The sequence below is a fragment of the Poecilia mexicana genome, unplaced genomic scaffold (assembly GCF_051168715.1).
Source record: "Poecilia mexicana isolate PSO_F unplaced genomic scaffold, ASM5116871v1 scaffold_7, whole genome shotgun sequence".
NCBI lineage: Eukaryota > Metazoa > Chordata > Actinopteri > Cyprinodontiformes > Poeciliidae > Poecilia > Poecilia mexicana.
The window spans coordinates 8,703,685-8,847,863 of record NW_028263376.1 but is presented as its reverse complement, the minus strand read 5'-3'; the positions used below and the strand labels follow the sequence as shown (position 1 = coordinate 8,847,863).

General features: G+C 39.0%; 4 protein-coding genes across 5 annotated transcripts in view; 2 read left to right on the top strand and 2 right to left on the bottom strand.

Moving 5' to 3' along the window:
- Window positions 1-30,610: 30,610 nt before the first annotated feature.
- Window positions 30,611-35,020, bottom strand: LOC106926037 (transmembrane protein 26). Its single transcript, XM_015000669.2, has 3 exons — window positions 34,812-35,020; window positions 32,881-33,025; window positions 30,611-31,804 (listed from the first exon to the last, which is right to left on the bottom strand). Exons 1-3 carry the CDS (start codon window positions 35,003-35,005, stop codon window positions 31,073-31,075), a joined length of 1,071 nt encoding a protein of 356 aa, XP_014856155.2. The 5' UTR covers window positions 35,006-35,020; the 3' UTR covers window positions 30,611-31,072.
- Window positions 35,021-38,844: 3,824 nt separating this feature from the next.
- gabrd (gamma-aminobutyric acid type A receptor subunit delta) lies at window positions 38,845-61,713 on the bottom strand. Of its 2 annotated transcripts, none has more exons than XM_015000666.2 (9): window positions 61,324-61,713; window positions 47,737-47,852; window positions 44,936-45,003; window positions 43,608-43,828; window positions 43,368-43,450; window positions 42,543-42,680; window positions 41,959-42,114; window positions 41,063-41,274; window positions 38,845-39,821 (listed from the first exon to the last, which is right to left on the bottom strand). In XM_015000666.2, exons 1-9 carry the CDS (start codon window positions 61,389-61,391, stop codon window positions 39,498-39,500), a joined length of 1,386 nt encoding a protein of 461 aa, XP_014856152.2. In that variant the 5' UTR covers window positions 61,392-61,713; the 3' UTR covers window positions 38,845-39,497. The 2 variants fall into 2 exon arrangements, with proteins under 2 accessions (XP_014856152.2, XP_014856153.2); XM_015000667.2 differs by having other exon boundaries at window positions 38,845-39,731.
- A 3,454-nt stretch (window positions 61,714-65,167) lies between these two features.
- On the top strand, window positions 65,168-116,243 carry cfap74 (cilia and flagella associated protein 74). Its single transcript, XM_088007007.1, has 38 exons — window positions 65,168-65,702; window positions 65,939-66,041; window positions 67,806-67,982; window positions 68,787-68,885; window positions 69,200-69,304; window positions 69,705-69,878; window positions 70,054-70,164; window positions 71,270-71,372; window positions 71,654-71,811; window positions 71,965-72,177; window positions 72,793-72,961; window positions 75,847-75,996; window positions 76,122-76,240; window positions 80,864-80,930; window positions 81,784-81,873; window positions 82,618-82,803; window positions 83,508-83,604; window positions 85,706-85,788; window positions 87,164-87,286; window positions 87,377-87,498; window positions 92,981-93,109; window positions 100,663-100,750; window positions 104,606-104,779; window positions 105,550-105,683; window positions 105,794-106,055; window positions 107,682-107,816; window positions 109,269-109,387; window positions 110,797-110,925; window positions 111,215-111,324; window positions 111,464-111,519; window positions 112,150-112,269; window positions 112,369-112,524; window positions 112,965-113,103; window positions 113,426-113,580; window positions 113,764-113,896; window positions 114,343-114,470; window positions 114,611-114,745; window positions 115,675-116,243. The coding sequence occupies exons 1-38, from the start codon at window positions 65,606-65,608 to the stop codon at window positions 115,777-115,779; spliced, it is 4,953 nt and encodes a 1,650-aa protein (XP_087863133.1). The 5' UTR covers window positions 65,168-65,605; the 3' UTR covers window positions 115,780-116,243.
- Window positions 116,244-121,077: 4,834 nt separating this feature from the next.
- The window catches only part of LOC106934170 (guanine nucleotide-binding protein G(I)/G(S)/G(T) subunit beta-1), a 32,499-nt gene continuing 9,397 nt past the window's right edge, over window positions 121,078-144,179 (top strand). Inside the window, exons 1-6 of the mRNA XM_015013911.2 lie at window positions 121,078-121,470; window positions 140,036-140,142; window positions 140,964-141,002; window positions 141,124-141,230; window positions 142,963-143,026; window positions 143,677-143,839. Of these exons, the coding sequence (XP_014869397.1) occupies window positions 140,086-140,142; window positions 140,964-141,002; window positions 141,124-141,230; window positions 142,963-143,026; window positions 143,677-143,839 (430 nt within the window). The 5' untranslated portion in view covers window positions 121,078-121,470; window positions 140,036-140,085. The remainder of the gene's footprint in view (window positions 121,471-140,035; window positions 140,143-140,963; window positions 141,003-141,123; window positions 141,231-142,962; window positions 143,027-143,676; window positions 143,840-144,179) is intronic.

The window sequence follows — 144,179 nt, the reverse complement described above, 5'->3', positions numbered from 1 at the left end:
GAGGCGGGTCCGGCGGTCTCTTCCGCCGGCGCAGAAAGCCGAGACGTAGAGGCGGGTCCGGCGGTCTCTTCCGCCGGCGCAGAAAGCCGAGACGTAGAGGCGGGTCCGGCGGGCGGCGTCTCCGGCGCAGAAAGCCGAGACGTAGAGGCGGGTCCGGCGGGCGGCGTCTCCGGCGCAGAAAGCCGAGACGTAGAGGCGGGTCCGGCGGGCGGCGTCTCCGGCGCAGAAAGCCGAGACGTAGAGGCGGGTCCGCCGGGCCGGCGGGAAGGCCGGCTGGGGTCTCGGGGGGAGCAGACTCTGGAAACTCGGGGGGAGCAGACTCTGGAAACTCGGGGGGAGCAGACTCTGGAAACTCGGGGGGAGCAGACTCTGGAAACTCGGGGGGAGCAGACTCTGGAAACTCGGGGGGAGCAGACTCTGGAAACTCGGGGGGAGCAGACTCTGGAAACTCGGGGGGAGCAGACTCTGGAAACTCGGGGGGAGCAGACTCTGGAAACTCGGGGGGAGCAGACTCTGGAAACTCGGGCTCGTCCGCAAACTCGGGGGGCGGAGCCACAGGGAACTCAGGAAGCTCGGGGGACTCTTGGAGCGGGGAAGACTGACGCCGCCTCGGCGCGGGGACCGGAGGCGGGGAAGACTGACGCCGCCTCGGCGCGGGGACCGGAGGCGGGGAAGACTGACGCCGCCTCGGCGCGGGGACCGGAGGCGGGGAAGACTGACGCCGCCTCGGCGCGGGGACCGGAGGCGGGGAAGACTGACGCCGCCTCGGCGCGGGGACCGGAGGCGGGGAAGACTGACGCCGCCTCGGCGCGGGGACCGGAGGCGGCGCAGGGCGGTGGTAACGTCGGCGCCCAGGGGCCGGGACCTCCGGCGGCGCAGGGCGGTGGTGACGTCGGCGCTCAGGGGCCAGGACCTCCGGCGGCGCAGGGCGGTGGTGCCGTCGACGCCCAGGGGCCGGGATCTCCGGCGGCACAGGGCGGCAATGTCGGCGGGGCCCAACCCCTGGTGGGCACAGCACCAGCCGTGTTCCCCACCAGGGATTTGTCCAGTCGTCCATGTAGGTTCCTCACCGTAGTTTCTGGTCGGATCCTTCTGTCACGTTGCGGTTTGGTGAGGTGAGGATGAGGACGCAGGTAGACCCAGGATGAAGTGAAAATGATTAATTTAATGGTGAAACCAAGACACGGAACAACAGAGAACTGCACAGGAAAAACAGGCTTCACACGACAAGGATCCGACAAGGAACACTGACAACAGGTGGGACTAAATACACTGGGAGGGTAATCACATGAACGACACACAGCTGGGATCAATCAAGACGACACAGAGACTCACAGGGAAACAGGACTGAACACAGAAAACTCAAAAATAAACACACAAAAACACGGATCCTGACAGAGAGAACGACTCAGAGCACAGCGACCCCAGTATTGCTGACACATCCTCCAGCACAGCCAGGAACCTCTTCCCTCTAGGGGGCCAGGTACCTGCACAAGCCCCGGGCAGCAGAGCTACCTAACGCTGAGAAGTAGGAAGCCCCCCAGCACAGAGAGCCTCCAACCTGCCAGATGGGCAAAACACAATAGCTGGGATACAGAAAAAACAATGAAGGGAGAAGAGACACAGTGTCATCCTACCCCATCAGAAGGAAGGAAGACCAAGGGAGCAGAGCTGCTGCCAGGATCCAGCTTAGTCTCCACAGCCCACAGGTAGTCTGTAACAACCCCCATCCTCTCTTTTTTTTTCTTTTTTTCTGTGGACACATGCGACACCGGTTCGTAAACACGTTCAGGAACCGAAACAGGGTCCAACCTGCATTGGTGGAAAAGGCTAATATATGTTTCAAATGCAAATGGAGGATCGATCCAAGCAAGAGGTGGGATTACTGCCAGACACTCCCCCCATGTAATAACAGTCCCATATCCCACCTCGCCAAGACCACGACCCTATTGCTATGGAGTGTCAGGATTTTGTTTAGATTTATTGTCCCACTTAAGCCTTCTGCTGCTTCCTCAGGATACACCAGCTCCTCATGAACAGTGGAGTGTAGGAACGAGCAGCTACTACTCATGGACGATGGTGGCAACAACGGCAGGAGTTCTTTCCTGGATCAGTTCGATCGGTTGTCGGTTCGATCCCTGCTCCGTCCGTCCGTCTTCGTCGTAGTGTTCTTGGGCAAGTCATTTCACACGCCTTTCCTGCTGCTGGTGGTCTGAGAGGCCGGTGGTACTGGTGTAGGTCCGCCTCACCTCTATCAGCTGTGGTTACTGTCTAGTAGTTTGCCGCCATCAGCATGTGAATAGTGTGGAGTCCTCTGAACTTGACAAAGTACTATGAAAGTACAGGCCATTTACCAATACTAAATTAAACCAAAACAATTCATGTTGTTAAAAACTACAAGTATTACAAGTGGTTTCTTCACTAAAACAGAGAAGATGCCACTTTAATGACAATTGCAGTCTCGAAATTATTCAACTCCTCATGAAAAGCAACTTTAGTATTCAGTAGAACAGCCTTTTGCTCTTGCAGCCTGCTGCAAATGTGATTTATAGCTTCTGGCAGTGTTTCTGAAAACTTTAGCCCATTCAAAGTGGCCAAAAGCCTCACGTTCATAAATATTCTTGGGCTTGCAGCTGAAACTTCCTTTTTCAAATCCCACCCGACATCTTTGATAAAGTTCAAATCAGGTGAAAATGAGGGGTACTAAGTTATTTTCCAGGATTTTTTCTGATTTCTTACAAACTTTGCTGGATTTTGAGGTTATTTTTGTGATCGTTGCCCTGGTTCGAGGTCCAGTGATGTCCAAGCTTCAACTTCCTCACAGACGGCATGTCGTTTTCTCCCAGAGGTTTCTAATATTTAATATAATCAACCTTTTCTTCCACACGTTGCAGGTTTCATGCCTGTCAGGTTTTGATGCATCGCTCCACCGGACAGAATTCAAGCACTTCTTTGTTGTGTGCAATCTCAGCCTGGCTTTTTGGTGGTTTTGGGTCAGACTTGAGGTATTCTATCTTAATCCTCAGTTGAGACCTGATTGGCAAATCTGTACCGTGAAGAATTTTATTCAGTCTGCAGTAGTAGTAGACAGCAGCATTTGGCACTGGATTTGGACTAAAGCCTTGTTTTAGTTTCACATTGACCAGTTAGCGTGTCATTATTTATCTTTGTTTATTTGAAACAGCAGAACTATTTCGATTGTGCCAACAAATTTAATTTGCAGCAGGTGTGTCGATTTGTTTTATGAACAAAAGTGGCTCCCTTTCCATTTAAAAATATAAAATTTTATACTCCATTGTGGTTTTAGCTTAACGTATCTTAATCATAGTCAAAAATGTGTTGAACTTGTTTCATGAAAGTGGTTTTCTACGGCATTTAATCACAACAGACAAACATTCAATGATAAGGATTATAGTTAATCCATTCGATATATAATCTTATTATTAGACTCAAGTTTTTTTTTGTAATAATTCACAATCACTGACACACAATACCATTAATTCCAGTGTTTTCAAATGAAACATTTCATGCTATCATTTCTCATTTGATATGGCTCTCAGCTGTCATAAGAACACGTTAATGAGTTGAACAACAATGAGGTGCGATGCGTCAGATAAGACACATAACACATAATCTGTTGATGTTTAACTAATAAGTCCTATCATTATGAATTATTAACAATTATATAGAGTTCTTAAAGCTCATTAGGATTAAATCAAAGTAATCCCTGGTGATTTATAGTCCAGGACGGAGCCACCTCTCGCTCATGCAGCTCCAATGCAAACACTGATGCATCTGAACGCAGCAGCTGCTGGAGAACCCAGACAAAAACAAACTGCAGGTGCATCAACGGACAGACAGACAGACAGACAGACAGACAGACAGACAGACAGACAGACAGCCGCCCCGCTGGAGCCAAAAACACTGAGAAATAAAAACACAACTTTCTTAAATCTCAGGAAGAGACCTACACAATCAAAAAGAGAGCGTAACTGGGATTTTTTTTGTTTTGTTTTTCTGTTGCTAGGCAACTGGGTGGGGGGGGACGAAAAAAGCGATTTGCTGTCAGTCACTCGGCCAGCTGTTGTTTTTGTGTTGGCTTGCTGCGATTTTTGGCTACACAAGTCCTATCTAAGACAGGAGAATGGTTACAAAACAGCTCCGGCTTGCTTCAGAGCTGCTCCAGTTCCTCCGGTCGGCCCCGTGTCTGCATTAGTGCAGCTGGTGAGCAGAGAAAAGGAGCAACAGAAACAACAAGCACAAAAAAATAAGTCAGATTTGTTTCAACTCGGGGAAGCTTGGGGCACACTTCCATAAATATGAGAGATACCTAAAGCACAGGAATGCAAAATGCATCATATCCAGGAGCAAGCACATTGTTTATGAAGCCCCAGGCTAATGTTTCTATAAGTGAGCCATCCCTGCCTTTTAATCGCCTCCCGTCAATTATCATTCGACTTTGACTTGCAGAGTTTTACAGAGCTGCATTGTGCTGCAGAGGTCTAACTGTCCTGTACTTCGTTGTCAAATAGTCAGATAAGTCAAGTCAATAAAGGCTTGTACACTGCTCTTGAGGTCTTCTTGTTTACAGTCTGCTATCTTGTCTCGAAGTCCTAATTGGACAAGAACGTCAGAATTTTGGCCCTATTGTGATTGTTACAGCAGTTGTTTTTTGTCAAATCATTACATCTACATGATCAGCAAATCTAGCAGAAATTCGGGTGTTGGGGGCAGGGGAAACTTGTACTTTTTTATTTGAGTTTTAAATGCCACAGTTAGACTTCCTTCAAGACAGCAGGGTTGCAAAAGAGCATTTTGTTTTCTTAGCAAAGTGATTGACTTGCAGCATAGTTACATTTCTGCTTTTGTGTCTCTATTGTCACCATGTTCCTGATACTTGCTGTGTTCACAACTGAACCTACTATATAATAACACGAAATTCACCTTGTAACTTCAACAAGAGTGTCTTGAACATACACCCAACATGAAACTGGACTGTTTTTGTGATCTGAGGTTCAGTTTCTATCTGTTGCCACCAGATTGAATCAGGGCCAATGTGTCAATGGATCTGAAGTGGATTAGACCACTGAGGTCCCTGTGTGTTCGCTCTCATCACTGTCAATAGCAAACCCGTTGTTGGAAAATTTCTACGTTGTGAAGTTGTTCAGCTATAAAGAACAACTAGAGGGGAGGAAACATAAAGAAAAAGGGTTAAATGCACCAGTGAGATTACATCCAGTTTGAGTTAAGATTTAATAAATAGTATCAAATAAAGTTGCATGATTTGATGACAATAGCTACTTCAAAAGTCTGAGCTGTTTGACGTTTTAACAGTTTTATTGAACAAAAAGAGAACTTAGCTACTTTTAAATTAAACATGAGCAGTCAATCATTTTTCCATTTAACATTCTTTTGTGCGTCCCCCCGTGTTTTTCAAGCAGAGATCGTTTTATTAAACGTTCAAAGCTGTTGCAAACACTTGTCACGTGAAATACTTTCAAATCGTTACAGCTCCGTTTGTTAAGATAATTTTTTTTATTATTATTATTATTATTTTTATCTAGTTTCTGAAAAAGGGTCACAGAGTGATAAGAAGTAGATTTGTCGGGAATTATTTTTGACGTTTTCAATTTTTACTGCCTACTTGAGTTTTCTTTCTCTGGAGTATAAACAAACTAGTCACTTTTCACATCAGAACATTAAATGCTGCTATTTTGTTCAAATCCACACTGTGTGTATGAAGAGGCACATTGGAGCTTCCCTTGGCATCAGTGCATCACCTGAGCAGCGACTTAAACATTTGAAGCAACATTTTTATAATGAGCTAAGGACAGAGGGCCTAAAGTGGTAGCAGGCGACATCCACTGGGATGCATTCTCATATTTCTCTCTTTTTTCCCCCTGGATGACATGTGATTTATTCACTATTTCACTTTGCATATTGCACCTATTGCATTATCATTAGTCGTAACAAAGTTATCCTTCATCCCGTATATTGGCAAGGAAATATAATCTGACAGCTTCCTCCTTCTCTTTGAAAGCTGATGCTGAAGACTTCCATCTGCAGTGATTTGTGATGGCTGTTTTTTTGTTGTTGTTTTTTTTAAATACTATCATATAAAGCTGTCATAGTGAACAGAATGCTGTGGCCAAAATATTTGACAGTGACAAGAATGGCGTTGTAAATGTTGAAGGAGGAGGGAGGAGGCCTGTTAAACCGTTTACAGATTCCTATAAGTGTGTTTTGGCACACTTACACTCAACGCATCTGCCTAAATGCGTTGTTTAAGCTCAAAGTTGCCATCAACAGGAATTCCTGCAAACTATTGTATGAAGCTTGTGGAAGTAAGACGAGCTCTATGAAATACTAAGGAGAGAAGTGTAAGATTCTGAATTTGAAGAAGTTTACACAAATATATAAATTTTTTATAATTATTTACAATTTTGGTTATTGTAACTAAAAAACATGAACTGTTTAGTGTCCAGTGAGAACAAAATGATGTCTTTCTGTATAATGTTTGCCTTAAAATGTACATTTATATGTTGGTACCCTGAGCCAAATTAGGGAAAATATGTAATACATTCAAACTTGCAAGCCTGATTTTTGCTTTTAAAAACCATGGCTGTACTCTACAGGGTCACTGTCTGGATCTAAGTGTTCTTTTACGAAGTTATTATGTTTTCTGTCATTAAGTTCATTTATGTAGCTCAAAACGGGGGAAAGCCTGCCCTCATGTGTTCTTTTCAGGAATTGCAACCTAGCAATCGTTTTGAAACAAAACTTTATTAATCAGTAGTAGCAATCAAGGGGACAGTAGCTTGGTGTCGGTAGCATAGATCTATGCACATAGATACATGTTCGGCTGTAAAAGTGCAATTTATTCTGCACATACTCCTTTATTGTATTTCCTGTCTTATTTTCAGTTTCACCCATTTGATTGTCAATAAACCTGCTGACAACGGCCTTCGGTCTTCAGAGTTTTGATATGAGAAAGGTGTTGGCTCGACATGCACCAGGAACGACACACTAAGGTTGTCCCCACATTAAACCAATGAGAAACAAGTAACAGGGATTAAAACACACCATCAATCCATCACAGATAAACTCCATTTCAAGGTCAATGTGTAGCCACCAATTTGCCAAACAAGCCTAATTTTTCTTCTCGCAAACCCTCAAGAACCACCCACCATCACATCCCACACACAAGAGCCACAGGGTGAGCTGCCTACATCAAATCACAGCCGCAAGTGAGATAAGCTGGCTGGGTCACCAGACAGGACCACCGATCTAATCAGTGAATACGGCTGGCAGGACGGAGGCAAAGACACATGAAGCTGTGTCCAGCAATTTGACCAATCACAGGCAGGGGACTCGCATAGTTAATCAAACTATGTGGGCAAGCAGTGCACTGACCCAAGGTTGTAACAAAGGAATAGGAGATGTAATGAAGTTTGCACAATCGCTAACAAAGCTTAAAGAGTCTTTCAATGCTTCGGCCATGTTCAGTGCTGGGTTAACGCGTCCCTGGCTACTCAGAGACACTTTCTGCTTTTGCTTTGAAGTCACACTGAAGTGTTTCTGGTCATAAAAGTAATTTTAATAATCAGATAAGATTATTATCTTAATGGGATTTTCAAAAATATTTTTCATTTATTAATGAAATAAAGCTGGCATCCCAGTTAAAGAACATTTTCCACAGCTCTTCATTATAGGGTGTTGTTTAATTCAGTCGCTTTGGAGGGTTTTCAAGCATGAACAGTCTAAGGCCACAACATCTCAGTCGGAGCTTGCGCCAGACTTTGACTAGGCCACCCTAAAGCCCATTAAGAGGTGCACTTTGCCATATTTACTACTGGAGAACCCAAGTGAGCTAAGGGTTAGGGTCACAAACTGATGGTCAAATATTCTGACAGAGAGCAGAATTCATGGTTGCATCAACTGCTGCATTCAGCCTGGTCCTGACGCAGCAAAGCAGCCGCAGACCATCATACTGCCACCACCATGTCAGTGTGATGTTTTTTTCTTTTTTTTGTAATGGTATTTTTGGATTGCCGTATTAGGCAACATAAACTGAACTTTGTATTATTTTTTTGGAAGCAATCACCCATGACTTCAAAATTTCACCACTTTCTTTCTTATTGCTTAATCAATGATATTGATTGAGGGAGTCGAGGCGTGCCGAGCTTCACATGGTGTTTCGGGCTCCGTTGTGAGTTCCTAATGATGGAGGGTTTGATGTGTTCTTGGAGAAAACTTAGGACGTGAGCAAGAAGTGCGTCACTGAATTCAAAGTTTTGTCTATTGTCAGTAATGGCTCCCAATGAATTCTTAGAGGTGACTCTGCAACAATTTTCAGATGTGTACTGTATCGTTTTCCGAGATATTTTTGCCTCCTCCATATTGGTTCAGTTTTACATGATTACTCGATTCAGGTCTGGCAGTAGCAATTGTCAATTGAACCAAATCATGTGATATACACGGTAAAATCAAAATGAAACAAGAGGGGCAGTAATATTTTCCCATAGGACCAGGCTGGTCTGGACAGTGTACATCCCTTTATAAACAAATTTATCTTTTTTTTTAGCTTTACATTCAACCTATATGCTTTTAATTATCAGAATGACAACCTGGCAGCTTGTTGTGTCTTATACAAAGAAAAAAAAAAATCTCCTACAAGTTTGCTGCATTTGTGACGTCAATGCGAGTTTATCTCGTAGCACCGTGATTTATTCCACTATGTCAACATCATCTGGAATCATGATGAAGAGTGAGGAGACCGGGGAGCTGAAACGATATTACTACCCTGTAGGAGATGTTTGCAGATCCAAAATTCCTCCATTTTACTCTGCTTTAAGCCTAGGTTGTAAACAAAAAAAAAAGAAAGAAAAAAAGAAAGAAAATGCTCCAGAATATATCTGCTTTAGATATTGCCGAATGAATAATTAAAAACCTGAGCTTCACACGTCAAGAGATGGTGATGTGTACATCACTTTGAACAAGCTGCAGAGGAAATGAATAAATACATAAATTGTGTCTGAGTGTGTGTTTGTGACGCACGCAGAGAAGGAGGCCACAGAGCTGAAATTACACAAGGGGATGAAAGCAAGAGGTAATTTTAAAAGGAGAGGATGAACTGTCAGAAAAGCTCCTGGGTTTTTATTTGCCCCCCGCTCTCCGGTAGTATGGCATGTTTAGGCAGAGCATTCGCGAGATGACACAGCCAGGCTTTTTAACAGAGAGTAGCACAAACGCCTTCAGAGTGGTGGTGGTCTTTTTTTTTTTTTTTTTTTAACATCTTCACAAATTGCACTATTGTAATTTAATCATAACGTTAAATGTGTTATACTTGCCGTGGGACTGACTCTGTAAAGAAATGAACAAATATCGAAGCAAGCAGAGCTTCTCTTCAACACTTCCAGCCAGGAGACAGCCTGATATACCGTGTGTGTGTGTGTAAATATATGTTTGTCAGTGTGTGTGTGTGTGCATCACACACTGTATAGTGGTTCGCCTCCACAGCTGATATCTCTGAGCTTCCTTCTTCATGCTAACTTTCCCTCTCTAATTGGTCACAGTTCAACTTTGTTGTGAGGAGCAGACAGTTCTCTCTGTCTGCAGGTCAGAGAGTCGAGTGGAAAAGCAAAGTGGAGTGTTTCCTCTCAGACAGCGAACAAATTAGATAGAGATAACGTTCGCTTTGAGTTTGTGAACACACATACACTGATAGGGCAAAACATTACGACCATCCGCCTGATGGTGTGGCGGGTTTTCCCTTTCTGCTACCGAAAAGGCAGTGAAAGCCGTGTATATGTCTCTGAACGGTGCTTAAAAAAATAATTTAAACAAAAAGCTTAAAAGAAATTAAATCAGAACATGATGACATAGTAAAAGTAACGTGGCACCTTTCAACATGTGTTCATGTGATAAATCATTAAATCATGTTGGGAACAGATGTAAAGGTATGAGATATATCTAGATTTCAGCCGTGGCTCTAGTGTTCATCATCGTCAGCCAATAGGAGAAGATGTCTTATTTAGGTGATGCAGCGACAAGCCTCATACATATGTGGCGTGTTTGGTAAATTGCAGTGGGTTATTTGATTGATTCAACAGTTTATGAATGACAAACTCACCTTTCGCACGACGTTGTGAGACTAAATGTGTTTCTGCTTAAACAAACTGGCAGTCAAAGTGTTTCCACTGCAGCTTTGTGAAACACAAAAACCACCTCATCTTACTGCAAACACTTTCATGTTTTGTTTTATTTTTTTAATTAGCACTCTTCCATTAAGCAAATTCCAATAATTTTCTGGTCAATCAAAACACAGCTTCTGAAACAAACTTCAAACATTTGACAGAACTTGATGCTCCACACTGCGCTCTGCTTATCTTCACATCAGGAGCCACATGGGAGGAGTTTTAATATACATGGGGAAAAAAGAAGCAAGGTGACAGCAGTTTAACAATTAAATAATCAATGTAATGGCTTCTCTTATCCTTATAAATCGCCAGCGCACAGTAGATTTGTGTCGTTTAGCGTGCTCTTTGACCTCTTTGACCCACTTTCAAACCGCTGAGTGCAGATAGCAATAGAAAGGCAAGCGGCATGACAAGTCGCATAAAGTGACTCCACCCCTAGCAGCCTTCGCATCTGACTCTTTTTATTTCCACCTTGTTTGAGCTGGCGTCTTGAATACAACAAAGTCGAGGCCAGGGGACTGTCTGTAACAATGAGGCAGGTCTGTCACTCACCCTGTGTGTCTGCGCGCTTCCTTTCCACCCAAGGGCCCACCTCTTTCCATTAGGCTGAATAAATGAGGTGCCAATCAGCCGGTTGAGGCTTTGACTCCACACGGAGCGCAATGAGGGATGTTTGTGCTGAAGGCGGACACGAGGATTCGCTTCACATTGTGGGAACAACACACAGGCGCTTGCACCTGCGCCGAGCGGGGATCTCAGGTGGGGTCGTCGGCTCCTTCTCAGAGCGCAGCGGCAGAACAAAGAGAGGCAGATGAAGGAAGCATATGTCGCACAGAACAGATGCGATCCCCCCGTGGGTCAACAACTGCTGTTTAAATGTGGTTTTCAATCATCCCTTTAAATGTTTCAATCCACTCAGGCACACATTAAAGGTGAGTTATCTACAAACCACACAGATCAGTCGGTTTAAGTGCTTCTGATCAGAATGACTCCAAGCTGGTCAGTTTATTCGAGGGTGCACTACACACACACACACACGCACACACACCCCCCCACACACACACACACACACATATATGTGGCAATATGTGGGCTCCGCTTATAAAATGGAAAAAACCCCCCTTGTTTAACATACCATAACCTTTTTTACTCTTCAGAGAACAGAGCGAGCGTTTGCGATTAAAAAGTACAGAAAACAACATTATTGTAATTTTAAACTGGCAAACAAATTAGGAATAACCATAGTGAACAGCTCCATATTTTCTCACTTCCAAGGTGACAAAAGGAGCAATTATAGCAGACAGAAAACTATAGGTAATTCTGGGTCTTTGGGCCAAAGATCACTCACTGAATCACATCAGATTATAAAGTATTGAAGTCACATCCATGTACAAACAGGAAGCTGATGCAGTGAGTTGAGGACGTTTGTGATATGATCATGTTTCCTTGTTGTCGTCATGCTAGCTGGAGTGAATGATTGACTGTCATGTGAATAATTTTATTCCTTTTGCTCCACTTGTGTTTTGCCATGCAGATGGATTAAATTAGTTTTAATAGATTCTTATATTTTATTGTAATATCTGTGTTGTAATTTATCTTGTTTTTACTGTTTGCACTATTTGTACACTGACAATAATGGCGTGGTTAATTCAATTTAACCTCGTTTGGTGTTACCTTCAGTGTTAGCAAGGCAAATTACTCTTTGAAAAGAGATGAAAAATTAGCTTTTGGGCTAATTCTGGTGCATTTACAGAAATGTTCATTAGTGTAAACTGTCTGCGTCAAATAAGTTAGTAAATTTCACATTTCATCTGCAGCTCCTCCAGAGTCATCACTGGTCTGTTTGGATCAAAGGTGTGCCATACTCTTTGAACTTTCAGATGATGACCGATTTGTCAATTCTACATAAATAACTAGAACTGATGAATATATTATAAAGTGCAATCTGTCAAATCTGTCATGTTTGTGGCTTACGGGTCTGGAGTACAGAGCAAAACTTCAGTGACAATGGAGAAAATGCATAAAGAGTACTGACTTAGAAAGGTTCTTTGTACGATATAATTTTCTTGAGGTGCGACTGTGGCTCTGTGGGTAGAGAAGTTGTCTTGTGATCACAAGGTTGGAGGTTCAATTCTGGCTTCCTCCTGCCACATGTTGGTGTGCCCCTGGGCAAGGCACCTAGACCCAAACTTCATATCGGTGTGCAAATGGGTCAATGTGACTCCAGTGTCAAAACGATTGGAAAATCATATACAAGTTCAGCCCATTTACCAATAATTATTGCAGGGATCAAAACAGAAGGAAGAAAGAAAACCCAAACAGCAACATGATGCCAGACTTTTTTTTTTTTTTCCTCATTTTTCTACACAAAGCCACATCAGTTTGAAAGCTTAAGCTTCAGAGCAGGACAGTTCAGGGAAATTATAGCTGGATTTGCAAGTGACCGCCCTCCGGTCCACTCGGCCCTTAGATCATGAGCAGCCTCTCCTCCTGATAACTTCCCCCTCCGCCGGCAGCTGAGTCTTTTTTTTTTTTTTTGTAGAGCGCGTGGGAGCAACAATGATTAATGTGGTTATAAAATTGGTCGACCAACTTTTAAGTGTTACACTAGATCATCTACTAAGAGAGCATCACTGTGTGCGACGAAGCGACAGGACTCTTTCAGAAGAGCATCTCGGGCAAATCTCTCCCACTTTGAAGCTCTGTCGTCTGACCGGCTCTTGGTGAAAATCCTCAACGCATCCAAAGTGTCGTCCTGCTGAGGTCATATTTTCTTTGAGTCCCTTAAACAGCTGGCTGCTGGTTCTGTGACGGCGATTTAATTGGCGTTTTCACTTTGATGTGGCCGTGAGCGCGTGGTTTTAACCGTTTGACGACGCAGAAACAGACATGTTTCAGTGAGCATTTGATCATATTTACTCCCAATGGCGCCGGATTACTTGAATGTCAAATGGGAAAGCAGTTCTGTTTAAAAACCTGCAGCTACAAGTGTCTTCAGTTCCCAAATGCCTGCAGTGTTGTTTAAACAGACTGATGCAACATGGTGGTAAACATGCTCACGTCCCATTTTATTTTTCTTTTCTTATTCCTGACTTCAAATTGAAAACAAGCCAGAGAAATTATCAATGTTTCATACATCATCTGTGATTCTGAAGCATACACATAGACCATATATTAATAAAATCCCTGTAGGGTGTGTTTTTTTTTTTTTTTTTTACTTGCTCCCTCTTTATATCAAGAATTTTTTTGATTCTATAATCACACTATGACGTATTTTATCTTATTGGACTGCTTTGCCATTTCATTTTAACAGTCTATTTGTCTTCTGCATTGACTGGCTTTACATTTACACCAACTGAGCTCAGACACTTTTTAAAAGTGTGAATTCTGTAAAGTAAAATTTGAACACATTTGGAAATTAGAATGAAAAATCACATTTGCACCATTTCATATTTTATTTGTTGGTCCAACCTGCAAGGGATTCCCCCCAAACATCAGTGTCATGGTGTCTTTTTTTCCCCCTGGAGGAGATTTATGTGTCTTATTATCTAAAAAGGCTTTAAAACCCTGTGTGCACAGCAGCAAACAGCACCCAGTGGCTGTGAGAGACTAGCGGGTGAACATATTAGAGAGGGCCATTAAACACCTTAAGAGCAGGATATTTCCCTGAGGAACAGATAGAGATCACAAAACAGAGCTAAACAGAAGTGAATATTGGACTTCGGTATCTGTCGGGTAACAAGTCCACCGTGATAACAGGGATATGTGATGACACATTGGCGTTATCTAGTGTTGGACAGATATTATGCAGCCCCTGGGAGCAAGCTGAACCCATCACCCGCGAGCAGGAGCGTCTCTCGCTGCCGTTTATGTTTCCTGAAATAAAATACGATATTGTTTCTCAGTGCCGTTGAAGTCCGCACCGCATAAATCAAACAGGGTACTTAACAAAAACACACACAAAAAAGACTTCAAACCGTGTACGTTTTGGGTTAAGTGACTGCATTGCGAGGTTGATTTTTAAACAGTTTGATATCATCAAACCGAGAGAAAAACAAAATGGAAGGAAGGAAGGAAGGAAGGAAGGAAGGAAGGAAGGAAGGAAGGAAGGAAGGAAGGAAGGAAGGAAGGAAGGAAGGAAGGAAGGAAGGAAGGAGTTAACTCCTCTTCCCTTTTCAGCCTGACAACAGTTGGCAAACAACGAAGCCAAAACAACAGGGAAATGATGTGCCTGATCATGCAATTAGCAGCAGCTGTGCAGGTTACAATTAGCACAGGCTGCAAGGAAGAAAGCAAACCACAAAGCGAAGGAGGCAAAAAAGAATATTTCCAAGCCTTTAATTTCACTCAACTCTCCTCAGCAAACAGCAAAATGCCTTTCGATAGGCGCATCACAGTGTGTTTTCTCTTTGTTGTTTTCATGATTAAGTTTTAGACAATGAATATTGCGAAAGCAGCTGGAACCTAATTCCATCGTCTCTTCTTGCCGTAGGTGAATCGTTTTGTGGTAAAATTAACATGGATAAAATTATTCACTCCTCTGCAGCAATCTGAGCGAGGTTTGAATTTTACACAGCTCTGCTGTGCTTATGTTTCATACGGTCATGCATTGAGCAGCTGAACAATAAAAGAGCCACGCTTTGGACCTCCTGCATTCATATCCTTAACAATAAGGAATGGAAAGATGGTGGAGTAATCTCTCAAACTGCGCCCAAGTTTGATTTGTGCTTTACTTTGAACTTAGGCTGGATAATTTGGTCTATGATTATATAACTTTATGCTCTGAATACAGAACATATAATGTTGCTATACAATGTTCAACCCTCTAATGCAGATGAAAAAAGTGACACTATATTCTTCAGACAGCAGTCTGTTGGCATAATCCAACTAAAAATATATTTTTAGCCAGTTCAGTTCCTAATTAAATCTAAGATTTTGTTTGGCCGCTCATTGTTGCAAAAAAAAAAAAAAAAGTAAAGTAATTTAGACTGAAAATGGTATCTGTAAAAAACAGCCATAACTCATGAACTAAGACAAATACACATTTTTGACCAGAAATCAGACCACAGAGGTGATACGCTAAATTTACTGCCGCACATATGCAAACATAGTGAACAACACTGTATAATGAGCAAACATTACAATATGTTCAATTTATTTTCTTTCAACAGAAAAGAACAAAAACAACATTGCTTCGATTGTCAAAGAAGCCAGATGCCTTGTACATGGCTGCGCTGCATTAAGAAAGCTGATGCTAAAACATCTGTACTGCTGGGTTTCACTTATCAGCCTTCGAATCAAATGAACAAAGAAAAATGTAAGGAACGAACTTGTCTGGCGATGTCAGCTCCATACCACACAAGGCTCTGGGTTTGCGACTTGAGAGATTAAGTCAATTAAAATGTTCACGATAAACCCTGATGCTGCCTTTGTCTTTCTACCTTTGCATGTCTGCTGCCAGTAATAAATCTGACCAATGTGAAACGATCTCGCTCAAACACATGCGAACATCACTGTCCTTCAATCCCTTCTAGCCAATAGGTGGGTGAAAACAATTGTTTTTTGTTTTTTTTTAAAGAAAAACAAAAAAACAACAACAAAGCATCAACAAAAAGGATTCTGCCAAAGGTTAAATCTTTTTTTATTTTTTTGCTCCCACTAGGAAACGTATAACAGCGAGTTGAGAAAACAACTCGGGAGTCAATCTTAGAGGGTTTATCTTTTCCTTTTTGTTTGTTGTATTTTCTGTTTGTAAAATGCATTGCACTGTGCAGGTTAAATCACACACATACGCTGTTCAGGCCTTTGCTTGTTATCCATGTGAGCAGACCCCCTCGCTGCACATATTGGATTCATGTGAGCCACTACTGACAGTGACATATGAGGCCTTGTTGTCGTTTTTTTCTTTCCCCTCCGTTTTGTGGGTGTGATAGATCCACTGCTCCTCTCCGCTGTGTCTCTGCTGGCTGTTCCTGATGAGCGCACCGTGGGAATGTTGGAGAACCTTCAACAGGATGTCGCTTAGCGAGCTCCCGGATCGTCGGCTAGGCGCTAAATAGCGTGTAGGGAGATTACATCACAGCTGATCTGGTCCGGCTAGTGGTGGATCTGAGTGCAGCTCGACGCAAGATGGCAAATTTAAGGAAATTTGGAATGGAGCATGAGTTCTTCAAGTCCATTAGGTTGTCAGATTGTTTAGGACGGGCTTTGATTTTGCTTTTTATCCTCGCCTGTCGTTCGTCAAGAGTGAGGCGAGGCTGTTATCATGCAAAGGAAATGGAAATCAGGTCCTAGCCCGGTCCGCAATTGCGTGGGACGCTCTGTGAGTGGGGCATAAAAGAGAATAGGTTTTTATCAATTCACACTAAGTGGGTTTCAAGGACAAGTCCAATAATACTCCGGCAGCACATTAAGATAGGCCTGGCTAAATGAATGCGAACACACTATTTGGGTTTCGCTTGATGAGGACATTCTCCTAACAATTTGAGTTCACTTTGATGGTTTCATTGTTTGACAAGGTTGCTTTTTTTTTTGCTTTATTTTATTTTTATTTTTTTTGGCCCAGAAATCACAAGAATATTGCTATGTTTTTTACATAACAGTATGTGCTTTTTTCCACAGAATGTCTGTAATGTGCTGTCTCTGCAAGAGAACCGCCAAAGAAGCTTCTTTGGCTTCTCATAACGATGAGCGCCACGTTTCAAACCAGAGGCAGGATTAAAACAACCTCACTCTAAAATGTCTCCATGTGAAATCTGTGTAAAAGTATTTTCTTTCGCTTTGGCGTACAGTGCTCATCGATTATTGCTCACAGGATTGTGTATTCTTTCTTTTGAGAGTTCACACCCTGCGTGTTCTCGCTTCAGATCTTGTGTATATTTCATATGTAAAGATTCACACCGAATTTTTGTTTCTGACTGCCGCAGCTGTGTTATGTTTATTTGCTTCCTCGTTGAATTTACCATCAGGTTTTCATTTTTTTTTTCAGATCTTGGCAGTTGTCATTACTGTGTGTGTGTTGTAAACAGTGGCGGTTTTCAAAAAGGGACACACTGGCGGTCTCCCAGGGCAGCACTAAGGTGGGGTGGCACAAAACATAGAAAAAAAAATGTGTAGATCCATCAATTGCTAAGTTTTTGACTTTTAAATACAGGTGCAGGCAGACTGTTTCATGTTCTTTGTTCGGGACCGAATTGCATTTTATCCCACCTCAGGATTCAGACATTTCCTGCATCTTGATTTGGGATTGGATGTGGACAAGAGGAGGAGCTCGACCAGCTGTCATTCAGCCAAGGACTGCTGTGCTGTAGCATACGTTTTCTTCATAGCAGCCACATTTTTTATGGTTAAACTTCTGTTAAATGTAATGTTTTTGTGGTGAGGTATTTAATCAAGTTTGCTCGCCTCTGGCTTTGCTCCTCATTGAAAATGTTTCGCTTCGTGTGAATGAAATATTATTAAAAATTTCATTGAAAAGGGGGAAACGTACAAGTCTTGAAACATGAAGAAATAGGATATGAAGAGATGAGAGAAAGTGAGAGAGACGCCCGAGTCCAGATAGCAGAACTTCCTCATCAGCAGTCATTCAGCTCTGCAGAGGTCTGATGATCAGTTCATTTGATTCAGGTGTGTTGGAGAAGAGAAGCCTCTAAAGGTCGAGAGGTGGTAGGTCTGCAGTAAACCAAAGGCCAGCACTAATCCAAGGAGACTAAATCCTAATGCTGAAAGAACAAAAGACATGAATAAACTTGGAAACCAACCACAGAGGAACGAACTGGTAGGGTAACACCATCTGGACAATAAACACAGAGAAATGAACTGCTAACCTAAATGGCCTCAATAGCAATCACAAACCCAGAAAATAATCAGAACCGAAACACAGAGGAGATCCAAAACACAAACACTAGTAGATCATAGCTGTTTTTCAGGAGTTTTGTGGCACTAGTGGCCTTTATTTGCAATATTACAGGAAATGGGCAGAGAAAGAGAGAGGAGGGGAAAAGACATGCAGCAAAGGTTTCGGAGTCGGGAATGCGACCCCACTGTATTCCTGGAGGTTATGGAGAGTTTGTGAACCCGTCAATGGCAGATCCATTTCTGGCTCAGGTTCAGTTTCAGGCAGTCCTACACAAGCAAAGTATAGGAACTGGGTATTTTCCAGGTCTGTAGTTTTAAAAACAAAACAACAAAATAAAATTACTTCCTTTCCCAAAAGTCCTTAACAATATGTCCATCCATCTTAACCTGTCTTTTCTCTTCACTGGTTTCCTTGTTGCTTCTGTATTTTCTTTTTGTTTGAATCTTAATCATTTCCTATCCTAAATAGTCCAGGTGCCTTCAGAAATAAAATAATCTTATTGTATAACTGGCTGATATTTTATTGACTTTTAACTTTGACAGCCAATCACCACTTTTCTTACCAAAGGGTTTGCAAAACTGCCAAGTCAAAAAGGTCTGAGTGGTTGCATTGCAAGAGGGAACCAAAAAGCAGAAATTAAAAAAAAAAAAAATAATAAAATACATAAATACATAGGGTGACATTGAACAATGAAAACCCAGCAGGAAAAATAAACACTGAGGGAGGTAATCAGAAGTTAACAACAGGTGTGTTAATCAGGAAGCAAGAGTCGGTGGGGGCTGAAAGCACGCTGGACTGAAATGAGCAGTGTGCAGATCAAATAATTAAACACACAAATCACTACAGCAACAACAAAGAGCCAAACAATAAACTAAGCTATAAAAAAAACAGTAAATGAAAATACAAAACAAAACAGCAAGGTACCACCTGCATAAACAGAACCAGAACCCTCTAGCTATAGTTTTTTTTTTCTATTATCTTAGTTACATGGTAGTGGTAATAACACAGTTATATCAAAAAAGATTTGAATGTTGCAAAATTGTTCAGTTTTTGTGAAATATTTTAAGTCTTTTTTTTTCTTATAGATTTCATGATTATGGCTTACCTATCATGAAAAACATGTTTTTGAATAAAAGGTAAACAACTGAAAACACACGGTGTAACACCTGAATCAGCTAATCGCTCACTTCCTGTCTGGCTCGGCAGGCTAAACGCCCGCTTAACGTATGTCCAGCAGACGGTCATTAACTGTATTTACACCGGCCATACAATTGCGCAATTTGACATTTTGAAAATAAATTTGCTTAATGGAAAAATACCAATGTTTCTATTAACATCTTCATCAATTTTGTCTTCAAAAATGTGAACATTTTTGAAGACAAACCTGTTAGAGGACATTGTTCTCTATTCATCCGTTCAGTAAAATGTTCAGATTCAACAGACATTTTAAGGAAAACAATGTTTCTTTAGTCAAGGGCTTTTTACTTAAGAGACATGTTCTAATAGCACTGAAGTGTTTTCCAATTATTTCCCTCTTTACTTTGTTCGGCTAACTCCCTTTTTTTGCTCTGCTGCTTTTTTGATTGGAGCAATTAGTGGTTATATCTGCATAAAAACACAAAAAGCACCGTCTCCTTCTACGAAAAAAAAAAAAAGTCAAGCTGGGTGTCTATGCTTTAGTTTATTGCAGTTCTAAGAGATATTTACCCTGTAATTCCCTAGGAGGTATAAGGCCTGCAGAGGTAAAAGCATCTGCAAAAACAAGAAAAAGCTCAGAAAGAAGAAATTAGATTGTTCTTTTTTCCTCCGTGCCCCATTAATCATCTCACAGTCTCCTATATTTGTCTGGAAACTCTTTGTGCTGCAACTGTAGAGCTTAGCTATGTCAATATGAATGGCAACAATGCAGCACAGTGCATAAGCAGTGACGCATCGGCACCGATAGACAGACATTGTGAATAAAATGAAAAAAAAAGGTACGTTTCAAAGACAAATACTTGTGCTTTTTCTCCGGAGGTTAAAATGTTTTCCTTTATAGGCTGACATTTAAAGTCAACAGAATAAAGTGCAGGGAAGCTTTATCCAAGCGGAGATGGTACATGACACCCTGTACAGACTGAAGGACACCAGAGGGTGTGTGTGGTGCAACAACAAATATGTTAATGTGTAAAATATGTGTTTATTCTGTGAATCAAACCTCTTCCCCTCACAACTAACCCACTTCCTGAAATAGATCCGCTCTGTAGTCTTCCAAAGAGAGAAAAAAAAAACGCTTCTGGCTGCCCATGTCCTACATAATGCAATTATGTAAACCAAACCAAGAGAATAAAAAAATATAAATAAAAAATCATATCACACAATCAATGAGAGTTGATCATTGGGGGTGGAGGAAATATAGATGCACAAACATGTATCAAAGCCAAACAAAGTTTCGCAGCACACTTCGATATCTGGGTGATTTTTTTTTTTCCCAATCCTGATAAATTCATTTTTGAGATGAAAAAATTTATAAATCCAAATCAACTGAGAAAACACTCTCCACTGTTCCTCTAACGGCGCGTTGCTTCTTCGAGACGAAGACAGCGGCTATTTTCTGTTGCATCAAGAAAAGCGTTTGGTGCTTCTCTGTTCATGAAATGCCTCTCAAATGATTTTCTCATGTTCTCCGGTAGGCAGCGGCTAATGCTGATGCTGTTACCACACAAGTCTTTGAGTGAGGTAAAAAAAAAAAAAAAATGGACACAAGTTGAGAGTAGCTCAGCAACCCAAAACCTCGAGTTGGTGATTTGTGTAGGTCCTATCTGTTCTGGCAGCGTGTCCGTCACACAGCTCGTTGCCTTAGCTATTAGCGGAAACAGCCAATGGGGATGTCTCCATTGGTTTTATGGATTCAGTTTGGGACAGTTTATGCCATTAAAGCAACATTTAATCAGGCAGGAAATGATATTCATTTTTCTTTCTCTTAAGCTGTGATGGGTCCCAGAGACGTTCATGGTTCTATCAGTTGTGCCAACTTGTCCAGATGCGTAAGTTGGTCTTTATTGCTTGCCTGTAGATTAAAGTTTGTTTCAAAACAAAACATAAAGGTCAGGGGTCAAAAAACAGAGCGCAAGACCAGTTTGCGTACTGAGCAGTCGGCAGGAATAAAGTGTGGATTTCAGGGAGGCCCATTTCTGTTTTATTTTGGAGTAAGATTATAAAAATTGACTACATACATAAACTTTCTTGTTTTAATCTTCTCCAAGTTTTATTGACTTTCATCATGAGTGCCATATTCCCTTACGCTGCACAGTGTTTACAGCTGCAGACAATGTGCAAATAATTGCTTCATCTGATTTAAGGCTTCGGCCGTCTAGGTCCAAGAAAAGCTAGTAAAGGCTGAACTGCAGCTGTGGAGATGCGTTGAGTTATGCCATAGGATTCCTCCACCTGTCTGACTGGCAGCTGTCATTCTCATCTCAATGTTCACTGCAAACACATCTGTCTTCAAGATGCAGCATACAGAGTTCACTCTCCTTTCTTTTTTTTTTTTTTAAGCACAATTGCCCATCTCAAGGTTCGGTCGTTGTTTGAGGTTCTGGAAAAGAGAACCTCAATATTTTGTTTTTTTTTATAGTTTGCAAAAGTACAAACATGCATTTTTGAATGTTTAGGAAAGGCATGCAACTCAAAAGTGCCAGAATACAGGCTCTTTTCTATTGCAATAATTAAGCTTAAAAAAAAAAAAAAAATCGAAGCCCATCAGTTTGTGCTGTGGACATTTTGTCCATTAAATTTCCATGTAGAGCCGCAGACCGTGGTGTGTTTTACGTTCAGATAAAAGTGAATAGTACGCACAAGTTAAAAACCCACACAAGTTTTGCCTCGCTATAATGACGTATAATTCTATCACTTATAGGGGAGCGATAAATTATCGCTTCATCACTTTTCAGCGTCTCTCCCGCTGTCGTCTTCGCGCTCTTTTGAGCTGAACGGCAGCAATCATGCCGCCACTTTCAAATCAGTCATTTCCGTTGCCTCATTTTCTCTTCAACTCCAGGACAGAGAGTTTACTTTGCAGGAAATAAACACACAAATTAAATGAACACCATGATCAAAGTGCTGGTTGTACTATAACTTTTGTGCAGAGGTGGTAACCAGCATGACTCTTCAGATGTGCCTGGCATTATTGGTTTAAACATTTTCCGAATTAATTTATGTATGCATTTTATTTTTTTCTTACTCTTACTGCTAGCCTGCTGAATATGAACTATATCATGTTATGTCTGTACACATCCTGCCAATTTTCTATTGCATTTTAGAACAGCGTCCACTTAGTAACTAACTCCTGGTGTGTTTCTTCTGTTGCAATTAATGAACTTGACGGAAGAAAATGGAAAATGGCTCCATGATGCACACGCTGTTGTGTTTTATCAGCTTAACTACGAATAAAAATCATCAGAGGGATCGTACAAAGCAAGCCACACACCAATCTTGGAAGAAATTTGTCTAATTTGACATTGTTCTCTTGGTTCCAAAAAGCCTTGAGTCTCTCTGTGTGATTTATTTCTGCTTATCTACATCTCAGTTCAGCTGAAAAAGCCCAGCTGTCCCTGGTTTGAACGTGACGGGACCAGAGCTCCAACAACTCAAAGCTGCAGCTTGCAGTTGTGAAACAATGGCAGTGAGTCAGAAATCAGCCAACCCGATAATCTGAGCACCGAGTAGATTTAGGGCATTAAGAGCCACATTGTGGGGATAAAATAAAGCGTGTGAGTCAAACGCCACTTGAGCTGGATTCAAAATGGCTTGTTCGAGGGACGCGCTCATCTGTCCCAATTAAGCGCTCCGGTCGGACGATCGACAGCGTCTCCCCATTAGAGGGAGGGTCCCAATGAGGCCCTGGCCCCCATGACCACGGGCCATGCTAGAGATTAGAAAATGGGGGGGAGGGGGAAACGGCAGCTCTCCCAGCTCAGAGGGAGTGGAAGGGTGGAGATTGAGAGGGGGTGGAGGGGGCAAATAAGGCTGGCCAATAAATATTTCAACAATGCATCGTCTCTGGCCTGAGATTGACTGACTGAACTGCTAGCTGTCAGAGAGGTTATCTCTAAAACCACCATGTGGGTAGGAATCCAGACTGCTCTGTTTGGAGGGGAGGATTCTGCATTTATTGCTCTCTTTTGCATTCTGTATACAAATCTGTTACAGAGGCAATTAACACGTGTTCAATGAGTAGGAATAAGGCTGAGAGACGAGTCCAGCTGAGCAGGAATGTGAAACTCTGACGGCTTTGACTAGATGGCAACGCAAAGTAAGACGGGATGGATTGAGGAGAGCAAGTCGGAACATGCAGTGATGTCCTAAATGAGTGACCTAAAATCACAATAACCATTACTAAATTATTACAATGTTTTGAATGTGGGTCATCAATGAGGACGTATGTCCTAAGGAGCTAAAAGTTCCCAAACAAAGTTGATTAGCTGTAGTTTTATAAAGGCGGCGGCGAGATTTCTGTACCAACTGAAATCTGACTATTTTAGCTACTAAATTTTATAATTAATATAAAAAATTGATTATATATAGATTCAAATTAATAAACCATAAGTTTCAATCATTTTATTTACAACATATTTTACAGGACACTTATCAGACAACTTAAATTTGGTTGGAAACATTCAGTGACTTGCACAAGTTTTCAAACCCCTTGAACTGTTTCCATTTTTATCGTAGAATCATCTAAATCTACGTTACTGGGACTTTATGTCACAGACCAATGACGAAGTTCATTATGGGGAAGTGAGAGGAGATTGCTACATTGTTTTCAAAGGTTTTCACAAATAGTTATGAAGACCAAGCATCTGTACAATGGGTGCCTCAGTTTTCAGATTTTCATTGTAAATAAATTTGAAAACATTTTCTTTTTCCTGTTTGACAACTTTGGACTTCTTTATGTTTGTCTATTCCACAAAAAATAGTGCAGTTTGTTAAAATATTTAATACTTTGTAAAGCACAGGAAATTTAGACATTTCCACAGCTTCCACACTTTACTAAACTTTTAAAATCTGTTGTCTGCTCTGACCGATAGTCACCTGATCAGAAACACAAAAAGTATCTCAAACATCAATTATTATACATGTTGTCACCTTTCTAAAATAATGGTAAAATAATGGTCTGCGTCTCTCTTTCTCTCTCTCTCTTATCTTTTTTTTTTTTTTTTTTGCCAAAATTACTTTTGGCAAAACTGACTTGTGCCTTCACTTCAGGAAGGTAGATAAAACCGTTTGAGTATCTGGTGCAAAATTAACTGGGTCAATGTTACAAACTTATAAAAAAAAAATAGTGGAATATTTTACTTTGCATGCAAGAGAAGAAACAAAGTTTCACACTGAGGTTGAGAAAACTGAGCAGAGGCAAGCGGTGGTGTTTCCACACGTGATGTGACCTTCAACTGGATCATGATAAGGACACAACAGCCCTGCAGCGTCGCCACGGCTCCCCTGGTGAACGGCTATTCTGCATGTCTAGAGTTACGATGACCTTTGAGAACAACTCCTTGTTGTAGCAAAGAGCGAAACACTTTAATGCATACTTAATTTACTGTCACTAGCTGAACTACTGGAAAACTGATCTGCATACTGTACAATTATAACATTTAACAATTAAGTGTATCCAATATTAGAGCTTGGTAGAGGTTAGGTTGTTCATATTTGCTGACTATTTATTTATATATATATATATATATATATATATATATTTTTTTTTTTTTTTTTTTTTTTTTTTTTTTTCTGGCTTTATTTTTTATTTTATTTCTTTGCCCAGCCACCAAGCAGCTCACTGGACAGAAAATCAGATATGGGCCCAATCAACCTGTAAAAAAAAAAAAAAAAAGAGGTTTTTATAAGTTGCAACAGGTTTGATGACACATTTTAATGATATGTGTCTATGTCAAAATCAAGAGAGTTTTAATCTTCTAATGTCATGGTCAGTAAATTTCTGAAAAGACTCCAGAGATTTGTTCTCGTGTATCAAATCTTATGATTTTTTTTAGGTAGACACATTAAAAACAGAAACCAGCAAATAATTGTGTGACTTTGTTTTATAAATGAAGCGGCTCTGTGTAGGATCTGCAGCTTGTTCTTGACGAAAAGTCTGGACTGAACATTTTTTTACTTGCATGGTGTCTGAAAGTGGCGAAATGCGGGACAGACCTTTGAAGACTGGCCAGGAACTTTGCACTTGAGATCTTGTGAAGTATGAAATGTCTAATCCAGAAAAAAAAAAAAAAAACAAACTTTACTTTTTTCTTGCAGCCCTGGCCAACAGAACACATTTCTCTGGATTTGTGGAGTTTGTATTGACCTCATATTAGATACAAGATTTAAAGATTCAGTTAGTAAGATACGAGTGTCATCTCTGTTAAGCTGCTGATTGCAAAATGTCTGAGTAAAGAGCCTGACTAACTAATCAGCTTTCTCTGGTCGTCTCCAAAGAGCAGAAACAGAACTCTGCACAATAAAAAGTTTATTTGAAAACAATTTGTTTGTTAGTCACTTTGCAATTATTAACCAATAAACAAATGGCGTGAATAACACGCCGCATTTGCAATAATCATCAGAAAATATGTTAAATAGAAGAAAAAAAAAATATTTCTCTGTTTTGAGTTAACAGGTCAGGTCATTTCATATAATTGTGTTTTTAACCACTGTGTAAGTACCATAATAATACAGGAGGGACCTGGTTGCATGGTCCAGTTTCTTCAGATGTTTTTTTTTTTTTTTTTTTGTATCCAGCCTGTTGGATTTTGACCAACATCATGGCAACCTGTGCCTCTAATTGCCACTCACCTGTGGGGATGAATCTCCTCCGGTTTGCTGTTCTCACTTCATCAGTACACAGCAGGGAAACTTGTTCTCATGAGCTCCTTAGAGACGGCCTTACTTTGAGCCACTCATGTCTTTTTTGAAAAATATTTTGCTAGCATGTGCTTAAAGGTACCCATGGTCCAAAGAAAAGCGCTTAAAAATATGAGAGGCTATTAGAAAATCCTTAAAAAAAAAAAAAATTGCAACAAAACAAAAAAAGGCTTTGCCTTTGCAATGACAGCGTATTGCAAAGGCATACACTGTCTTCAGGGGTGATGTATTGTCGGTCATATAGATCCCGTATGCTATAGGGGTCTATTCCATCTTGAAATCCTCCACGGTGAGAAAACAAGTCAGTCATTCAGCGTCTCTGATCCACACACAGTGAAGTAAAGCTCATTAGTTTCCATCCATGGCGGCACACGAGGCGGCGCGAGCTGGATCCTCAGCTGCCTGTCAGAAAGTTGTGGGGTTCATTTGAAGTTTGCTTTTGTTTCTTCACGTTTCGGCTGCAGCTCCAACGTTCGGGTGGCAGGTTGATGGGTTTATCTGTAGGAATCGAGGCCGACGGTTCTCACTTCGCTGTGTTTGGACTTTCCTAATCAGTCCGCACAAAGCAGGAAAAAATGTGGCATGTGGTGAGGATGTTTCTGGCTCTAACCGGAAATACAGCCTGCTCGGATTGAACAAATGTCACTCTGACGGAGCCTGGATCTCCGCAGTTCTGACTTTTTATGAAAAGTTTGTGTTAATATTACACCTGACGAAAGGCAAACCGGGATGGAGAGAGTCGGATGTTAAGCAGTGCGGTCCCCCCCAATGAGTTGTAAAGGGATGGACAGTCATTTTTTTCATCACTTTCTTTAGGCTTACACTGATTGATCAGATGACTTCTTCAGTTTTGAGTGATCAGAAAATTTGCAACTAATCTCATCCACCGATCTTGCGTACATCAGCAAGGGTCTGAAATCACTGTCCCCTTTTTGTTTTGCCATGACAGAGAAGGTGACTGACACCAGATCACATCTGCACGGTGCGCGGTTAAAATAATCACCCCACTCTCTTCACATGTTAGCAACCGTTTTGCATTATTTAGTACAGAGAAATATCTGTCTAATTGGAATCAGATGATCAAGCATTTTATAGATCGGTGATCGGCCAGAAAACTGCAAGCAGTGCGTCCCTACTTTCTCGCTGTAGAACCATTGATTGCTGTAATCAATTAATTTTTATGCAAACCATTAATGCCACTATTAATACAAAGGAAATACATTTAGTAGTTTTTGAAGAATGTGAACATGTCTTTAATGAGTCTATATATTTAACAAAACATTCACAAGGAGATGTACTCTACGATGTGCTCTGCCTTTCTTGTAGACTACTTTACTTATACATCTCTCTTCATTTCTATATCTACCTTTATTTCTTTAACTATCATGTATGCATTTTCTTACCCTGCTCAGTCTTAAACAGCAAAGTGGCAGGAGGTATTCCCCCAGATCAAGACATTTTATTTGGTGATAACTGAACTTTTTGCTGCATGTCGGCTAATCTGGTCTCTGGCCTCCCACTCAATTATTATACTGGATTCTCATCTTCCTGCATTGCTTCATCTGGACTTTCTCCCACTGAGCTTGATTTCTCAGGATGCATTTCGTCCAGGCCAATCAACAACCAGAAGAAGGAGTTGTGAATGATGACGTCAGTTTTCTGCTCTGTTTTAGAATCGTAGTCTGCCTGTGGTTTTAGCCAAGGAAGTGAACGAAGCCGTTCAGTCGGTGGTGGTCACGCTCCAAAACACTGAGTATTAAAGTCGGACTAAGACGACGTTCATCCCAGCAACAACCATCCACCCAACCAATGGGGGGATGGTTGTTTACAGCGGATGCAATTTCTGGTAAGCTTCATAGGTAGGGTAAGGTAATTTTATTAATATAGCACATTTTCAGCAACAAGGCAATTCAAAGTGCAATTCATAGCGTAGCCTCCTTCATGATCAGGCTGATCTAAAAGTGAGCAAGCTTAAATTTGTTCACATTCGCAATCCGCTGCACTGTTGGGAAAAGATGCATAATCAGTTGGTGTTGGTGTTGGACAGCGGAAAAAGTCCCAACTTTTTTGCAAAGAGTATCTTTGCTGCAAATTACAACCAGATGGGTGAATTCAAGACTTCCACGTCTGCTTTTAATGTGCGACACCTGAGTCCCTGCTTTTTAGAGCAGCAGTCAACTAAATGACATGTTCCAAGCGATCAGCCACTCCACCTAGAGATGCATCACAGAGACGTGATGATTTACTCGAAAATTACATCACAACCATAAACGGCGGTTTTTATTGAGCTTAATGAGTTGATGTGCAGGTAATTACAGCGGAGGACTTTTAAGGCCCGACATCTTTCTTTTTTTTTTAATCTGTGTGCCTTAGTTGCTTTGAGCTTCCACGCTCTCTTCTTCTCTATCTATCTATGTAGGGCAGCCCGTGGATCAGCTGACATCCCCATCCTCCCACATGCCCACACAATCTTGTTAAAGCATGCAGTTAATCTGAAGAGGAAAAGGACTCTCTTCACAAGCAAGCCATGCTTTCATCAACCCATTGTATTGCCTACATGGTTATGTCACATGAACGTCGGATTCTCCCAAAACTCTTGCGCCTATATGGGAGAAGCTGTGGCCCCAAAGTGGCCCTGTGTGATGCAACGCGCCTGTGAGTGACTTTGTGAACTGATCCAAGCTCTACGAGGATTATTTGAATGGAAGAACTGCCAGCTAAGAGGGAACGTTCTGTTATTCTTCTTTTTTTTCTTTTATTGCTCTTAAAAGATGACTCTCCCATTAATTATTCAGGTGACTGTAGAAACACAGCAGTGCTCTCGAAAGAAACCCTTTAGAGGAAGCCTAGAGTCATTGTCTTAGAAAATTTTGCTTATAATACGACCCTTAAACGTATGTTTAAGGGTTCATGTTCCTTTGTGTTCATTTTAAAATCTTAAAAAGGCTGAAATTAACTTAGGATTTATGGCGGGTATTTCTGCAGTGGGCAGGACTTAAATGTGGAACCATAAACGGGAGGAAGGACACAAAAAAATGAAAGATTTGGAAGGAGAGACAGAAAGGAAAAGGAAGGACACTTGAAAGGGTGTCTTTACTCTCTCAGTGGTAAGCAACAGGAAACAAAGGATGAAGCATACACAAGGAAAGAAAGAGAAGATGGATCCTTGAGAGATGGAGAAAGAAAACAAGTGAAAGACACGAGGAATGTAGGAGGAAGGTTGGGTACAAAAAAGAAATTAAGGGATGACTGACAAAAACAGGCAAGGTAGGAAAGGAAAAATTAATGAAGGAAGAAGACAAAATAGGAAAGACACAAGAAAAGATAGATGGAAACAAAGGAAGGGTTGAAGGATACAACGAAGGAATGACCCGAGGAAGGACATAACTTTTAGACAATACAGGAAGAAAGTCTTGAAACACAAATATCTGACACTGTGTCTTAAGTTCTATAGCTGTAATTCAGACCACTACAGGAGATCTTTCCTGCCAACAGCCATAACTTATTAATTAAATAATTTAAACACAATTTAATTTCCCTTTGGGATGAATGAGGTACTTTTTAATTTGAATTAGTATATTTGTTCCATACATTTGCTTCCTCTGGTCCTGGAAAGCACTGAAAATCCCAAATTCCACGCGATTCCCAGACATTTCCAGACCGTGTGGGAACCCTGCACACATCCTTGTCCTCTTTCTTTTCTTTGTCTCCAATGTGAGGGAGCAGAGTCCAGCCTTCTTCAGCAACCGGACCTCCTGTCATTACAGCGAAGGCCGGGTGAAGTGCAGCAATTTGATGGACACTGATACGGGGCAGTCTTAGAAAGACCCCTCAGTGAATTGAAACTCGCTGCCATTGGCGCTCTCCGGCCGCCGCCTGCCTCGACACTGAGGCGGGAGACGCGCAGCAAAGAGGGTCATCCATAAATGCAGAAGGGCTGTATCCAAGCCTCCATCTGACAGGAGAGTTATTGTGCAGATTGAGGGGCTGAGAGGAGGGGCTGTGCCACGGCTGTTTGTCCCAACCTTGAAGTAGCTTGAAACCTTAAGACTCTGGGCTTCGGATCAAACGTTTCCCTCTCCCCTCGTCCTCATAGGCTGTTTTAAGAGTCTCTTGCTTTTGTAGCCATGTGGAGGAATCGCTCAAAAGCACCTTTCCCGACTTTCAAAAAGAGAGCAAGTGAGAGCAAATCCCTCGTAATCACAAGTGTGCTTTTTCAGCCATTATGAAAATGCAGCGAGTTCTAGAGCGGGCTGCGGTGAGCTGATTGTGCTCAGGAGGGAAATAACCCGAGAAGGGAGAGGCAGACTTCTTCACTCGCCTCCCGTTTATCATGAAGTGTCTTTAGGCTGATTACGTTTGATCAGTAATTGCAAAACAAATGCATGACGGTGACTAAAAAGCTTCTAATTCAATTCTAATTTAGAGTCGCACACACTCTGTGGTTATTGTCTTGCAGACAAGACGTATAGAGGAGCTTTTTCATTCCAGAACAAAACACATGCTGGAGTTCAAACGCATCCGATGCTTCCCTTTCCACGCCACTATCATGTATGTTTCAGCCCAGAGAAGTGTTTGTGCTTCGGTTGACTTGGCAACACTGCCATCTCATGGCAAGCAAAGTAAAATAAACATCCACGTGCTGTTTTAATTAAGCTTTTTTTTGTTTTTAAATGCCTTTATTAGAAAATATTTAACAATTAAAAACATAACTGAAAATGTTTCATCTCTCATACTGATTTTTTTTTTTTATTTGATAGTGAAAACCATCACGAATGCTCACACAGACCTTAATCAAATCTTTCTGTTTCCAGTGCAGCTAAAACAAGTTGACTGCAAAGCAGAGGACTGCTGTTTTTTCCTGTATGAGAGTTTTCTTTGGTTTTATCAAAGAGAGCAGCAAGAAATCCTGTCTGATCTGCCTTTGTGGGGACAGACTCTTCTTTTGTGTTCTATATCTTGTTCCCGAACCTCCTGAGAGCTGAGACTGTCTCAGAACGAGGCTGAGATGCAAGGGATGGTTGACACATTCAGCATTCGTCTTGACAAGTGAGAGGAGCCCCATTCCTGTCTCCCAAGGGTTTCAAAGTCATGTCTCGTGACACTTGCTGCTTTTTCATTACGTAGACACTCTATGATCTCCCTCTCCTTCGAGTCCCAGCTCCATGTCCATACAACGCCTCTGCTCTGCACTACACCCCAGTTTACGCCTTCCTTCTTCAGCCTCCTCTACCTCACTGCCTCCGAGGGTTTGACAATAGGTTGCCAGGGCATCGCATCTTTCCAGCACTGACTCCTGCACATGCTGTTCAAACTGCACCACGAAGATTCTGTAAAGCTCCAAAAGGACAATAAGTATGTTCTTGCAGGTGAAGAAAATCATCACCTGGTTCTGGAGTTGCTCTTTTATCATGAGGTATAGACGATAAACCAGGAACGGTGCATCTTGGAGTCCCACAGTAAGCAACAGACTCCATATTTCGTTGGAGCAGCAAGAAGGTAATGACGATGAGAGTCGACGACAACAAGGGAGGCTATTCCAGCTCCTAGGAACGTCACCCTGTGAGGCTGGCGTCTGGGTGAGAACCAGTGGAAACTGCATGAGCGCCCAAGAGAAGAGGGCAAGGCCAACAATGACAACCACCCGATTGCCTTTGACTTCAGGTTCCTTGAAAGTATCAAAGATGTCTAGGATATCAGCACCCAGTCCAACATATACCATGAGGAGCTGAGAGAGCTGGTCCCGAGACATGTCCCCTTTGGGCATCAGCCAGCGGCCCAGAACCAGGACAATAAGCATGGTCTGCTCCAGTCCAGCCACCCAGTTCTCCGGTTCAAGTTCCTCAATGCCCTGTGAGGAAGAAATACCACAGTTTAACCCAGGGGTCCTCAAGACCAGGCCTCAAGGACTAGGTGTCCTGCAACTTTCTGTGTGTCCCTGGTCCAACACCTGAATCTCAGTCTGCAACGGACTGGCAACCTGTCCAGGGTTTACCCCGCCTCTCGCCCGAAACGTTCGCTGGAGATAGGCACCAGCAATCCTCCTGACCCCACTAGGGACAAGGGTGTACAGAAGATGGATGGATGGATGGATGGATGGATGGATGGATGGATGGATGGATGGATGGATGGATGGATGGATGGATGGATGGATGGATGGATGGATGGATGGATGGATGGATGGATGGATGGATGGATGGATGCCTCTTCAGTATCCAGTCAAGTTCTCTAATGACCTCATTATGTGACTCAGGTGTGTTGAAGCAGAGACACATTTAAAAGTTGCAGGAGACCGGTCCACTAGGCCTGGATTTGAGAACAACTGGTCTAAGCTCCTCATCATCATTTGCACAGTAACAAATACATGATCATCTCAGAACGACCATGTCTTAACGTCTTGAAGGATGTTTATCATGTTTGTTTTTCACTTTGCAGTTTTTTGTCTTGCATCATATTAGATTCCAATAAATACATTTATGTCTGTGGTGCAAGGCAATAAATAATAATAAAAAAAAACAAACATTTGCTTAAATCCTTAAATCAAAATCTATCCTTTCTATTTTTAATAGAAAGTGTGTATCAGCTTCTTATGCTGTTGATCTTTCAAATTACATTGTCACAGTAACTTTTAAGCTTCCTCGGTTTGAAAACAATATGGATTAAGTTTTCATGTCCTCCTGCGCAGAATAGGGAAAAAAAAAAGCCCACATGAAAGAAACCATACTAAAACCATCCCACAAGGGAGATCTGAGCCTTCAAGCAGCACGATATCCAGGCGTTATCTCAGCGTGCCTATTACACTTTTTCTGCCACTAATAGTTTATCCATCTTTTTCTAGATTTAAATCTTATCTGCTATCAGGTGTTGCTTTAATGTGGCCACACGGGGCGCGAGGTGGGGAGGGGAGTTTAGCGACAGGATGCTTACCACTGCGATGGGGATATGGGCCAGCGAACGAGGCTCATGGCCGGAGGAAGCGTTGAGGGGCAACTTGGACTGTAATAGGCTCAGCTCCAGAAACCAAATGGATGGGATGACAGTACTGAGGTAGAGGAAAACCATAGGGGAGAACCTAAAAAAAGGAACACCGAAGGAGAGGAACTTCGGGTTAAGAAGGTGATAGTACGATATTTTTAGCAACGCTTTCTTTTTTTTTTGCTCTTTTCTTTCTACCACCCACTAAAGAAGAAAGGGTGCCTATTTCCCCCAAAAGAAGCATCAAATTTCAGACAGGCAATTATTCTCATCATATATGCAAATCCCACTTGACAGAGCAAAGCCTTCATGAGGAGAGAACTTCAAAGTAGGAATCAGCGAGAAAGGCAGAGGCCTGAAGAAAGCTCGTGTCTGGGGATGTTCAGCCTGGATGTGCCTAAAAGCTACAGCTTTTGAATGAAATATAGCCTGCTGTTGAATGAGGTGTGACACTAAATGCTAGTATCCATTTGAGGCTCATGTTAAAAGGTTGTTGACTCAAGTCTCTTATATATATATATATATATATATATATATATATATATATATATATATATATATATGTATATATATATATATATATATATATATATATATATATATATATATGTATATTTGAAAGCTAGTGGGTCAGAAATGACTCAGGCTGGCTGGAGAGGCTTGCTCTGTGACTACACAGACAGACTCTGACAGGGATGCAGTAGCATGTCCTGCAACATTGGGCTCAGTGTAAGATGGAGCAGCGACACAACAAATGACAAGGTTTGCTTTTGCCACACAGTAAAGACGGGAACGAGCTTCTGAGAACAGGTTGACAATTTGACCAATTAATCATGGCTCTGAGCAGATGGATTACGAGTTGCTCACAGACAAGTTCCAAGTTTTAATTTACTACCACCCCATGCAAAACATATTACATATTCTGCCTAAAACCTCATATCAAGCCTTTAAAAGAGACAAGATACTGTGGAATCCACTTTGTTTTCTTTTCTTGTTAATTTATCCCTACCGAGGAGAAGGGAGTTCTTTCTCAACAAAAGAAAAACTTTTGCGTCTGATAATGTTCCAAAATGTCTGCTTTCACATTTGGGAAGTCCTTCAAGTCTGGTTTAGTCTTGGAATTAACAATGGCACTTAGGGTTAGGTTGGTTAAAAGGGAGATAACCTTCTTAGGCCATTCTCAGGGTTGTGGCTGTGTGGAAACTCAGGTCTGTCATTCCTGTAATTCTTTTGTCCTTCCAACACAAGACAAGTGTGTCTACTTTTTTATTCACTTCTCAGCATAGCAATTCTACTTTGACTTTCATGTCACTATTAACTATAATTTAATTTTGTATGTCGTACAACAGTTAATTATCTAAACACCAAACGTTGCTCTACATTTTTCTCTGTGTATGAATAATATGCACCAAAACGCATTAAAAAAAATTGATTCTAACTGATGAATCAGTTGCTTGTGAGTGTTTAAAGTGCTGCTTTTGTAATTAGCAATGCTAATGCTGGCTTGTAAATAACAAGTAAGCAGTGATTTATTTTCAGCTCTTGCCATTTATGTCTTTGCTTAGTAGAATCAGCTGCGTATTTGGCCGCAGTTTATGCAAATAAGTCATTTACAGCTGATTTCTGAGTCGGAATGGCTCCAAACAAATATTTACCTTTCAGCTTCTCGTGAACCTGCTCTTTCGACCAAAGCTGATATTGATCTACTTTGTTTACCGTGGCTTTCTTCAGTGTTGCCAGACTATTAAAGTGGAGGACTCTATAAACACTAGTATGTGAGGTCTTGTTCACCATCTTGTTTACTAAAGCTTCACACCTTCTGATTCTGACACCAGCACTGTTCCTTGATGTAATTGTGACGTTGTATTTTACTGAAACATTACCATTTCCACTCTGCATTGCGGGTGCATTTGAGGGTGAGGGCCATTTCCACGCCCAGCAGAGCCACACCTGAAAGCAGCAGCCAGTAGATGGGCTCCCCTTTGACGGTCACCACTTGCCACACTGTAACAACTCCATGGGCGGCGAACAGGAAACGACTCAGCAGAGCCAGAAAGATGTTCAAGAGGCGACACATGGTGCAGCAAGGAATCCCTGCACAAACATCCGCTGTAAAATATGATTATTTTCAATTATAATTTGTTTAGAAGCCATAAAAATCAAAATACACACTTAAAGTTTTGTACGTGTTTAGTTGTCAATGCATGTCATTAGTTTACTCAACCTTGTTTTGACCATGGGATGATGTATAGCATGGCTTAAACACACAGTTTTCAAAGCTAATAGATGTTGAAGTATCTTTGACATTTTGGTAAAAAATAAAAAACAAAAATAATAAAAGAAACTTTACTTAATCATCATTTTCATAAATAAACATCAGAATCTAACAAAATATGCTTGTCAACAGCACACTGTCAACATGTCAGTGTGTTTTATGGAGTTAAGAATAGTGTGAATACATTTCCCATAAATTCAAGAAATACTGTAAAGCCCAGGCTGCATACTGAAAAAGTGACGGCCTCAAACAAACACAAGGAGCATTTCAGTCCAAACCCCAGTTCAGCTTTCATTATTTGTAACTGGATGATGCATCAGCGTACAAATAGCCGTAGCTGTCAGGATAAGAGCCCTAGATCATTGGGGGTTGACTCTGAGCGAGCTGTGATTAGTAATCAGGAGTTAAACAAACTGATCTGCAGTCAATATGAAACGACTTGTGAGGCTTTCCCCAGGTCTTACGATTTATTGACTTGGAAACTGTGCCAAAAAGGCGACGTCCTTGATGTTATCTTCTCACGATGTTTACATAGCCTGGTTTGATTCAAGTCACAGCGTGCCCTTCATCAAACACATCACTGAAAGCTGACATATCGTCTACAGTTTGGCCGATAACTGACTGACTGTACATCATCATCAATGAAGTGAAAAATCCTGTAAGAAAATCAAAGAGTGCAAAGTGATTCTTGTTGGCGATTTATTTATTTAATGTATTTTCTTAATCTAAACCATTTTTATAGCTTGTCCTTTAACGCTTCTCCCGTTTTTGAGCTCAAGATAAAGAAACACTGTCCATCATTGGAGAGGTTGGCATTTTACCGTTGGCATCAAGCTGTCCTTGTCCCTTATTTTGCCCCCACTTTACTAATTGTTGTGTTTGAGAACACGGTGTGCACTCTTAAGAGTGTTTTTAAAATCCAACAGCAGAGGCACCTTATAAAAGAGAAATCCCCTTGCACCTTATCTTGCTCCCTACCCTTAAGATGTCCAATTTGTTTCTGGGAAACAAGGAGAGAGGAAAAAATAGACTTGTAGTCCTTAAAAGTAGACACTGGGACACTTCCAGTGAACCAGTAGTGCTCTAAAAATAAAAATAAAAAAACTGAATGTATTCTTTGTTATGCTGCGTCATTACTTTTTTTTGTGAAAAATGCAGATAACATGTAATTTATTTACATATTTATACATGCAATGTAGTTAAAACAATTTTTGCACATCATACTTATTCAGGTTTGCTATTTTGGAACAATTATACTAGTGTCATATTATTAATTATACAATATATACTTTATTTAGTTGCTAGCATCTGTTTAATTCCAAATCATTTGCAAAAAGTTAAATGCATCTAAAATATACCAAACACTAATTGTATTTTTAACTAGGTGGAACTGGTATATTTTTTGCCCTTTCTTAGCAGTCATAGAATATTAAGCCATATAATTACATTTAAAAAATCAGTGACAATGGATAATATAAGCTTAAATTTTAACCACCACCTGAATTATCCTTACTTCTAGAAGTCGTTAGAAGTAAGGATAACCATGGAATATGGATAAACTATAGTCCAAGTAGATTCTTTCTACTTTTTATCTAGTGAAAAAAGGAAAAAAAGCCCCTAAGAATCCTTAACACAAGTATGCACCAAATGGAGTTTCCACAAACCATGTAACTCACAAACTTCGCTGCATAGGAACATATATCCTTCTTGAAATGCACCAGAGAAAAGTAAAAGAGCAAAACAATAAAATAAGGCAAATTTCTTACTGAATGGAACATGAGTTTGAAGTGAACATGCATTTTGTTTTGTTATTTTGGTTTTTTATGCTAGCTAAAAGTTATTTCTGCTAAACTGATTAAACAAGTGAGACTCTGGATTTGCATGCAGCACAAACCTGAAGTCAGACGTCTGGTTGACAAGCGTCCACGGTGGATTTCTGCACATTCACAGATTCTCTGTAGTGCTAAGAAATGATAGTCACACACAGTGACCAGGCCTCTGTCTGGCTGGCTCGGCCTTTAATATGACCGCCACCTCTTCCAGCTTCAGGAGGAGACATCATGTCAGATCTGTGTGTGAGTGTGTGTGTGTGTGTGTGTGCGCGTGCGTGGGTGTGTGTGTGTGTGTGTGTGTGTGTTTGACAGCGAAGTGGGGAGTGACTGCCATTCAAGTCAACCGAAGTGAAGCATCAGTGTGCTGTAGCGTGAACTACAAGGGTGTGCTCGGCCATCTTAACCCCCATCCACCCAGCCCTCCCAACATCATGGTGCCGTCATAGGAGATAAGACTTCCTGCCCACGGCGCCAACATCTTCATTACCATCCGTCATGATGTCATCTGAACTGGCCCAGAACAAAGTTATCAGCTTGGGAGAACCCAGTCTGTCGGACTCCTGTTCAGACAGCGCCCCGCCCCACCCGCTCTGCTCCCACCCGCCCTGATCCGCCGCCACACTGCTCAGCCTGATAACTGCCTCGGTCTGTGCACACGGGAATATGGGACCACAAGAGGGAAAAGATGTGGAGATGGTTTTCCCCGTGTAATCACCAAAGTCATGTGTGGAAATGTTGTAGCTGTTGCATTTGAAGAAAGATCCTGAGAAGTCTGCCAAAGTAAAAAGAAGTGCAATTTTTGGATGTGTAACATTGAATGACAAAAAAATAAATAAAAAAATAAAAAATAGTGTTTTTGCCTTCGAGAGGCTTTTAAAAGCACCCAAAACAACATAGACCAAAATGAACCCAGATAATTTTTAGTGTTTTACCATTTACTTAATTCCAGCTCAGCAGTGTTTCTCTTTGGTAGGAGTGTTCGTCACTTGTAGGAGGCATTGAGAAGATAAAAAAGCTTTTTGTCATTGTGGTTGTTGTTTCAAGCCCGGTGATAAATGAATTAAATGAATCTTTTACTTCTAGAAACGTGCTCTTTAGGGATTATCTGGCTAGATGGGTGTCCTGAAATGATCAGAAGCTAAGTTACTCCTAATACTCCTAGCTGTTTTACATTCTGTGATTTTTATGTCATCATGCCACTTAACCAGCCACAACTTGAACTGCAACTTTTTCTTTTTTGTTTTTTTTAACCACCTGTTTTGGGCATACTACATTAATGATCTAACAAGTCTGGAATTTTTTCCATTGACATTTATGTTAAAAGAGACACTGGATTAGCTTCTCCAATCCAGGGTAATGAAGAGACATTACTGAAGAGACTTCACCAATTTTTCTCCCAACTCCCAAAACACTATGACATTAAATTGTTTATTTTTGTTTTGATTCATAATGTTTTTTTAAGCTGTTTCAGCACTACAGCTGTAAGTTACTCAGTATTCATGTAAATGACTGTGCTCAGCTTATGGCTTTCAAAAAAATGTCGCAATTGGCCTAAGACAAGTGGTGCTTTCTCATCCAAGAACTTCCTCAAATCAATTTCCCAGTTCCCTCAATGGAAAGACCTGTACTCATCTAAAAGTGATTTATTTATAATCCCAAACAAGTACCTTTTTTTTTTTTTTAGATGTGCAAGTGTACATCTACCAGGAGTGATTTTAATTCGTTTCTCAAATCACATCCGACAACAATTCCTTTAACATCCGTGTGATTATCTGTAGCGAGGAGAGCGATTGAGACGAATGCACGTGGTAGCGGTGGAAGTCCTTTAATAACAAGGAAACAGGCAGGACTGGCAAGAGGAGATAAGACACTCCAGACTGTGTCCTAAATGTGGAAATGAACTAAAAAAGAAATGGGTGGAGGGACAGGGGATATAGAAAAAGAAAGGGTGGAGTGGGGGGTGGGGATGAGTTATCAGCCATGCAGAATAGCAGTGCACCTCATCTTGTCGTCCTCTTGCCTGAGAGGTGTTTCGGTTGTTGAGACAGCAGACGGCTCATGAGAGAGGGACAGGAGGAACTGTGACTGTTTTGAGGAGAACTCATGGTATTTAGTGGCGTTCATCTAGCAGGATGCAAATCTTAATATGTACGTGAGCCTCCAACGGGCGACTAAGTAACGTGCCTTTAAACCTTCCTTAGCTGTCTTTGTAATGAAGCATTTTTTTTGTGTGTGTGTCCTTCTAACAGTTTCAACTCTTAACTACTCCCCACTAAGTACCATATTTCTATATTCACAGGCTCTTACAGTGTGCACTTCCGTTCATTTGAAGTTTCTTCCTTGCCGAAGCCTCTGCGGTGGACGTCAGCAGCACAGTCTGCCAGCATTTTAATGTCACGACTCCAGCAGATTGCCTATGTACAGCTTCCGATGGCAGGCCTCCCCGACATTCTGCCACCTCCTCACATCGTGTACGCCACCCAGTAGATCACGTTCACCACGGCAAAAGTGAAAGGGAACACCGCCCTGGCGTAGATGTCGATGGTGTCTGCGTCAATGGGCTTGCAGACGCACTTGGAGCAACACTTTTTGTCCTCCTTGCTCTCCTCCGCCGGCCTCGATCGCCTCCTGCTCGGCGCCGGCTCCTCCGTGGCGCCCTCCCCGGGGATTTCACTGCCGGAGCGCTGCGTTCGGCCCTGGCGGTTGGAAATGACAACTCCCTGATTCATCCCGGTAACCGAGAGGGAAAACAGAACCATCGCCTGCTTGCCATTCTTTACTATCGACTGTAAAGAGAAAGGGGAGGGGAAGGGGGAGGGGGAGAAGGGGAGGTTGTTTCGGAAACAAGTGTGTTTTTTAAAATCAAGCAAAAAAAAAAGTTTCACCTCCATGACCTTCGTTGACAGCTTGACTCAACTCTGCTGCTACTCTTCTTCACCGATACATTTTGTAGATTCCAATGGGCAACACAAAATGTGCTGTACTGATATTTTACATGCAAAGTAAACTTCCCCGTTTGACAAAATCCTGAAATTGCGGAAGCCGGAAGCGGACGTTTTCCGCGTTTTCTTAAAACCAGGAATCATTAATTGAAAAACGTATTCGTCCTCGGGTTGTTGTTGTTGTCATTTGATATTAAAATGTGTTTGATTGTCTGAAAGAGAGCAGATGTAATCTGTCAGAAGGTGCTGGGGGACTTTTCACAGCACTGTAAGTTTTCTTGGTACTAAAAGGAAATACTACCTATGCATAGATAGGGGGTCAAACATTACATTTCCTATATTCTACGAACATTACCAGCACAGTTTCAGCTGTTTGTCTCTGTGTCTGTTAATTCACAATATTAAAGCAAGATCTACACTACAGTCCACCCTATTAACAGAAATAATTGACCTGAATTAAAGAAACATGGCAAAAATCAACACATGAATCCAAAGACTCAGTCTCCATAACTATTAGGTTGTTTTTCTTCTAGTTTTTGTTGATTTTTTTTTTTTTTTTTTACAAAATTTGTAATGAACACATGTGGTCCTTAATAATTGTTTAACATTTCTTCCTATTTATGATAAATAGTCCTCTGCTTTAAATTGGCTCAGTATAATGGTTAATTATCGCTGCCTCTCCCATCGATTAGCTCGGTTTTGATGACGAGACAATAAGCGAGCGCGTCACACTGTTTAATTTGGTCCTCTCATCTCAAATACAAGTAATCTGTATTCATAAGGAATTTCCACAAAGTGGGTGTTTGCTATTCTGTAAGTACTGTAAGTCATCTATGACAAAAGAAGCTGACAGTAAGATGAGAATCGCTGCTAATCTCTGTAGGGAAATCATCTATTTTCCGATTCTGTTCTACAGAGACCCCTTGTCTTGCTGAAGGTCAGTGGGATGGATGCTTGTCAGCGGCGAGGTTAGCCGCCCGCCCCAGTCTGTGTTTGAAAGACGAGCTCATTACTGTCAAAACCCTCCGAAAGCAGGCATTGTTATCTTCCTCTGATGGGACAACATGACGAGAGCGTTTCCTTACCTCGGAGCTGAGCTTGTTTGCCTTCACCTTGGCCTTCTCTTTGAGCCGGTAGTCAGCGTTGTAGTGAGCGAAGGCGTATTCAATGAGGGCCGCAAACACAAACACGTAGCAGATCCAGAAGTAGACGTCCAGCGCCTTGATGGCTGACGCCCGAGGCAAGGAGGAGCGAGCGCTTACCATCAGGGTAGTCATGGTGAGAACGGTTGTGATGCCTGTTGGGAAAAAAAACAACAACAAAAAAAACAAAAACACAGACTTAGATTAAAAACTAAGATATTGAGTTTTTGAGACACTGACCTGGAGAAGCAAACTTTTTAAACTTCCCAAACTCTGTTATCCTCACAGGGGGAAAAAAAATGTCCAAAGCTTGTAAAGACATAAATTGATTTAGATTCAACAAGACCGTAACACATTGCCATAGCTCCTTATTTGGGCCTAGATTCTTGTGATACACATAAAAACAACCGTCAACAAACAGTTGTGTGCTTAAATTGTTTTCTTTTTACCAATCAAATCACAGCAGTTTTTATCTGCATGCTGCCAATTACATCAATTTGAAAAGTCGCTCCAAATTAAATATGTCAAGAAGTACTCACTGATTGCCGAGATCGCTGTCTATTAATACTTGAACAGTTTTGCTGATGATTTTTTTCAATATGCTCTGCCGTAACAGATGAGCTGTAGCTCATGTTACAAAACTAAAGAGAACAACACTTTATTATTATTATTATTATTCCTCTGGCTGCAGATTTTCTGTTGCAGATTTGAAAAGCTGTAAAACATGGAGTCAAAAAAAAAAAAAGGCAAGCGTGCCAAGCTGATGTTCCAGAAACAAACATCGGCAAAACCATAGCTCAAATTAATGCTTAAGATTTAAAATGGGCCTCCACACCAACCTAGGGTTACCCGAGCTGGAACTGCTGATTGGCTGATCCAAAACGACACCCAAGACATCGCAACCAGCAGTATGGAAGGCATGTAAGACTGGATGATGTAGACACCTCTATTACGTCTCAGCTGGAAGCGAAGGCTGAGCCTTGGAAAACGTCCCGCTGGGAAACAGAAAACAAAACACCCTCATTTAATTGCAGAACTGGAGGAATTAATTATCCATCGCGGAAAGTCTCTATTGTTCTTCACAGGCAGAAGGGCTGATAGGAAAGGCTTGTCTGCTGGCTGGAGCCCAGAGTCGGATAACTTGCAGTTGTCAGACATAAAGTGCTACAGACTGAATTTTCCTGCCAGAAACTCCTATCACCTTTTAAAATCTCCTTCAAAGCTCAGCAGCAAGTCTGTCTTCATTTATTCCTTCTATGCATTGAATATGACCACAGAGGTGAGTTGGGTTTTGAAAAAAAAAAAAATCTGACTTCTGAAAGACTCGGCAGAGTTTTCAGACGCAAAGAGTTAGGCAAAAACCAGAAATTCAAAAGGCCAGACATAACCTTGACAACGGAACGAAATCGGGAGAGCTGCTCACCGGATTTGAAGTTCATAATTTCGGTGACAAAGCGGTAGTCTGTGATGGTGAACTGGGAGAGTTCCAGTTTGTCCAGTCCGTGAATGTGCCTCTGACTGTCCGACCAGTGATACACAATGTCCTCTGAGGAGTAGCCATCTTGAACAAAAGGAGCACAAGCTGAAATGTGAGGCTGTCTTAGCGGGAGGCATTTTAAAAAGTCAAGGGGCAAAAGTGTTATTTTTCTAACAATGGTCTTTGAACAAGATTACATTCTTTAACATAAACAAGAAGAATTGTATTCATCCATCTTAATTTTTTTTTGTCATTTTGTCAAGTTTTGTCAAGTTACAGACACAATATTCAGTACATTTTATGATTATTTTTGTGTGATAGAACAACACAAAGTTGTGCATGAATTTCCTAACTTTTATTTTTGGCAAACATTCAGAAAATAATTTGGATTCAAGCCCCTGAGGGAATATTTTATAGCACAATTTCAGGTGCGGTTTCAACTGAAGGTTTTTGGCTGGTCAAATCTGCCAGAGACACATCTTTACTCTGATGTTTTTGCACATATGCTTTTGCAAAGTAGCTAAAGCTGAATTTAATTTGCAGAAGAGTGAATGGACAACAGTTTTGAAGTCTTACAAATTGTACTTAAGTGGAGATTTGACAGCTGCATATTACTACAAATTTGCATTTACCTCAATTAGTTACTAAATACAAATGCCTGCCACACTTTTTTATAACGTATAGCATTTTTCATTACTTAAAATCATAATAAAATACACAGAGGTTTGCCGTATTTCTTTCCTTTGCGAGGACATGTAGACTTGAACTTACAGCTTTCTAAGTCCAGCATACACTCCTGTTCATCCATGGGGTACTTGGTCAGATCCATGTCACAGGCTACTGTTGAAGTGATTCTAGGGACAAAACAAAACATTTCTTCATCCTAGTCACCACCTACATGCTCGAAATCAAAGGTAAGAATTCAACAGAGACGGCAGAGTTCAGACTGAGAAATCAAAGAACTCTTTTTTTTTATTATTTATTATAATTATTATTATTGTTTTATTTTACCGGCTGCTGTACAGAATTACTCCGTTGGGCTGCAGGCGGATCAGCTTGTTCTCCACCGTCACATCGTGGAACCAGGCAGATTTGGCGTTGACGATGAATGTGTCGGGTAGCCACAGCTTGTCCACAAACCGGCTGTCCAGCCCCAGAGTCTTGTTGGTGTGATTGTAGGACAGGCGGTCATCGTGCCAGCTCTGCCGCAAGAACACTGTCATGGTGTATTCCTACCAGCACAAACAGAAAAGTGTGGGATATCAACTTTGTGTTTAAAAAAAAAAAAAAAAAAGTAAATTATTCAATTGTGGGGTTTTACATATATTTTAAATGTGATGTATTTCCCTTTGTCATGAGATATGCTTTAGCTTAGGACTAATCAAAAACCTAGATGAATTAAAAATTGAAGTATACTCAATGAAAATGTTTTATATGCACATATATAATTATTATTCCTCATACGGCTATTTGTGTGTTTAGACCTCTTTGAGCAAGCTGTTTAAATGTCTCACAAGAGGAAAGCACAGGGGAGGATTAATAAAAATGAGTGAAGTAAAAAATGAAAGTAAAGCAGTGTGCTAAGAAAAAGAGAGAACATCCTCAAGTGGAATACAGTAATTATTAATGAATCTGCAGTCCTTGAGATGCTACTAAATAAAAAAAATGACTTACAGAAGTAGTTTTGGGTTTGTTTTGGTACTTGGCTAAATGCTCAAATGTATTATTGTGTGACTCTAGTGTGATTTCTGGGATTAATTATTCTTATCTTTTTTTCTGATTGTTTTCCAACCCAAGCAATGATCTTCTCAAAACAGAAAAATAAGAATAAGAAAATAGAGGAAAGGAAACTAATGAACCTGTATTACAAATAATGGTCTGACCAAAACCTTAAGATGCATTTCAAAACATTTAACAAAAGGTGGCGGTTGCACATATGGTTACTTTATGTCTTATTTAAAGTAGATAAGACTGTCTGTGTCTGTCTTTTGTTTTTAGAGGCTCCAGTAAAGCTAACGGCTAATCTGAGGCCAAGAACCAAGGAGATCACCATCCACAACAAATGTCACAGGGGTTTTAGTTAACTAGAATTGAAAAATTTGTTAACCAATCCATTGACAGACTCTTTAATGTGAACCATGAAAAATCCAGATGCAATGTTATGCACCCAAACTCCTCCAATGCTATTCCACAGAGTGAGACAGACAACAGGCACAGCTGATCAAGAAGAGGAAATATCTGGGAATAACTAGAAAACCTCTGGTCTAGGTGAAAACAGTCGTTTTTTGTGGTTATTTGAAAAGTCGGTGTGGAAAGATGGGAGATATTCTGTAGTTTACCATGTTGGCCTCAGAGATGTGATCAATGCTGGCCACTTCGATAGCCATGGCCACGTTCACCGGTGGACCTGCAGAGCAAAAGGTGAGAAAACAAGGCACCCCCACCTCACTCACACACCCACACACACCTTCTATGCTCAGCCCGACTCCATCCGCTTCCTCTCATCCTCGCTTCATTTACCCTCCCGCCCACCATCTTCCCGCATCTCGAGCGCTCCTACGGAGCACTGAAGATTAAGCATTATCCAGTTTAACCACGCTAAGCAGCGCATCACACTGTGGGCATTTACAAACAGCACAGAGCTCTCATGGATCTGCACAGAGGGAGCTTCAGACAACATTCATATCACAAACACACGCACACACTCGCACACACAAACACATGTGCGGCGTTGTGTTTTCACTAAACAGCTCGCCATATGATTAGTGTGGAGTGTGCCTCGGTGATCAGATGCTGGAGCGCGAAAGCTGCATGGGGGGGCTCACTGATGCAGAGCGCTCAGGCTGCTTACGCTGAACATTAAGGAATCATTCAGTGCTTTTCCACATCATTCAACACCTTCCTAAAGTCATTTCTACAAAGTTCTATTATCTGTCGGCCATAATCAGGAGTATTAGCAAGAAGTGATTTAAAACAGCTTGAAACTATGGCAAAGTAACTAGAGGTAGTTGAGATAATGCAATAAATATATTTTTTTTATTGTAATTATTATAGTGTAAGATCCATGTTATGTAAGAGTGATTCTGTCTGGCGTGCTTAGCACACTAGCACATATATATTTTCCACAACCTACACACAAACTTTATTTTTTTTATGACAAAAGCTGAGACACTTTCATAGCAGAGATTAGAAAAGAAAATCTATGTTAGTTGTGTACCTATATGATCTGGATATTTTAGGTGGAGGCGCTGACCTTTGTCGCTTAATGTGCTACAAAGCCTGACGGGAACGGAGCCGCGTTTGTTGCTTTCTGCCTCTGTCTCGCTTTGCTCTTTTGTCATTTAAAATCGTTTGCTGTAGATTTTATTGTCACCCTCCAGCTGCATTGCTGGGGCGACTGATCGTCTGGTCTCTTCGCAGTTTCATCTCTACATGTTCTGAATACAAAAAGGTGGCTGACGATGTTTTTGCCCTGATCATGTGTCAGTTTGCACCCGCATTGACAGAGAGTGATTTGAAGGTTGTTGTTTTTTTTCTGCTTAAAGACTAGTCACAGGAAATCCAGCTATGCAAGTCCAATGAATAATTACTTACTAGAAGTGAAATCCTTTGAACTGTTTTGGTTTGAGCAGAGAGCTTTTATATCAACATTTCCGGGACTTTATAGAAGGGAGATGTGTTTATTTATGCATTTCTTTCAAAAACAAAGGAAAGAAACATCCTGAGTAGAGGTGACTGGTGTTGGAGGTCAGTTCAACATTTTGATGAAGAAGCTTACAAGAAATCATGACTCAAGCAGTAAATAATGTTAATGTTTTGTGTTTAAAATGGCAGCTATGTGAAAGCGTCCTCTGTCGATTCCTCCAGCTGAGCTCAGACTGAGTTGCTAGGCAACCAAAGAGAGAGCGAGTTAGTGGATGCCACCAACCTTGCACACCTCATCGTGAGAGGTTGAGCAGCTAAAGACCTTCCTCTGCCTACATCTCCCAGAATGCTGTGTGATTCTGGATCGGATTTCAGTGAATATTCTATATATTGAATATTCTATCACAATATAAACTGTTATCGATTTATTGTCCAGCCTTGTTTAGCAAGTTTGTGTGCAGGTGACACACTTTTCCCTTAAAGCGGCTTCTGAAATGGAGGCTGCACACATAAATAAAGACAGTCGGACAGATGAATAAACAGGATTCACAAATGTTTTGCAAAGAAAGGATGAGCACTGTTTTTATGCTTTTTTGTCAAACTAAACTTTTAGCTTGAATCACAGTCACTCAAACCAACACGACAGAATTTAGTAAACTGAAGTTATCTGCTGGAGAATTTCTCCGTCAGCACTTCATTTCCTAAAACACGGCTTCCCTAAAAGACGGCTTTGCTTTCCAACACGAAATTCGTGCAAATGTCCATTCAGTTGCAAAACATTACGACTTCCTTTCCGTACTCGTGTTTCTACTACAGTTGAGGCTCCTCACTAGGAGTGGAGTTGAATGAAGGGGATCGGCAAGATTAACAGACATGATTCCTCCATGGTCAAGGCAGCCCTTGCGTTTGGATTAACTTTTTCGGCACATTGATGACCTCACATTAATATAAATGTGGAGACGGCATGCAGGTCTCCGCAGAGGCGCGGGGCACAGGACGGTGCGTGTTGGTCCCAGCAGCTCTCCTCGCCCACACTTTCGACTCTCGGCTCAGCTGAGTTAAGCTGTGAGATTGAGAAATCTATCGTTGTGGTCGTTGGATGTTTCACATTTAGCAGCCATTCTTAGCAACGTCTCCAGAGGGGTTTGCGAAGCTCGTGCCACCCCCAACCCTCCCCAACTGCTCTGCAGCTTGTCCTTGAGGGCCGTCATCCTCCATAATCCCTTTTAGCAAAGCCTCTCACACCAAATGAATTTGTGTCCTTAACCGACGATTTGCCTTTTAGGAAAACTAAAGCAGGTGTACTTGCATGCCGTAAACATGGCTTTGCTTTAATGTGGAGCAAGAAAGAAAATCCCTAAAAGAAGGACACGGTTCAATCGGAAGATCAAACGCAAACATCCCCGCTCTGTTGCTTGGGTTATGCTAAGGATGGCGGTAAATGTGAGGGGGTGAACTGCAACCCAACACCACAAGCCCTAGATCTCATACTCACCTCCTATCCCAGGGCGAAAATTTCTGGCATAGCCTTTCATTAAATCATCCAGGTTAGGTAACCAGGATATTTCAATGTCTGTACCTACATAGTCCCCAATGTCACTCAGCATGGCCCTGAAGAGACAAACAGCAAACACACCAGATTCAGATTCGAAAGGGAAAAGGTCAAAATATCAGGTGCATTCATGAAAACAGGTCAGAAATAAACACTTCCGGTCCTCAGTCAGGGCATCAATAACACTGAATATTTCACAGGCAGTAAGCGGATTCGGCCAACCCAGGAGCACGTCCGCCGTTCAGCCTCCCTTTGAATGATCATTTGTTTGGTCCTGGGGTGCAACCTGCAGATATCTCCCCTCAACTCCAACCGGTTGAGGAAAGATAAACAAACGGCTGAAAAAAAAAGGTAAAGCTAATTAAAAAGAACTGCAGGAACATTTCGCCATTAATTGCACTAAAGGTCAAGACATGAGTGGCATTAGAGGCAGCAAGCTGGAGAGGCTTTGAAAGCAAAGGAAGGAAAAGGTTTAGTACTCCGAGAAACAGTGTGATGACAATGCAATATCATTGTAATGGTGGAAATATGATTAAATATAGAAAGCAATCTAAAAAATCTGGACCATACATACAAAAAGTGGGTAAATATTTTTAAATTGCCCCAAAGTGGCTTAAAAAAAAAAAAAAAGCAAATCAGGACTCTATTAGGATGACTTCTCCATCTTTTCCATCATTACACACACCCAGCACAACACCTTCACTTAAACATCAGTAGTTGCAACAAAAATACTAAATTATAAATGTAAATGCCGGTTTTTAAATGGATTGGACGAATAAGACCGAGTGCAGCACTCTGTCCAAATCTCCAAATGTTTGAAGCTACTGCAGTTGGTGCATTATTGAACAAAACGAAAACACAAAGCATTTACACAGAAATAAAAAATCTTCTGTCATTCAGAACTGCAGAACTTATAGAGAGACTCAGAGCGCTTATAGAGAGTGTTTTTGTGAGAGAGGTGATGCAACACGTATGCCAATCAAATGTGCCCTGGTTTTCAGCATTTCAAATCAATAAAGATCCTTTTTCTTCTGCATTTTATACCCTGCACAGCCTTTAGACATAACTGGCTCAAAGAGTGCAAGACTGAAGGCTATTTAAGCTGATGCTCTCAGCCTCCCAACCAACAGTCTCTCATTCTGTCCTCCAGCGGAGCTAGAATAACCTGCAGCTTGTTCACTTTCTGACATTTTCCATCTTCATCAGAGTTCAGCATAAATATTTTCATTACGATAGAAAACCAAATATCAAACTAAAAGTTGTTATAAAGGACAAAGTGGCTGTAGGGTTTGATGATTCACCATAGAGAGATTTTTTTTTGTAATATTTGTACAGCTATTTTGACTCTGTCCTCATGTATGTGTGTGTGAGAGTGTGTGTGTGTGTGTGTGTGTGTGTGTGTGTGTGTGCGTGCGTGCGTGCGTGCGTGTGCGTGTGTGTGTGTGTGTTTGTGTGTGTGTGTTTTGTTACAAGACTATGCAGCGTTGATGTGGACAATCTGACTCCACGTAGGATTTCAGGTCTTGGAGGCTTCTACAATGCAGACATAAATTCATGAAGACATAAAAAATAATTGTAAAATAATTTTTTCTGTCACATACACCCTAATATCATCACCTTCCTAAAATAATGGCCTTTTTTCTTTTTTTTTTTTTTTTTGCCAAAATGATTTTGGCAAAAAAAAAAGAAAAAAAGAAAAAGAAAAGATCACCACCTCTTACTTTCCAAAGATATTTTTGACAAAAAATGATGTGGGTCATTATTTTAGAAAGGTGACAACCTAATTATAAGAAAAATCAATTAAAAAAAATGTTGTGGCTGCTTTTAGTCTCATTCTGTAATAGGAATTAATGTAATCATTTTATAAAAAACTGAAAAACTGCCAAAATCTGCATTACATATTGCATCTTTATCGAAAAGCATTAGTTTGCTTTTCATCACTTTTCCCAAAGTCACAAAGAGCTATTGAGAAATGTCCTAAGATCCAATCCTGGCACCAAAGGTGCCGGTTGGAGAACCCTGCTGCAGATGCTGCATCCTAAAAAGAATTGTGAAAATCAGTACATTACGCTGGACTACAAACACATTTGTAGTAATTTGGTTTCTAACACACTGTCCGGATACAAGTAGGCTAAATTTTCAGCAGACATTACAGCAGATTTCAGCAGCTTAACAAAGCAATAAAACATTAAAAATATTTAACTTAACTGCATCACGGGGGAAAAAATATTTATATCACGATTCGTGTCTGCGTTGATCTTTTGAAACAGCGCAATACCTCATCTTAAGCAACTGAATTTATATCCAAAAGTGCCTGTTTCATGTCTGTTTCTTTTCTCCCTGCATGTGCGTGTCCGTGCCGAGGCTGCTGCAGAAACTGAAGCTTTCAATGCCACACACTCAGACATTAACACAAGCTGTGCCCCTAACGTTTTATCTCCTCTGCAAATGATCCAGAAAGGGACTAAGGGTGAAATTAACATTTTTAAATGGTTCAAAGGCCCCCCACCCTCCCATGAGGTCCATAAAGGCACACAGTTCTAACAGAGCTGCCAGCATTTCATGTTCACACCTCAAAGCCACTAGGTGGCAGGTTTGTACTCCAAAAGACCAAGAGAGGAAGCATTAGGGACACACACTCACTCTCTCTGATTGTACTGTTATCACTTATATAAACACTGAGTTGAGGAATCACATTATATGCACAATTCTGTCTTTTTGATGCAAGCAGCCAGCAGTTGTGGACTAAATGAATGCAGTGAATACAAGTTTCCCTGACATTTAGAGCCACAAAGGCCAGTCCTGGCATTGTCTTGAAAACAGGCCCCACAGGGGGCGCTTTATCAAAGGTGATCTTATTGACAAACAGTGAAAAGCCATTTGGTGACCTTTAAAATAGCAGTGGACATTTTTAGGGAAGGTGAGAGAAGCGTAAAGCGGCACATAGGGGAGCTAAGTACCACAGAAAGCCCGCAAGAAAACAGAAGCATTGTGGGAAAAATGCAATATCTTTTTGTCTTGTCATTAAGATTTTTCTGAGGCTTCACTCTGTAGTACCAGATATTTATAGCCTGGCAATCAGAGTAAAAACAGAAGCACTCATGAGCTAATTAATCACTCTGTGACTCCTGTTTTTTTTTTTGTTTTGTTTTTTTCCACTAATTGGTTGCTTCTAAATCAGGAAATTAAGAGCTTTCTCTTCAAGAAATTTTCTGCATGCCAAGGTCAAACATGCCTCTGGAAAAAAAGCACTGGGCACTGGAAGCGTGTGGATGTGTGTGGATGTGTGTGTGTGCGTGCGTGTGCGTGTGTGTGCGTGGGTGTGTGTGGGTGTGTGCGTGCGTGCGTGTGTGTGTGTGTGTGTGTGTGTGTGTGTGTGTGTGTGTGTGTGTGCTTCTAAGAGACAAAACATACTGCGACTCCCTGAATTTCACTGAAACCTGCCGCACTGCGATTGGAAACAATATGTTAATTTACAAGAACTTTGGCATTTTATTAAAGCTGTTTATCTTCTACCCTCATCAACTTTACGCGCTGCGGTGTTTTGGAAAAGACTTTGTCACATTGCAGCTGCAACCTTCACCGCATTTTACGAGGAATTCATGTGATAAAGACACAATGCAGGTCATTATCGCGACGTGGAAGAAACCTCTGATGCAGTTTTCAAACATTTTAACAAATAAAAATCTTAAAAGTGCGGCATGCGTTTATGTTAAGTCCCTGTGAGTGAATATGTTGTAGAGCGACCTTTCCCCGAATTACAGTTCCACATCTAAAGCACAGAAATATTTGCCTGTTCAGCCAAAAAGCAAGGAGAGCTTTGCTACGCATCATTTGTAAATATTCCTCTAGATTGACATGGAGCTGAAACGTAATAATGGTCTGAATGAGCGAGCATGCAATGATTCCAGCCTGGTCACTCCTATGAAAATGTTTTTTGCCTCGGCCACCGGTATCAGACAGAATACAAACGCTCTAAACAACTTCAGAAATTGTATTTGTGAAATAGTTTGAAAACCATTTGTAGCTTTCTTTCTACTAGATAAATACCCAACGCTTTATTGTAATCTATTACATAAGAAGATAATAATAATAATAATAATAATAATAATAATAATAATAATAATTATTATTATTATTATTATTATTATCATTATTATTATTATTATAGTGAATACTGAGGTTTGTGTTTGGTCTCATTTCAAAAACCGGGGTTGAAACATGACATAGCATGAACAAGCGTAAGGAGAGTGAGTCCCTGAAGAGGACTTTTATGTTTCTATGTGGCTCACATGTAGTGGACTCACATATGAGACTGAAAGGATCAGAGCATCAGGAAGACCAGAAACTGATAGACTCAATAAGTGTTCACTTAAACCTGGTATCTGAGCACTTATTCACTATTTATATTCCATTTTTAATAACATTTATGCTGGTGTCTGTACATTTTTGCTGTTGTTAAAAAAATAGTTTGTCTTTACACACATTTTGAATATATATATATATATATATATATATTTTTTTTTTAATTATTATTAACCTACCCAAGTTGCACATTCCTTTGAACCAGATTAGCTTTTTGTTTTGTTTGTTTGAAGAATTTTTGGGGGCCTTTATAAGATAGTAATCAGTCAGGAAGGCAGACGTGCAGCAAAGGTGCCGAGGAAGAGAGTCAAACTCGCCTGCAGCCTCTGTAGCTCCAACTACTGCAGAGGCAAATCGTAACATGTCGTGAGAAAATAACTATTTGTTGAACTTTCATGCACAGTATTGATTTAATTAAAGATTTATCTCAAATTTTTAGTCTGCTGTTTTGTGCGAGAAGAAAAGTGTGAAGTTTTCAGCCTCAATATTCTGAGAGACAATGAAACGTCAGTGTATCCTCCCACGAGGCTCGCGCAGGTTGCAAATATGATTGCTTTTGGGGCTCACTAAATATTTGAAGCTCTTCACCAGCAAACAGTGGCGAATGTTCAGTTGCAGATGCTCCTGCTTTTTTTTATTTTACTTTCATTAAGCGTCTCGCTCCCATCTCGAAGCGCCGTCTGTTTATGAGCTAACATTAAACAGACCGGGGGGCTGTGAGGGGCGGGAGCTGCAAGGCGCAAAGAGTGGCAGCCTCTCTCAAATTTATGGAGTCTGCTTGGGAACGTAAAGTGCCTCATGCGCTGCTGAGCTAATTAGTTTTATATATGCTGGCACTAGCAGTTAGCTGAACACGAGTGGAGCGTCGGTTCCCCCCCACAGAGGGGAACTCATAGTGGAACAAATAAAAGATGAGAGGCATCAAAATGAAACAACTTCATGTTTCATTTTAACTGAGGAATGTGTTTAACTGAGGAATGTTCCCATATTGATGCATAATCTCTATTTTTCCACCTCTGAAATAGAAAGTAATTTTATTGTAGATACAGATTAAAACTTTTCGTTTTACTCATTAACATGAGATACACAAAAAATGTATCTGTAAGCAAAGAATCTCAATCAAACAATCAGAATTTTGTGGTTGTTGCAAAAATGTAAAGTGAGCTTGAATACTTTTGCAAGGCACTTGTTTTACCTGCATTTCATTAAGTGCTGGGACTTGGTTAAAATTTTTAATCAAGTTAGTTGAGGGGTCTGTAATTAATCGCAGTTCATCACATTTTAATCAAAAACTACATATTGACAAAATAAGCGACGTTTTCCATTCAAAAACTCTTTTTGCTGTTAAATTATTGAATAAATAGACATGTGAGCTCAACTACAAAGATACGTCTTGTTCTTAATCTGTTATTTAAGTTATTCTACTATCAGATTAATGCAAATTGCCACTATATCCAGTCAGCTTTCAAGAGTTTCCCCTGATTATTCATGTAACTTCTTTCCAAAATACTTCTTTACACTTGTGGACAGTGTGGAGACATTAGCGTTGGGGACGGACGTTGTTGCTTGATGAAATGTGTTTAGCATTGAGATACTATTTTAGGCTTGAATGGCTTCGCTGATTGACCAACTCACAAATTGCAGATCTAACCTAACCTAGTCTAACCTCCGTTGTGCCAAGAGTGGCCGCTATATCCAGTCAGCTTTCACCTATAGTTATAGTTGGGCTTCAGACTTACGGACGGACCAGAAACACGAAAATACGATGTCTCCAAAGAAAATAGGGTTTAATTGTGTTTAAATATACATAAAGTTTTGTCCCTAATCTTCTTTCCTTTTACCATGTAATATAGACATTTCATGCTCTTAAAAGTTACAGTAAGGTTTATAAAGAAAGTAAGTAATAAATGTTCTGGAACATGTTTCAAGTAATAGACCAGCAGAAAGAAGTGTATAAATGTAGGTGAAAGGAGGGAGTGCTGTGAAATACGGCAGTGGCAGGATCATGCTATGGGGACAGTTCTCTTCAGCGGGGAACTTGAACAGAGTAGTTGGGTGAGACGGACGGATTTAAACACAGGACACAGGAGATTCACCCAGACGTCATCAGCGAACATACAACCAGAGCTGCAGATTAAAATGTTCAGATCCAAACAAAAACGTATATTTCTCTCTCAGACTGGTCAAGTTGTGATGCATTTTGAAATAAAGCCGAGATATGTTACTATTTACAGTTAAAAGAAATCATATGCTAAATATGCATTTGAATAGGTTGTCAGTTGCACATGCACAGAGAACATAAGTATGAATAAAATTACTCTATCTATATGTTTTCAAAGAAATCAAGCCCCTTAAATCTTGTCTACATGCTGTGAACTTTCCGGCAGCCACGCTAACTCAGCAGTTTGGAGATGAGGATGCTTTGAGTTGGGCCTCGTATGATCCAACCTTCTGCCTTTCCCTGATTTTTACTCAGTCTGCTTTCTCCCTCGCAGTTTCACAGTAATTAATGTGTGTTTTAAAGTCGTGCACAACCGTACACACACACTGACTGTATTACTTTTGCCAAGAGATTCGTTGACTTTTCCAAGCGGATCAACCGAAAATGCGCATTGCTTATCAGCAAGACGTCAGCAAAATACAGTAAATACAAATGCGGTCTAACATCAGGAAATGTTCTGTTGCTGCAGTAATGCACTTCAAGTTTTACTTTCTCTTTTCCCCTCGCTGGTATTTCTGGCCTGGTGAGTCTGTGTTTGTTTGTGTCCTTTCCCTCTCACCCCACAGCTGCTTAGTGCAGATGGTCGTCCTTCCTGGAGTTTCATTATGACAGGGACAATGGATGATGCATAAACTCAGGACCCATTAATAAAATATTCTTCTCTTTATTTTTTTCCTCTTACTTCTAGACAACAGGGTCTGCAACCTGCGGCTGCAGGGCTGCATTTGACTCTTTTCACCAAAGGCGCTCTTAATAATTTTGTTCAAAGACTATCGAGGCTTTTTCTCTTTGGAACTAATGAGATAAAGATTGTTTTTTTTTAGTTCAGTCATTTATTTATTTTTTTTCATAAGACTGTGTACAAGCGTTTCTTCATTTTCCATAAACATGGGACTTTTCAATCAATAAAACACATATGTTTATTTTGTTTTATTTAAATGGATTTACTTTTTTTTTTTAGCTAAAAAAAAAAAACAGAAAATATTGTCTCTTGAATCTTGGATAACTTATTCTGACCCGCCTTACGCATCTATATTCTGCTGAAATAAATAATATGTTTTGCCAGTTACTGGCCATCTGCGGGCGACTGGATAAATCTAAGGGTATCACTAACTGCATTTTAGAGCAAAACCCTTTTAGACACAACTAGAACCAAGCACCATGCGATCACCTGGTGACCTGTCCGAGGCAAACCCTTCATAATGAGTGTTGGACACAACGCAATCCCAGCCGTGACCCAAAGTGCTCAGGGCTTCCTACCTGCTTGGGAATCTGAGGCACCTCAGTTTACACAGGCCGGGTTTATAAATGCAAATGTTACATGTTAAGCTACATTGCAGCATATTTTTACTATTTGCGTTGAGATCAATTAATAAGAACCTTTTTTTTCTCACTATGTACTTACTTGAGAAAATGTAAGTTACATTTTGCTGCGGCTCACCACACAGGGTGATACGGCTTCAAACTGGGGGCGCCGCCCCACAAGCGACCCAGTGTTCATGCAAGCGACACAAGCAACCCAGTGTTTGCTCAGTGTAAAAGCTCTGAGAAAATACTGCTTAGGGTATATTATGAAACTGAAGTTGGAGTCAGGTGTGAAAACATCCTACTGGGTAATAAATTAAAGGTGCATTTCATTGTTTTTTCTGGAATCTGGGCTACACTTGGTCATCTCAAGTTCTAAAATAATCAGATACAACTTGATCTGGATCATTCTTCACAAAATGATTTTCTGAAACACACTTGGAAATCCATTAAGTCTATATATAAAGCTTAATGCTTTTTTTAAAAAAAAAGTATTATCAAAAAAGTAAAAGTAGTATATAAATAGCACTATACAACCCATTTTTTTACCAGCGGTCCTTTTGTACATCAAAACAGTTGGATATTTTGTCCAGCTAATTATATATCTGAGGCCAGATCTTGGTTTCCACAAAACCATCCTACTTGTTCTTAATTAATGCTAAAACAAGTTCTTCAAATGATCAGGCTGCAACACAGATTCTGCTGGAAACTAGATCAATTTGTGCCACAGGCCTCGCATGCAACCAGCTAATGTTCTGTGGTATTTAAAGAAACTAAAGAACCAGATCCCATTTAAATGTGCATAATTTTACTTATTCAGTAAGTAAACACGCAAAATACATGTGATCATTCAGTGGTGATATAGCAGATTTCACTATAGAAAGGACACCGAATGTCTTCCTTTGCCAGATCTCATAAAGCAGAACCCAATTTGGGTGTTGAATAAATAATTTAACGTTGTCGCCGCTTTTTCCACATTTCAGGAAATCAATCCTGCAGGGATATTTAGGGTTAGGATGAGACAGGGTGCAAATTAAAACTGCTGGCCTTGTCGAATTAAGACATTTTCACTACGCAAATTCGCCGCCTCTTTTTACGACTTAAAGGAGAACTTGATAGACTTTCTGCATTTTACATTGTGCCAAATAAAATAATTAGCACGCATTTAGTCATTCAGAAGCCACCAGTGCACGCAAAACAAATTACTCCCGTAAACTGTTTCCCATTTTAAGTGAGTGTGATGCGTTGGCTTCGATTGAGTGGGAGACTTTTAGAGGCACTGAGACGTGGCTGTACCAACTCACCCTGAAGCCTTTCGCAGAGATTGGGGCTTTGTAGAGGCAGTTCATGCGGTCGGAGCAACACGAGCAAATCCCCGTGTTATTGGGACGTGTTCTCTCTGGTATGGTAGCAGGGATTTATCTGCTGACTCAGCCTCTCATACAGATTAGCCGGGACAGGAGAGTCACCGAGGTGCATGTTTAAAGGACAAGTTTGACAGACCAGGATGATCAACACTAAATGGCTGGGATAAAAGCCTCTGGAATCACATCCTGCGGCCAGGTTTTATGTACAGCATGTGCATGAAAGGAAAGCGCACACTTCCATGCTTGCTTCTCTCTGGTTTTGGTGAGAAATAAATTACAATGTCATTATCAGTGTGTCAGAAGGCTCCATAAGGATGAAACCTCCAAATACAACACCATTTGGGGAATTGGTAAACAGCTAACATCTGAATATGTAACATCCAAATGTCTTGTGGAGACAAGTTTTATGGTCGAGTAAAAGAAACGCTGAGGAAAAATACAAAAGTGAACTTTTATGGAGCAGCCAACAGTTCCCGGTATGTTCTGTATGATATCTTAATGCCATGTCACAAATATAGTAAAATTACAGAAACATTTTGTTCTACCCAAGTGACTCTTTTGCTACAGATGTTTGTTTCCACATTTTGATGCAGCCATAATTAGCTGTGTTACATTTGGATTGATCATAGTTCATTATGGAGAAGGAAAGCTTCAGCTCAAATCAATAGTTGGACTATTTGGTGTATCAACAGGATAAAGAGCCAAGAAAGAGTTGTTGAAAGTTTGCTCTGTGCAACTATTTTGACACATATTTGCTTCTATAATTTAGATTCTGCGTGCATTAGAAGATCTGCAATAAATTCCATCTTTTGTACCCAATCCTGTTTTGTTTTTTGTTTTTTTTTAGGTGTTGTTGGGTCTGGTGGTCTTTATTTGAAAGTGATCAGACAGGCAAGTGGGCAAAGAGAAAAGGGGAAGACACACGGTAAATGCCACCAGGTCGGGACTTGAACCTGCGCTACTACAGCACTCTCTGTACCCTCTTGGTTTGCTTTCTTGTCTGCCAAGCCCAGCTGTAAGTAATCATCACTGAAATCTCTCCTGCTTAATGTTGAACTGTTTGACATGTGAGAATAAGAGGAAATGCATCCTAATAAAATGACTAATTGTTCCCCATACACACACACAAAGAAACACTACTACCATGTCAGTTCAGTTTGTGCTTATGTAAGTTTGAGAGAAGATAGCAGAAACACGATGGGATTACTTCATATGTGTGACTGAAATCAGCTCTGAGCAGGCTTCCTTTCTTTTCTATCTGGCCAAGTTCTGTGTGCAAGTATCTCCATGGAGTTAGCTCAGCATTTTCCATGCAAGAACAAAACAAATCCATTGTGCTGATAGTTATTGAGTTTGTTTAGAATAGTGAGTAAATACCAGGAGTTTCTCTGTTTTCAAACTGTTCTCTGGATTCCCAGCTTGTGTGTAGCTCTGAGCTGAAGTTGGGATTCCCATGGAATTTGTTATCAAAATAATTAGCTACCCTTATTGGCTAATTAAAAAATTAGCCACATGGTGATGGCATCTTGCTTCATTGAGGTAAAATTGGCTACAAAGCTAAAGCTAGCAAAAATACTACGGATAGTATGTAGACTATTAGAAGCATGTTGGCCTACTGTAACATACTCAGTTTTAGCTTTTATTAGCATATTAGCTAAACTGCTATTAACAGCATAGCAGTTTATGCTATGCAATAACATGATTGCCCACACACTATCACTTTGTTCATTAAAATTTTTAGGTCAAAATTAGCAAAAAGACTCATAATAGATCAAATGTTCTCTGTAGCATGTAGCCTATCATTACTATCACATTACTTTTTCAGCTTTTAAGAGACTCAAAATTTAGATGGACTTTCCCTGCAAAATATGTCCACCTCAGTCAGACTTGATGCAGAGTCACTGTGAACATTGATTTTTTTTCTTCTTTTTTTAAGCCTTGTCACAGATTCCAAAATGGATTTAGGCATGGACTTTGACTGGGCCATTCAAGTACATTAATAGGCTCAAATCTTTACTAATCGATGCTAGATCGGGGTGTACGTTAGGCTCTGCCGCAGACCCATGCTTTCTAATAGGTTTTTCTTCCAGGATTGTTCAACATTTAGCGCCATTCATCTTCCCATCAACTATGACCAGCTGTCCTGTTACACGCCCCAGGGCATGAAGCTGCCACCACCATGTTCCACTGATGAGATTGTGTGAGGACAGGACACAGTGTTAGTTTGCTTCAGCTAAAACCTCCCACTTTGGTTTCACTTGACCAGATCATTTTCTTCTATCTGTGCCTCATATGGTGTTCTTTCAACACCATATTTTTCCACATGAGCAACTCCTCTAGAGATACTATGAGCTTCTTCTTGGCTGCTTCTCTGACGAAGTCTTACTTTGCCTGTCAAATAAAGGGGATGGTCATGTCTTGGTAGGTCTGCTGTTAATCATTTTCAGTTGTCAAATATTCAAAACCTACGGTATTTTTTTGTAATCTAACTCTGTTTTAGACATCTCCTGTATACCGTCTTCCTTTGTCATCTATAATGTTTTCCAACACTCATCTGAGGACTTCACAGAACATTTGCATTGGATTTCATTCCAAATTGTAGTACTTTCAAAGGCAAATTGGTTGGAGCTGGTTTTATTTAGGGGTATCAGAGTGAAGGGGGCGGGGAATCCATACACATCACCTTTTTCAGTTGTTTTCTTTGTTAAACACTTTCAAAACCCAGTGTCATTTTGTGTGCTACTTTGTGTTGGTCTGCCAAGTTAAATAAATCTCAATAACACATAAAAAAAAAAAATCTGTGGATGCAATGTGTCAAAGTGGAATCTAGGAATGTTTTTGCAAGATATTCTAGGTGAAGGCAGTGTTCATTACAGCAAAGCATAAGAGACACCTCAGCTGGAGAGAAAAGCTGTGAAACTCACGCAACACCAAAGGTGGTTAGGAATAACTTAGCTAAGCAACAAATAGTGAAACAGATAAACGAGGAGCTAAAAGGAGAATCTGAGTATTTCTGGTCTGAGAGAGATGGAGTGGGGGGGCAGGGAAACAAAGCTACTTTCATCTACAAAAAGCGGAACAGCAATATGTGTAAACGTGTGTGTGTGTGGGGGGGGGGGGTGTGTGTGTGTGTGTGTGTGTGTCTTAAAGAGAGAGAGAAAAAGAGAGGGAAAAAGCTGACACATAATGAGGTGCCAAGAAAAAAAAGGCAACACTGCATTGTATCAAGAGCTAAATAATAACAACAAGAGCAGTGGTGACTGGAGGCAGGAAAATCCAATTACAGCAGTGGTTACTCCCTCTGCTGGTGGAGGAGCCAGAAGGCAAAACAGCAGAGATTTGCCCCAAATCTCACCCACAGCTAAAGCATGGAGTCACCTTTTGTCCTTTTTACACTGGAGGCACCCAGAAGCACAGCACTGAGGGACTCAGAGGAGCCAGATTATGGCTGCTTTTATTGGATTAGGGATAATATATGGGTTGAAAAGTGGAGAATATTCCTATAAAGGTGCATTTAAAAAAAAAAGACTAAAACACCTGATTTTGCTTAAATACACAGATTAGGAGAACATCAATTTCTGAAAGTGATTTAATTTAGTGAAAACCAGCAACAGATTTAATTGTCAGCAGTTTACGCTTTACAGTTTCCACGTAAAACGATAATTTAGTCGGCTAGTCCTGCTTTTTATTTCAAAACATCACCCTTTTTTTCCCCCTAAACTCCTAAAACATGAGCGTTCAAATGTTCCCCTACTGAGGAATGCCTGGACAGGGAGGCCTCCCTTAATCCCCTTGTATCTCTGTACCATCTGACATAATGTACGTCTCCTGATCAGGCCTGGGAACCTGGTGCTGATATTACCTGCTGCACACAGACACCACCCACTCACCTGCTACTTACCTCCATTTAAAAAGGAAAAACATATGCATTATGTAAATATCACAATAGATTGCCGTGCCAAAGGCAAAGCGGAAAATAAACAGATATTATCATGGGAATTTTAAGTTAAGCAAAGGGTGTCTTTGTTTAGTTCCTTAAAATATTAATATATGACGCACTACAAGGGATGCTTTTAATTAAAACCATCTGGATGTAATGTGTCTATGTGCTCTATTCTGCCACAGTTTGACAAGTGGTCGTCTCTAGTTTTATTTTATATTAGTTCATACCTGATCTCGACCTGTTATTGTGGAGGGTGGGGGGGGATGCTTGAGCGCTCTCGGTTACAAACAAGAACAGAACACCTGCAAGAAAGAGAAAAACAGACTCACCTGGAGAAAATATCCCCTCCAAAGAAGAGCACAGCAAGACCGGACAGCAGGAAAGTTTGGACCTCCATTCCAAACCCCCTCAAAATGAACCCAAATCTATTTAAAAGAAAGTTTCCCTTGTCGGAAGCCGATGAGTTTTAATCGAAACGTTGTTTTTATTTCAGTGCGCTCTCCTCGTTATCCGGCGCAGCGGAGAACAAAGTAAAGTCTATAGCCGTTGATGATGATGATGATGATGGTGGTGGCGATGGTGATGGTGGTCGCGGTGGGTTGGACCCCATCCTGGAATCCCCACCTGATCTCCCCGAGTTCACCAAAGCAGAGCGCACAAGAGAAATAGCAAAGAAATCTCTCGGTCCGAGCGCACTAACGAGCCGATCCACCGCTGCTGCCGCCTGTCATCCAGAGAGCGGAGAGAGAGAGAGAGAGAGAGAGAGAGAGAGAGAGAGAGAGAGGCAGTGGGAAACTCTTTAATCTGTCGATTGCTTGGGCGCTAAACATCACGGGCAATCCGTGGGCGCATAGGCAGGTCACAATATGGTCCTCCATGATGAGAATTCTGCTAAATAAAGACCCTTTAAAAGCCTTAAAATGAATTAATAGTAGTAATAATAATAGCGATCAACTTTTAAATTGAGCATTTATTTTTGTACGGAAGCGAATCCAACGTCAATATTTCCGTTGTGGTTCGTGTTTTGCCAAAAGGCCCAATTAGAAGCAGTGAAATCAAAGCCTCAGTGATAAAAAGCAAAGGTTCTACAGGCAGTTGGCTCTCAGGATCACAGATAACTCCACAAGAAAAAAAAAGAGATAATTTTAATATTTTATGTCATTAAAGCTTTTGGGGGGTTGAAAGCTGCCCATGTTTAGAAAATGTCCTCACATAATGAATTCTGTGAGAATAGTCTCTAAGTATATCTCATATACTTCATTTCTCAGCATTGATGTAGAAAATGTACAGTTTCTTGCTGGACCCCTTTAAACAAAAAAATAACTTAACGTTACTTTTGATAAATAAGGTGAACTGCTTTCCAGACCTATCTATGCTCCACGCCACAGACAGGTCTGGAGCATGATGTACCTATCTGTGGTCGTTCCTGCATCTGTTGTGTGATTCCTGGGTGTTGTGTAATTCAGTTCTAAAGCACAGAAAACATCAGTCATGACAGAGAGTATTAAAACACTGATCAAAGACCCTAGTTTTACCAGATTTATGGTAATCTCAGAGGAAGTGATCAAAGATTAGATGTCAGTACAGTACAAAAAAAAAAACACCCCAGACAGCATTAAAAGAAATCATATTAAAGGATATAGGAGGTTAGGATCAAGCACGCACTGTGTCTAAAGCTGGAGATCTTCATGGCTCAACCTGGCAAAATCTCTCTCTTCACCCTATTTCTGTCTTCACCCAACAAAAAACAGAAAAGAAAAGCAGTTTTTAATGTTAAAAGTGTGATGTGATGTGTATTTATTGTAAAAACAAACAACAACAAAAAACACTTGCAAACTAGCAACAATAAATGCTAGAGGGAAACATGCTCAAACAAATGATCCAGGTGGAGCACACTGGATAAATCCAATGCGCTGTATGTCTTTTGCAACATTTTGACCATGTTGTATCTCCCTAAAGTGAGCCACAATGTAAATACACAGCTCAGCTGTTTTTAAAAGTTAGAGAAGAATAGCTTGGTGGTATTTTTTTTTTCTTTAAATGATCCCTCAGTGGCAGTCATCCAGGGCAGCATTTAACAAGGGGTCGTATATTCCTCACTTTAGATTGACCCCTCCACTTGCTGCTGAGAACAGGGAGAGCAGGTAGATTGCCTCGTTCCGAACTGCGCTACATTTTATCCTAATCTTAGATAATTTCAGTTCTTTTGGAACTTGGACATGGTGACAGGATTTAGCTTAAACCTTCAGAAGTTAAAATTTCCAAGAAGTAGATATCAATAACATGCCTTCTTCCTCAAACTAATATTACACGTCACACATATGTTTTCACTATGTTCTTTAGGAAGCCACGCTTTCACTGTATTGCTTTGGTTTCACATTTGCTCGCCGTCACACATCATGACTGAATAATATTTACTCATAATACCTTGCACAAAAAGAAAAAGAGGCATTTGCTTTCTTCTGTTAAGGCCACGGGTTTGGTTGATTTAAACTCATTGTGGTGCTAAAAAAAAAAAAAAAAATCCTTATTCATTTTCAACTTCCTAGTATCGATTTTCAGACGACTACTAGGAAGTAGTACTAGTAGTAGTAGACCATAAAACATTTAAGACTGTGGCAGAGCTTAGCCTGCCTTGGACATTTTGTTCAGAAAAAAAATGGCTTCTGCCTTTCGCTCCTTCTCCTTAGTCTAACACAATGTTAAAACGAATAGCCACCAGGACAACTGAACCTTATTTCCTGGTTAATCAGATTCAGTGAAACTGATAGGAGGCGTGAACCATGAGAATTGAATGGTAAAGCTAAATCAAAAGTTCAACAAATTGAAAGTTAGAAGCTGTGTACAAATAGGAAACCAAGTAATTGTAGCTTTTTGTTTTTTTGTATCAGACCAGTTTGTCTGGTGAATAATACAGGACACGTTTTCACAGTAATATTAGAAGAGGCTGCGAGAAAAACTGTCTTGCTCCCATATTGTACACTTTAAAAATCTGGCATTTTAACATGGGTGTGCGTGCGTTTTTAATGTCCACTGCTTATATCTCACTTTCTGCCTAAATGCCTTTTTCATTTTATTCATGAAATGTTTCCTTTTTCATGTGGTGAGAGTGGTTCTGTGGGAATGCAGAAAGCACCCGCCTCGGTTTCTGCTGTTTCTCTGTGAGAGAAAAAAGAACAAAACAAAAGCAAGACTGGTGATTTAAATCCTTTTGCACATCCACTGGGACTCCTGGATGGACAAAATTATTATTTTTTTTCTTTAGATAAAGACAGCAACCTGCACTATCAAAAAAGCAAGAGCAGAATTTATGAAGGCAAAAATACAACAATGTAGCTTGATTACAGCTCTGAAAAAATGAAAAGTCCAGTATAAATGTTTATAGTTTCAAATTCAAAAATATTTTGTTAATTCCAGAGGAAAATTATAAATCAAACCTTTTTCTTTTGTTTCATAAATTATGTACAGTATATCTTTCCTGCTATTTAAATAAAAAATGTTGTTTTGATCATGTTCTTGCAGACATGAAAAATTTCACAAGAAACACAAAGAAAATATTTATTTTTAAGACATTTTTAATTGCAGAAGAGTTCAGAAACCAATAAAGATTTTCAATCAATGTTGTCGTTTACCCTCCCTTTGCATTGCTTCAAAGTAAACCATCTGATTATTACTAATTCATTCTTTAGAACTGAACTAAATGTAATGGCTTTACAGTCGACTCCTTCTTTAGAGTTGTATTTGCAAAAAAGTTGACGGAAGAAATGGAAGAAAAATGTACAAACGTACAACATTTTTTTGCGGTCAGTCAACCAAATTTACCTGTGAAACAATAATAAAATCTGCATTGCTAATAAAATAGTTGTCAACCACCACTGTATGTATCTAGTGGGAATCCATCCACTCTTCTGCGTGACAAAAACACTGCAGGACAAACGGATTTATCTCTTTCTGAGTCAACTGGGATTATAATTTTGTGCGTTTACAGCAAGCATGAAAAATAAGCATGTTCTAACCAAAACCCTCTTTCTCGATAAGTACACTTTACACAGAAAAAACATCAGACGCCAGCAGCAACGTCCTCTCAGTGGGGGTTCAATTTCATGAGCGAAAATGACAGGTTTATTTTTTTCAGTTCAACTTCAGGGTTAAGCCCCGCCCCCTTGCGTCTCGTCTCCTTGGAAACAGTGAGAGTAAGCGAGGATAAAACTTGCTTCAGAAAAGGTTGCTTGGTGAAACAGTGAGGAAAAGCCTCACTAAGACAGGTATTTTGTTCATATTTTTGCTAGTTGTTCGTGTGATTGTTATTTTAAACGTGAAGCATCTTTAAAAAAAATAGCCATATGCTACACTACTTTTTTAGCTTCCTAGCCTTCCGAGTTAGCAGCACCTATCAGGTAAACCACTCACCGTCTGTTTAGGTATTCTTTGTTTGTGTGAACTTTGGAACTACGGTGTTTTAAAATAATAACAACAATAATAATGTGGCTTTTTTTTTTTGTTTTGTTTTTGTCAACACTTTCTTTAATTTGGCTTATTTTAACTGTTTATTGAAAGCCACAATGTTATCAGTTCGATAAGTTTGACTGTTTTATCCATATCCGAAGCTTAATGGACTTACTGGAGGAGTTCGAGTGCTCACCTGAAGGTGGGTCTCTGAAGTCTGGACTCTTCGATGTGCTCCTTCGCAGTTTTGATGAAACAGAGGGTAAGAAGCAGCTTCTAGCTTCAGGCTAAAGCTATATGAAAACCAGTACATACTGAAGTACTTAGGCAGAATAAAAAGACTCATTTTTTACCCCCTCCCTGTCAGAAGTTAAATCAGACCAAACTTGTATTGTTTTAGGTCAGTCAGATTTACCAAAAAATATTTCTGCTTGCTAAATGTCACAATAATGAGAGAAAGAATATGACAAAGATTTTTTTTAATGTCTTCAAAATCAGAGAAGGAAGAGGAAGAGGAAGAGGATGAGGAGGCAGAGGATGTATATTTTCATGAAGAGCCAGGTCCTCTTCCTGACTTGGACTGGTTGCTGGAATTATCTGAGTAAGTATTTCTGTTATTCATTGATTTACTAATATTCATCCGGCTCTGTACCTTGCCACTTCTCTCTGTTATAGTTGTCCCACCATGGAACTGTTTGACATCAGGCACATTACTCTCTAGTTTATCAAGCACTGACAAATTCTGTTTTCTCCATCGTATGCTTAGGGTGCAACCAGACTCTCCAAGAATAACTGCAGTAAGTGCAGTGCCAGACAAAATTATTGGCACTGCCCGTTAAAGAGCTATAAAAAACAAACAAACCAAACCAAAAACTCCAAATCCCTCTTTTATTGCAGTAGTCTAATCTCATTGTGAAGAACAATCCAATATTTAATTTGGGTTTATTTTGTTTTTATCAAAACCACAGGTGGCTTAGTTACATTATGGGATAATGGTACCACTCCCAATATATTTGCTGTGAATATTATGTATTTATTTTTACTGTTTGATAAGCATTTCTAGGATCTCAGTTAGTGACTATTATATATTTTGTCCTTAGAAGAGAAATATAACAAGACACTGAAGGCAGTTTCCTTTATCCTGTGGCTATTAGTCTGTATAAGGTCTCATATTAATTGTGCAACCATGTGAGCAGAATGGAAAGGGAATAAAAAAGTAGCCGATGCTTACTACTAGGGATTTGATTATTAAAGGGGCAGTGTTAGGTAGAATCAACTTTCTTGAGCTTAACTTCATGTTGTTATGTGATTCTGCCACCATAAACATACCTGGAGAGTTGCCTTGATTGTTTCATGCATGTTTGGAAAGTCCTTTAATCTCCCATGGCAACCATTCAGCAGTGGAAAATGGACCAAGCATTGCCTTTGAGGCTCAGCTCCCTCCTGGAGTTGCAGTTTCCGAGCTTCCGCCTCACAGAGCAACTCTCCCGCCGTGGCTCCCCGCTCAGCTCCCTCAGACTAGCCAGCAGCAATCAGCAAACACCTGCGCATCTGCTGAGCTCACGACAGCTCACTATAGGAGCTACTTCTCAGTGCAACCTTGGGAAAAATGTAGTTAAAGGTTCTTTAGAGGAGCGATGAGTGATGACTTCCTGAAGGTGGAGTTTCAGGACGAAAAGGAGTTCTTAAAGAGAGAAAGGCCCAATTTCAAGGTGTTGCATTTCGAAATCAAATTTCTTTTAAGTCACATTACATATAAGTAGCATTCTTACAGCAACTCAAATTAACCGTTTCTCAATTGTGTTATAAAATGGCACCATGTGCTTGGAAAATACATAATAATGCCAACCAAGGAATGAAATCTGCAGGTCACAAAGTCTCCCTTAAAATCATTAAATGCTATCCACATGCCAAGAAAAGAAGCAATTACTAATGTAAACATGGAGTTGGAACTTTAACTGGAACTCTGTGCTAGAATTTGGCATGAAACCAAGGACGAATATGTGGAAGAGCTCCTCATGCCTGCTGTAAAGTTTTGTGGTGGATCTTTGTTGCTCATGCCAGTCAACTGGTCTAAGGTCTCCACCCTCGTAAATGTTGTACATACGGTTAATTTAGCTAAAATGTATATTTTCGTCACACTGGATGTTTCCCACACTCCACTTGATAAATCTGCTTAATTAAAGCTTGGATTATTTAACAGTTTTTATTGTGAGATTCTGTGACTGCAGCAAACCAGGCCACAGTTGTGCCAAAAGCTGTGGCCAGCACTGTAAATTCTTATATTTACATAAAGCATGTCCAGGATGTACATTAAATATGCATTCATTTTCCCCATGTGTCCTTCTTCTTCATCGTTCCCAAGTGAGAGCGACGTCGACGTCCAGGGTGATGGCAATGGCGCCGGCGACCTTGCACCTGAGGCCGACAATAGCAGGCAGAGGAGTTTTGCCGAGACAGCACGGATGTTCAAGCTGAGACGAAACCTGCACCAGCTGGACTCGTTTCATCGACAGAAGGAGCATGACGTGCAGAAAACCAGGTCTGGACCTGGCACTCATCGACCTCTAGAGCCAACTTCCCTGTTTAACCCAGATCAAATTGCACGTGCCTCTCTGGAATTGGCAAACACCTCCAGGCTCTGTACAGATTGTTTCCTTTTCGTTTTGTTTTGTTTTGTTTTGTTTTGCTTTTCCTGTGTTCCATAATCTTCGCTCTGTTGCCCTTTTCGCATGGGGGAAATCATTTCTGTACCAATTGATTCAGCAATTTGCGGGAAATCATTCCTGCCAGAGAGCGAACATTTCTAGTAATGACCTCTCCCTTCACTTTTCTTTCCCCTGTTTTTATTTGTCTCCACGGCGAGCCATTAAGCACCTGATGAACTGTGATGCAGTCTCCATAAAAATGTCAGTCATCATCATTCAGCACAAAGCAGCAGTGGTCAGTGTGGAGCTTTAGTGCTCCCTGACTAAGCATCAGTTTAATGGAACATTAGCACAGCCGTCTTTCAAACGGTCTGCATCTGTTATGTTACAGTCTGCACCGGTTTCCTCTAATAAGAGAATGTAGTTTGGTTTTTTTTGCCCCTGAAGAAAAAGAATCATAATTTCAACATCTTACACCAATCAAAATACATCTTTCAACTTCAAGAATATAATGACTAAATTAGTTTGTTTCTTTTAGAATTCAACCACTGCACATTTTGCCACGTTTCAAAATGAAAATAATAAAGTTCACGTATATTCAAGTTTGTGGATTTAACATGTCAAGATGTAAAAATATATATGTATAATAATAATTCACCAGTGTAGCTTTTCATTTTTCAATTTTCTTTTCTCTTTAGAGAAAAGCTGAAAATTTGCCGTCATAATATAGGAAGCTGCTTGGAGCAGAAGGACCAACTGGAGTGGGAAATAGAGCAGGAGAAGGCAAACGACAACAGGTGGATATAAAATAAGTGAAATCATCTGCACTAGGGGTGGGCATTTACTGCAGTTCATTAAGTAAGTAGTGTCCTGAAGAAACCTATTTTTAATAGAACAGTATTTGTATCTGTGACCCTACGAATGCTGTGCCAGGCAGTCTCAGCCATACAGTTATCTAAAAAGAAGTTGTAGCATTTTTATAATGTTTTTTATCATTATCACAATAGTACCATAAGTCCATAGCACCCACCACTATTCTGTACTTTATAAGGACATACTGGTGACCCAAGCTATTTGTCTCTTTCCACTCATTCCTGTCCTTATTTAACAGTGTGGCTGTGTTTCGACTGAGCACCCAGCACAAGTTGTTGTGTCAAAACCTGCAGAATGAAAAAGAGCTGGAAGGCCAAATCCACGCTGAACTGAGGCAACATGAGTGGGTTCAACGTGAAGACGGTTTGTTTGTTCCAACATGGTTTGACAGGCACTCCGACTGCACGGAAAGGGCAGTCCTCTCATTAGCTCTGATTTGATCACTGCCTCTGCTTTGAGGAGTAAACAAAAAAGAACGAGACGGCCAATGCGAGGAATATCTTCGCAACCAAGAGAAAAACTTTATCGTCGAGAGTTTCTTTTGTCATTGCTGCTGAGTTGTAGATAAAATGAAGCTGCTTTTTATTTCCAAACATTGCGAAACCATTTTTCAGTTTTAATGTTTGATAAAGCCTTTGCAGACTCCTGTCTGCAGTCCCATGTTAAGAACTAGATTAAATCCTGCATTAGCAAGATGTCAGTACATTTTGTTCTGCTTACTTCCAAATTTCTCCTCTCCTAAGAATGGAGCTGAATGAGATGGAGGTGGAACTTGGCAACGTCTCCGTGCTCCGCCAAGAGGTGGAGGAAGAAGAGCAGCTCTTCCAGGTCCTTAAAGCACAGAAGGCGGTAACAAGGTTGGAGCAGGAGAAGAAAGTCAGCCAGAACCGTCAACGCAGCATGAAGCTTTTCATGGAGTAGGGCCAACGACAGCTTGCGTCGTTCATCACACTGAAGCAGAATACACACGTTATCATTTCCTGATCTTCGTTTCTTAGCTGATCAGACCCTTTTTTTTGTATTTTCCAATTATATAGGAGTAAGGAAAATACATTTCCTTAATGTTTTGAAATCTTGTTTGTGTTCTGATAGTGAACAGGCAGCCAAGCTGAAGGAGGAGGAGATCGAATGTCAAAGGAAGACCGAAGAGTCTCGAGCAAACCGAAAGATAGCTGCCAAGTACTTGAGGCAGAGCAACAAAAGGTAATCCCCAATAAACCGTGAACAGAGTCACACCGCAACAAGACAGTCACTGTCTCTGCAGACTATTAGGAGAGACGGCCTGTCCTATTGATTGTTCACTGGCGCAGCGTCAGTGTATTAAACGGTAAATAGACAGGACATATGTAAGTGCTTTGATTCAGACACCAGTGTTGTACAAGAGAAAGGAACGGATCAAAATCTGGTACTAGCTCATAATATGGGCATCATGGCTTCTGTCCACTTTGAAAAATAAAACCGATCTGTCACCTGTGCGCCGTACAAGATTTTTATTGCGTATTTATTGCATATGTAATCAATGGGAAACAGGCCCTTTCTGTGTTGTCCACAGTGTAAGTACGGTAAGAAATGAGTTGAGTCACTGAGCAATGACTCAACTGGCATCTAATTTTCATGTTGCTACTCGGTACTAAAGAGTTATTTAGCTGTTTTTGAAGAGTCTCGACTACATTTAATCATCTCTAGTTTAAAATCCGAAATACTCAGACTGCTAAAATGCAAAGTGGATGATTCAGCGTTGAACAGAATTATTTACGACGCAAGTTCAGATTTATGAAAACCGTACTGTGTTTATGGAATCCAAAAAAAAGGAGATTTTTCAATGTTTTCTTTTGACGTCAGACTAATCTCACTGACAGAAAATGCAAAATGTGCATGGGTCAAACCATGGACCTAATTGTGGCATGTTGACATTAGTTTGTAAGGGTGACATTGTGTTGCTACTGTATGAATAGTCTTTGCTTACCTTTCCTTCTAGCTCTTCCCTGCTTTCTCTGCATCAGCTGTTTAATTAGGAATGCTCAGCAACATTTTTGACAGTTCCAGTACACTCATTATAGGGCGAGTGTGATAAAAATTAGAGTGTTTATTTAAAGTGTTGAAATTCACATCTTTTCTGTGTGCAAGAACCTACGTCACCAAAACACGGTCACAAGGAGTAAAAATAAAGGATGCATAGCTTTGTCAAACCACATCCCAGGTCTAAGGCTTTGTGCTGCGTGTGGAGTTTGCTCCTCCGCCGAGCAGCAAACGCACTCTTGTTTTCTCTACACCTCCATGCCGCTGTTTGTGTGCATTTTATTTCTAGGTTGCATCAGCAAGTGGCGGAGAAGGAGCAGCAGAACAGGGAGTTTATCGAAAGGAGGATACAGGCTGTTGAGTCTCTAAAGTCTAACATAGCAGCCAATCAAGTGAGCAGCAGAACAAAACTTAAGTGTTTCATTTTTTGTTTCAGATTTTTTATTTTTTTTTCCTGCAGATGCCTTATGTGGCACCGGCCTATTTATACGTTGTCATTTTAGAGTTGTTAAAAGCAACAACAAAATTGAAAAACATTGTTCAAAATGTTTTTATTATATGGTATGCATTCTGTACAAATAATGCATACTTCCTCTGATGTATGTACTTTCCAATTAAAGATGATTATGCTTCTGTCAAATATACCATTCCTAATTTAGCTCTGTCACTTTAGGAGAGTTTGCGTGTTCAGCAAAAAAGAGCCAAGAAAAAAGTCCTGAAGAAAGAACAAGACGAAAGACACCTAAAAGCTTCCCTGGAGGCTCAAGGCTTCAACGGCTTCAAACATGTGTACCTGAAGAGACAGCTAGAGGAGACAAATCGAAAACAACAGTATGTCCTCCTCTCTCCTCTTCTTTCCTCAGCTACATGTATGTCCTCCACTCCCACTCTGTGCAGCAACGTGTGGGTGTTTTCTCTCTGTGTGCTGAGGAATGCATGACCCCATTTCAGCATAATGCAGTGTTGTTGATTTACACCTCTAAGGGAATTCGAAGAGAGCCAGAAGTCAAAGAGACTGGAGATCGTTGCAAAAATTCTTCAGGAGGAACAGCTGGTAAAGGGCAGGAGCAAGGCACCGCCTCCCAATCTCTCAGCTCATGACAAGTTCTCATCTTTGAGGCAAGGAAGAGAGGTGCTGCTGTCTTACCTGGAGCCCAAAGTCCCATCAGCCCCTACATCACCAACATCGGTGAGAAGGTCTCAGCATCTATGATGCTATTGTGTCCCATTAAGTATTAACACACCTTGAAGTTTTTCCACAGTTTGGCATTTAATAACTACCAAAGTTCAATACGTTTTCCTGGGATATTTACACTTTTTACCGCACAGAATGGTAAGGATTGGGAATCGTTTGATTTTGTGGAGGATCCTCTCATTCTCAGGCGAACATTTCCTTATTTGCGAAATTTTCTTCCTCTTCTTCTTTGCGGTTATGATTTCAAGAATACGCACCTAATGTGTGAGAAGTTCTCATTTGTGAGCTGTGAGATATTGAACCCTGCGATGTAGTCATACAGTTTGAGCTGGAGCTAAATGCAGCTACTGAAAGTGTCATGCTGTGTAAGCTCAGCTTTAGACGTCACAAAAGACTTTATGCTGGGGTGAAGGCTCGCCTTCCAGCAGGACAGCGATTCTAAATGTGAAGCCATAGCAAATGACTGGTTTAGCACATAAAATGGGAGCGTAATAGAATAAATTAGTTGTTACGTGACAAAATGTGAAAAAGTTCAAGGGGTATTATTTAACTTTGGCACGACGGTGTTTGTATGTGAGGTCACAAATGTGTTTCTTTACATTTTCCCAACTTAAGAGACAGTACAGTACCATCCCCGGGTCTTCTTCAACCTCCTCTGACGGCGAAAACTTCAAAATGGAGATGGAGGAAATGGACGAGATTGCTCACAAACGCACCGACTACAGCACCCCCAGTGACTTCCTCGCAGAGCCTGAATTTTCCGGGCTGTGGGAACAAGAATGCAAGGTGCACTAAAACAACACAACCTTTCCGCCTAAAGCAAATTCATCTGAACTTGCTAAATATAAAGAGCCATAAATCATGTACTGTTCAGCAGCCACGTAAATATTCTGCAGGGAGCAGCAGAGGCTCCCAGTGCTTGGTGGAGAGGTGTTTGTTGAGGTGTTGGGATCAGGGTGGAATATCATATGAACCACCTCATGCTTACAGTGAGTCTTATTTCTGGCAGGTGAAGAGACATAGAACAACACGATCTGTCAGGTCAGGTAGCTCAAGCCTGTGTGAAACTCAGCTAAAGTATCCGAGATGCTTGTCCACATGGACAGACGTCTCCCAGGAGACCAAACTTAATCAGTAAATTTCAGGTGTGTTCAGATTACAAAAAAAATAACTCCTCTAAAGGACTCCAGTTTGATCGAAAATACATGCCTGTGAAATGTTTAGGCACTGTGTGTGCTAGAGTTTTGGCACTTTTCTGTTGACACAGTGTGTCAAAAAACAGACGGATAAATATAACATTTACCGCTGACCTCGTGTCACATCCTGCTACAGTAGGTGTCACCAAGAGCACGCTTTGTGATGATGGCACACAGTTCGACTGACACACACACTATTCGTAAGTGACAATAATATCCACCTGCCTGCTTCAGTGTTATATTTAGGAACAGCTTCTACTTCTGCTTTACTTTTGTAAATCTCTGTCTAAAATGATGACGATAACAAACACAATGGTCATTTAATTACTCAAATTATGCTAGAGCTTATTTTTAAATGTATTTTTATTATTAGAAGATCAGTGATGGAGGGAATGAAATAATGAAATAACAAGTCAGACTACAAACTGTAGAACAGTATCCAAACATAACATCACCTCTTCATGAGAAAGACTCAACATGTACAGGAGATAGGGGAAAATAAAATGCTAGCAAAAGCCTAGTTATCGATGTGTCCAAAACCTTAAACTAATACGATGGTTTCATTTCAGTTTTGAGTTTTTGTTGGTACACAATTAATATCATTTATTACTAAATCCAGTTACTCTATAATAAAGCTTAGCTAATTATCCCAAATAATATTGCTGATATTTACTTATTTGCATATTTAAGCTAAATTCCCAAAGGTGTTTCCCTTTGTTTTTTTCTTTCTTTAAGAGTTTCCATGTTTACCAGCTGGCAAAAGATCTTAAGCAAAAACTAGTCACTGGAGGAAATGCTGGAGGGAATCTAAATAAATCCAGGGAATCCAGATAAATTGTTGAGAGAGAGAGAGATAGAGAGAGAGAGAGATTGGCCCTTCTCTGACTGTTTCAATTTAGCAGTAAAAACAAAATCTTGTTTGGCAAGTTGCCGTTAAATATAAGGTTTAACTTGGAGATATGAAGGAATTTATTCTTTATTCATTGAAAACTAAAGAGGACCTCTCCATCTGGAATAATAATATGTTTTCTGTGTATTTCAACTCCGTAGAAACACACAACCAGATGTTATCCAGCACTAAGTCTGAGAAAATGTTCAATGAAAAGTGCAAATTTTGCAACTGTAAGTGCGTTTTAAACAAGCAGCGACCATGTTGGATTTGTTTGGGTTGGTGTTGGAAAGAAAAATGTAACTTTTGCACTTGAAATGTCAACTTTTCAGGAATTCCAAATTAAATTTCTAACCTCAAACTAGTACATTTTCAGATTTTCATCACAAACGGAACGAACAAGTTAACTCCATCCTTCGATCAAACATGTATTGCAGATGGATAAAATTAATATTTCTTAAGAGTCCAAATTCTGTTTCATCACTTTTTTATAAATTCTGCCAACTTGTTTTGTTTTGTTTGTTTGTTTGTTTGTTTGTTTGTTTGTTTGTTTGTTTTGAAAACTTGATAATAATACTTGAGGTAGTAATTAGAATAAATCTTTTTGGGAACCCTTTCTTTAGGCAACAGAAACAGTATTAACATTTTACTGAGCTCCTGGATTGGAAAAAGGAACATATTAAATATTTATGTACCAGACGCAAATACCCAGCACAGCATTGGATGTACTGTAACATTTAACAATAGAAGAAAAAGATTCAGGGTTGTTATTTGTAGAAAATCCCCACTCACCTTTAAACCATCCTTTCAAACTATTAAATCAATTCAACTGTAGGTTGCAAGAGAATATCTCGTGGAACTACGCTTACAGAACTCCTTAAAGTAAGCATTGCATGTATTTCCAGCAATCACCAAAAGTTTAGAAAGAACAACAAGAGTAGGAGTGTCTCTGAATTAGCTCGCTGCCACAGAGGTGAGTTGGCTCACTGTCTCATTCAGTGTCCTAAAGCAGTTGAAATGAAGGGCGACAGGCTTCGCTTCCCATTGCGTTGGTTCCTTTGAGGCTTCAGAGCGAACGCGGCGCTACAGCTCAGAGATCTGAACATGTGACAAGTCAAGTGGAAGGGATCTCTCCTGCGAACATACAGATCAGACTGATGCCCTCATTAAAGGCTACAGTCCAGCACAGCAGTCAAACACAACAAAACAACAAAGCTTAACGAGGGGAAGGAGGATGGTGATTAGATGCTCTCTTTGTAACAAAGTGTTTGCAGCAGTTAGAAAAAAACGAAATTACAAACACTAGGATACCAAACCGCACAGTTTTAGATGTTATTTGAATTATTATATGACCTTTTTGTCATATGTGGGGAATGAGCACCATATACAGCTGCTGTTGTATTGTGAGTATTGTTTTTTTTTTTTTTATAATACGACTGAAAGAATCAAAGACCTGAAATACGTAATCTCATTTAATGTTACACAGACTGCAAAAAAAAGAGATTATTTGTCTGTTTCTACAGTTTATGTAGACATCTGGTGTGGAGAGTGTTTTCAATAGCTTTTCTTCTGCTTCGTGGTCACAGAAGCCTGTCTTATCTTCTGCAAAGTCAGAAGTTAAGGAAGCTGAGTCTGGCACGGACAGCGGGATGTTAACTGCGACTGACAAAAGGATGCATGAGAAAGAGTTGAAACGGCCTCCATTCTCCAGCAAGCCAGAAGTCGTCCTCTTTAAGGTACTACCTTCAGTAAAAGTGTCACCCCAAACAATATACACAATGCATAACAGTGATAAATTAATCAGACAATGTGGAATTTTACTTGTTTTTTTCTGCTGACTGATGTAAGCGGTCTGTTTTAGGACTTTGAAGTTGGGAAGAGGTATAAGAAGAGAATTGTCCTGACAAACATCTCCTACATTATTAATTTTTGCAAGTTTATCAGAATCTCTGCAGCACTTAAGGACTTCATCTCTGTCAAGTAAGCAAAAGAGTAAAGAGTTTGTCTGAAACTGTAGCTTGATGTTTGCTGTTCTTAGTTGGTTTAACTAAGAAGCTCCCCTTAGCTTGAGTTCATACTCAAGTTTGGTTGAATATTCAAACATTCAACCAAAAAACATGGTCTTTTTTTGTTTGTTTTAAAAAGGCATAAAAGAGTCACTTTGAATTGAAGAAAGTTAATAAAACATCATAGTTTACCAGTGCAGATAAAACAAACTGAATCTGATGAAAAACTTACTGCTCCTCTGATATACAGTGGATGAAAGAAACACAAATCAACAGCACTGCTCACCTCCTGTAACTTTTATCATATTTAATCAACTGTGCTGGTCCATGTGTTGCATTATTATTATTATTATTATTATTATTAGCTATTAAAACTCTATAGAGTTGCTAATCTTTAGAGTGTTGAATTTGCTCTAAAAATGCAGCATAATTGTGATACAGTGGCCTCCTAAATTAATATGTGGAAAAATGGGCATCATCTGTTAAAAGCCTCCAGAACACTTATTATTAGCACTCTCTCTTCCATCAGCAGATAGAAACCCTGCCACCATTTGTCATTTTTCATTTATTTTTTTTTTAAATGATGGAATATGCGTGAACGCAAAGCCTGTCCTCCCACATATGGACGGCCGGCTTGGATCACCACGCGCACAGCTCCTCTCATGAGTCCCCGATAAATGAGTCAGTCGATGTTTCTTGTATCTCCTCTCTGTGATGCCTGCCAGCAGCCCGCAGGCCAAGCAGAGATGCATTGTTCTCCAGGTCACTCTCTGAGGATGGCTTTCCCATTAGGTCTTTCGTGGCTTGATGTGGAGACTTCTCTCCTCGTTCTGCCTGACTGGATGAAGAGTCTTGTAGGCTATGGGAGGGTCAGCTGGAAACTACTGACACTGTTATGGAGCGCGGGTGTGAGATCGCTTGTCTGAATATATCACCTTCTAGTTCTCCATTCCTTACTCACATGTGACAGACATGAACTTCTGGCCACATTTGGAAACTAACACACGCAAAAGATCCCAGCTTCCTGCTGGAGGGCAAAAAACTGTTTGTCAACAATGACTAGCGTTGGTTGTAGCTGTCAATATAATGCCCTAAATCTGAAATCTTTGCATGTTACATATTTTTTGTAAATAAAAATGGGACACAGTGCTTTGCTACTAATTATCAACACAACTAAATAATAAGGTCAGGAAAAAGTTTAAATAAAAATATTCAGAAGGAGAGGGAAGTAGGTAATTATGCTAGCTTGACTTTGACAACATTAACGTGCTACAGAATTTGTTGTGTTTTAGTTAAAAAAAAAAAAAAAAAAAGGCGACCCACACACCAACTTTGACAAATCCTCAGTAGAGCAGCTGTTTAAATTAGATGAGCTGCCACACTTTTTACATTCTTAGCATTCCTCTTTTTCCTCCGGACGTTGTTCTACTTTGTCAATAACATATTATTTCGACAATATACATTGAAGCTTGTGGGTGCAAATGTGGGAACGTGGGGGTGTGAATACTTTCTGAGGACACTTTACCATTATTTCTATCAATTAAAAAAAAAACCCAGCAGATTTCTAGTATAATTATTTACTATTGAGATTGTACACTTTCCTCTTTAGGGGCCTTTTTTCTCACTGCTAAGTGGCTTAAACAGCGTTGCCGTGGCCACAAAGGCATAACTTGGCACCTGGCAAGATGGATTCTCCTGCAATAATATTCTCTGGTGAAATATAATGTTTACACATCACTTCAGGAAGCAGCATACAACCAAACCCAGTACAACATCAAAGCCAAGGAACATGATAAATAGCACAGAAATACAATTGTTAATTGTAAAATATGTAAAAACAGAACTGGTTAAAATTGCAGGCAAGGTAATTATGTTGTTGTACACCTGCCTTTGATTATTCATGTGTACTAGTGTGTAAAACCCCGATTAGTCACACATTCAAACCTACAATACTGAGATCAGTCGTGATGACCACAAAGAACGAGGAGTACGCCAGGCTTTTTCACATCAGCCCATGGTTTCCTCTACGCCCCCTGAATTTCTAAAAATGGCTTCCTCCCCTCCGACACCCATTTCACAGTGGGTTCCACTTCATCGTTTCTCTACTGAGACTCAAACAGGGAAAGCCTGGTTTCTGCCAGATTTGGTAAAAAGCCACAGTGTAGATGCTGCGTTTAGTGACTCTTACTAGCACGTGTCAGAAATGGGGGGCTGAGCGGAAAACATCCTTCTGGGTTATGTGTGTTCCTGAACTCAGATGTGAGATAACAGATAAACCTGTAGAGGAAGTGCCGAAGCAAAAATCTGAGTACATAACACTTTTTTAAAATTATTTATTTAGTCCAGGTTAAGAATACTTGAAAATTATACAAACCTTAGTTAGCACTTTGTTGTATATCTTGGCAATAAATACTTTCACAAGTTTAAAACATTAACACAGGTTGTTTTAATAGACTCTAAGGAACATTAAAATATCTAAACTAAATTTCCTCAGGGACTGGTCTATGTTTCTAAAAGCATTTCACTGAAGTTATTTCAGCCAAAGTATAAAGTTATTTCAAAGTTATTTTACCTGCTGGGTGCATGTTGTTCAAACTTTTCCCTTAGTTACGAAATGTCTTCTTTTTTATTGAGTAAAATTGGGTTAATTTGGTTGTTTTCATGTACTTAAACCACTTTTTCCCCAAAGATTTGACGTTTATATATGTAAGCATTTCCTAGTAAAGAACTGAATAATTAATGAGGTGTTGAAATTTTCTCATTGACTGTAGATGGTGCGCTCCTGATTAATGTACAAGATTTGTATGCAAGGGCTTATTTGTGTCATTCTGAAATGTGCAAACGGACAAGATTTTTTTTTTTTTTTTTTTTTGTATGCCCAAATACTTGAAAATGAGTCACGATTAATTTTACTTACGGCAGAAAACCATTTGACGCTTGGATCTGTTTGTTGTTGTTTCAGTACACGATGGATTTTGAGTTTAAACTGTTCCTTCTGGGGTCATTTTTATTTCAATTGCAAAATCTGCCGAGTAGTTTCATTGTCATTTCTGATCAAATGAATATTGCAATATTTGGCCTAAAAATCAACATGAAGGATCTCTAGAGTTGGAAGAAATAAATCTAAAAGTTACTCGTTTAGTTCTTCAGCTGTTTTTTTTCCCCCTCTAGAAAATCTCAGTTAACGTAGAATAAGAGAGTATTTTGGAAATACATCTTATTTCAGATGTTTAGACACATCAGACACAGTTTTGAAGCTTTTGTAGATTAGTTTTAGAAGTGGCTGTGAATGAGTATGAGGGTCTCTAGCTGTGACTTATGACTAGATTGCTTATTGATTTACTGTGGGTGAAGCCAGTGGGTACTGCTACAACTGTATAATTCAGCACACAGAATTGCCACTGATACTGTAAAAAGCACATTTTTCGGCCTCATGGTTTCAGTCCTCTGCAGCGGACACGCTGGCCTCATTCGCAGCAGTTTATGTAGGGCTGTAGCAGGCTTTTTCAAACACTGCCTCACTCAGCATTTAATCCCAAGTGAACTGCTCTATTTTTCTTCGCATGTCTTTTCATGCCACCTGTCTTGAAGTTAGAAAATAGCAAAAGCACTGGTGATTTTTTTTTTACCCGCAGATGAAAAGGGAAACGCTTTTGAGGTACAATAGGACGTTTTCCACTTACCACCTAGTGACCAGGTGGGATTCTTTCATACGTTTCCATTTCACAGCAGCAAACTCTGTATCCGCGCCAAGTTCTCCAACCGAGGACTGAACCAACAACTTCAAATGGGAGGCCAAAATAAACCTACTTTACTGGTCCGTTTGCTCTCTGTACTTTTCTGTAAGTACAGAAAGATATCCAGACTGCATGTTGATTTTACAGACTGTCAAATTGGGCATGGCCGTTTATTTCACGGACATTTAACTTGAACAAACGCTTTTCAAAGTGTTAACGCCCACTAGATGTTTTCACGTTTTCTCACGTTACAATCAAAAACTTTGATGCATAAATTTTAATGCGAAGCAATGTATATAACTTATGGTTTTAAAAATGTTTCCTCATTTTCCTGCAGAGGAGTAGTAGAAGGTTAGGCGAGACAGAGTGTCATTTTCATTACTGTCTTACCACAGATTCTTAATTTCATTAAAGCCTGGAAATTGACTGGACCGTTGTTACATATAAATACGCAGAATGTTGCCCTTTATTATACTTTGACTCAGGTTCCATTAAAGTTTTCTGTGCTGCGAATGAAAATAAAAACAAACATCTATAATAAATTACACTTTTACAGATTTGGGAATAGTAAGTAAACCCTTTTTAATTTTGTTATTTTACATATTTGCCAGACTGTACTATGTAGGTTTCTGGGTCATTTTGACTCTATCCTTGTTTAGTAAATCACGACATAGGGGAGGTTGTGTGGGCTTTTTGCACTCTTGAAGAAACCATTTTTGAAGCAGGTGAAAGTGAGATCCTTTAAACATTTAAACCCTCGAACTTAAAATGTTTTTACCTTGATTGTAATTCATATTTAGAATGAGAACACTACTTGTTCGGTGAGTTGTCTAAAATGCTGTCTTTTATTTGTGTTTCAGCTTTCAGCCTCCTGGTTCCTTATCTACTGGGATGTCTTGTGAAATACTGGTTATATTCCACCCTCTGGTAAGTCCTGTCAGCACTTTATTCAGACACCAAGAGGCTGAAAAACATAATATGACCTGCATATTGGGACACACTGCTTTCTGTGACCCACTTGTAATCATTCAAAGTAGTGCAAAGTAATGACTGTTGTTGCTTTGTAAGGTCTTTTAGTTTATTGCCTTTCCTTTTTTTTTAAACTGGTAGTCTGGTACTAAAATACTATCTTATGTTTGTTAGAACAGTGTTATCTTTAACACTGTCTTAGACGTGGTTCCAAACCATTTGCCATGTGGGTCCATATTGTTGGGTTGAATGTACATGTGAACTGCAAATTTAGGCTAATACACACATTTTTACCCCCCAAAAATAAACAGACAAAAGTTTAATGAAATGAACAAACTAGCCTGGTTTTTACTGAAAAGAAAACTGTGACATGAAACACAAAATGGGTCTTACGTTTGTCCTATTAGACGAAAGGGTAACACTTTATTTGAAGGGGGGGTGAATAAGACTGACATGACACTGTCATAAACATGACATAACACATGTCATGAACATGAATAAGCCTTCATGAATATTTATGACTTGTCATAAAGCGTTATTCGGTAAATTATGACACTTTTAATACAAAGTTGACATTATTCAAAATGTCTTTGTTATGACATCTTGACATTAACCAAGAAATCATTACTGATATAAATTTGTTATAAAAGTATTACTGATTGCACTTTAAAAATTAGGTAACTTTATGTTATTAAAGGTAAAGTTTAAACAGTAATGATTTCTTGGTTCTTGTTTTTTTGTTTGTTTTCTTGTCACTGCTTGTTTCCTCCTATGCCAGAACCCAATTTCACTTGTTATCTGATATCTGCAGATTAACGAAGACCTGGAGGGAGAAATTTATTTTGAATCAACCTTTGGCCCCTTCTCTGTGCCGGTCAGATGCACCATAAAGAAATGCAGCGTGAGTAGACTCATTAAAAACCAAAAGAATGCTTTTACCTGTTGTTGAATTAGCCTTCTAATCTGATTCAGTGAATTTCTCCTGTTTTTATTTTTTTATTTTTTTTTTTATGCAAAAATTGTTTTGTCCATTTTTGTTGACTCTACCACACATGTGCAGTGTGCATCTAGTGCTTAGATATGTGTCTGTTACATAAAATAATAACGACACACGCAGGTCTCAGTTGTACTCTTGGAGACAGACGGCATAAAAAACGTCAGTGATAACTTCACAGGTTTGGTACACGGCAGCTCAGTCCAAACAAGCCTAAATCTCGAGGGCATAAAAACCAAGAAGCATCAAAAAAAAAAAAAAAAACAACAAAAAGAAAAGGCTATATGCTCGAGAGAACAGTGGAGCCGAGTAAAACCTGGCACAGGAAGAAACAAGCACATGTTGCAGAGATACAGTCAGTAGAGATGTTTACTCACAGGTGGAGCTTCATAGCCCTGTCCAAATGAACAGAAGAGGAACATGAAAACGGAGGACACTGAACTATTAGTCACTGCTTTCATTTCATCTAGTTTCATAGGAACAGCACTTCATGACTAAGTTGGTACACCAGTTTAATTAAGCTCACTTTCTTTAATCGGTTTATTTGTTAATGCATCAAAACCTTTGTGAACATGAGGTGGCAGCTTGTCAGTAATTGGCAGTGAACTCATCTGACTATACGGTGTTTATCTGTGCATGTTTTCTCTCTAGCCGGAGGTTGACTGCCAGTCTATTGACTTTGGCTCGCACGTTGTCGGCGAGAGTGTTTCACGGACTATAACCCTGACCAACAACGGAGCACTGGCCAGCTTCTTCAGCGTGGGCACCTCCATGCATCTCTCTGCAGCAAGGAGGCATGTCCAGATGCCATCCCAGGAGTTTGCCAACGCAGATCCGGTCAGCCATCAGTATAAAACTCAGAAATTGCTCTGCACTGCAAAAACACAAAATCTTATGAAGTATTTTTGGTCTGGTGCCTAGTGCAGACATCATTGCACACCTGAAATCAGACAAAACTAACTTACAAGTCACTTTTCGGTAAGATATATAGGAGCTTCTTTTAAGGGAATAATTTCTTAATACTGATTTTTTTAAAAAGTACTCATCCCATTGGGAAATGATTTCACTTATAGAAATACATTTTTCCCATTTAACAAGTGAAATAATCTGCCTCTGGAATATTACTTTTCATCAATATTAAAGAATTGTTGACTTAAAACAAGCCTCTATGTGTTGCTGAAAAGTTACTTCTGACTTAGTTTTGTCATATTTCAAGTGCCCTAAGTGTATTTGCACTAGAAACTACACCAGAATTACCAGGTAAGATTTTGTTTTTGTGGTTTCTGACTCAAAGAAAGGTTTATTACAGCAGGTCACAGATTTTTGGGTCACAAGTTGCTAAAACTTCCTCCCCTTTTATGTACTACATGTAAACAATAAGTAATAAAAGTAAGTCAGAATAGAATGAATTCTTGTGTAAAAGAACTCAAATATTTCAGCATTATTCTAACTTAAAGTGGGAAGTTACATTGTAATCCTTCACGTACAAAATGAATGAGTAATGAGCAAGTGTTTGTCTTTTTTTTCTTTTGTGCTTGTAGGAAAATGAAAACATAACTTATTCCAGTCGCCAGAGTTCTTATTCACTGAGTTTAGAGGAGGTCCATGCAAAGCGGCAGAGTTTTTCAACGGAATCTGGTAAAAATACTGCAGAGCTTAACCAGAGCAAGACTTATGGAGGATGTTATTAAATATGTAAAAGAGTCCTTTCGGTGATAAATTGCAGAGTGCCTGGCAAAAGTATTTAAACTTTAATGTCTCCATACCTGATCACTTTACAGCCTCAAATTTGGTGCATTTCAAGTAGATGCTTCTAAATTTGTTTTCCGATACTCAGAAAATTAGCCTAAAATATTAGAAAATTATCAGATTAAACCTGCACAAAGTTCTTACAACTAGAAATCTCAAAAGTGCAGCAGGCATCTGAGTATTTGCTGCAGCATACATTCACACAGGCTGACATTGCAGTTTTAAAATGTGACTTTTCATTTTGCACCACCAAGCGTTTGGCAGGAGTGAAAGATGTCTGAAATGGGCACCGTTTTGGTTTAGCAGATGGCAAACATTAGCAGCATATTAGCATGTATGCTCAGCGTACTGCTGTGTCTAAATCCGGAATCGCTACGCAGATTAGCTGTATTTGAAAAATGTTTTGTGAAGCTGCACTCCAAGAGTTTACATAAAACTGACTCTGGAATGAAGGACGAGAGCAGAGGCTTTATCTCTTCATCGGTGCTGGGACATCTGGTCTGTGTGGGAACAAAATCCTAAAGGAGGACTCGGTGAAAGCGCAGGGTTCACCTTGCTCTCACTGCTGGCGACAAGGATGCATCTCCTCTTTTATGTGCTCTCACATCTATAGTCTTCATCGCTGTGCTCAGCACTCTCCACAGCTGAATCTTTTGATAAGCAATTCGGGGCTTTTTTTCTTCTGCTCTACAGGCTTTGGCAGTTGGGTTGCTGCATCTCCACTTCTTTCTTCTCTCTTTCTTCTCCGTTGGTCAATCACATGAAGTTAATTACATTTTCAGGAAGTTGGTAGTTCACAATTTGTCGTGTTTTTTGAATGTAGAAGATGGAAGCAGTGCCATTTTAGTGACTTTTTTTTTCATTTATATGTGGTATTGCAGCATATACTAGCTTTTAAATGTGTAGTATACATCCACACTTCTTAAAATTTGGAGTTTTTGATACTTAAAGTTTGAGCTTTATATCATGTTATAATGTTATTCCATGTTATAATGTTGCTTTGATTATTATTTGAGAAATCCTTGACTCCCCTATGGCAACGCAGAGCATTAACACTTGCTCATGCAATGCATCAGTTCCCAGCTGAGCTTCCGCCTCACAAAGTTCTAAAACAACGGAGCTACATCACTCTGAATATATTAAAGGAAAAACTCACATATTGTCATTTGTCATATTAAAGGGAAAAATTTGAAATCATTTGCAATGGTTTCTCTGAAAAACAAAAAACAGGAATCCTAACAAGATGCACACGTTTGCATCATTATATTTAAAGTTAAACCCCATACTTCCACTATATTTAGATTTAAAGTTACTTTGAAAAAACAATGTTTTAGTTGGGAATGTTAGTGCATGTTCCAAAAATGCATAATAACTTAATAAGTCAAATGTTCTAGGACTGTTATCTCTAAAAAAAAAAAAAAAATCTACAGTGTTACGCTTTAATAAATCATTGAATGTTTAAAAATTACTTGAACCCTTCTCAATATTCAGTATAAAATATTTTGCTGGCATTACAACCAAATGCGTCAGAAAATTGCTCACAAGCTTTTGCATGTTTCCACTAATATTGGTAACCATTCATCTTTTCTCATGAGCTCCTAGTCTTTATCATCATTACCCTGTTAATCAAACTGTACATATTGCTGCCAGTCAGTGGAAACATGCTGGTCAAATTAAAACATTGATTCAAATCCAAATGCACCAAATGTTATGTTTTCAGTCTGTTAAATCTTGTGTTTTGTGTTTTTGCACAAAACACAAAACACAAAACACATTGTATGACAAATGCAATGTATTTGCATTGTCATACAATGCAAATACAATATTTTTTGTTGTAATAGTAACCGAAGGTACTGACCAGCCTTGTTCCTGTGTCTTTGTTCGATCACAGTTGATTTTGCCTGTATGTATAGATCTATCTGTTCCCTCAAAGCACAATGCATCATTTCCCTGCACTATTCTTCTGTAATGTGTTCTTATTTCTATACAGACATAAACACTCACCTTTCCTTTGACATGGGCACATGTGTAAGCCTGACCTTCATGGACTACTGCGATATTACACTTGGAAATGTAAGTGTAGAATAGTATTTTAACTGCAATAAAATATGTAAAACGAACTTTAATAAACATTGTTTTGGGGGAATGCTTTTAAAACACAAGCTGCTAACTGTGCGCCTGTATCTGCATGTGTTGTACAACCTGATGTAAATGATGTTTTTATAGGGAAAACTGATTTGGGGCTAATAATACTTCCCATAGTCTGAAGCTTTCAAACTTTTATTTCATTCTGCTGTGTGAGGTTATTTTTAAACAAGGAATATGTTTTCGCTGTGGATTCTTCAATAGTGATTGGAGAGGAGAAGCGAAGAGCTCACGAGAAACAGATTTACCCTCACTCTCGAGTATGGATTTTCTGAGCATTTTTCTTATCTACAGATGCGTTTGTTCAGTTCTTTTGTCTAAACCGCTGATCTGCTTCACGACGTATGATCTGTTCTGCGTGCAAAGATTGATTTTCTTGACTACAGTGCTACTGAAGACTCTGCGCTCCTTTTCTTGTTCTAACCATGATGCTGCGTATGCCTTGTGGCCCAGACGGAGCTGTGGAGCCAATCAGGGTTCATTACATCTTTCTAGTGGGGGTCTAATGGTGCATCACCTCTCCCTCTGTGCTTTTTGTGACTGTGTGTTGCGTGCGCCTGCATGCCTTCAGCTTTGTTGTCATCTTGACAGATATGTGCACATCGAATGGTTCAAGGCTGCGTCTTCAATTGTGGATTATCCATTAAAACACCGAGTCACTTGCTGCATCTGCAGAGCATGCCTTTCGTGCTTTTATTGTTCTGAATGCGCTGATGTTACATGGAGGAGGACCCAGCCTTTCACCTGCACGCAACTCTTCCTTATCCTCTTTTAAACCATAGTGGACTTCAAAGAGGATTTAGATTGTTTATTACTTTTTAACTGTTAGATTAAACACTAACATTACAGTCAAAGGTGATTGCCGATCAGTTAGCATAAATCAAATAATATGTGTTTTAATTGAGTGTTTTGTTGACAACAGCTTTTCCGACACATAGTTCCCATGTGACAAATAGGCAGCGGGACAAAACTGCAGACGGCTCATGGCTCCAACTGCGGCTCAGACATGTGTGACACGCTCCAATCTGGGGCTTTAATCTGTGAACACGGGAGCTAAAACCTATGTCAGTGTACTATACCAGCTCACGCGCACTGGTGCTTGGACAAAGCTGAACAAAGACTTAAAACCAAAATTAAGTTACGCTTATGTTAGCCTTTGTTGAAATTCAAGTGAGAAATGGGATTAGGAGATTTATGAAGAATCCCCACATTTGTTTAGAAATGTTTTTCAGAAATGAGTTTAAAAAACTTATGTTTCTTTCTTCTTTTTTTGCCTGCTGTTTTGTGACCTTTTTCTTTTTAGGTAAGAGGAGGAGAGATTGGACCCTTTCAAAGTGTCAAGCTAGAAATGTTATTCAAGCCAACCGTTCCCGGAGAGACCATCATGGACTTCTACATCAGATTCTCTGACGCAAACACAAAACCAGTATGTTATATCGATGGATGTTATGTTTAGCAGAATACCTCAAATGATTATTGATGAAAACGTGTCTCGGTTGACATCCTATTCACACAGATACCCATCCATGTCAGCGGTGTGGCTGTCAGCAACCCTGTATGGGTTGTTCATCCCAGCATTGACCTGAAGATCTGCACCTTCGACCGCCTTTATCAATACACTATCGTCGTTCAGAGCAGGTGGGTCCAAAAGACAGACTAAGTTGAAAACAACTGATGTACTTTTTTTTTTTCACCTGTAAACAAAAGACAGCAGTGCAGTCTAAACAGTGACTTTGGGCCTTTTCATACTTCATCATGATTTCATGCATTAAGGTATTTCACTGGGCTTGCAGACAAGTAGAGCATGATTGTGTAGTGGAAATAACATGATATGTGGTTTTCAATTTTTGTTGTTATTTTATATAAAAAAAGATATGAATAACTTGTTATATATTTATATATAACAAGCCGTATGTTTGAGGAATCATTTAATCTCCCGTGGCAACCATTCAGTGTTGCCTAAACGCTTGCTCTCACTGAGCGCTGCTCAAAACCGGCACCGTGTCTGCAATAAATCAAGTTTTATGTAATAAAACAGGCTTAGACTATTACAGATCTGTTTCGAACACTGTCTAATTCTCACCTGTTAGACAAGCATGTGGGAGAAAGTTTAAGAGGCACTGAGCCCTGAGAGACAATGTCAGCACTTTTCAGACATTTTTAACTAAAATTAAAAAAAGAAAACATTGTTTTTTGCAAAGCTGCAAGTGGAACAACCTTACATCCATCCAGCTATTTTCTGTACCAATTTAATCCTGTTCAGGTTGTCAGGGGGCTGCTGCCTTTCTCCTGGAGTCAGCAAGAGAAGATACACCCTAGACCACTTTCCAGTCCTTTACTGGAGCAAATTACAAAACAGCATTATGTTTCAGTAATTCGGAAGATAAATAAAATATAATATACACAAAATCTCCAAAACATGAAATCCTGAACATGAAGTATATCAGCAAAAGAATTTGCTGGTGCCCTCGTACACAAACGAATTTGAACGACATCCCATTCTTAGTCCAAAGACTTTAATATAATATCAGGTCACCATCCACAGCTAACAGCTAAAACTCTTTTGAAAAGGTTTTTCAGAATGTTTCACCATTCTTGAAGCTTGTTTTATGAGGTCAGACACTGATGTTGGATAAGAAGGTCTGGTTCACAATCTCCATTCTATCTCATCCCAAACATTTTCTACTGACTTTGGGTCAGGAATATGTCAAGTTCTTCTGCATCACACTAAACACAGTATGAGACAGACCATTTGTGACAAATCAAACCCCTCTGCCTTCTCTCAGTGCAGAAACCAGAGAGCGAACCAGCAGCCCACCGATTACAGTGCGAACGCCCACCACCATTGCCAACAACACATTTCAACACAACATAAAACTCTAACATTCGTTAGTACCAAAGAACCATGATAAGGCTTTATACCAATGCATGGATTAGATTTTAAAAAAATACATATATAGAAGCTGCTTATAAATGTTCAGAAATGAATGCTAATGTAAGCTGGAAGCTCACGTCCTCTTTGATTTTCTTCACGGCAGCGCAGAACTCAAACAAAGCCTTTCTGATTATGGATATGATGCATTGTGATGCACAGCAAAGGTTAAGAATGCACCAGGGGCAGTACCATTTGCAGAAGAGTGGTCCATCACCTCTACAGTCATTGTGTCATATCAGTGTGGGGGAGAGAGTGTGTGTGTGTGCGTGTGTGCATGTGCGTGTGTGTGTGTGTGAGGGTTAGGGATTTGTGACAACTGCCATCTGGTGCGCTGGCACACCAGCACATGTGACAACATGATGATGACAGTGTCAGTATGAAGTGCAGCTTTTCAAGTAAAGAAATGCTAATGCTTGGACCAGCAAACTATGCAGTATGTCACTCTGCCTCCAAGACAATAATCTGAATACAAAATAGCTTGGCAGGCTTTTGGGATGAACAATGAGAGAGCCGCTGCTTTCATTATTTAAAATTGTCACTCGCTCCCCCCACTAAATAGATAACCGTCCCACAAGTAGTCTTTAGCTTGTGACAGATTAGTTTAGAGAGCAACACAAAGCAAGATTGAATATGTCTACCCAGCCGGTGTGCCAGAGATTTGAACATCTCTCTGACTAATTGAACGAATTTTAAGAGGCTTTACGATATGCAGTTTTTGACTTTTGCCTGTGAACCAGTGACTTAAATATCCGAGCACAATTGGCAGAATTTTTCTTTTCTGTTTCAAACATTGAGCCGAGACTTTGAAGCCCTCCTCCGCTGGCACCAGTTTGGGGGTTAAATGTTCCTGCCCAAACTAAGGCCTTAAAAATACAAACGAGCTTGTTTTTTTTTGTTTGTTTGTTTGTTTCGTTTTTTTTCTTCAACAAATTCTTGTTTTCTCTCTGCTTATTGCGTTTGAAGTGTTGTGCTACACCTCATCTTGGTGCATCCTGAGGCCTGTTTAAATAGCTTCCTGGAATAGGATCAACATGTTGCTGGTGCAACAGTAAACAAAGCATTGCTAATAAAAATATCCTGCTTCTTGAGTTGCTTATTTGGTGATGTGCAAAACTTAATTCAAATTAGAGCTCAAATTAGAGCATGATAGTGTTAACTAGTTCCCTAAAGTGCAGATTATGTCCCCCAATCCAATGACATGGAGCATAATACTCTGCTTTGATCTGCTCCCTTTCAGCTTTCTTCTATTATTGCTTTTTTGTCATCCTAAAAAGACACTCAAAGCAAATTTTAATTGATTTATTAAGTTTAAAAAGCTATGTAAATCAACAAGGCTCTGTGTGAAAATATAACTGCTCTCCTTGTTTAATCCTAAATAATTGTTCATTATCTAAGTTGGATTTACCCCCTCAAGCAGGTATAAAACATAAGTAGGTAGGATTTTTATGTTTGTGCAAAAGAGTTAAATGACTGTCTGACCTGTACGAGTAAGAAATTAAGATTTTCCTTAGAGAGAACCTACTAAGGAACACAAAGTCAACTAAATGATTTTAAAAGAAATTTCATGAACAGTTAAATAATATATGTTTTGTCAGCCTGGAAAGGGAAACAAAACCATTTAAAGGCAGTAGAATTCAAGCTACAGTGAAAAAGCCGTTATGCTTAATAGCATAACAGCTATTAGGAAGCTACACGCTACCAAAGGACCAATGAGGTGGCTGAGATCCATGCTTACTCCAGGAAGAACTAATGCTTTGACTTTTAAAGTGATATTGCAAGGATGCGTTTTAAGACAATATTCAGATTAAAAACTTCACCTAATTGTTTTTGGAGGGCTTTCATGATGCTTTTGTTTTCTTGTATGTTTTGTTCTCAAAGCAGAGCAATGTTTTTATTAAAATGACACTTGTTCACGGGAGATTGTCATATAAGAAAGGAAAGGTGCAAATCACATTCATTGGTGACTTTGGTAAGAAAGTGTGAAAAGACAAGAAATTAATCTTTTATTGCAGTTGAATATTTTTAACTTTAATTTGAGTATCGGTATGTTTTTTTCAAGTGAGACAAAAATCCTAACTTAAGCAATAATTGTTTGTTTTTGTTTTTTCACAAAAAATTGCTAGCGCAAACTTACCTGTAACCCTAAACGTAACTGAAACTTTTTTTTTACTTTAAATTGATCAGTTTCTGACACTTGCACTTGTTTACAGTCTTTCTCTTCATATTGTAGATATGCTTGTAATTTAATTTGCAAAGCGCTGCGAATCCTCTGCATTAGAAGTTCCATATAAATGAATTTTACTTTCTTACACAAGGGTCCAATTTTCTTAGCCAGTTGCCATCAGACAGGCTGCTTATTTTGCCTCCACACACAGTCAAGCAGATGGCAAGGGAGGTTAAAAAAAATCTCTAAAGCTCACTGCTAGAGAACCGCAGCAGAGTATGTCTGGAGTCTCCATAACAACCACTGGATGTTATCTACACCTCAAGCAGTTGTGGTACAAAAAAAAGCTTTTTTTTTGTCCTCACATGTCAAGCATAGTGTGTGGAATTTAGTAGATGCTATTGAGACATTTTACACTGAACCAGACATCTCAGTCAGAACAGACTAAGATTAGATTTCATGTGCAAACACACCTGGTATTTTTGGGCTATTTCTCTTGCAATGACCCCATGGGGACAGACTTTGAAACACCAGGGCATTTGAAATAAAAATCTTGTGGCCTTTGGCAAAGAAGAATTTTAATTTGGTTTCTTAGCAGGATAAAGATCCAATAAAATACACACAGAAAATGCACAGCAGACATAACGTCAGTCTTCTTCCATGGCAGTTTCAGCCCACAGATCCATTTTTTTTTATCTTTGGAATGAGCTTAACAGAGGAACTGGACCTTTGAAATGTTATAGTAGAAGTTTAAGTTCTGTCTTACCGACAAAAGAGAGTTGTACCAAGTTTTAGTAGAAGGGTTGCCAATAATTGTGGTACAGATAACTGTTAAAAAACCAAATAAATATAGTGTAGGATTATTTTCCCCATTGAGTAATTATATTCCTATCAAAAAGCTGGGTTCTTCTGTATTTTTCAACAGGATTTTTATGATTTACACACGATGCATTTAGCAGTGTTTTACTTCTTGATGTTGTTTCTGCAAATTTGACAAGTATCTAAAACATCAATTTATTCCAATGAATTATTATTATTACCTTCTATTGAATAGTAGGGTAAAAACATACATGTTGAGAAACCAGCATTTGTATTTCAGATATTTATATTGCCAAATGTTTCATCAGAACCAACATCCTGTTATATTAATTTGGCATTGACTAGGAAATAAGATGATCACACTCTGCAAGTAAAAACTACAAGATCAGCCAAATGACCCCGTTAATTTGAACGGCTCATTGGCCAAACTGATTATGTTGCCATAAATATTCCACCAAGGGTTTATTTGAAGGTTGTCATTTAGATGGAGCAGAAACCGAGACTTAATACCTCCCAAGTGTCCCTTCTAGCCCTCGCCTCGGGGAAGCAAGCATCTGGCTGACCCGGCCGTTTAAGTGGGTCAGTTCGGTTGAGGGAGGGGAGTCAAAATCGGAAACCTCTGTCGGTGTATTCTGGGGTTCCTCTCTCGTCTGTGTGTCATTGAAGATGAAAGCAGACACAAATGTGTACAAATCCCACCTTCACGAAACAGTTCTCCCTGCTCGGATGTCTTTGCGAATTCTTAAAACGAAGAGACATTTGACTTATTGCGACCATCTGTTTGAATGTCTGAAAACGATGTGAACTTGGAAGATCATATTCTTTACAAGGCAACGTACATTGGTGCCAATCAAGAAAAGTCCGTCGTCTGAAAACAGACGATGGACTTTTATCAACCTATAAAAGATTTATTTATTTTTAATAAATCCTTATAGTACGCTGCAATCATAAAATATATTTGTTTAATTATTTGATTTTTGACCTAGTACATATCACTTCATGTGGCAGATGTTTGATTTCTAGTTCTGTGTTGTTGTTTTTTTGTTTTTATTTCAGAAGCTACATAGGTGTTTGATTTCTTTTTCTGTGGTTTTAAAGATTTCATAAACTACATAGATTGTCATATATAATCAGTCTCTCACCCTGAAAGCACTTTTTTTGCAGCCGTCTAATGAAACTGTACACTTTTTTTTGCATGACAGAGAAAACAGAGCTTTTAAACTGACCTTTGACGTGTGCCCGGAGATGAGGAAACACCTGCAGATTATACCAATACGTGGCTTCATCCAGGCTCTGTCAACTTTTAATGCCCAGCTGAAATTCATCCCAAGGTAAGGAAGGACACACAGAGGATGCAATGTTAATGGATCCACTGAAGCACGGATAATCTTATTATAAAGGGAAGCTGTTCAGATTCTGTTGACCTTCTATTAAAGTGCAAAGTGTTTTGCTCTTCAGAGGAAACTCAGGCGTCAGTCCTCAGGCTTGGATTCTTTGATATTTTAAAAGTTTTTTTTATTTTGGGAGATCAAAAAAAGTTTGTTGTAAAATTGTAAACCTTTAAATTTTAAATCTTAAAATGTAGCTACTTGTCAACTTTTGATTTTCTTTGACAAAAGACTCTTGAGTTGTTACTTTAATCTCAGGTTCTAAGTACAGTAGTTTAAATCGTGATAAATATATTTTAAAAAATCAGTCAAAGGACCACCGTAAAGTGTTGATGCTGTCTTTCATCTAAATAACATGTTAAAGTGGTTATAAAAAGTAAAATATTAACAACCATCCACTTAAAAACAAGATGTCAAAATTGTGTTTGAAAAATGGCTAGCTACCTAGCCTAATTATTGTTGTTGTTTAGGCTAATTTCTGCAGTACAACTCAAGCTACTACTTTTAACATATTGATATACATTTTTTTCCAGGCTAAAAAACATAAAAAAGAACCCCACTAATTAGATGTTGATAAAAGGCGGTGTTAATTTACTTTGCTGGTTTTGGCTAGTAGACCTGGGGTTATCGGTATTAAACAAGTTTCAAAATCATCTCTAAAGTACTTTTAATGGGGTACCAAAGAAAGCACTGGAGTTTCCTTTGGGTTTGTTGAGAATAAATAATTCTGTGTTTTTCTTTCTATCTCTTTTTGCTAGTTGCAAAGCTAAAGCTAAAGGAAATGACATGTTAGGAAACGCCCTCAAAGCTAAGGGTAGAGGATGTGACACACTAGGGAACGCCCTGTCTAGGGTGTAGCATTTAATAACACATTGCTGCCCCTCCCCCAGCTGTTGCTGCATATGAACAGTCAGCTGGCAAAAAGAAGGTTGGACTGAATTTATTGTACTTTCCAAGTCAGACCGACTATACTGGAACCAGACATCATGTTATGTGCTGTTGTTTTCATATGTTATGTTCATAAAAAACTGTGGATTTTTTACTTATTGTTATCATACCTTGATCCATGACTGTTGACTACAGTTGGGTCCCTTAGGTGATTATCTGCTAGCAGTGAAGTCTTACAGTTTTTAAAGTTCATGCATTTGTATCTAACCAACAGACAGAGGATACAAAAGTGGCTTCATCACAGCAGAGCTGTGAAGGCTTCTGATAATGGCGTCTAATGACTTTGAAGGACCTGCTAATTCTTTCAACAGCAATCCAGGCTCTATATATACATGGAGTGGCAGGAGGTGGACTGCAGTTTGAAAGCCAGGAGAGCGGACAGGGGACCCCCAGGGTGAATGTGAGAGGCGTGCAAAATGTAAAAACCTCTGCGTGGGCGCTCCTCTGCCCACCCTCTTTATTTTCTTTTTCCCCTTTTCATAGTTAGGCAGCTTTGTATATCAATAGCTGGGCTGATGTGTTTTTTGGAAACGATGAGAAAATTTTCCCTCCACTTCAAACAGATTGTTAGCGGCACGTGCTAGTCGTCAAATAGCAGGGGAACTCGAGAGGAAAGTGGGAAAATGTCAGTAATCTGTCATATTGAATCAGCAGAGGTTTTAATGCGAGGATTAGAGGACAGCTTTACTCGTGCTGCTGCTGCTGCTGCTGCTGCTGCTGCTGCTGTTGCTGTGATGGTGCGTCTTTCACATGCGCTAACATAACTACAGTTTCCACCCCCTCCCTACTCCCTGTGCATCACACTTTTTTTCACTCTGGCTGCCTTTGCCTCCTGCGTTGTCTTCTCCCACTCCCTCACACTCTCACGCTTGTCTTTTTCTTGGCCTCTCACCCTTAACTGTACTTTTTGGGTTTCTTTCTGTGTGTGTTAGCTGCTTTACTTCTCCACAGTCATCGTGTCCCTCCCTGTTTTTATGAAACTTCTCGTAGCATTCAGCCATCCACCAGTTTTTTTTTTTTTTTTTTTTTTTTTTGCTGGCCCTGATTCTGCTTATGTAATCTAAGTCTCCAGACCCACTTCACTGCACTTTGTTGTTGTTCTGGCAACTGTTGGCCTTTTATAATATCTGAAGTTGTCTTGAACAAGAAATGTCATGAATAATATTTTATGAAATGATTTGATAGGAAGCTTAGCTAATTATTACAGAGTGGTAGCCCTGATTACTTTTTTCAGGGGTGTTAAAGTAAAGAGAATTGACTACTTTAGCTATTTGTAAAAACTTTAAAAACCACTTATCATCGCCCTTAAATTTCAAATACTGTGTTAGTTTATCAAATACAATCTCAGTACATTAAAGCTTGTGGTTGCAACTTCAGCAAAGCACTATATGTCTGAATAGAACAAAAATGAGTTCAGTCTCACGTTCACCATGAAGGTAATTTCCTGTGATAAATCAACCACTTGATGACATGGCTCAAAAATATTTAGCAAGCTGCAAAAATATTCAATGATTTAAAAAAAATAATGGCTGCGCAAAACCTGATTGACTGTGTGTCTTGGTGGATAACGTTGGAGGCTGATTACTTAAATTCATAGGTCGTACATCAACACACAGGGATGGAAAGTAATGGTAAGGATGTTTTTTTTTTTCTTTATCCAGATTAAAAGGTTAAAGTCTTATAGGGCTTGAGAAAACAAGGCAGTAAGTTATGCTGAGGGATCTTGTGGGTCATGGACCCATTAAGACCTGAAAGAACATATGAGTGTGCCTCTCTCCATATGTTGAGGGCATACAGCCTCTTAATCAGTTGGGAGATCAGGAACATAAAAGCTTTGGTCTGCAGTTCAGCAGTAAGGACGATAGTGAGAAACAACAATTTTGGATTAGATTTAGAAACAATTCAAAGAAAAAAGGACCTTCATGAACCAAAAGAGCATCCTTTACCCAAAATAGAATTTGGCACCATACAGTCTGAGGAGGGAAAATAAATAATGTGTTCAGCACATCAGCCGGCTGTGTCCCTCCTTTCCCTCTGTCATGGTTGGATCTTCTGTTCCGATCTGTTAATTTTTTTCTCGCTTTGCTTTTGTTTTATGCAGAGGCAGTGTGTCATTTAAAATGGCACCACCAGTTCTCCCAGCCGGAGCACGATTGGATTTCCAAATCCTCATTATCTGCACTGGTTCCACTCACTGTCACATCCACGCTCACACGCTCACACGCTTCCACAGACACACACACACACACCCACACACACAGAGACGCACCCTGTTAAATCTGGATTCTGAAATGACTCATAGCTTTCATTCTTCACACAGGTGTTTGCGCCTTCTCTGCCCTCCTCAGGCTTCTGGGAGAGAGTGAGCACACTCTTGTTTCCTCCTGTGAGGGGTTTGTGCTCGAGCTACCCACATCGTTCAGCTGCCTTCTCTTGCCTCATCCCTTCTCTCCCTGTCTTCCTCCACTTTTATTTGTCACCAGCCAGCCCACACTTTTCCCTCACACATCCAAAGCACTGTTATGTGCACTACACAATTTCTTCTTCATAGTATCCAGAGCACCATCTCACACGCTGCTATTCCCTGCTAGGATTTTGATTGAATCGCTGTGTGTTTCATTATAATTTTATCATTAAATTGACGGGTTTTTTATTGCTGTGTGGAGCAGCTGTTGCTGATACTTTATGGACTTCTCTTTTTTTGTTGTTTTTTTAAGGAGAATCATCTTTCTCTTAAACTTCATTAACTCTCCCTCAGTCTTAAGAGATGGGGTCATTTGGACCCCACAATTGGTTTTTACCGCGGTCCGGCGGAGTTTGCGCTGACTTCCTGTGCACTTTTACGAGGTTTTTGTGGTATGGTTTCAGGAACTGATGGTCTGGACATTTCTTTCAGTCAAGGTGGTTGAGGCTACTGGTAGCTGCTAAAATACCCCAACTCTCTTTGGTCAATGATTTGTATAACCACCTTTCATTGTAATTAAAGATACAGGTCTTTAGGGGGGCAGGAGGGGGGTGGATCTATTGCTTTTTTATATTTAAAGGTTAGTAGTTTTGCCTATTCTTCCCATTAAAATAGTTTAAGTTCAACTTCAATACAGCTTGACCTGTTTGCTGTCTCTTGGTCTTCATAATGCTGTTTGTTCACTCACTTTTTCTAACAAACCTCTTTAGCTTCCCTGTGATACGCTCTTTTATGTTGGCCTATAACATTTAGATTCCAGTGTAAAAAGTAAAAAAAAGTTCAGTAGGCTTTGGATTTTTCTTTGTAAGCCACTATATGTGTTTTTTTCAGCCTGTGTGATTTATTTCCTCCCCATGTGATCCAACTCATTTGATCCTGGATTTCTGGTTTGCAAACAACGACCCAATCTGATGCATGAAGAGATCGCCGTTTCCTTCTTTTTGCTCTGTAAACCTGATGACGGGATCCTTTGAATGGGATTGCTTGTCTGAGCGGTTTAGGTGTAATCTCTGAAGAGCAGGCAGCGGGGCCAACCCCGGCGGTTCCCAGCTGATAAAAGGGAGATTACAAGGATGATTTATTACAGATTACAGAGAACGACTCTCCAGTGCTTTTTGCCGCTGGCACACTGCTTACGTCACTACTAGAAACTTTTAGAGGGCTTAGGAGATAGCAAGACACAACCAAAATGGCTAGTTTGGTTATGAATGGCATTAGCTATTCATTATTTTTTGTAATTTCTAACTCTCAATCAAGCAATGATCAAAATCTGTTTATAATCCTCTTCATAATCAATTTTTTAATGGTAAAATAAATTCCAGTATTATTTAAATCACATGAAAAGAGGCACTATTCTGATAAATGCTTATTTTAATTTTTATTATGCATCACAAATGGTCCTAACCTTTCGGATTACACAGGATTTTGCCGAGTAACGTGGATATTTTATGGGTTTCTGCGATACACTTTGGAGACGTGTTTGTTTTGTGCTTCTGAAATTCCAGTTATTGTATGTTTAAGACTTGTACCTTCCACAAGTCTTAAACATATCATTAAAAGACTAAAAAACCCGAGACTTGATGCGGATAATCTGGGAATCAAGAAGAGGAGCACGCAAGACAGATCTGTGCAGGACACCGGGAAAATCTGTAGCACAAATTCTCTCTGAACATATGGGCCTGGTGACGCCCCACCAGGCTTTTCCACTCGGCCCTGCCAAGCTAATTCAAGAGTGACTCTCCAGCAGCGACGCTATTAGTGGGCAGAACAACAGTGCGTCTTTAAGTGTACCCTCTGTGCTCATTGGTCAAGTTATGAAAGAGAGAAAAAAAAATCACTGCATAATTACAGAGATTTCATTTTGCCAGGAGAGGCAGTGACCTTATTGGCTTTGAGGTGTTGTTGTTGTTGAACAGAAGGTTTCCAGTGTCAGTGAGGAATGGAAAATGTGAGACACAAACCTGTCCATGCCACTGTAAAGGTGCTGCTTCGTATGACAGTAACGCCGGCTGGATATCTCTAAAACATTTAACAGTTTTTTAGACTTCAGACAGAATTAAGAGCACAAAGGGAACTCTTAATATTGGATCGCCTGCAAGCTCGGAGTTGAATATTTCACGAATATTCAACTCCTTGCTTCATGCTAGTCTCTCACTCCCTGGGAGGACTTGGAAAGATGATTTGGGAATACAAGATCTGGGAGTCTGACATCAATCGTATTCACTCATCCTCTACTTGTACGTCACTGCCTAATGCAGTTTAAAGGGCATCACTGTTCTAATTTACTTAGAGCCAAATTGGCAAAGATATGATACCCTGGATGATAACTGCCCTTGGTGCAATCAATCACCAGCCACCATTAGTCATATGGTTTGGTCTCGCAACACCTTGCGTGATTATAGGGACGCTATCTTCCTAGCTTTGTCTCATGTCTGTATTTTTTGGTTTCCTAACAAAATGACTTGGTTTTACCTCTATTCACTTATACTGTTATGCTATTTTTTATTATTTATTCACAGAGAAACTATGTATATTTCATTAGCCTTGGATGGATTCAAGTAACTGAATAGATAATTTTTTGAAAAACCAGTTTAGTAATTACATACATGTCTGATAAGTTATTTTTTTTAGATTTCACCAAAACCAAGCAAAACAAACTAGCAATCCATCCATTTTCTAACACTCTTGTCCCTTGTGAGAGTTGCTGGTGCCTATCTCCAGCTAACGGTCTGGGTGAGAGGCGGGGATACCCTGGACAGGTTGCCAGGCTGTTGCAGGGCAACACAGAGACAGACAGGACAAACAACCATGCACACACACACTCACATCTAGGGAGAATTTGGAGAGGCCATTTAACCTGACAGCCATGTTTTTGGAGTGTGGGAGAAAGCTGGAGTACCCAGAGAGAACACACGCATGCACAGAGAGAACATGCAAACTCCATACAGAAAGACCCCAGGCCAAGAATCGAACCCAGGACCTTCCTGCTGCAAGGCAACAGCTCTACCTACTGCGCAGCCAACAAACTCATACAATAATTTCTTTGCCTTCATCAATAACAAGTGCAAATCTGCTCATTTAACAGCCATATTGTTGCTAAATACGCAAACGTTTAGTAACGAGAACATGTTACTGATCTAACATTACTGCTTTGCTTCACTGATACAGGGTGATATTCTTGACCTGGAAGGATACTGAACCCTCCTCTTTTATCCGATCAGAGACATAATGAATCACTTACAAATGGAATAATTTAGATGTAGCCTATGAGTTTCAGCAAAAAAGTACAGTAGAATCTGGTCTCCCTTTTTGAATACAATGTCATTCACAGAGTAGCGTTATTCTGCTCTGTTACTATGAGATAAGGTTGCCATGATATCGATGTGATACATCAGGATGTGTACATCGTGCTTTTTATAAATCACACTTGTTTTTGTTTTCTTCCAACATTTGGTTTGTTACATGCTAATATGACGTACCACTGGTTGGTAGTATGTTAGTGTTGTCTTACTCCTGCTGTTGTCACTTTTGTATTAATAAAAAAATCTGAAAATAAACTATTCAAGTAAAAAGAAAGAGAGTTGGTGGATAAATGTAAGGCAAACATTCTAAATATATATCCAGTGTATATGTTATCATGAGAGCAGCACTCAACTCCTGCTGATATTGAGGGAAAGGAGTTTTACATAAGCCTGTGTCCTCTTTGAATCATACTTACGTCTTTCATCACCATGGCTACAACCTACAGTCGTGTGGAGGCGCACTCTTCATCTCTCCCCTGCTTTCTCTGGCAATCCGATCTTAGCAGTCGTGGGTTACAGTAACCATTCAGGGTCTGAATCTGAATCTAACCCTGACAAAGCCTTCAAGCGGCTCTTGGCTTTTTTGACTTTTGAGATCTGGCATCTGTAAAGAAAAACATATTTTGGTAAAGTCACTGTTGCGCCTATATTGTTTCTGAGCTTTTTTTTTTTAGATTCTTGCACTGATTCGCTCGTGACTATTAAAAGCGTTGCTTTATATAAACGACTCTGTTCTCACACTGTTTTTTTTTTTTTTTTTCCTTTCTCTGACTTCTCCTTAGACAATCGCTGCCCAAAGACGCTCAGAAGTATTTTGACAGTGACACGGGCGTCCTGGAGGTTCCAATGACAGTGCAAGTAGCAGGGCAGGTTTGTATCATATTTTACATGTTCTGCTCGTTTCACAGGAAGCCTCCTTGTGATCCTGAGGAAAGTGCACTTTCCATGTAAGTGTGGCGGTGCTTGAGTCCTACTTTTTGACAGAAGCAGCATCACTGAAGGTTGTAACCTATTTTGCTGGTAACAGGCTAAAATTATCTCACGCCCTCCAGGCCCAGATACTCCACAGGAGCTAATAAGCCAAGCATAAAGGTTACCCCACATTGTTTCACTGAAAATGACTTCATTTGCTTCAAATGGGCATGCAGCAGCCAAATGCGTGTAGCTTCTTCTTTTTGAAAAGGCTGATAATGACAGAAGGCTGAACGTTTTCCACATTGTTTTCAGAGACATCCTGGGTTTTTTTTTTTCTAGAATCACACAACTTTTTGCGTACTTTATTATTAATAATCCACATCCATTAGGGCTTTAAAAAATCTAAACAGTTCTGTTTCTTCACCATGGGAGTCTGGAGATAAGCCTAAAGAGAAGTGTGAACTTAATTAAATAAAGACATGTTATAAAAATGTCTCATTTGGATGTTATCTAGAATAAAGGATTGCTATTCATTTCTAGTTTGCCTTAATGAACTTAAAAATACATATTTTTAATATGTAGCTTCTTCTGCTGAATAAAAAACATCAATAATTTAAAAGAAAACATCTGACAACTATCACTTTAATACTTAAAAAAAATCTGTTTCTTAAATGTAAAGCAGCAGTTTGAAAGCTTCTTGTGTGGCTTCCTTCCACTCTTTCCATAAACACAGTAATCCCTGCTTAATGAGGCCTTCACCTTCTTGTTTCTAAGGATGAAATGCTTCCTCTAATGGCTGCAGCTCCCCGTCTCCTTTTTCATCATCTTCAGCCCAAGCTAAATGTCACCAAGTGCTTTTTTTTTTTTTTTTTTTTCAAAATTAATTAGGGCTTTTGAAATGCATCTACATGTTGCATGAAATGGAGGGTATTATCTAAAATCTACTTTTTTGAGTTTTGCATTATAATAGCATTGTTGTGATGACGTGCTGAAGGCGGAGTGTCGGAAAGAGCAGGAGATTCTTAAAGTGACAGAAGCCAATTTCAAGGCATCAAACTGTGAAGTTAAATTTCCGCTAAGTCATGTTTAATACATACAGTATTTTTTTTATAACAGCTGAAAGTAACATAGTTACTTGATTTCTTAGCTGCATTTATTCTGCTGTGCCATCTGTGACAGCCTGTAAAGGAAAGAGAGAAAAGTGCACGACTGGAGTTTGAGTCGCTGAGTTTGAGTCGCTAAAGATAATATCCAGCTAAGGTTCTTTTTCGCTCGCAAATACACACTGACAATAAAAAACGCATATCTGGATCATGTAGTACGGATTTCAACAAAAGCACGTAACAAAAAATGCACTGAGTAGCACCCAGAAGAAAAATGACAGCTTAATATGTAGCAGGTACTTGACATCACAAGCTGGTCAGCTGGCATTAGCAAATATGGTGGACGAGTGAGTTGGCTGATTTTGGCATAAATTCTAAAGTATTCAAGTTTAATTTGAGTTGCAAGATGATCAACATAATTTGTTTAATTTTAATACATGATGCATAATGCAATAGTGAGTGAAGCTGAGGTGAATAATGACACCAGCAATGATTGTCTTCTGAAACTGGATTGAATCTCTTTGTATTTCCATCTAAATTTGTTTGATTTTGCTCCATACTAATTCTATATTCTGTTTGTAAAGCAGTGTGCAGTCTGAATTCAGAGCACTGTTACCGTAACAACTGCTGTCTTTCTGCCTGCAGAGTGCAGAGACTATTTTACTAACTGCATCCTTCTGGTTTCGATTGGAATGGCACAGGCTACATAATGTGGTTGTGAATCTGCCTACTTACTAAACCTTTTCATTTGTAGGTCAGGTCAGATATGTCTTTTGGATAGACAATTTAAATTCAGTTCAATTCAATTCAAAAATACTTTAATAATCCCAAAGGAAAATAAAATGTTGCTGTAACTCATTAATTAAAAAGAGTTACTGAAGATCGTGGTGGCCGTTTAAAAGTTGTAAAATTGAAGCTTGAGACAAATTTTTATATTATATTTTGTCTAGTATTTCGAAATTTGTGAACTGCTGCCTTTATATAAAAGAAAATAGCCCAGAACAGCCGTTGAAACATTTGTGCACTGCTTCTGCCAGCTTTTTTCTGTTTTTTTTTTTGTTTTTTGTTTTTTTGAGCAAATCTAAATCTGGTTCCATTTCTTGCCAAACCGTCACCTTGCTCTCATTTGCCAGCCAACCAATGGTCCATTTCTCTACAAGGGCAAAAAGAGGAGAGGACTGAGGTGTATGTGGCACCGAAAGAGAGCCAAAAACTCAGCCAGGATGTTCCTGTGAAGCATCAAAGCTGTTGCCCCCAGCCTCAGGCCCTGAGTTCCTGGCATTGAACCATCAGAAACAGTCACACACATTCATGCGCTCACCGTTTGGTCAGCACACAACACAGCAGCTGGCAAGAAATGCCACAGTGACACGGCCCTCTGCTGAGTACTGACATGACTCAGGAGGAAGCCATCTTGAGTCAAAACAAGGAGAAGAAAGACATTTTGTTAATTTTACTTGTTTAATTATTACTAAATGTAAAAAAATAAAAATAAAAAATCAGTTCTAAACATGACCACAGTTTAGTGCTTTAGAGCTCCGTTATTGATTAAACTCAAAACAGTCAGGTTTTTCAGGCTTCACTGTCTCACCATGTTGCAGTGATTCATTTTTGCCAACATGCTGTGGAGTTTATTTTCTAATTCTGCTGTGATTGCTATTTACAGGGGAAAAAAAAAAAACTCTATTAATCCTCCTCCTAGAATAGTCCCAAGCATATGTATAATTATTCCCCCACTTATGAGACAGAAAAAAAGTTGAATCCATATATTTCTGTAATGCTGACCATATGCTTCTTGGAACACTGACCTTACCATTTTTGAGTGGTGTAGTCAAAGTCTTAACCTAAATCTGATCAAGACACTGGGAGATGATCTTTGACATAAGGGTGTTAGTTTTTAACAGAGGGTTAGGTTGTTGTTGTTGTTGTTGTTGTTTTTTCCTTGATGAGATAAATATTCATTTTTGCAGTATTTTGTTTGAAGAATTAAATAATTAAAATTTGTGTGACCTGAACATGTCGGCGTTCCAAAACTACAAAAACCAAAAGAAATCTGTAAGACGCTACACATTTTTACAGCACTGAAAGTACTCTTGCAAAATTTTTAGTATTGTTAGATTTAAATGTTATATCCTGTATTCTAACTTAATTAGAGCATTGGAAACATTTTGGGTAAGAGGCAGAAAGTGAGGTCCCTGTCATCTGGTGCTTATATTTCAATTTTCACAGCTCACTAGAACTGTACGTTTAATATACTCAAGAAAAAAAAACACACATTATGTTGTTGCCCAATTATGACAGACATCCATAAAATGCACAAAAAAAGATTTATCTAATGCAGAACGACTAAAGTTAAACATGGACTCACTGGATACTGTGCATATTTATTTAAATAAGAAACTTCTGTCCACTATGTGTTCTTTCTCTCCATGTTTCATTAATGTCATCCTATTAACAATTCATGAACAAGACTTGAAAAGTGATTAAAGTTCAAGGACAGTCAAAGAATTTGTTTCCTGCAAGTCAAACTATATTGAGATACCGTATGTTAACATTTGCATGATGGTAAAAAAAAAAAAAACAAAGATCCAAAAGAAAAAGCTGGAATGAAAATGTGTTGACTCGAGCGACGCTAAATTGTTCCAAAGTAAAGTGACAACATGTTTACCATAAATAAAAATGAGCCTTTTGCATTTTTTTTTTTTAGGTGCTTCCAGCTCAATACACAATCCATGCTATTGTCACATCTTCAGACCTGCAGTTTGACAAGATCCAGGTGGACTTTGGTCACTGTTCTATCTACCATTTTGTCAGAACCACTGTTCGCCTCACCAACATGTCCATCCTGCCTCAAGACTTTGGTTTTGTGGCGGTTCCTGAGGTATGTCAGTTTATATGGCTTGTTGGTTCTGAAACAACTGTGAAAGAAATACCACTAGATGGCTCTGACTGGTACAAAAAATAAATAAAAAATCAATAGTAATTTGCTAGATTAACATAATGTAGTGGATGACAGTGAACTACGGTTCTACTGGTTTCTTACGTTGTGATTTGAGAAAGATATTTGTTGTTTGAAATCTGAGGGTTCTCTGATATCATCAGAGACCTTGTTAATTATTGTTACAGATTCTAGCTAAAAGCAACCTACTTCTCTGCAATCTGTACATTTAAACGTAGCACCAACTTGGGTGATTTTGATTGGCTGTGTTTGTGTGAAAGATTTAACAAGTTAAAAACCATTTTGCCCCATGCTGCTTCAACACGTAAGTCGGCCATATTGGATTCTCCGGTTGCGAAAAGTTTAATGTATCCACTCAGAACTCTAATTTCTACTGACTTTTCTGTTAGTATTCTGGACATTTAAAATTTTAAATAAAAAATAAGACATGTGTATTTAAAATATTTTTTTTTCTTTTTTATTGCATAACAAACCAAAGTAAAGACCTCCCTTTCCGCATGAACTACTTTATTTAATAAAATCTATAAAGATGGTGGTTAACAATTGCTATAACCAACTTATGAAAAACATGCATGCAGATTCCCTCCTTTGAAAGCGAATGTCTTTATCGTAATTTCAGACTCTTATTCCAATGAATCAAATGTAGATGCTTCCAGCTCATTCAGTCTGAGTCTTTGCTTCTGTTTCTGCAGTATATTGAGGTCCAGCCTTACGATGGCTTCGGCACTCTGCTTCCTCAAGAGACCCTGGAGCTCGACCTGATTTTCAGACCTAAAAAACCTATAGAATATAATTTCCAACTCCGTTGCAAATCTGGAATTGACAGGTTCATTTTTACTCCCTTCCTGATTTTGAGTGATTGTCCCACATGTTTGCTTATAGAAAGATAAATGTCTTTTTAATTTTTTTTTTTTTTTTTTTTTAATGTTTCATCAGAGACTTTGTGCTGCCTTGTCGAGGTGTGGGTTTTCATCCACCGCTGGTGCTGTCCCACTCTCTGATTCAGTTCAGACCTACGCCAGTAGGTGACAAATCCACCGCCACGATTTACCTGACTAACTACCAAGATAAAGAAGCTGCAACTCGACTCTTCAAAGTTATCTCAGCAGTTGAAGCTCCCAGGTTGTTCTGCTTCAGCTTACCAAAAGATTCCGACATCAGCATATCTCCTTCAGTCGGACGCCTTCTCCCTGGAGAGGTGGATGAGATTATCTGTTGTGTTTGTCTGTAAATGTAAAAGATGTTTTAGGTGAGGGGAGGTTTTTTTTTTTTTTTCTGTATGAGCACATCCATGCAATGCAAAGGTTTTAGGTGCACATCGGCATCTCCTTCAGGACTTCGGCACACAATGAACTTTGGCCCATAAGCAATGGTATAAGTTTACATTCGTGAGGCCATGCCGAATTCATTTGCAGTATTGTCTTCTTTTTAACATGATTTTGATAGCGCATGGTAGGGGGAAAAAAGTAGCTGCTGAAAAATGCAGTAAGACAGCTCCTCCAGGCTTTTCAGCCTAACCTCTCATTTTACTGACCAAGAAAACCAAGCCTTCAGAAGAACTTGCAGTTTGATTTTATCATAATAATTTTCAGCCTGCGGAAGATGATTCTGGTAATCTTGTCACAACACAGTTGTAAACAATTTTGCACAGTCCTGCTGCAAAGCTGAACGCTTCTGTAGTCTGTTGATGCCCTCTGCTGGAGACTTTTCAAATTTGAAAATGAAGGACAATTTGTTTTTTTGTTTTGTTTTGGGGTTGTTGTTTTTTTGCACTATTCTCAATTTAATTTTAGGTGATGAGCTTTTATTTTCCATAACTTAACATAATAACTACTTTTGCAAGTTTAAAAAAAGAATTATCCCTTTAATTTTTTGTTTCCTTGCAAATAATTTCATTCAAATTAAACTTCAGCTCATTTTATGACGTTACAACCGCAAATTTCAATGCATTCTATTGTAATTTCACTTCATAGCACCTTTAAAATGCAAGGTGCAAAAAAGAATTCAACCCTCTTTACTCTGATAACGCTAAATTAAAATCTAGTGTGTGTGGCAGGATACTAAAAGCATGCATTAACATGAATACACCACACCCATCACTATACCCACGGAGATGGTAGCGTTATTCTGTAGGTTGCTTTGCTCTGACAGAAACAGGAAATTTGGCTCAAGTCGACGGGAAGATTGATGGAGGCAGATTCGGAGCAATCATGGAAGAAAACCTGGTAGAGGCTGAAAAAGACATGAGACTGGCATGGAGGTTCACCTTCCAGCAGGACAATGACCCTAATCATGCAGCTGAAGCTGCAATAAAATAATTTAAAGTTCATCCTTATTTTGGTATGATCCTGGCAAAAAAGGCTTACGTGTTATTTTCACTGAGCTTTAGCTGTTTTTGAAAATAAGACTGAGGAAAAGAAATGTTGACTCTAAGTGTGCAGAACTGGTAGCGACATACCACAACAGACTGGTGATTGTAAAAAATAAAATAAAACTTCGACTCATGAAGTTCCACAGAAAACTTTACTGATTTTTATTTGTAAAAAAATCTTGAGAAACACTCCATCATTCCCTTGCACTTTGCGATGCACTACTCCACATCAAATATTTTAAACTTTGTGGTTGTAATGTGGCAAAATGCTTCACAGAACTTAAAACAATCAATTCATTTTCTTTTAGTTTTTGTTTCTGCTCATGAATAAAGATAATAATGTAGCTTAATGTGGCGAGCAGAAAGTTTATCCTCCTTAAGCAAACCGAGCTTTTTCACCATTTCACCAAAGACAGACAGGGAATGATCGTGTCGCTCTCTCCTGCGTTCCAGAGATGCCTCGTTCAGGTGATGTTCAGACCTGTTCTTCGGGAGAAAACGGTCACCGAAGAGGCTCTCCGTCTGCACCGTATCGCCAAGGCGACCAGCGAGAAGGAGCCAGAAGTGAGCAGAGTCACTGAACATGAGGTACATCTGAGCACCCGCTTCGGTTCCCTTCTTTTACCTTCACAAATGTAAAACAAACTGGTGGAAAAGTGACTAGATAGCAGGTCACACTGGTGTTTATTCAGCAATAATTAAATAACAGTAATTTATTATTTTTAATATGTTACAGTAACTATATTTGAGTATACCTTTTAGAGGAAGTGATTCTGTTGGGGGGGAAGAAAAAAAACATGCAAACAACAACCAGCTGAACAAAGACATGTAATATCTTGATAATGTTTATTTGGTTTGTTTGCAAAGAAAGAGGCAGGATAAAGCAGAAAAACACGGAGCAAATACCATCTGTGTGAGGGTTATGAAATATTGTGAAAATTGCTGAAGTTTGGAAAGTCGTAGCTGGTAATCGTTTTGCCTTGAGGCATTCTGCTGCTGACCAAATAATGACAGAAAAGAAAATGTTGCCATAATTCTGGAAATAAATGTAAAAAATACAAAATAATAATAGATACAGGCTGATAACTATGAAATGACATTTTCACATTTATGAAGATTAGTGAAAATGTACAGTAGCTGTCTGCAGCTCATATGTTTATCTGCCAGTGAGCCTTTTTACTGCTGACGCCCTGACCTCTGACCCTGTGCATCACTTGTAGAGTTCTGCCTCCAGCTGTTATGTGTTCACTTCCACTGACGTCTTTCACTCAACGATAGCCTGAATATGCAATAAATCAAAAATATTTGCAGCTGTTGCAATGAGTTACACTCTAAACAGAGAGTTGAGATTTTCTCCGTAAGAGCTGAAATATAACCTGGAGTAATGTAGCTATTCGGATAACACATAAAGCTGTCCCTGTGTCAGGCTCTGCTGAGGTTCTCTAAATGAAATAAGCTCCAACATGAAGAGAAAAAATAACCGAAAACTAAGATGACGACAAAAAGAAACTAACAGTGTCAAAACAGAGCGTTGACATTAGCTGAAATATTTAAAAAAGAACAAAAAAAAAACTTATGTCTCCAGTACTTAAGGAATGTGGGAATATTTTAGATTATTGTGTTTATTTCAGGGATATGCCAGCTGATCATAATGCTTTTAACAAGCAGGAGTTCTCAGAAGAACTGTTACGAGGACAACCTCCATTGTCCTCGTTTCACCTGCTGTACCCTAAACATGTCATAAAGTTCGACAGTAATTTGCTTTAATTGTTTTTTTATCTGCAGGCGTTGATGCTGCCGTCGCTCTCGCAAAGCCTTTGGCCTTGTTCGCTTTAATTGTCTGCATCCAATGATCACTTACTCATTATTTGTTTATCTCTGTCTGTGGTTGTAAGTCGCTCAGGCAGATCAATGGCGTTACACAACCTAAAGGAACCGCCCGCCGTTGTTGGTGGTTACGTCTTCTGAACCTGTCTCTGTGTCACGCCAGCAGAGCCTTTCGGTATTCCTTGCCTTACGTCTTTTGTTGTGTTGTCCAAGATGAAAAGAGACATTGCTGTTGAACACAGCAGAGGGAGGAGGACACCTGGGTTCGCAAAGAGGAGGGAGATATCCTCTCCCTCCTCCAAATCAGCTGAGCGAGTTGGCTTGAATCCGGGGTGAGTTTGCTTCCTGAAAGATTTTGTTTCACTTTTGATGTTGTTTAGCAGCATTAAATAAGTATTCAGTCACTAAAGGAGTAACTAATAAAAAGCAAATCATGATTTTTGGAAGAGAGTTAAGTGTCTATGACGTAGTGTTAGGTAAAGGTAACTTGTACGAGAATCAGGTCAAAATATTACGAGCATGGAGTCATAATACAAGAATAATAAAGTCATAAAAGTATGAAATTGAAATATGTTAAGTTAATGTCACTGCAGAAGCAAAGACCAGGGGAGGACTTTATTATCGGAGAGCCTAATAATAAGGCCACAGTGTTTTTCTTTTTTCTTTGTTTCTTTTAAGTTATCCTTTACTTATTTATTCTTTGTTCCAGCATATGTGTTTGTTTGTTTATTTATTTATCCTCCTGACTACAAGTAGTTCATTTTTGTCCTCTCTAGAGGACATTTCTAAACTTGAATAACTCCCACCCCCTGCATTCTACTGAATTCATTCCTTTTGGTATCTACAGAGGACATTTAGGGCTTTTCAATGATACCACATGTGAAGGGGTGGGACTTTTGTACGTACCTTTTTCTAATTCATAAAAATGGCGTTCATCAGTAATAACACATTTTATGGGAAGAGACAAAGTAAATGCATAAAACCTTTTATTACCTTACAACGAATGTGGGTTTTTAAAAAAAATGGTGATTGGACAATATTTTTTTTCCTGGTAGTCAGGAGGTTTGCTTTCTTTTATCCTCTCTTTTCCACTTCTTCCCAAAATGATCTGTGACACTCGGTTTAATCAATGAGAGAACAGAAAAATAATTCAAATTAGAAAATAACTGACAGGATTAAAAGAAAAATGGATATCCTAATCCACACATTGATCAATTTCATTTTTGTTGTGACACCAATTTATTGTGTTCTGTTTCATTCTTGTTTTGAATGTATTCATTTTAATGTATGCCTCCTTGTTTGTTTGCTTGCCTTTTTTTGTCTTTTGGTTTTGTTTGTTTGTTTGATTGGTTATTTTATTGTTATTGCTGTTACTCGTTCCATTATCTGGTCGATTATTTTGTAGATCAGTACCCCTTCTTGCTTCTTGTCAGTTTGCAATGTTTATTGTATACACACTAATTGGTGAAGAAAAAAGAAAAATACTTGAATAAAGTCAGAATACACCAACTTTCTTCACATATTATTACGACTATCCTCATATTATTACTTTATTCTCACAAAATATTTTTTTATTAGTATGGTCTTAATAAGTGTCCAGGCTAAAAGGAGTTTGTATTTAGTTTTTTGTTTTTTATTGGAAAGTTAATTACCCTTGTTAAAAAATATCTAGCAGAAACATGAAACATGAGACCCAGTAAAAGTCTCCTTATTCACATAGTAATAATTTACTTTTTTAAAGGTGTGAACTGTATAGGAAGGCCAGGGACTTGTTGCTGCGCTCCTTCAGCCGATCCTACAAAGAGTACATCGTTCGCTGCTTTGTGTCAGACGGAGATCCTCCAGAGGCAAATGTCCAGCCAACATGGAGGTAATAGAACTGTAAGCTTTCATAGTTTGTGGTTCAATGAGTGAATGAGTGCTTAAGAAAGAAAAAGAAGGTCCATTTCTGCAGACTATATGTTAGATTACATAAAGTAATAGAAACTGCAGTTCTAGACAATAACATAATATATGGTAAGCTTCAAATAAACATTTTTGTTTTCTTTTGAAAAGTTATATTTATGTTTTGCTAGCTTATGAACCAAAATGAATTCATCCAGCAAAGTTTCAAAGTAACGTTTCTCGTTCTTGTTCATTGCCTATTTTGATCTTCTTAGTGCCATAAACACGCTCCACCTGAAGCTGGAATGTCTCGCCGTACAGCCCCCTCTGCTGGTGACTTCTGGCAATGGCAAAAACGTCTTAGACTTCCGTCAAGTTTACGTAGGTGAGATATGGTTTGATCTCGTAAAAGATATGCCTTCGTCCGATGGACCTACGGATGTTCATCTGAAGTACTTCAGCATCCTTTTTCCTCTTTCTTTTTGTCCTTACATGCTACGTTGTGTTTTTGGCTCCATCCGTAGGAAGCAGAGTGGTTGAAAGGTTGACAATTCAGAACATTTCAGAGGAGCCTGTGGAAGTATCCTTTCTCCAGGAAAATGTAAACATGCTTATTAAAGTCAGATTTTACTAAATGCTGGCAAGCAAATATGTTTTAAATGAAATATAAATATTCCACACAGTGAGCAATTGCTTTTTACTTTTGCATTGACACTTTTAAGCCAGTCTCTTAGCACTTCGGTCAATGAACAGCTTTTTGCTTATGCTCTTGAAAATGTCGCTTGTGAAAACTGTACAAACTGCATTATAAAAATAGTATTATTTAGAGGGAAAGGACAACTCCATGTCTGATCTTTATTATTTACTCCCTACCAACTTTCTAAAACTTAATCAGTGCTCAACAACTATGGTAAAAATGAGATGTTGTTCGTATTACGCCCACTGGCAGATTCATGTTTACTTCTTGAAACTTAATGTTTGGCAGTCAACGCTTGCACCCTGACCTAGTAAAACTCCAAAATAAGACCTGACAGGTGTTAGAACTGCAGACAAAAGGATCGTGCTTTGTTGCCCTTAATTCAAGCATAATATATATATAATATAATATAATATATATATTTTTTTTTGTTTGTAAAAAAAAAAATATATATATATATATATATTTTTTTTTTTTTTTTCTGTCAACTTTTTTTCTTTAACCATTTGCAAGCTAACGTCCTCATTGTTGGACATATATGGTCCTTTTTCTCTGCTCAATGCTATGAGAGGCTTAAATCCTGGAGAAAAACACACTTTGGTCGTGGCTTTCAGTCCAACCTTGGAAAAAAAGGTGAGTTCATTTAAAATAACTTGAGTCTACTTAAATAAACAGCGTCTCATTATGAATCGGTAGCTGTACGTTACCCACCCTGCCTTTTATTTTCCACAGTATAGTGAAATACTCCACGTGCGAGCCCCGAAAATGGTTTTGGAAATCATTCTTCGAGGGGAGGGTGCACTTCCTTTTGTCTCTTCGTCTCACTCTAGAGATCTCCCTAACGTTATCTACGCGTTGGAGAAAGACGTCGTCTCCCAACACTTCAAGGTGAGTTGTCACTTTTTAGTTTGGAACAATTTTGTTTAACATGTTTAATTTCATTCAAAAGCTATATAGTAGTTTTATTATTATTATAATTATTGAAATTGATTCATCTTAATGCCACAGCAAATTCTCCCTATAAAATGTAAAAAAATAAAAAATAAATCACAGCCTTTAAAATGAGTACTTTTATTCAGGTAGGGAACATTTAGTATTTATATCCAGTCATTTTAAATGTTTTGACCTGAATGTGACCTTATGATGTGTGGTTGGGGTGAACAAAAGATTTTAAAAAGGGCTGAGGCATATGCACAGAGGGAACGAAAGAAAAAAAAATCAAATAACTAAGCATATTCTATTGGTTTAGAGGGCCTGAAGACTAAGATACTGACGTTGTGATCTTATGAAATTTGTCAATGTGGTTCCTCTGTTTTTCTTCCCAACAGCTAACGAACCGCTCAGCTGAGACCGTGGAATACAGAGTGATGCTGGCCAGTCACTCTCTCAACAGTCCTCAGCATGGATTTGACAGGGTAGCCTTGCTGCTGGATGGACATAGAGACACCCAGATCCACCCAGCTGTGGGTAAGATGTGAAAAATTATTGGCTGTGTAACCTGACAAGTTTAAAAATTACATTTTCATAAGTAAATACCAATCCTTGTCTTCTGTTTGCCCATCAAAACAGTGTCAGATGTACTAATTATATGAATAAAAGGTGGATAAACCTTCCAGTGAGTAAAAAGAGAGTAATTGATGGAGGATTCAGGGTTTAAATTATCATTGTCATTCAAACTTGAGACGTTGAAGCCATGTTTGACTCTCTGACCTCAGCTTTTTCTATCATAAATCTGATCTGTAAGATTGTCTGACGCTGATGCCACTGTAAAACTCTCCGTCTTGACTAGGAACACAGAACTACAGCGGGCTAAGTGTCTTTGGTGTACAGCCACTAGAGGGCAGCCTTGCTCCTGGAAAGAAACAAGACATCACTGTCACTTTTCAGCCTGACCATTCTTCCCTCTACTACACAGACAGACTCACCATAGAGCTGCTAAATAAGGTGAGCAGAACGGCAAACACATTCACAGACATACAAACACATTTTCTGTTTTTTAAAATCAGATCTTTTCTTTCGAAGTGGTGACTTAAACTTTTCTACTGCCGATTCAGTTTTGTTTTAAAAGTCCTAATTACACTTTAGCCGTCTTGATGTTACCACTTTAACCATGTGCCTGTTTTACAGTGTAAAGTCTGTGAGATAGATCTGAAGGGTGCAGTTCCTTCACATAACATGTATCTGAGTGGAGTGGATCCTTTATCGGTACCCATTGATTCTCTTCTTCCTGACTTCACCCCACTTCATCCTCAACTCACAGGTATCAAGGCCGATCAGTCTGAGTCTCTTCCTGACGGTGACTACATATGATCTGATGAAAGTTGCATTTTATTAGAGGAAAATGTTATAAATGCGATGGCTGTCTTCCAGACAGCTTATGATTTATCAATTAAAAACGGATGAATTTGGCCATGAAGTCATCTACGCCGGTCATAGGAAGCTGAACGTAACATCGTGACGTCTTAGAGAGCCTTGAAAAAGTATTCATGTCCCTTGAACTTCTTCACAATTTTTTATTTTTGTTTTTTACAGCTTACAGCCGCAAACTTTAATGGGATTTTATTAAGTATGGTGTAATTAAGAAACAGAAGGAAAATGATGTGCGGTATTCAACTTTTTCACCAATACGTTGAAACGGAGTGTCTTGCAAATTACCGCTTACGTGTACGTGAAGGACTGAAGTTGTAATCTTCCTTCCACTAACAGAGGCGGAGGAGACGCCGTGTATCCCACTGCTCGTCACTCTGGTGGCCAGCTGCAAAGCAGGGGTCATCAGGCCCGCCGTCAGGGAACTGCAGGTGGGCTGCATCAGCTCCCCACATGCCGACAAGAAGGTACCGGGACGTTGGCAGAACACACCAAAGATGACTTACACACGTTATGTTTCATCAGCTGACGGGGAGAAACATTTCTTCAAACGTTGCTGTGCAATGATGACCAAAAGGAGTTACCGCTGGTCTTCCTATTTCTCCAGAGTGGTGAGTTTCACTGGGACGACCTGGCAGCCGTGCACCAGCAGGGCTTTCACCTGGAACCTGCTAAAGGCGTCGTGGAGGCAGGAAGCAGCTGTTCTGTCACCATCACATGGACACCTCAAAGTACATACAAGGTGAGGCTCAGATCAATTGGTATAACTAGTTTCAGCAGGAGAGGGATGCAATAATATTCACAACAACGAATATTATGACTGGTTGCCAGTCATTTTTTTCATAGAAATCTATTTTTCAAACTAAAAAAAAATATTTTTTTTTTTATTTTGTTTTTTTTACAAATCTACCTTATTTGTTCTGCATAAAGCTGAAGGCTTACCAATCAGATCCCTTTGGTAGTTGGGTTTGTGTTTCACATAACAAAGAATTTAACTCAATTTTAAGGACACTCAACAGAATACAATAGTTTATATACTGACAGCTACTCCATCCAAAGTGTTAAATATTGGTAAATACAAATATAACCATAAGCTATATAAGATTTACACAAAAATATGTATACATGAATGTGATATTGTAAATTTTACTAAATATAAAATAAATATATTTATTAGGCTGGTGAGAGTTTGTTGCCGTATCCACTAAAGAAAAATTGCTTTATTTCATGCAGACTGCTGTACATTAATATTTATTCAGAAGGTATGAACTGTTGCATGGTAGTTTTATTACGTCCCCCAACCAAAATAATTCTTGTTGTTCCCAAAGAAATTGACTATAACTTCATAATTCATGCCAATACTTAAATATTGTTTATAGTCATAAAAATTTGGGCCGATGAGTTTTACACAAAAACTCATCACAGGATGATGGGTACAGAAGATTTCTTTGTATGTTAAGTTTTAGTGGCTTCAGGGTTAAAAATATTTATTTTCTTTCCTCAATCATTTACATAATTATCCACACAATACAACCTGGTGATAAGCAATATATGAATGTCATATTGTTTTATGTGAATTGACTAATCCCTGCCTGCGGGTTACATAGAGAATCTCTATTCTGGCAGAACATGTCTTGAATGTATGTGGTAAATATGTGATTCTTATTTCAGCCCTTTGAGGTCGTCCAGGTGTGCGTCCCCCTCACCGTGAAGAGTGATGAGGTCACAGTTTACAAAGTGACGCTGATGGCTTTTGTCTCGTCCGCTGCTGACTGACCAATACAGGAAATGGATGCAGATCAGTGGAAAAACCTTGTTCCACAACTTTTTGCTGTTTTTATTATTTTGATTTCTAGGTAGTTAATTAATTTATTTTATTTATTTTTTTTGCTCTTTGTGGTTAGAAAAAATCGTGCGTTGTTTGGAGAGTCAAGAAACGGATGATGCACAAATTTATAAATTTATGATTAGAAAAAAAAACAGAAGTAAAGCAAGGATTTGCTGTCGTGGTCATGAAAGTGCTGCCATATAAAAACTGAACGGTAAGAACTAAACAGTATGTGCAGAAAAAAATGCTTTTGCACAAAGTCATTTGAACTATTTTAGTTTAATAAATTCCTAACATGAGAACAGCTAAAGCTGTAACTGTAAACACTATTAAAAAAACACTATAAAGCTGTGTTTGTCTAGTTTACACAAAAAGAAATAAAAATCTGAATGATGAGTGAACGCCAATGAAATATGCAAATTATTTCCTAGAATAATAGTTGGGAAAGCAAATATTGCCCGCAGTAAAGTCCATTATGGAGTGGGAAAGAAAACTATCACTATGTTTAGACTGAAGTACAGCATATGACTGTAGAAGTGATTTCCACCACTAGAGGGAGCTAATAGTACCAAATGAACAGCTCTGATAAAGACAAAATAATTCAAGTGTGCTGATAAATATAGGATAAATAAAAATACTGATGAAGCCAGGAAGCCAAAACCCATTTTGGAGATGTTTTTAGTTGAAATATCACCACTTACTTTTTTTTATATTTGCATTAAATGCAGGTTTAATTGATGAAAAAAGAAAAGCATTGTTTGCCATCTGAAAACTGTTTATTTACTTGTGCAGCTGCTTCTTGCGTATGGCATGTAAAACCAAAGTTGTGTATTAAAAATAAATAGTATTAATATTTCATGAATAAACAGAAACTTTCGAGAAAAATCTATATGGAAACACGGGCAACATGTACGATAGACTGTGCTGAAACATTGGGGGCCGGGTTGGGTTAGCCGCTGCAGGCTACTTTTAAAAATTTATCCACACTGTTTTTTGGGGGGGGGTTTTAGCTTTTACTTTCAGTGGTGATGGACCTTCTCAGAAGTAAGTGGATCTACACTTGCATTATGCATAATGTTGTGTGTGTGCGGTGTGCTCTACATTTTAGAAACTCAAAAGCAGTGCCTCACAATTACTGAAGTTCCTTATAAGCATGTGAAGAGTCTTAAAATAAACTATTTTATAGCAGCAGTTCATTCTTAAACTAAGTTTAGAAAAATACACATCTTATTGTGCGCAAATATTTAGAGTAGAAATAAATCCCATGTTAAGAAACACTGGTGCTGCAATTATTATTCCAGTGTCTTTAAATTGACTGAAGTATCTTAAGCTATTTTTTAAAATGCATATAATATGCCAGTAAGGCCTTTGCTCAGGGGATGAGCAAAGATCAACTGTTGTGGTTGAAAAATATTCAGAGATATCCAACTCACAATCTAGTCATTATAAGAAATGTTTTTGAAAAAAAATTGCCTTGTGATCAATTTCTCACAAGATCAGTTATTCTGGTGAGAATTGTAGTTCAAGTTCAATTGACAATATAAAGAAGGAATGCTAAGCTAACGTTTTGAAGATGTACATAGCGAACATCTCATGGTGTAATAAACATGTTTCTTGTTGCACGTGGCGCATCAATATGCTTTAAGGCCGTAATCAATCACAATTAAACATGATGTGGTGCATTGGATGTGGGTTGCTACTATTAAAAGCTTATTCTTGCTTGTTATTTACCAACACAAATGTTTCAGTCATTTCAGAAAATGTATTTCCCTAGCACATTACTTTGAAAGTTTTAGTGAAGTATTGCTGCTTCTAAGAACCTCTTCAGACAATTGTTTGGTAGCTCAGTTTTTACAATCTTCCTAGGGTGGAAACATGCAATATGCGGATTGTACTCTTGTCATTTCCTGTAATACATACACGTTCTTTGTGTTTGTCTCCAGGATTATGAGGTGCCCAGCAGCTCTGGCACAAACTTTAGCCCAGAATTTTCCCGAATTATATATTACATTCATATCAAATCCTCTCTTACTAACCCTGAAAGCGTGTTCAACTTGTTTAATAAGGCCCTGCACATCTGAACAGCAGATGTCACTAATGCCTTGTAATGGACCAATAGGAGCTGACCTCTGTCTGAGATGCATGCAGTAAGCATTTATCAGAGATTGTTGGAGATTATAATAAATCAGATTACTGTATCCTAACCTGCCTATAAAAAGCAAGGTCATTAAGAGCTTAGCCTCGTGTAATGTCACTCGTTTTATGAAATCTATTAGATTATATGAGACGATATTTGTGTTGCTGTTTTGCCTCTTTTTTTTTTAATCTGATTTCTCCCCTGATCTCTTCCTAATACGCTAAGATAGTGCTACTTACGCTGCACACTCAGGCTAACTAGGATACGTATCTCTGTAAATATGAATGTGAACAGAAATGTATTAAAGCACACACAAATGAAATACATATGTTTCTTAGCAGTGTCCCTACAGACGTCCTCCAGAACTTAATCACGTACAAGATTTGAAAAAAAAAAGTCGCAACGGTGTCGGCTTGCAAAGTTCTTATTGTATGTAACCGATTAAATTATGCAGCCTGTGTTAGCTGATGAGGGTCGTCATAGTAACACAGTTAAAAAACTGGATGTGTTGTAACTGAATTAGGACCCTGGGGTTTTATAGCTGTGCTTAAGACCCTCCACAACACATGTATGCAAACAGGCGTGGGGCGTATCCATGGACAACTGAATCTTAGCGGCATTAACCTGAATCCCACTAGAAACCCACACTCAAACCTGTCTCTCTTCAACATTTCTTTAATATATGTAGTTTTTTATTATTATTTTAAAAATCTAACTATGTTATGCGTCACTGCAATTGAACAGAACATCAAACGATGGTACTCCTTTACATACCTCCACAGGGACGCACGCATATATTTGCTTTTGTGTTTTGTTTTTTTTTCTTTACACAAGTCTATGTTCTTCTTTGTGTCAACTTTTTCTTCTTGGAGAAGGCATCCCTATATGCCGGTAGATGTCACTTTGATTATTTATATGTGAGAAAATCTCACTTTTCTGATAAAAACAGAAGTGTCCCCAAATATGCAAAATAATATTTTAAGAAATAATATCAGTCTCCCCTTTTTTGTATTATTCTTATTTAGCGTTATTCATTTCGTGCGTGAAGACAGACTTATCAGGGAACGTTCAAGAACATTCATCTTACAAACCGAGGCTGTTGCCGCTGCTGCTCTCGTCCCCCATCGGACTGGACCCAAAGCACACTTTGTTGCCTCAGAGGACCACAAAGTGTTCCATGTCTCCAAGTAACGCCTTAACCCACCGAGCATTAGCTCCTCCTTGGAGCACGCTGCCTGGAGGAACCGGTAATAATGATTAAGTCCTCACTGTGTTTCAGTGATGGCCCACCCACAGGACATGAATCCCCAGTGATTACTTTATCCAAAACAAAAGCACAGACACATTAATCTGTTGAACATAAAGACCGACAAATGCAGATAAATACAATTCACAGGCACACTTATTTACATAACAGCTTATTCTGAGAGTGTGAATAATAAAAATCGATCAAAATTAAATCAAGTGAATTTGTGGGAACGTACCGTTGTCACAAATTAGAACTCAATACTTTTATTTTTTCCAAACTCTCTGGAAGACTCTCCTGGCTGGCAGCATGTGTGTGTGGGGAAAGCTGGCCCGTCTGCTTTGAATTTCAAATGAAACTGTGCCGGTTTTTCTGAGGTAACAGTTCAGCGTACCGCAATTTTCATATCGCACATAAAAAGCAACTTGCTGTCATGCACTCAGTTAATTAAAATTCTAGCGTAAAATTTATTTTTTTATCTTCAAGCATTTAGTGTCTTTGATTTTTCTTAAAAAATGCATTGATAAAAATAAGTATTTGAAAAGTAAACCTTGAGTAAACCCAAAAATCAGTTAGACAGACAGACAGACAGACAGACAGACAGACAGACAGACAGACAGACAGACAGACAGACAGACAGACAGACAGATAGATAGATAGATAGATAGATTTACTAAAACTGGATATTTGTCCATAATTGATGCTAACAAAAGTCTGATAATACCCCCCGCAGGCTTTTGCTAGCTGCAGCAATCTAAGCTTAATATCTTAGTATTTGATAGCTGTCCTCCTGTTTCTCCATATGTAATGAAGAGCACAACTTGGCACAAAAATGGTACTGCAAATCTCCAAAACAACACTATGCCCACCCTGAAACATCATGGTGGCAGCATCAACATCTGGAACAAGATGTCATAGTGCATGCAAGGTAGAGAGGGAAAATATTGAGTCTTTAACTCCTGTCAAAGACTGAATAAGCGATCAAATGAAAAAGTTGGTTTGGCAAAACATTAGATGAAGGATTTGCATACTTATGCAAGCATGCTGTTATTTTAATATATATATTCTTGTATATATATATATATATATATATATATATATATATATATATATATATATATATATATATATATATATATATATATATATATATATATATATATATATATATATAATATGCATTTATAAAGGGCTGTTTACTTTTGTACTTTTTGCTTTAATGTTTTTTTGCTTGTTTTTAGCCTATGTAACTGTACAACATTTAGTCCTGTACTGGTTGTTTAATTTGATTTATAAATAAAGTTGAAGTGAAATCAGATTATTGCAGCATTTTGTTGTTGTTGTTGTCTTCTCAGGCTGAATGGTTTATTTTTTTAGTTGAATTGTGCAGGATAAAATTATTCATAAGTGTTACCTCTAATTATATGGTGTAAAAATGTAACAATTTACCATTTTATAATCTTCCACTTTTTCATTTATGCAGCTGATGTATTTCTGAGTTCTTTGTAAAACTACCTCTTCATTTTTTGTGTTTTATGTAGAACTATACTATTGATAATTAAGTGAAGTGGTTTTGTTGTTTCACAGTTGAGTCTACCTTTTAGAAACTGAAAATGTGGAACTTCTTGTTTGACAACCAGTGTTCAAACTTGCTTCCGTGTGTGATTGTCCTCTAACCTAGTTATTTGCCGAATTTAAATTCGTATAAATAACATATTTATTGGTTTAAATCAATTTTTGTATGTAAATGTAATTTTTAAGTGTGCTTTTGTTACCGAAGATGGCAGTATTTGCTGATCTGTCGAAGTGGTCGCCGACCCTTCGCCGTGCGTTGTGACGCTGCCGTGAACGTGGGGTTTCCCAGAGCTGAATGCAGGGTTACCGCGCCCATCTCTGCTGTTTGATGGCCGGAGGAAGAAGCGACTGAGATCCTGGCGTGAAGGAAGAAACAGAAGGGACGACGACGGTTGGGAAAGACAAGAAGGGACATTTGCAATAAGTTGGAATTTGCGTCGAACCCTTGGAACAAATAAACGGGACTTTGACTCGTCTGTCTGGGTTAAAAACGCCTCGTCCCTGCGCCTCTGTGCCGGTGTGTCTCCCCCTTCAGCGGGTTAAAAAACTGGGTTCGGGGAGTGCCGCTCCTCGGAGGCTAAACTTGATAAATCTGAGCGCCTGGACTGAGAGAGGAGAGACAACACCTAACTGTTTCCAGTCAATGTGATACAAACAACGGATACCTTCAACTGAAAGCGGGTAAGGACATGTATTGATACTTGTGTTTGCGCTTCAGGAAATGCATTAACTGTAGTTGGCTAGCCTTTCGAGCAGGGAAGATGAGCGAGAAGGGTTAAACTTGGCTCTGTGGCTCCTCCGTTTAGTTAGCTGCCGTTAGCCTATCGTTGGCTAGTTATTGGTGCCAAGACTGTGGGTGGGGGTCACTGAAAGATAAACTTAACTCATTGCCTCAGCGACAGTGCTAATTAACTTTAGCTTTTAAAAATATTAAATAAACTAACCATTCTGCCAGGTGAATAGGAAGGCCAGTGGAGTTTAGTTGGCACTAATTGCCAGGATATGTGTGGCAGTTCAGTTAGCTTAGCACCCCTCTAACGTCCGGGTATCTCACCTCTTATTAGCTTTCTCCACTGCACTAAATCAGCTTTTCGATTTAATCTACCAGAATACTCCTCGTTTCCTGCTACAGTCAAGACATTTTATTTATTTCAGTTATCACCAGCATTGTAGAGTTTGGTTACTCTCAATTTTTCAACATTTTCCCCACAAATCTTCAGTGAATACCACCTTGTGAGCTAACACCTTAGGTTCTCATAAGACATTATTGCAAGCAGCATTGGCGATATGAAAAAAGTGGCTAATTTAAAAGATTGCATAACTGTACCAAACACTAGAGTAGTTTGGATTCACTTTCACTCGCATAGGGCTTTCACAGCATCATGGATTCACAACGAAGGAAGTCTAAAAATGGCTACTTCGCCAGCAGTATCACTACCACCCCCACTATTCTGTATTCCGTCCATTGTAAGTCGCCGGCAATGGTCAGAAAATATATTTGTATGGTTTGATTGTTGATCTGGGTGCTTGTATGTGTTACGAAAACAGCGAAGAGAACTCGATAATTGTATCCTTATCAAAAAGGGACAACTTTACCCATCGCTTAAAAATAATTTCTTGTTTAAATGAAATCAGGAGTGCATGCATTTCCAGCCGTGGACACATTAAGCTTCAAACTCACTAGTTGATCGTACGGTATTTACTTCACTGAATCGAAACTAAACCTATCATGGGTTATGACTGTTATATGTCACAGATTTATGTTCGCACTCGGTTAACACAGATGTCTATCGTTTGTGTGAAAACAAATTATTAGTTAACCGAGGGCTTGCTTTATATGCAGATGTCACTACACAGCTATAAGACCTCACTTAAAAATCACAACCACCGCTGTTCTGACCTGTTGGAGATGATAGCCATTTTACTTTTGTGTGTTTTCAGACCAGTTTTAAGTTCGCCAATGTACTATTCGACCTTAATGTGAACTTCTTCTTTAAATGATAGGAAAACAAGATTGTCTAATTGGATTTTGTCAATCTGTTTATCTTGATCACGGGTCTGTAGCAGGTCAGGTTGTTAGCAGCTACGGTAATCATGCCCCCGTTGGGCCGCGCAGCCCCATAGCGTTTTAAGACCTAGCCTTAAGAATGGGCACCACGATGTAGCATGGAGTCACAGACGCCTCAGAGGCAGGCATCATAAGGGTTTTAGACCGAACAAACAGCACTGAATGTTTAAGTTCAGAGTCGGGTGTTTCGAAAGTGGGCTTAGCATCGAGTTGTCACAGGAAGCCACGCTGAGCGCCGAGGGGAAAAAAAATGCACTGAGCTTGCTGCTTTTACCAAGTTATTTACCGGTGACCGGATCCATCCAAAGAATATCCCTTGCCTACAGTGGATTACTAGTTGTTTGGAAAATGGCTAGTTTACCCCAAAGAGCTAGTCGCATTTACTGGTTTACAAAGATGAATTCATTTTGCCAGTGTGCCCCCTCCCTCCGCCTCCTCGAATGAATGGGTTCCTGTATTCAGGGCCCAAGCAGCTGCAATGAACAAGATGGCGTTCAAAGCCTTTTTCATCACCGCTTTTTCTCAGACAGAGAGAGGCAGCTGCCGAGCAGCGGATGGATTCAGGCTTGGCGTGCTACAGGCGTCTGATTTTTTTTCGCATTAGATAAACGTACAAAATGTGTATTTAATAAATATTTTTTTCTTTCTTTCTTTCTTTCTTTTTTTGCTGCCGCTGGATTATCCTATCATGCATACTACAGATATATGATAGCATAGGGGAAGAATTCTTATTCAGTCACATCTTGACTGAATAAGAGTTGAATGAAAACTTGTAACTAAAATATATATTAGTATTGTAAATGCACATTAATTAAAGATTTTAACTGATATTTTATTCATTTTGACTTGCGTAGGACTATATATATCTAGAAATGCAATCAATTGTTTGACTGTACTGTGAATTTAAGGGGAGGAAAGCTATCAAATCATTATTAAACTTGGTGAGTTTAGCTTTGAAGGAAAATAACTTTTCACCCTATTCCTATTTTCTCACCTGTTAATATACATTGATCAAATTTATCCTTTTCTTAATCTCAAAGTTTAGCTATTGCACATTTAGGTTAAAATGACATTTCAACAAATATTCATGTTAAATTTACTGTTTTCCTGCTTCATCTTAAATCCCTAATTATACTGCGCCATGTTAAATGTGGTTTCTGTTCTAGCTGTATTATTACGTGTGCTTATTGTATATTATATTAACATGTTGATCTGCCAGGTTCTATAACATCCAGTTATAGAACCTGTTGTGAATGTTTGCTCTGTTCAGTTCAAATTGGTTAGTGTGACCTGAAAGTAACCCACAGATCAAACACTAAATACATCTGCTCTGCATCTGTGCAGTGTTGGGGCTCTGAGATTACCATTCTTTAGAAGAAAAAAACATGCCTAGTTTTGCCATAAATGTCATAGGTTTATGACCATGTGATTATAACCAGATTAGACAACTTTTTTCTTTTTTTTTTACAGTAAGGATCATCAGCTTGTCTGTTTTTATTTTTTAATCTGCAGATGCAGGATGTTAAGGGGATTACATTCTTATTTTGACTTTTACCCATCAGGATTATGTGGCTTGGGTCTGTAATAGTGCTGATTTTTTCCTTCTTGCTCACATGGAGCTTATTTTAATTTATCTACTGTGAAAAGTAAAAAAAAAAATAAAATAAAAAAAATTGCACCATCATCTACCTAATGATTTAAACACAAACTATTTCACACACGTTAGTATTCTAATTACACATCTTGTCATTTTGCACTATATTATCACTGAAAATAGTGTTATGTATTCAAGGTAAGTTTTGAAACTTCTGTGTCTGTTTAAAACCAAGTTCCCTGTCACCACTTCCTTCCCAGAGTATCATGTTTGTTTGTTTTTTTCCTTATACATGCATTCACGTTTCAAAACGTTTATTCCTCGACATTGGAGGTAGACTTGCTTACTAATCTTCATATCCTGTCATTCAGAAATTGGTCACTTTGCCTTTTTTTTCTTGTGGATTTTATATAGAAACAGCTGTGCAAAAAAAGACATAGTACATGTGATGTCTGCCCTTTTATAATAATGGATATCAAATCAATGGAAGTGTTGCACTTAAATTCCCGTTTCAAAGCTGCCTCACAGTTGCAGTGTGTTAAATTTGTGTCAGAGCTATAATAAACAAACTGGTTAAAAACCTAGTTTTAAAAAATACGTCAAATATTTCATGCTTCTTTGAAGTGATCCTTGCTTGTTCATTATAAGAGAAGACTCTTAATCATCTCACACTGAGTATTATCCATTTAACAACTGCGCTGCTCAAACAGCACCAGTTGAGTACGTTCATATTCCAGCTGAAACTTGTAGGTGATGGAGCAATTCACATGAATTATTTGCTGTTGTAACAGCTTGTTGTCCACCTCATCTAACTTCAAAAAAAAAAAAATGTTGAAAGAATGTTTAAAGCAGATTTTCAACTTTTTTTAATGGTGACTTTTCACCATTAAAAAAAGTTTAATGGTGAAATACACCCAGCCAAATGGCTGTATTTATTTCTGCTGCAATCACCTTGTTTTTACAGCCTTTTTAAGTTCAAGTATTTTTAACTAAATGCTGACATGGAATCTAGCTTTCAGTCATACCAAGGAATATTTTTCACTTTAAAACCAGGACTGCTGGGATTGAAATACACTAATTATTTATGTAATTTGCTGGTTGTGTATTTGCTGGTGCTAATGCAGAAAGAAAAAGTTCTTTAGGCAAAGAAGTTGCAAGATGTTCAAACTTTAGCCGTAACTTTTTTTTTTCCATTGTCAAAATGGCAGCTGCCAGCCTGAAGAAAAAGTTTCAATTAAAATTTTGTTGTTTAAATAAATAAAATTAAATCTATTTCATTTACCTCGGAGCTGTGAATGACATCAAACCCAATTGACTACATTCCAGTTAACATAGTTGAAGTTGGATTCCAAAATGGTGACAAGCAAGTAGCCATTGTTTGTGTTCTTAGAAATAAAGTATGTTTTAAGCTGTACTTTCCACATGTAAACACCACCTTTAATTTAGTCAGTTTAGAGTTTCAGGCTCTACCTGTAGCAGTGATTTCAGATGCATGCAAGTGTTTGTTGTAAAGTAAACATATTTCCACCGCAGCTTACTATTGTTGATGCGAGGAGCTGTGAAGTAGGAGTTTGAAAAAAAAAATTCTGATTTTGCGAGTGGGAAATACGACATTTGGAGCAGAGGATATGCAGCTTATGTTTGCTGTTAACCCGAAGCAGAAGAGTACAAACATTCCCAAAACATATGGTTATTAGGACTTTTACTTATAGTATTTTGGTATATTGTCTTGCTGTGTGTTGGTTTCCTTTATGCTAGTATTTTATTTCCAGAAGTTTGTAATTAAAGTGAGTTTTTTTGAATTCCCAAAAATTTGCTTAGTGATTTAATTTTGTTTGATTTCTCTGTCAGGAACAGAACTAATTTATAATTCATGACTGGAATAGTTTCTATTGCTACAAAAGATCAAACAAGTTGCCAGGAATTATGTATGTTTCTATGTTGCACTAACTTAATCCTATGCTGATCTTTATAATGTAAACAAATGTTTTAAGGTGTTAAAATGTGTTCACTACCAAGGATCAGCCAAACAGTGCACATTTAAATACAGTTATGGTATTGTTATAGTAAAAGTCAGAATTTAAGTAAAACTAGTAGAAAAGGAAAACCTCTAGCAGTTTGTGTTTTAAGAACACCGTGGGATTTTGTCCTTTAGAAAAGCTGGCCTTTGTCATCCTCCAATTAGACATCATGAAGCCAATGTGCTGGGATTTATTTTTAAACACTAGCAGTTCAAATTGTTATTTCTCCGGTAGAGAATAATAAATGACCTTTGCACTTGGCAGCATTTCTGGTCTCTCTTGCTTGTACAGATGGTACAATCATAAATGGCTTGGATGAGCGTTGGGGAAGAGGCCCTGTTCAGGTCTGGACCTCGCAGTTGTAACCAGCGTAACAACAATGATCAACATGGCGTTGAAATCCATCCTGATTTCAACTTCGCATGCAAAAAGATGCATTTACTTCACACAGTGGTTTGTTTAGTTTTGTTTGTTTTTTTTGTTTTTTACCAAAAGCCATGTAGGTAATTTCCTGCATGAGTAGTAGTATTCTCATAATTTCTTTCAATATGTCCCAGGTTTGATCAGGTTCAGACAGTCACGCTGTCCATGGCCTCCACTAAAAGCAGTCTGAGGAGGAACGTTCACACTAAAGCTGCACAATGTTAGAAAATATTGCTATGACTATCAGTGGCGACATATGCGCATTTTCTTCTTTCCTTTTCTTGTCCACTACAATCTTGTGACCTTTAGTATTTTGGGCAATGGTATTTGTGTCTGGTAATGGAAATGACATCTGCTGGCTAAATATTACATTAACTTGTAAAATGCTAGTTAACTCTTGGAATATATTAGCTAATGATTATTCCATTCCAAACAATCTTTGGCAATTTGAATATAGTGCATGTTGATATTGGGCTGACACTATATCCATGATGCATTGTGCAAGACTAGGTTTTAGCTATGTCTGGACAGGATTCAGTGTTGCCAGATTGGGGAAGGTTAATTCTTTTGAACACGTTGGGGTGAAAAAACAGCTTTAGGCAGGTTGTTAAAATTTGGGCAGATTTTTTTTTTAGAAAGCATTCATAGGAAAACCATGGAAATAGTTGTCATTTTGTGGTAGAAAAGCACAAAACAAGCACTTTTTAATAAAATGCCATATCCTTGCAGTCATTTTTATTTATTTTTTTGTTCATTCATTTTGTAATGTCTGGAATCTGTCGAACTTGATTTCATCAATGATTACTAATCATTGGTTAGACCCGAGTCACTATGTAGTTGCACCATAAAAAAGAAATTCCTAGTGCAATTTCACAATTTGCGCTGGATTTATGAAATTAAACTTAATGGAAATGTAGACGGCAAAAATAGGTTGCCCACCGTTTGTTGTTTTATAATTTGCTGTTTTATATGTAGGTCGATAATTATTTATTCCAAAGGGCAACATGGGCAGCCATCTCTTGTCGAGGGCTGGACCACTGGTTGAGTACAAACTATCCACGCAAGTTTTTGGTAATCAAGTATAAATATAATCTTTCTTATTGCAGCAACAGATGTTGAACCTGAACAATAAATGGGACTCAAACTGTTCTTACAACTGACCTCAAATATTTTTTTTACAAAAACAATTACCAAAAATGAGCAAGGTCTTGTAGTTTGTAGTACGTTTAGACTAACTTAAATTCAAGTTGTAAATCTTGATAAGTTGGACTTGTTTCCAATGCACTGAGCACACTTTGACTTCTATACATGTAAACTTGTATAGGTGCATTAAAGGTACTTTGCTGTTCTCTGTTCACCTGTTGGAGCCTCGGTTTTGGGCCTCTTTGGTTTTGGCCCTCCTTGCCTAAAATTGATTTTTTTGCTAGTCTGCTGTTGCTTCTGCTTTACATTACTTAGTTTAAATCTAAATTAAAAATCTTCAAACTTAACATATAAGCCTCACTTGTTCTAACACATGCAAGGATGGTTCTTGTCAGAGCAGTGTGTTTTTGGAAAAAAATATAAATGTTTATTTCAGTCCAATTTACTTCCTTGTTGCGAAGGATTGTGGGTAGTATCGTACACCATGAAATCTCTCTGTTTTGGATTGTACTTGCCTTTAAATCGGTGTTGAAAACCGGAATGATCACATGAAGGACATAACTTGAGTTAATCAGGCATGATTAGGAATGTTGCAGGTCCACAAAGATGAATACTGCAACAAACACAGTATCGTCGTCCTATGGTTTCATTTTGTTTTTGTTTTCTCTTTACTGCATCAACAATTCATTTCATTTTTGTGCTGCAAAAGGCATTCTGCCAATCCTGTGCATTCAACCACCACAGATTCTGCATGTCTAGAATGAATTAATATCTTGGAACAAAATATAGCCAAAAGTATTTAAGCTGCCTCTTGTCAGAAATGGTTTAAATCCCATCTTGACAGAGGGTCAAATGCCTTTAATCTTATTTTCTAGGCGAGAGAACCATTGGTTGGTCTCCCTTTAAAATATATACTGTTTGCAGTAATGTATAACTAGTAATTCTGAATCTGCTGCTCTGAAAATGAACTCATCCAAAGATGAAAACTTTCAGCAGAAATTCTGTCAAAACATGTCCCTCTATCTTGATTTGTGTGTAGTTGTACTGTAGCTTCTGTTATGTGTTGCTTGTCACCACTTGCCAGAAAGCCGAGGCCTCTGTTTTGAATAGTCAAAGTAGCTGGCACCAGAGCTGCTTAGAGACCCAAATACAACCTTGTCACCACTCAGATACTGTAACCCTGTTGTAGGCTCATCACTAGTCCTGGCAGTACTTTGCATGTGCACTTCAGTGCCCACTCTGGTTTGAATGGTTACTGTCTCGCTGTCTATTTACATTCAAGCCCTTACATTTGACTGCCACAAGGAAAATGCGACCAAACTTGAATCCCGGGATAACAAGGATGACGGTGCAAGTGAGTTTTCTTCCTCTTTAAAGCATTGCAGGCCACACTCATTTGAGCAAAAGAGTGGGGCTGCTGTCATGTGACTCTTCACACACTCGTGTTCCTATCTTGCAGGCTTGGGGATAAAAAGGGGAGGGGTATGTTTATTAATGCAATCAAAGGAGTGTATTTTCTGTTTTAAATAAAGTCATGCATTTAGCTTTAGGCAAGCCTGACTTTTTTTTTCTTTTTTTTTTTCTTTTTTTTGTCTAGCTCACTTTCATTTAAAAAGACCAGTTATGCAGTGAATCCAAGCACAAGTCATAAATTGTTGATGACTACCTCAGAATTGAACAAAAATACCTATTAAAATAAACTAGATTCATGTTTAAAATTTTCTTGTGACATTTTGGTTTTATTATATCAAAATTAAATGATCAGATGGCTTTCATGAAACTGTTTTTGCCTGTTGGAAGCTATTCACATTGTAAGGCCTACAGCATCATGGAATGTTTTGCTAATCAATTTTACTGTACTGTCAGTCCCATTGATATGTTCCCCATCTGAAACGATGCACAGAGAAAGCAACCAGAACTGACTTGCAAAATGTGGACAATTAAACAACCACAGCATATAAATAGGTGGTTCTTGGAGTTTGTGAACAGTCAATCTTTGCTTAAATGACTAGAGTAGACGTCTGTAATCATATTTACTTTAATAAAACTGATTAGTCTGAGTTAACTCCTAGTCAGTCAGGGCCATAACAAAAGCAAATTTCTGTTATCTTAAAATAACTCCAATCTAAAAAGACGTCAGTCCACATAAATGAAAATTGTTATATAAACCTTTTAACTGGCATCATGTTTACATTGCAGGTTTATTTTTAGTTGACTAAGGTCTTTTACAATGAAGAAGTTCTTGGTGTGCGATATGTAACAATCTTTTGAAAAATAAACCAATTGATTTAGAGTAAAACGTCTTGTGAATGAATTTTGGAATTATCAAAGAAAGCCTCTGCTAAACACAATGAAGTTGTGTGGTCCGCAAAACAGACTTTTGTTTTGTTAACCATTGAAATTGTGTGAAGTTCGAGTCATTTTAAAATGACTGATATCCACCATTATGTAGTCCCTTCTAACCATGCATTTGTCAAAACAGATTTGTGTTTTCACCGAAGTAAGAAAGCTTTGCAAGTTATCATCTGCCTAAACTAAGAATCTCGCATTAAAAGACCTGCACAATCTCTTTCTTGACAACAGGCAGAAAGCCTAAGTCACCAATGATGATTTTCACATTTTTTCAAATGTTTTTAAATTAAATAAATAAAATTTTGATTCTACATGTCCTACTAACTGGTGGTACTATTGCTTCCAATAATGGCATTAAAGATGAACAGAGTTTCCTCCAGCGTATTATTTCTTTCGGGCCGCTTTATTTCCTCCCCGGCCAGGCTAAGCTTTGCTTGCTTTTACATTTCTAAAACAATTAAGTCATTATTTTTTAGTAAGACGCACCGCAAGCGTCTCTGCTGCAGTGAGAATTTTACTGGCAGGGCAGAATTATTCCTGAAAGAAACATGAGTTTATAGTTGATGCATTAAACAGCGAACGCGCACCAATCACATTGCTGGCGCAGTTTGATCTCTGAAGTTTACCTTATGTAGGTAAACTTCCTGTCATTCAGTAAAATACTCTGCTCACATTGTAAGTTCAAATGAATAGGAGTCAGGGAAAATATAAATGTGGAAACGTTAAAAATATCTTAACTGTTTTTGTGCTGTGTAGTGTAGAAAGTAGAAATTGGCTGACTTGACATTTTTTGATAATTTGGCATTTTGAAAAGGTGTTTCTAATTGTTAAATTCCCCCCCCCCCCTCAATGAAAATTATGTGTGCAAACAAATTGCAAAATCTTGGTTTTGCAAGAAAAAAATCAGCGTTAATGGGCTGTCTTAATAAAGTCAAGTTGTTTAGCTTGACAAAAGCTGCGTTGGGTTGGATAATAACAGTTTTTCTCTACATTTTTTTTATTTATATAAATTTTATGAACAAACATCCCTATGCAGTTGAAATCATTAAACCCTATTTTGACCCCTTTTTTAATGATTTTTTTTATTGGTTAGCATCAGAGTCTAATTCTGTTATTGGCTCACAGCATAACAGTAACTGATGGTAAGTATCTAACAGTAAATTCATTACTTAAAATATCAGGTACAGCCATACCGGTTTGATAAGCACATGTACTAAGCCATCTCGTGCACTGTATTGTCTAAATATCTCAATTACTCCAAGGTGATATAAACCTTATGACACCTGTCTTTGCCTAAAAGTTTATATACCAAGCTAAATTAGATTAGAAAGATTGCCAACTTCAATGAATCATGGGTTAACAGAAAATGAACATTTGTTACTGGCTCTGTTAAAGTAACAGATAGTAGTAAATTGAGTCTTGTCAACCACTCAAAACGCTTTACGTTGGTGCCACATTCACCCTTTTATGAATTCACGCAGATGTGTAGATCAGTAAGCAAATGAACATTGCATACCTTGCCAATGGGAACAGACACGTGAAAGGAGGAAGCTGGAATCGAATCACAACTTTTGAATTGCAAGACAACTACTCTATCCACTGTGCCAACAGAAGACTAAGTACAAGAGTTCAGGGTCCAAGATAAGACATCAATGTGGAAGAACAATAAAGTTTACAATTGAAAGCAGATTAATTCACTCTAATAGCAGATACTACTGATGCATTTTGGTCAGATATTAAACACCTATACTTTAATTGAGTTTTGAGAGGGAGCGAAGAAACCTCACTTGGTTTAAATTCTATACCAGATTGAAAATATTCTTTGCAGGTTGAGAGGGTAACGATGGGATGTTGGTGTTTGTGTGTGACTAAAATGTTTGATGCTTGCAAAAAAATGCATCAACTTTTTTAGATTTTCTATCTGGTGATCATAAGAGTTGGAGATCTACATTAACTAACTTCTCATTTAAAACACTTCTATAAGGTTCCATATTATCTAATACTTTTATAAGTTTATTTGAACAAAAAATGTTTGTGCATAAATTTGTGACTTAAATTACCAGTAAATAAAGCATCTTAGCTTCCTGGCTTTTTCTTAAATAAAAAATTATCGAATTATTCACAATATAATTTTACAAGAAAATTAATCGGACTAAAATCGAGCTTTGAGCATTTTGAATAGGTTCACAACTCTCAGGACTAGGAATTATAATTCTCTATACAATTTATTTTCTTTCTGCACCTCTATCACACAGCACATATATACTTTTTTGTGATTCATTGGAAAATGGCATAAAGTTCAACATTGTCAATATCTTGGTTGACTGATTTCAGATCTGTTTAGTCGTAGCCTATTTTTACAGTTTTACACAAACTGTAATATAATCTTGACGATTTTCTCTTACCAAAAGTTTTATTGTAAGCTTAAAGATCTCTAGCTAAAAGCGATTCTAGAGTTTTTTCAGACATGCTATTAATTTTACTTTAATCAAATCCTTTTGCTTGGCATTTTCATAATATTTGAAATACATTTTATAAATTATATATTATATTATTATAAATAAAGCCAATTGATTAATTTATTGCTTCCTTCAGTTAAAAAAACCTGTTAAATATGCACCTAGACTGAATGGAGCATCATCAGCATTGTGCCAGCATATGCATACTTATTTGTAGCCCCAGGATTATGCTCCACTTTCAGTGGACCAAAATGGGTTATGGGCCCCAAAGCCCTTAATGTTTAATTCAGCCATTTTTCCTTTTTTTAACCAGCTACTTGGATAGTTGAGGATATACAGGATTGATGCGTGTAAGATTTTGTGAGGTAAAATTTCAATATTATACCAATAGATTATAGCAGTAGTTTTAGTCACGTCTTTAACTACTGAAATGAGAACTAATTGGCAAATATATATATACATCTTCTGCAAAAGCAAGCACAATATACAAATTAGTATTAGTTAAAGTTTTTCAAGGAGAGTCAACAGTCGCTTTCCTCTTCTTTGTGCTGTAGTTGTTTTGCATCTGGTAAGGAGGGGAGGAAAGACATCTCTGAGAGAAGGAATGTGTGTGATGTAGAAGATGACAGAACAAGATTGGCTGGGGCTTTTAAAAAAATGTCCAGAAGCATTCCCTTCTGTCGTCTCATCCTGCCTCATCAGCCCTGTTGTTCCTGCCTCCTTTGTGACCTGGTTGTGTTTCAGCTACATTTACCATGCATCACTTCACCACAGCACTTAGATGGACTCTCATCCACCAACTGGACCACAAGAGCAGTGGTGGGGGGGGAGCACATATCCACTTAAAGCATCATGTTGCTTGTTATATACTAGGGCAAAGTGGCCAAATTCAGCATGTTTAACCATAAATGAAAGTATTATGCAGAATTCTTGTTTGACTTAAGTGTATCTACTAGTCAGTTTTATATAGTGTGGAATCTATTATCTGTTAGGGCTGGTGAGTCACCTCTTTTAATGGGAAATCATCCTGTAACAATAATAAATTTTGCTACACGATAAATTGACTAATAAACTAATTATGTACAGAGCACTCCACATTGGACCTGTGTAATAATTCAAAAATAAAACACAGCCAGAAACAAACAATAATGAAATAATCACACATATACAAAACCATAAATAAAATGGTTTATGTCTCCCAGGACTGCAGCCTGAACCTTTCTACCCATGTCTTATGTTATTCATTTGCCCCTTTTTTATTTTTTTTTTGTTTGTTTCTTTGTTGTTTTTTTGGAGGGGGAGAGGAGTACTGAAACGATTTTTGTTGTGCTTCTGTACAATGACTAATGGCTGATTCTGACTCTTATGAAGTCTGTCAACAAACTCACCTTCAAAAAAAATGGAAATTATTTAGCTAATTTTAATTTGTCATGTGATTAATTACTAATTCCCACAAGCTTAATACTCACTTCAAAAACAGTTTTGGATCAAAAACATAATTGTTTTTTGTAATATTCAATTCATACGTCCATTATTTTGTCTGGCTTGTTTATACAATCACCAAAGTTTAGTTTTGTCATTTATCTTAAAACTTAAAATCAGATTGTATCCGATGACATAAGCTCATCTGCACTGTTTCTCAAAATATAATACAAGATATTCCACTTAAGAATGTGGATATGTGGAGTAATACATTTTAAGCTGAATTTTTTTCCCCTAACAAAGTAAAGCCAGGTATGGGATCCAGCTGTAGAAACCTCTTCTGACCGTTTCTTGATTTGCTTTGTCAGTTTCTTTAAGCCTGCCTCTCAGGATGTTGAGTGTAACCTGTTACTGTAAAGCAAATGATTGCATAGCCTGATTCAAGCCCAGGGGTGGACGCTGGCAAGTGAAGTAGTAGTGAAAGAAACCACCAAGTGATTGTATTTGTAAAGTGTGTGTGCTCTGTCGCCACATCCGCTGAGTGTTTTGACAAAGGGAAGAGAGATGAACACGGCTAGGGAACACCCATGAAAAGGAAGCGCGCCGCTCATAAATGCCTTGTTCATGTGTTAAGGTGTGGAGGCAGATGGGTGATCGTTTGTTCAGGCTTCTGAAACCACTGCAGTTTTAAAGTGTTTGTAGGAGCAACAAATTAACCACACCACCAACTGGCTTTCTGAAACAGAGGAGAGTTGACGGGAAGAGTCAGGCACGCAGGACTGGATGCAGCACTTCAAGAAGACACAGGGTGGGGCAGCTGGTATCCATGCAGGAGGGTGTAAATTATTAAGGTCACCATCTTTCCAGCGCCTTCATAAACACCATTTTGTTGAAAGGGGTTGTCTGGAAGCCGTTAAAATTAACAAAATAAAAGGTCAAAGAATCATACTATTGCGTAACTACACGACTTAGACTTACTCTTACTAAGCCAAACTTTCTCTGTAATCCAGGATGGTCACATACGCTGACAGAGAAATATGTAAAGTAGCTCATGCTAAGTCATTTGAATAAAAGCTTATATCCTTAAACTGACTCTCCAGTAATAAGAGGAAGGGGTTATTTATTGCTCTAATTGTGTTAATGTAGACATAACGTTTTGGGAACTTCCAGTACAACTACATGTTGGAGTGATAAGCACAAGTCGAACAATATTAGGCAATAGCTTCACTGACCAACTGACTATTTTTTCTCCCTTAGCCCGTATGTCCCGAAATGTTTACTGCATCAGGCTAAAGGCTAAATTATAAAAGACCATGAATCCTGTAACATCATCTAGCTTCACTCTGATCAGACTTTGATAGACACAGGGACACTTGCATGCCCTGCTCCCCTTTACCAAGGGGTTAATTAGCAGCTCCCCTCCCAATTGTCCTCTGCTTGTTCACTCTCATTAGTTTAATCTGGCTGTGTCCTCCAGCTTGCCTCTCTTACCTCTATCCTCTTGTGTGCCAGAACATCTCTCTGCCTTCCCCTCTCCTTATGTCATCAGGGTGACAACTTTTGTCTACTCCAAAAAACTACTGCCAAACCCCATTTATAGCATCTTATGATTCATATCCCTGTGCACTTGGTACAGTAGCGCTTTTGTTGAGCTTTAATGGAGAGGTTCCGCTCCAGCCCTGTTGTATGTAAAAGTGAAAACATTGAGGGGCCATAGGTTTTTACTGAGTGACACATTATTGATTTGATTGCACCTATTAAGGACTTAATGTAAGATTTTATAAATTGTTGTGGTTTTTTTGTTTTGCTTTCTTGTTGCCCATTATTAATGATCAGTTATTGATGTAATTAATTAGTTACATCACTAACTGAGGATATACAAATCAGGATGGTGTGAAAATGAGCTGTGCATATATTATGACTGCTGTTTGGGAGGAAGAAATAACAATGAACTCTGTGTCTGTATGGAATCAAATTACACTTCCTCTCTCCTTGTCACTGTTGCACTCGAGATGTGGGAGCTGATAGGAGTGGCTGGAAAATGTGAAGTCTGCTCCCCTCCTCCTCTTTCTCCTCCTCCCCCACCACCTAACTAAAAATAGCTGGCAGAAAGAGAAGGCAGCAAAGTCGAGGCTCTATCTGTTGCGCTGCCAGTGGTTTCTACACTCCCACCACTAGCAAAATGGGAAAAAGAGATTCCTCTGAATCACACCACTTATGCTAAAACTGATCATCACCAGCGAGGGGTTCTGCTTTTATTTTGCAGCTTTTGCATTTGAAGTACATGGTATTTGAACATTTCGGTTTCATCTTGGACCACAAAGTCTGAAGAGTAAGAGCACCAAAATCTAGCTAGTTATTACTGAACAGATGACTATCTCTTTCTTAAGCATGTGTATTTAATAGTTTCTGTTGGTGGAAAAGGTTAAAACACTGGAATGTGCCTGATAAGTTGCATCGATCATGTGTTTCTTGTTTAACCCATTAACACCTGATGCAACACACAGGGCACCAGTGTGAACAGATCCTCTACTCCTGGAAAGTCTAAAGGGGAAAATATTAACATGGTTGTAAATTTATATCTACAATTAAAAAAATTTAACGCAAATATATAAAGTTGATGTCATTTAAATCTAACAGCTATTTGTATAATTAACATTTGTAGGTTGCATGGTCATAAAATGTACCTTCACTCAAAATGCACCAATCAGGATTTTGTGGCCACTTTGTCAGTGTCTGGTTTGTCTTTTAAGAATTGTAACTTTTTTCTAGATTTCATGTTCTGAGGAATCAATTACTCATACTAAAAAGCAGAGAGTACATCACACTGAGTGTGGAATCACTACGAACAACGTTTACTATTTTAAAATGCAATTATTACAGGGTTTACATTTTAAACTCTTTAGCATCTGTAACTATTAGCACTGCTAGCATCACCATCTTTGGATTTCCTGGAGAATGCAATTCCTTTTCTCGACCCTCAGATCTAATGCGCTGCCAGCATTTTGAATGGCAGAGGTTTAAAGCTCAAAAGAGTGAAGCATAGCAACTTTGCTCTTTCAGTCTTCCTGTCGTCTGGTAAAGTCTGCTTTGGGTCAAATAGCCCCTTTGCCAATTCAATGAAATGTTCGCAAGGAGGGCACAAATAGACTTCCTGTATCTTGTGGCTCTGGAGTGGAAATTTACATTATCTTCCATTAGCCACAGAGTTGCCAGTGGAATGGAAGTTGTACCATTGTGAATTTGCCCTTGTCACAAGATAATCGTTTAAAATGTCATTAATAAATCTTTAATCTTCTTGGTTTTGAGGACATTTAACAATATACCATATATAGATAATTCTCCCCCTGTATTTCTGTTTTTTCTGAAATCTAGGTTTTCTAGGTTTATTCATTTCTATCTCTGTTAACATGGAGACAAAACTTAAAGGAAGACATGTTCTTCTGCTTCGTAAACGAAGTGCTGGTGCTAATGATTAGGGTTACAGCAGAGTGCTGCGCTGTGTTCAGGTTTCTCCCACAGGGGAATCGAACTGAAGCACAGCTGAGCCCTGTCTCAGCAGGTCCTAACAGACAGAAGCGGCAGCTCCAGCGTATTGCTGCGCCTTACAATTCTGTGGCAGAAATTGTATCCTGTTCTTTTAAAATAGCAAATCCACCACTGTGGATTGTGAAGCTTTCCCCACATTGCATCCTGTTCAATGTGGGGAAGGCACTTATTTTTCATATCCAAAAAAAGTTGATTGCAAAAGGACCAAAATGGCAAAGGACACTAAAGGCACCAAAGATTGTTTTCAGTGAGACCCGGTGATAATGTGTTAGATAATGTGTTCAAAAGTGGGGAAATGTTTGATTTTCTGACCAACAGTAAAGTCAGAAAGTGACCAGACCCAGTCACCAGACCAATCACCATACTATTTGCCAACTTTACTTATAAATGCAACTGCTTTTATAAACACACCTTAAATTTGGTGCGTTACTGGCTTTTGGGCCCACAAAAGGTGAAAACTGTCCTATTGTAGTAAGAAGTTGTGAATCTCAAGTCTCATCTCAGACAGATGTGCGTGCCAGTCATGACTGATTCACAACAGTGGTAGTGAAACACAGTTGGCCTTCATGTTAGGAATATTCTGAATATCAAACATTTTTTAGTTCTGGTTATTGTTTTGGGTAAATTTTCCTCATTTAGTTTAGACTGAAAGTCCAATGCTTCACAGCAGAAGTATGCTTAGAAGTATTTCTAAACTTTCTCAACCAGGAAAATAAAGTCTAGTATTTTAAATATAACCGTATGCTCAATATGAGTTCTGTTTTTTTTGTTGGCATAAACATCACTTTTCTTTTACCCATTATCCTTAGGGTCATTTGTTGAGAAGATGAGAATACTACAGCAATATTATCATGAGACGTTTTCATCGTGAAGATTAGGAGGCTAAGGCACCTTGCTTAGATAGACCCATTTAGAAGCATTGTCCAATCAGGTGACAGATAAAGTCTCAGGCGCATGTAGGATAAGGTGTTCATTCAGAACGTCTCATCAGCCTTCAGGACAAAGGACATAAATCCAAACTGAGACACAGCGAGGTAAGGTTATAACACAGTTATTGCTGTAGATGGATTGAGTTAGGCGGATGGTTATTCCATTTGACTCTAGTTAGTTGTATATACTTTTAAAATTAATTTATGTGCAACGTTTTGTATACAGTAACTGAAAATAATTGAAAAAGGGCAAGGTATATAAATGTCTTTTTTCTCTTTTCCTTAAGTTGAGCAACTTGACTGAGTTGGTGTAACTAAAGATGCCATTAGAAATGTCATTTCCTGTTTTTATGCCCTGCAATACCAGCGGCTTCTTGCATTTAACTTATTTTCTAACAAGGCCTCAAAAGCATATGGTGACTTTTTCTAAATTTTCTGTTATCCGTTCATTTTGAACGGCCAGTGAAAGTATCATTGCTAAGAGGGTGAACCAGAGGATTGGGGTCAGCGGAATGGCCACTGCTTTTAGGATCATCAGCAGGTTTTGTCTTAACCGGATTTGGCTGGAGAAGCTGAATCAACTGTGTCCCAGGATTACAGGAATGACATTGGAGGGCAGTTGAGAGCCCACAGGCCAGAGCGTTGACGCCTTTCACCTGCGGCTACAGAGGTGCAGGGAAACCCTGGTGGTCTCCTCTCTGCTTTTTTTTTTTTTTTGTTTTTGTTTTTTTTTAAATATCTGGACACAAAAATCCTTAATTTTAACAAATTATTAGGGGTATGTTTAGGCCCTCTATCCGAGAGTTGGGGGCTAGGATTAATGGACATTTTTTTTACACCTTTTTTTCTCCCCCTCTCTCTCCCAGTCCCGTTTGGCATTCAAGGACTTGTAATGGCCACTCATTGTTCCAAGTCGTTTGCCTCTGTTTGGGTGAAGAACGAACAAATTCAACATCCTCCTCAAATTTGTTATCTTAAGCCTTAAGTAGCTGCCTTGTGCTTGTTGCTAGGTTACGGCTTCAAGCTGGCAAGGACAAGTCTTGAGCTGTCTCAAAAGTGATCCGCATCCACTTTGTCTGAGCCACACAGAAAGGATAGAAGAGAAACTGCATTTTGTTGACCTTACTGTGTCCATAAATTCGTGGCATTAGAGGAAAAAAATCACATTTCTACCAATTACTAAAAGGGGGAACTAACCTGTGTCATTAAAATGCAATCTCCATGTGTGCATAGAGCTGAAAAGGACGCACTTGTATTGATGTTAGGCTTGTCGTTGTCTTCTTTAGATCGGTAAGAGTCTAGGCGGCGGAGAGAAGCACACCATTAGCAGAGGAAAATGAGTGAACTGGATCAGCTACGCCAGGAGGCTGAGCAGCTCAAGAACCAGATCAGAGTAAGTCCCAGTTTTTCCCATCTTGTTTAGTTTTACTGAGGTTCCAAATCCAGACTCACCACAGCTTTTCAACTTTCTACTTGTGTTGCTACTAATCGCTTTGTAGATTGAAGATGAAATCTGTTACTCACATATATAGGGCTGCAACTAACAATTCTTAGTAACTGATTAATCTATCAGTTATTGTGACGATTAATCGGTTAATCAGATTTTTCTTTTGAAAATCAATTAACCACTAGAAATACATTAAAATATACAAATAGATGGTTCAATTCCTTTATAAACAAGAAAATAAACATTGTATTACCTAAAATGCAATAGAATGTCGTTCCTTTAGTATATGCTAGATCATTTGTTGCAAATAAGGCATCTGCAGCTAAAAATACTCATCTGTTGGTTGACCAATTAATAATTGGATGCAAAAGGTTATTAATAGGAGATTGTGTTGCAGAAGTAGAACTAGGTGAAGCTAAAACTGCCACCTGAGTTTTGGCTAGAAAATATTTCCGAATAAATATTTTCTTCAATTAAAATTAATATATTTTTTGTACAGTTTTGGCTTAATTATTCCTGTGAATGTGTTCTCACAGCAAATGGCTTTTTTTGTTTGTTTACTCTAGTTAAAGTAGTTGACGATTACTTGAATAATCAATTCTTCATGATTAATCTGATTAATCGTTTCAGCCCTACTCTAATAAAAATGACGCTTACTCATTTTTCACATTGCTTTTCAATATTATTACTCTTATTTGCAAGTCAAACCTATTTCCTTTGTGCTTGATTATAACTGAGTCTTTTTTTTTCTTTTTTTTTTTTTACAGGATGCCAGGAAAGCGTGTGCAGATGCTACCCTGTCTCAGGTAAGAAATATCACTCGTAATCAGTAACTGGCTTTCATTTTGTTTTCGATGGTGTTCACTCTGGCCACATAAGTACACATTTTGAGGGTCGTCCTTTCTGTCTCACTTTGATCCTGCTTAGATCACAGCAAACATTGACCCCGTTGGCCGAATTCAGATGCGGACTAGACGGACGCTGAGGGGACATTTGGCTAAGATCTATGCCATGCACTGGGGGACTGATTCAAGGTAAATTCATTCAGTTGCGTGTGTGGGTTTTTTTTCTCACCAATCCTGTCTTCCTGGTCTGATTCCAGGAAACAAATGTGAAATGGTTTATTTTTGCGAGTTGCTTCCTTCTGCATGTGAAATGAGTTCACCATGACGTCCTTCAGTTCATTATCTTCAGTTTTACTATTCGTTTTTGATCGATTATTACAATAAGCATTCTTGTCTGTGTAAACTGAAAATAGTAAAACATTTGTTGCTGTGAGAGCTGATTGAACATGTGCTGAAAGCTCGAGTCTGTGCTGTTTTGCGTCTTGGTGTGTCATGTTTGTGTGCACTGGGATGTGGCATGAGGGTAGGGAAAATACTCAAAATGGAGTCAACCTTTGTGGAAACTGGTGTTGAGTTTGATCACCAAAGGTCTTCCTTAGACTTTTACTCTTTTCAGCCAGCAATGTATTCATTGGGGTTGCTTGAATCAACATGGTCACCTCAACATTTGTCTAGTCACGACAAAGAGAAACTACAGCCTTCAGCTAAAGTAGAGTGGTTATAAGATTAGTAAACACAGAAAACAAAGACACTGTTTACACTTTTTTTTTAATATAAAGAGTGATAGATTTTTAACAATCTGAAAAAGTCCCACTCTTCTACACAAAATGTTTCTCACTATTCAAATCAGTGAGACATTAAGTTTTATGATGCTATATTTCTCTAAATTCATGTAGATTTTTCATAGGACATGAAAACATCTACATAAACAGTTTCAAATCCTCAAAGCATATCTTTGACAAATTATGGCTGCAAAATCAATCTTATATCAATATTATATCTTACATTATATGCCTAAATGTTATTTCATAGTCATCTGTGAAAATAATAAAGGGAAACCTTAAAAAGAAAGTAAGCCCATTTAAGTCATGTTTTGCCTGATTGTTCTACCTTTTTATCTTTCATCCTACATAACACTAGGATATTTTTAACCTGATCCAATCTTTAACCACAATATTTATTTTTAAAATGAGAATTTGGTCGATATAACTCATAGATTCTCTTATCCCCGAAAGTCTCCACCTCGTCTTCCCTTGAGGGATCAGTGCCCCAAAGCGTTGAATCATTGTCTCTCAGCTGACGCCCTGACTCCTGCGTTACACAGTCTGATCCAAACTGGACATATTTTATTCCTCTCAGTATACCAAAAGCTCCTTTGTTTGTTTCTCTTGCATATAATCTGAACAATACTTTTAGCTCATGTCCAGAACAGATTAATCATAATAAAGTCGGGCTTATGTTGTACTTTGAGCAGAATTGTCTTCATTTGAACTCATTACTGTCAGTACTGTAGTTAAGACTGGCACGGTCCCTGCAGCCCTTGCTTTGTTCAGAGCTCCTCCTGTACCAAAGTGCTTTGGGACCGTCGCTGTGGTTACTCTTGTTGGATTCACCCAGATACCAAATGACATCCACAGAGGGGACCTGAGAGGGCTCTGTAGATTAAGGTTGTTTTGAATTGGTCCTCATAATGAAAACATTACTGGGTGGTGTTCTAAATAAATATATTTTGTGAGAAAATAGTCGATTTTTAAATAAAATTTGCTGTTTTCATTCTTAAAAAGTGCAGCTTATTAAAATATTTAGGATATTTAAGATGTTCATGTCCCTCTTTGCTCTAGTCATTTTTGTCTGCAGGTTCGTAGCAAAAGATTTAAAAAGTAATTATTTAAAAAAGAAAATTCTGTCTGTCTTTCTGAAGGCTTTTGGTCAGCGCCTCCCAGGATGGCAAACTCATTATTTGGGACAGCTACACCACGAACAAGGTAAAAACCTCAGTTGTGTTGCAATTCTGATTACTTTATTTGTGAATAATCATCTCAAAATATTCTCAAATAGAAAAGGTTTACAGTCTGTTGTCTGTTACAAGCAGCTAATTAGATGTAATTCCTAAACAAAGTAAATTAAAGACTTTATTTAAAGAAATAAAACAAGTCAGGTGAGCATTCCTGTCTGAAGAAATTAGCAGTTTTTTTTCAGCAAATTAAAAAAAGAATCGTATGTCAAAAATATTAACATGAGAAAAACTTTAAATCATAAGTTTTAATCATTTTAAAAGTTTTTAAAAATATCCTTTAGGATATGTTTTAGACCAATGCTATAAATTGAAAGTGGAGTATTTAAAAAGGGATTTTAATCGGGATAAAATGTTTGTTTGCTAAGGTTAAATATTTTCTACCTCTTCATCAAAGCACATGCTATGGAAAAACCTCCAAAATATGAACTAACCTCCACATTTCGCAGGAATGTTATTTAAATTGACAAAGTACTATGCATATTGTGTTTGTGCCAATGAAGTGTTTTGTATGGAGGGCTTTGCGCCCTTGAAAGGTTAATTTTGCAGACTGAATTCTCTCTCACTCTTCCATCTGTCGCTGCAAACTATCTAATATTAAATCTTTCTGCTCTCCTCCAGGTCCATGCCATCCCGCTGCGCTCCTCCTGGGTGATGACGTGTGCTTATGCCCCTTCTGGGAACTACGTTGCCTGTGGTGGCCTGGACAACATCTGCTCCATCTACAACCTGAAGACCCGTGAAGGAAATGTGCGCGTCAGCCGTGAGCTGGCCGGACACACAGGTAGGCGGGACTTTTGGGTTACCTCGATTCTGGTTTGTCCATCGGTTTGTTGACAATTTTGGTGAGTCACTCAGATTTGTCGAGAAAGTATATGTTAAAAAGAAACACAGGTATGTTTAAGTCATGATTCTTGTCATGTTGGTTTTCCAAATGATATAAAAACTCAGTCCACTTGAAGTCAGAGGTTCTAAAGCCTTAAAAAAAATATAAAAAAGAAACTTGTCACTGATATTATTGAGCAAAATGATTATTCGTAAGTATTCAACAACTATTGAAACAATGTTTAACTCCATATTGCAGATTTATATGTTTTGGGTTTTAATTAACTGATATTCTGCTT

What these genes read in the sequence shown, in the direction of transcription:
- LOC106926037 (XM_015000669.2), bottom strand. Translation starts at nt 35,005, where the DNA reads ATGTGTCGCCTCTTGAACATCTTTCTGGCTCTGCTGAGTCGTTTCCTG. An exon ending in CGCAATGCAGAGTGGAAATG is followed by an intron (nt 33,026 to 34,811) that starts GTAATGTTTCAG and finishes TCCTTTTTTTAG; the next exon opens with GTTCTCCCCTATGGTTTTCC. An exon ending in CCCATATCCCCATCGCAGTG is followed by an intron (nt 31,805 to 32,880) that starts GTAAGCATCCTG and finishes TCTTCCTCACAG; the next exon opens with GGCATTGAGGAACTTGAACC.
- gabrd (XM_015000666.2), bottom strand. Translation starts at nt 61,391, where the DNA reads ATGGAGGTCCAAACTTTCCTGCTGTCCGGTCTTGCTGTGCTCTTCTTT. An exon ending in TATGCTGGACTTAGAAAGCT is followed by an intron (nt 42,681 to 43,367) that starts GTAAGTTCAAGT and finishes CTTTTGTTCAAG; the next exon opens with ATGGCTACTCCTCAGAGGAC. An exon ending in CAAACAAGCTCAGCTCCGAG is followed by an intron (nt 39,822 to 41,062) that starts GTAAGGAAACGC and finishes TTCTCTTTACAG; the next exon opens with TCGATAGTAAAGAATGGCAA.
- cfap74 (XM_088007007.1), top strand. Translation starts at nt 65,606, where the DNA reads ATGGACTTACTGGAGGAGTTCGAGTGCTCACCTGAAGGTGGGTCTCTG. An exon ending in GCTGAACTGAGGCAACATGA is followed by an intron (nt 69,305 to 69,704) that starts GTGGGTTCAACG and finishes TCCTCTCCTAAG; the next exon opens with AATGGAGCTGAATGAGATGG. An exon ending in TGTGGGAACAAGAATGCAAG is followed by an intron (nt 72,962 to 75,846) that starts GTGCACTAAAAC and finishes TCGTGGTCACAG; the next exon opens with AAGCCTGTCTTATCTTCTGC.